At 47.3% G+C, this 140,304-nt stretch overlaps 1 protein-coding gene and 2 long non-coding RNA genes across 7 annotated transcripts; 1 reads left to right on the top strand and 2 right to left on the bottom strand.

The window, feature by feature from the left end:
- Window positions 1–54,224: 54,224 nt before the first annotated feature.
- Window positions 54,225–83,296, bottom strand: LOC141094211 (uncharacterized). 5 transcript variants are annotated; one of them, XM_073580006.1, is made up of 7 exons: window positions 83,149–83,296; window positions 67,164–67,313; window positions 66,855–67,034; window positions 66,649–66,772; window positions 66,468–66,565; window positions 66,179–66,269; window positions 54,225–56,282 (listed from the first exon to the last, which is right to left on the bottom strand). In XM_073580006.1, exons 2-7 carry the CDS (start codon window positions 67,239–67,241, stop codon window positions 54,409–54,411), a joined length of 2,445 nt encoding a protein of 814 aa, XP_073436107.1. In that variant the 5' UTR covers window positions 67,242–67,313; window positions 83,149–83,296; the 3' UTR covers window positions 54,225–54,408. The 5 variants fall into 5 exon arrangements, with proteins under 5 accessions (XP_073436107.1, XP_073436108.1, XP_073436106.1 ...); XM_073580007.1 differs by having other exon boundaries at window positions 83,167–83,267; XM_073580005.1 differs by having other exon boundaries at window positions 83,068–83,220.
- A 146-nt stretch (window positions 83,297–83,442) lies between these two features.
- Window positions 83,443–124,912, top strand: LOC141094385 (uncharacterized). The gene is made up of 3 exons (XR_012233054.1): window positions 83,443–83,488; window positions 121,534–121,859; window positions 121,950–124,912. It is a non-coding gene; the product is annotated as an uncharacterized lncRNA (long non-coding RNA).
- A 76-nt stretch (window positions 124,913–124,988) lies between these two features.
- LOC141094361 (uncharacterized) lies at window positions 124,989–127,907 on the bottom strand. The gene is made up of 6 exons (XR_012233028.1): window positions 127,377–127,907; window positions 127,200–127,295; window positions 126,853–127,111; window positions 126,593–126,770; window positions 126,348–126,499; window positions 124,989–126,223 (listed from the first exon to the last, which is right to left on the bottom strand). It is a non-coding gene; the product is annotated as an uncharacterized lncRNA (long non-coding RNA).
- Between the last annotated feature and the right edge of the window lie 12,397 nt (window positions 127,908–140,304).

The following is a 140,304-nucleotide window of genomic DNA, read 5'->3' as shown; positions in this document are numbered from 1 at the left end:
TCCTCATGCCATGATGGGTCAAGGACCTCATCGTCTACACTCTCCTCTTCAAACACCTGCTTCTCCTGGGTTGTCTCGCCAGCACCGTACGCACCAGAAACTGGCACCTGAGTCTCGTCATCATCTGATGCGTACTGAGGTGTGCTGACCATAGGCACTGGCCCACCCGCCTCTTCAGATTCAGAGGGACAAAGAAGTTGCGCATCACTGCATACTCCCTCTTCTTCACATTCTAGAATGCTGCTTGGCTGGCCCCCTCTTTCCAAGCCAACAGATTCAGAGAACAGAAGTAGAGACTGTGATGGCTCCTGTCCAGGGCTCTCTGACTGCCTGGGCACTTTGGCAGGTGGTGAAGAGACAGATGGTTGCTCTTCAGTGCTCTGGCCCTGAGAGGACGTGGAAGTCATTGAAGTCGATGCGTTAGCTGCCATCCATCCGACAACGGCTTCAATTTGTTCCTCCCGCAGCAGTGGGGTACGGCGAGGTCCTACAAAGCTGCGCATAAAGGACTGTTGCCTGGTAAAACTGGGGGATGCTGACTCACTGGTGCCAGCAGCAGGCACAGAATCCCCACGTCCTCTCCCTGCAGAATCCTCACGTCCTCTCCCTGCAGAATCCCCACGTCCTCTCCCTGCTGAAACTCCACGCCCATGCCCACGTGCCTTACTCCCTGCCTTCTTCATCTTGGTAGACTGATAAAGATAGGCAGAAAAGTACAAAGGGGGGGCTTAGTGTGCTTATTCCTGAACAACTGGTAACAGGTATAAGAAACACTAATTTTATGAAGTGTGTGTGTGGACTACACTTTAATAGGAGCTAATGTGGCCTACACAGCTGTGAAATGGAGTGTTTGGTGAACTTTATTTTGTTTTTTTGAAAAAAAACAAAGGATGTGACCAAAGATTTGAAAGCAATAGTATCACTAACTTTTTGGAGCTATTACAATGCAGGAAGGTAACCTACAATGCAAAAGATGAGGCTCCAAAAAATAGGGTAATACTAATCTGGCTCCAGATGAAGAGGGGAAAAAGCCAGAAAAAAGGCTCCTCTATCTACTCCTATATAGTGTTTGCAACCAACCAATGTAGATGGATATGGATGGATGCACACTAATAGGAGAATAAAAAATGAGCTGCAATAAAAGAAAAATATGTGTGAGGCAGTGATGCACGCTGAGCGGCTTACAACCAGACGTAGCTGAAGGACACACTACTCAGCGTGAGCTGCACTCACACACAGTCAGAGACCTCTCAGACAGCCGTGAACAGTGCAGCAAATTGGGCACTAGCACTGAAAGGCTGCAGAGAGGCTCCGCTGTCTACTCCTATAGTGTTTGCAACCACCATATATGGATACGGATGGATGCACACTAATAGGAGAATAAAAAATGAGCTGCAATAAAAGAAAAATATGTGTGAGGCAGTGACGCACGCTGAGCGGCCTACAACCAGACGTAGATGAAGGACACACTACTCAGCGTGACTGCACTCACACACAGTCAGAGATCTCTCAGACAGCCGTGAACAGTGCAGCAAACTGGGCACTAGCACTGAAAGGCTGCAGAGAGGCTCCGCTGTCTACTCCTATAGTGTTTGCAACCAACGTATATGGATACGGATGGATGCACATTGCACACTAATAGGAGAATGAAAAATGAGCAGCAAAAAATGAAAATTATGTATGAGGCAGTGACACGATGAGCGTCCTACAACCAGACGTGGCTGCAGGACACACTACTCAGTGTGAGCTGCACTCACACAGACCTTGCAGACAGCTGTGAACACTGCTGCAAGGCAAAAGAAAGCTACACTTATTGAGAATGTAGCCTGGGTAAAGCACAAAGTGATTTGTAAAATCGCTCTCTAACTGTCCCTCACAGTCTTGAAGTGCATCATAACATCATTTCAGCAGCCAATCACAGCCATGCCATTAGTTAACATGCCTAACAGGATGTGCCCACACTTCTGAGGATTGTCATTGGCTGAATCAAATCAAACTGGCTCATAGCATTATGGGAACTTCCGATTCGGTATTCGATATGATAAAAGTATCGGAGGTCAGTATCGGAATTCCGATACAGTGAATATCGGCCGATACCCGATGCTTGCGGTATCGGAATGCTCAACACTACCCATTACACATCCTCCATCCCATAGTCCCGTGCCCATATACCATCACACATATCATCCATCCCATAGTCCAGTGCCCATATACCATCATATATCATCCATCCCATAGTCCCATGCCCATATACCCATCACACATCTTCCATCCCATAGTCCCGTGCCCATATAGCCAGCAAACATCATCCATCCCATAGTCTAGTGTCCATATACCATCATACATATCCTCTACCCCATAGTCCCGTGCCCATATACTCATTATACATATCCTCCATCCCTTAGTCCTGTGCCCATATACCCATCATACACATCCTCCATCCCATAGTCCCGTACCCATATACCCATCACACATCCTCCATCCCATAATCCAGTGCCCATATACCCATCATACATATCCTCCATCCCATAGTCCCGTGCCCATATACCCATCATACATATCCACCATCCCATAGTCCCATACCCATCATACATTTCCTCCATCCCATAGTCCAGTGCCCATATACCCATCACACATCCTCCATACCATAGTCCAGTGCCAAATACCCATCAGACATATCTTCCATCCCATAGTCCAGTGTCCGTATACCATCATACATATCCTTCATCCCTTAGTCCCATGCCCATATACCCATCACACATCCTTCATCCCATAGTCCCGCCCCCATATACCATCACACATATCCTCCATCCCATAGTCCTGTGCCCATATACCCATCATCCATCCCATAGTCCTGTGCCCATATACTCATCATACATATCCTCTATCCCATAGTTCTGTGCCCATATACCCATCATACACATCCTCCATCCTATACTCCCGTGCCCATATACTCATCACATATCCTCCATCCCATAGTCCATGCCCATATACCCATCATACATCCTCCATCCCATAGTCCAGTGTCCATATTGCCATCATACACATCTTCCATCCCATAGTCCAGTACCCATATACTTATCACACATCATCCATTTCTTGGTCCAGTGCCCATATACCCATCATACATCCTCCATCCCATAGTCCCGTGCCCATATACCCATCACACATCCTCCATCCCATAGTCCAGTGCCCATATACCCATCACACATCCTCCATCCCATAGTCTAGTGTCCATATACCATCAAAGATATCCTCCATCCCATAGTCCCGTGCCCATATACCCATCATACATATGGGCACTATCCCATAGTTTCAGGTCACCCCCACTGTCCATACTTATAGAAACATACAGGCCATTAACACCCAGAAACTTATGAAGAACTTGCAGACTTCATTGGCCCCATCTCCTCCCTCTCATGTCCTGATTCTGCGCTGAAGCATTACAATGAAACCCTTCAAAGTGCCCTGGATGAATTTGCACCCCCTATAAATAGAACACCACAACACAGATGGCAACAACCCTGGCACACCCTGCTAACACGTTTCCTGCAGCCGTGCTCCAGGTGCACCGAACATCTGTGGAGAAAATCCAATCTACACGAAGATTTCATCAATTATAAGTTTATGCTTAGAACATACAACACTACCCTTCACCTCTCAAAACAAATGTATTTTAACACCCTCATCACCTCACTGTCCAATAACCTGAAACGTCTCTTTGACACTTTTCATTCTCTACTCAATCCAAGAGTACAGGCCCCAACCACGGAGCTCTGAGCTGACGATCTGGCCAATTACTTCAAAGAAAAAATTGACCAGATTCGACAGGAAATTATCTCCCAATCCCCTCATACCATGCACTGTCCTCCCTCCCCCACTGCATCTAGCTCACTCTCTGATTTTAAACCAGTCACAGAAGAAGAAGTAAACAGGCTCCTTGCATCTTCTCACCCAACCACTTGCACCAGTGACCCATTTCCGTCACATCTCCAGTCCCTTTCCCCTGCTGTCACCCCTCACCTAACTAAAATATTTAACCTCTCTCTCTTCTGGTATCTTTCCCTCCTCATTTAAGCATGCCATCATATATCCACTACTTAAAAAACCATCCCTCGACCAAAACTGTGCCGCTAACTATAGACCTGTCTCTTATCTTCCCTTCATCTCTAAACTCCAGTAACGCCTGGTCCACTCCCGTCTTATCCGCTATCTCTTTGATAACTCTCTTCTTGACCCTCTCCAATCCGGTTTCCGCTCTTTACACTCTACTGAAACTGCCCTCACTAAAGTCTCTAATGATCTACTAACAGCGAAATCAAATGGTCATTACTCCATGCTAATTCTCTTGGATCTCTCTGCAGCATTCGACACTGTGGATCATCAGCTCCTCCTCACTATGCTCCGTTCCATTGGCCTCAAGGACACCATTCTCTCCTGGTTCTCCTCCTATCTCTCTGACCACTCCTTTACTGTATCTTTTGCTGGTTCCTCCTCCTCTCACCTTCCCCTTACTGTTGGGGTTCCTCAAGGATCGGTTCTAGGTTCCCTCCTCTTCTCCTTGTACACTGCCCATATTGGTCAAACAATCAGTAGATTTGGTTTCCAGTACCATCTCTATGCTGATGACACCCAATTATATGCTTCTTCTCCTGACACCACGCCAGCCTTTCTAGAAAACACCGGCGATTGTCTAAACGCTGTGTTTAACATCATGTCCTCACTATATCTGAAACTGAACCTGTCAAAGACTCGTTGTGTTTCCTCCCTCTACTAATGTACCTATACCCGACATTGCCATTTCTGTGTGTGTGGTTCTACTATTACTCCCCAGCAACAGGCCCACTGTCTTGGGGTCATACTTGACTCCGACCTTTCCTTTGCCCCCCACATTCGATCACTGGCTCGCTCTTGTCATCTGCACCTCAAAAACATTTCTAGAATTCAACCTTTTCTTACTTTTGACTCTGCAAAAACTCTTACTGTTTCTATTATTCATTCTCGTCTCGACTATTGTCTAATCGGTCTCCCTCTTACCAAACTCTCCCCTCTCCAATCTGTCTTGAATGCTGCAGCCAGAATAATATTCCTCACCAATTGTTACACCGATGCCTCTACCTTGTGCCAGTCATTACACTGGCTACTCATCCACTCCAGAATTCAGTATAAACTTATTACCCTCACCCACAAAGCCCTCCATGGCTCATCACTACCCTACATCTTCTCCCTTGTTTCATTATACCACCCTACCCGCGCCCTCCGTTCTGCTGATGACCTGAGGTTAGCATCCTCAATAATCAGAACCTCCCACTCCCATCTCCAAGACTTTACACGTGCTGCGCCAATTCTTTGGAATGCACTTCCCAGGTCAATACGATTAGTCCCCAATCCCCACAATTTTAAGCGTGCCCTGAAAACGCATTTATTCAGACTGGCCTATCGCCTCAACACATTAACCTAATCTATCCCTGTGTGGCACAGCCAAAAGTTTTACCATAACCAGGATCCCCGCATCATGTTCCCACATGCTTTATGCATCCATTAGCCCTCTGTGTCTGTACTGTTACACACTTAACATTATGGCTGGTCCATACAATCAGGGCAATTGTTACCACCCACCTTTCGTGTCTACCTCTTTCCTCATAGACTGTAAGCTTGCAAGCAGGACCCTCATTCCTCTTGGTATCTGTTATGATCTATGTGATTATTGTTATGCTGTAATGTCTATTGTCTGTACAAGTCCCCTCTGAAATGTAAAGTGCTGCGGAATATGTCGGCGCTATAGAAAAAAAATGTATTATTATTATTATAGTCCCGTGCCCATATACCCATCACACATCCTCCATCCCATAGTCCAGTGCCCATATACCCATCATACATATCCTCCATCCCATAGTCCCGTGCCCATATACCCATCATACATATCCGCCATCCCATAGTTCCGTACCCATACACCCATCATACATTTCCTCCATCCCATACTCCAGTGCCCATATACCCATCACACATCCTCCATCCCATAGTCCAGTGCCATATACCCATCATACACATCCTCCATCCCATAGTCCCGTGTCCATATACCATCATACATATCCTTCATCCCATAGTCCCGTGCCCATATACCCATCACACATCCTCCATCACATAGTCCCGTGCCCATATAACCATCATACATATCCTCCATCCCATAGTTCTGTGCACATATAACCATCATACATATCCTCCATCCCATAGTCCCGTGCCCATATAACCATCATACATATCCTCCATCCCATAGTCCCGTGCCTATATACCCATCACAGATCTTCCATCCCATAGTCCAGTGCCCATATACCCATCACACATCCTCCATCCCATAGTCCTCAGCTAGGTGGCGCTGAGCAGGGAGTTCCTGGAGATGTGCTGTTATGTAACCTGGCAGTGCTGCTCTGTGTGCGGCCGCTGATGATGCGATTTTCTCTGCCGGTAACAGTACAGTGCGGCAATAATAGAGGAGGGGGTGATTCATTTCTGTTATGTGCGCTCTGCTCCTTTTTGGGGGGCAGACAATGGCTGGGAGTTTTTGTTCCCGGGGATGATAGATCTCTCCCACCCGGTCACTGTCTGCTGAGGTGCTGTGGAGTGGGAAAACTGTTGCTCATAGCAACCAATCGCAGCTCAGCTTCTTTTAAACAGCTCTGGTGAAATGAAAGATGCTTAGAGATTGGGTGGGTCTATGTGGAGTGGGTGTGGCTGATACACACAAGCATACACTCATTTTATATATATATATATATACAGTAGATATCGTTTTTGTTCGTTCTGTAATAGATACATACGACCCAACTATGGAAGACAGGAAGTGAGGAAACTGCTCTCATAGTAAAGGGCCCCTTTCTTGGCCCCACACAGTGTTATGCCCCCATTTTGCCCCTGTAAGCAGGGTTCTGCCCCAAAAACAGCTTCCTCGGGCACTTTTCCATGGCCCAGTACTGCAGATTTTTATCTGTCACCCCATTCCTTTGCTTGGCACCAAATCTGTTCTGCCTTTGGGGCTATAGTCTTTATAATATTAGGAAACTGCATCATCAAGGTCACCTGACCTGGTATACCATCTATACTCTTCCCATTGATTCCACAGGGTCCCGTGTGGACGGCATATGGCAGTCCTTTTGAACAAATGTAGCACAGCCCTGAGGATTCTTTTTAATGACTCACCTTTCTACACCCCTTATGCAGTATATATGAGGCCCCTCACAAAGTAAAATGTTTCCATAGTATTGGCATCTCTCATACAAAAGATATTTCCACACTACCGCCATACCCCCACACATAGAATAATCTTACCATTGTACCACCATTCCACCACCCACAGTATAATCTTCTTATAGTATTGCCAAACCCCCACACATAGTATAATTTTCCCATGGTACCACCATCCCACCACACACAGTATAATGTTCCCACCATACCACCATCCCCCACTCAGTATAATGTTCCCACCGTACCACCATCCCACCACACAGTATAATGTTCCCACAGTACCACCATCCCACCACACACAGTATAATGTTCCCACAGTACCACCATCCCACCCCACACAGTGTAATGTTCCCACAGTACCACCATCCCACCCCACACAGTGTAATGTTCCCACAGTACCACCATCCCACCACACACTGTATAATGTTCCCACAGTATCACCATCCCACCACACACAGTATAATGTTCCCACAGTACCACCATCCCACCACACACAGTATAATGTTGCCACAGTATCACCATCCCACCACACACAGTATAATGTTCCCACAGTACCACCATCCCACCACACACAGTATAATGTTCCCACAGTACCACCATCCCACCACACACAGTATAATGTTTCCACAGGACTGGCATCCCCCTCACACACAGTACCATGTTCCCACAGTGCTGCAATCCCCCACTTTCTGCTACCCACTGCTCCCTACATGCATAATATAGTACTGACCACTGACAATTAATAAATACTCACTTAGCCTCATTCTTGGTGCAAATACTAATGAACCCAGGATCTATGAGATATTTACCACACGATAGTTGGATCGGCAGGAGTGTAGTGTATCATCCAAAACGGAAGCCCACTCGGTTACTATTATGCCTGTGAAATGACAGGGCTCAGTAGGGTTTGGTATTGGTCACCCTCTCCTTCCCATCATCACAATTTCAGGGATATCCACACTCTCATGACGGTGATATCATTGAATAGAATAGTGAATCAGGGAATAGAAAGCTCCTGATCCACCAATCAGCCTTCGCCTGTGAGTCTGAGACTCCGTGCACTGCAGGCACAATGACGTTACTACATCAGACCTGTAGTATGGAGCCTCAGTACTCACAGTGCACAGACTGGAGCAGTTCACCTCGGGAACAGGGTTGGGTGAAAGGTGTTTTTTTTTTCAATTATCAGGAATTGTGGAGGCATCATATTAAGAGAAGAGCTGTTGTGAGTCTCACACTGAATGTGTGGTTAGTAGGGGTCATTATTCTGGGGCTGTGGTGGACTGTAAATGCCTCCATACTGATTTGGGGTTCTTATTTTGTGTAGCTGGTTGTGGTGGCCATAATACTGTGTGAGGTGCTGTGTGGGCAGTCACATTGTGTGAGAGACCTCATACTGAGCTACCTTGAGAACACAGTAGAAGAATTTCCTTGTGATGAGTCAAATAGACCAAAGGTCTACATTTCTTACTTTCTATCTGATTGCAGTCCTCCTGAATTGATATGGTGTTGTGTGTCAGGAGGGAGACATCAGATAGTAGGTTCTGAAGGAAAGCAAAGCTATAATGGCAGTAGAGATGAGCAACTTTGCCTTCTTTCGGGTCGAGTCGGGTTTCATGAAACCCGACTTTTGCAAAAGTCGGGTCGAACAAAATCGGCTGACTATAGGGAAAAGTCAGAGGCCGACTGAAACACGAAACCCAATGCAAGTCAATGGGGAAGCAAAGTTGGCAGGGAGTGGAAGACAGTAAACACACCTACAGTGCCCATTTCAATGCCAAAAACATCAATTCTTATAACTGAAGCTTGTCAACCTTAATTTACTTCCTAATAATAGTTACGCATTGAAAACTGGGGGTTATTTGGCTAAAGTTGTGGGGGGGTTTGGCTGGCTCCAGGTTTTCGTGTGACCTGGGCCAAAGAGTGTCAGTGTGCCCCTTTAACACATACCACTCATGATGCTCCGATACGCCACAGAAATATAGGTATAGTACAATGACACATGCTAACATGACATGACTGATCTATTTTAAATTGTACAATAGCTCAAAAACAGGACAGTATATTACTCCATACAGTGTTATGGCCACTACATTGTGTGCCCTACAGAATAATGAGCCCCATATATTTCTCCATACCAAATAATTAGTCACATAATGTTCCATACAGTATCTGATGAGCTCCACATAATGCTCCATATATAATGGGCCCCATTTGTAATGCTCCAGTGTATAATGTGCCCTTTAGATGCTGCTCCAGTGTCTGATCTGCCCCATTTACATTGCTCCAGTACATGATGGGTCTCATGGATTCATGGATGATGCTCCAGTGTATGATGGGCTCCAATAATGCTCCATATATAATGGGCCCCATTTATAATGTTCCAGTGTATAACGGGCCCCTTAGATGCTGCTCCAGTTTACAATGCTCCAGTACATGATGGGCCTCATGGATGATGCTCCAGTGTATCATGGGCCCTAATAATGCTCCATATATAATGGGCCCCATTTGTAATGCTCCAGTGTATAATGTGCCCCTTAGATGCTGCTCCAGTGTCTGATCTGCCCCATTTACATTGCTCCAGTACATGATGGGCCCTATTTTTAATTAATCCAGGCATGGTATGTGAAAAGAGCTCCATGGAGTAATCTGAGGTGTGTGCTTCCACATCCTTCACTTGGTGTGGGTGAAGGACACAAGGAAAGGGGTTGCTCCTGACCAAAAGCCTGCAGTTACGACTCAGTGCTTGCATTTTTTACAACTTCAGAAGAGGAGGCGAAAGAGCTGGAGGTTGTTTCAGCAATGTAAGCCAAAAACAGTTCCTGATACTCCAGCTTTAAAAGCAGTCTACCTACTCCCAGAAAAGGGAGCCTTACAGGCCCTCCAGAGCTACACCATGATGCTGGCTCGACACCTCCTGCCTTAGCTGCTATTCTGTTTTTGGCACTACCAGCAGATGCGCCACCACCACCATCAGTACCAGGTGGCCCTCCATGCCCACATCCGCGTCCTCTTCCACCATAGTTCCTCATGTTTTTGAAAATGGTCCCAAAATACCAGCAGATATATGGTACTGTATCAGAAGCGTACAGCTCTATACAGTCTAGGGATAACAGTAAATCTCAGTATATATTTCATGATTCATACACAGACGCTCACAGGCTCAGTATGGATTACCCAATAAAATAACAAGATGAAAAAGGGTACAGGTATATATAGTATAGTGTAAACATTCTGATTCTCCGTATACATTTTAGGAGGCAGACACAAACGCTCTCAGGCCCAGTATGGATTACACAAGAGTATGAAAAGCTGTAAATGGGTTATGTAACACAAGCGTACAGCTGTATACAGTGTTAGGGTAATCTTAAAGTTATAATAATAATAATAATTTTTTATTTATATAGCGCCAACATATTCCGCAGCACTTTACAATTAAGCAGGGACATGTACAGACAATAAATTCAATATAAGTTAAGACAATTCAAACAGTGACATTAGGAGTGAGGTCCCTGCTCGCACGCTTACAATCTACAAGGAAATGGGGGGGGACACAGTAGGTGAAAATTGCTTGTTAATTCAGGTCTGGCAGTAATAAATAGGGATTTTCATATAAAGCTGCATGATCCGGTCATCAGCCCGTGTGTTTAAGTGCAATAGTCAAGTATCAAGTGCAGTTATCGTGTGCATGAAGGGTGTGGAGACAGATGAATAGTAGGGTGCAGATTCAGAATAATATTTGGAAGGAGGGAACAGGGCAAAGTTAATTTACTGAGTAGTTGATGTGGTAGGGTTGTTTGAAGAGATGGGTTTTGAAAGCGCGCTTGAATAGGTCGGGGCTAGGTATCAGTCTGATCGTCTGGGGAAGTGCATTCCAGAGAGCTGGAGCAGCACGAGAGAAGTCCAAATATATTGCCGGAGGAACAGACAGACGTTTACAGGCTCATTATGGATTACACCATAATCTAAATAGCTAAAAAGGTTACTGTATCAGAAGTGTTATGCTGTATACAGTGTTTGCCAAATTGAAAATATCGGTTTATATTTCCGTAGTCACCCTCAGACGCTCACTCAGTTTGGTTTTGACCATAATTAAAAATGTTGTAAAAAAGGTCCTGGATACAAAGCTAGCAAGTATATATTTTTTAGGGTACAATTGAAATCTCCATATAAATAGTCCCGTAGTCACTCTCAGACGCTTACACAGTATGGATTTGACCGTAATGCTAAATGTCGAACAAAGCTACTGTATAACAAGATACAAGCTGTATCGAGTATAGTGTAAACATTTGTTTCTCCGATTCACCGTGTATATAGAAGGCGTAACCCACACATGCTCACTCACTATGGATGATGTAGGGAAGGTGGACTGACAGCCAAACCAGCCTGTAGTGAGAAGCAGAGGTGTAGCACAGTGTAGGTGTGAAACCGCTAACATAAAGAGAAAAGGTGCAGTGTTTTAGCTTGCCCATTGGAGGGCAGTGGAGAGTGTAGGAGTGGGACTGAATAACTGCCATTGGTCAGAGAAACTGTTAGGTGATGGTGGGCGGAGTTACCAGAACTGGAAGTATAAAAGGCTGAGGGAAGGTTCTGGAAGAGTCAGTCAGCGAAGGGAGCACAGTAAAGAGGAAGTTCTGCTGAGGAAATAGAGACAGTGGAAAGGCTCCAGAGAGGACTGACAGTTGAGGCGGTCACGGGGGGGTGGCCCAGAGGACGGTAGCCGCAGACAAAGACGGCCTGGGGCTATCATACGGACGGTGTGCTCAGACTGGTGCAGCGCTGTGGTGGTTGGGCCTAGGCCAGCCACAGTGGAAGAGCCACAGAGGACGCCACGATTATAGTTACAAAAGAAGTGAAGGTACCGGGGCCTGTGTACAGAGAAATGTGAAACGGCTGTAGTGAATTGCTGTTGTCGACAGAAGGATGGGCACTAAAAACGGACCTGTTCAATACAAACTCTGTCACAGCCTCGTGTTTGTCTGCGGCAAGAAGAGGGTCCCCCCCCACAGTTGGTTATCCTACAGATGATACCTTAATACACATTTTTAAAACAAGGTACTGTATCAGCACATTCCAGGTGTGTCCAGTCTAGGGTTAAATTTCCGTCTATACTTTCGGAGTCAGACACAGACACTCACAGGCTCACTATGTTTTACACCATAATTAAAAAAGTTGAAAAAGGGAAAGGTATTCATAGCGTACACCAGTATACAGTGTTGTGGTACTTTTAAATCTTCGTCTATATTTCAATCTCAGTAAGCCAGTCAAGAATCTTCACTACTGGAAACTACATGGATACAAGTATAGACGCAAAGTCGAGTGCTACCATCACAACTGTGAAAGGTGATCATAAACCACCACTGCATCCGCTTGTAAGTTGACGTCCATTTCAAATGGTAGCCATTGATCATCTGAAGGTAGAGGCCAGCAGGACAGGCCATAGCTACATCTTAACCATCATTGATCAATACACCAAATTTCTAGTGGCCGTTCCTGTGAAGGACTTAACTGCCCAGACTACACAGCGGTGGAGCAGGGAGAGGTAAGTATTGCAACTTGCAAGTGCTGTGGCTATGACCAAGCAGGGGGGCACAATCGTGGTCGACGGTACTGGCACAGGGCCCCTCCTAGTACGCTGGTGTGTCTGACGGCGAGTGGGCCCTCCCACCATCTGAGACACTGTATTGTACTATGAGGGACCCTGTGCCATTGCCGCCGGCCATCAGTGGGCCTATCCACCTGTTCAGAGCAAAGGCACTTGCCCGGGCACGCCAGGTCTTGACCCCAGCCATTGGGGGAGGGGTGGGCAGCCTAGTTAGAGAGGTTTAAAAATTGGCATATGTAGATGTGTTGGCTGGACATTCAGCTGCTGCAAAGGGCGTAATTGGGCAAGTCCGAGGAATAGGAGGAAAAAACCGAGGCACTTTTCTGGTAACCTATGTGTCATCAGGGGAAGGTGGGACAAAATCCTTTGAAACCCATGCATGCTTCATCTTAATGAAGCTTAGATCATCAACATTTTGGGTCGACAGACCGGTCCTTTTTTCTGTAAGGATTGATCCAGCAGCACTGAAGACTCTTTCAGATAACACACTAGCAGCAGGGCAAGCGAGCTCCTGTAAGGCATATTGTGCCAATTCAGGTCAGGCATCCAGTTTAGAGGCCCAATAGTCAAAGGGGAATGACCTGTGAGGAAGAACATCGATATGGGAGGAAAAGTAGTTTGTAACTATAGTTGACAACTGCTGCCTCCTGTCACTTTTAATCGATGCAGTATTAGCAGTCGTGTGAGCGGTAGTTGAGAAATCATTCCACAACATGGTCATTAAACCCCTGTCTCCAACGCCACTTCTGCTGTGTGCACCACGAACACCTCTTCCATTGTGCCCACTACAGCTCTTGGGAGAACCAGCACCGCTGCTGTGTGCTGGGAAAGCCTCAAACAAATGGTTTACCAAAGTTGCTTGTTTGTTTGCCAATATTATCTCTAGGTTCTCCTGTGGCATGATGTTGTGTAATTTCCCTTTATAGCGTGGATCCAGGATGCTAGTCAGCCAGTAGTCGTCATCCCTCATCATTTTGGCAATGCGGGGGACCCTTTTTAGGATCCGCAAGGCATAATCGCACATGTGGGCCAATGTTCCAGGTGTCAATGATGCACTGCCCGTGGTGAGTGGAGGAGCAGTTTCTGGCAAATCCACATCCCTACAGTCATGCACAAACACTGTCCCTGACATTGGAACGCCAACATTTTCTCTTGCCCCCTAAGAAACATCCTCCTGCCCAAAATAATCATCCCCCTCATCCTCCTCCTCTTCCTCTTCTTCCTCCACCTCGTCCAGGACAGTTCCCTGACCAGACAATGGCTGACTGTCATCAAGGCTTCCCTCCTCCTCCTTCTCCGCTGCAGACGCCTGATCCTTAATGTGCGTCAAACTTTGCATGAGCAGACGCATAAGTGGGATGCTCATGCTTATGATGGCGTCGTCTGCGCTTACTAGCCGTGTGCATTCCTCAAAACACTGAAGGACTTTACAGAGGTCTTTCAGCTTTGACCACTGCACACCCGACAATTCCATGTCTTCCCTCAAACTGCCTGCCCGTGTATCCTCCCACAAATGCATTACAGCCTGCCTCTGTTCGCACAGTCTCTCAACCATGTGCCAGGGGGAGTTCCACTTTTTTGCAGTGTCTATGATTAGGCGGTGCTTGGGGAGGTGGAGCAATCGCTGCAGCTTCTGCATACGACTGGAGTGTACGGCCGAGTGACGGATGTGCGAGCACAGTCTTCCCACCTTATGGAGCAGGGATGTTAACTCCAGATAATTATTAAGGAAGCACTGCACCACCAGGTTCAAAGTGTGAGCCAGGCAAGGTATGTGTGTGAGTTTTGCATGGGCTATGGCTGCCACAAAATTACGACCGTTATCACTGACTACCTTGCCTGTCTCAAGATGTAGACTGCCCAGCCATGACTCTGTTTGTCGCTGCAAGTAGTCGGCCTGTACCTCCGTGGTGTGTCTGTTGTCGCCCAAAGACATCATCTTTAACACAGCTTGCTGACGCTTACCACTAGGTAGAATCATAGAATCGTAGAGTTGGAAGGGACCTCCTGGGCCATCTGGTCCAACCCCCTGCTCAAAGCAGGATTCGCTAAATCATCCCAGACAGATATCTGTCCAGCCTCTGTTTGAAGACTTCTATTGAAGGAGAACTCACCACCTCCCATGGCAGCTTGTTCCACTCATTGATCACTAACTGTCAAAAAAAATTTCTGATATCTAATCTGTGTCTCCTCCCATTCAGTTTCATCCCATTGGTTCTAGTCTTTCCTTGTGCAAATGAGAATAAAGATGATCCTTCTGCAATGTGACAGCCCTTGAGATATTTGTAGACAGTTATTAAGTCTCCTATCAGTCTTATCTTTTGCAGGCTAAACATTCCCAAATACTGCAACCTTTCCTCATAAGACAGGGTTTGCAGACCGGTCACCATTCTGGTCGCTCTTTTCTGAACTTGCTCCAGTTTGTTGATGTCTTATTTAAAATGTGGCGCCCAAAACTGGACACAGTATTCCAGATGAGGTCTGACCAACGAGGAGTAGAGGGCAATAATGACTTCACGTGATCTAGACTGTATGCTTCTGTTAATACATCCTAGAATTGCATTTGCCTTTTTTGCTGCTGCATCACACTGTTGACTCATATTCAGTCTGTGATCTATTAGTATACCCAAGTCTTTTTCACATGTGCATTTAGTACATTTTTTCATCTAGTTTTTGGGAGATCTCTTATGTAATATTCCAGCCATGCATTGGAGTACGCCAATTACTAAACGGTTTTATGAGGGCATGCCTTTTGTTGGCATACATGTGTTCAGCCCGACGTTTTATGCACAATCGTACATCCATAGGTTTTTCATATACCTATTAGTACATTTATTCATGTAATTTCCTTTCTTGTACCAATTGATACTTTCCACGACAAATATGGAGACACTATAACTAATATTTCATCAATGTATGCCCCCCTTTTTTGGATTGTTTTCTGGAACTTTTTTTCCTTTTCCAATTTTGTCCACCAAGAGACATACATTGTGAATCTTCAGTGTTATTTGTGTGTAATCCTTCTGCCTAGTTAGGCATTTGTGCTCATAGTGCATAGTTTATGCACATTTTCTCTTCCAACTTTCTGTCAGGAACGAACGCCGCACTGCACTTGCTCACTGAGCCAGTGCGCGTGTCCCGAGTACAAAAGCAGTGCTCAAAGATACATGTGGAGCGAGGCAGCAACGGTGATGATGCGTGCTTCAGACTATCAGGACCTGAAGCATGTGACTGCTGGGGGCGTGACCTAAGCTCCACAGAGCTAGGAGCTGCAGGGAAACTCCTAGAAAGGTAACTACAGGACAAGTTACCAAGGGGCATAGACAGGGACGGAAACCAGATCAAGCAGGGTCAAAGCACGAAATAGCAGGACAGTACCAAAGGGTTAGACAGAGCGAATAGTCAGGACATAGCAATAAATCAGAAAACCAGAACGGGCAATGAACGGTACAATAGGGACAAACTGTAACTGAGTAACAATAGCCAAGCCAGGAGGTCAGAACCGGAGAAGACAATAGTACCAAAACGAGAGACGGAGTACAGAGTGAGGGGACAGACCGGGTCATACATGGGAATCAAACAAGCAATGCAGTATACACACACACCAGGGGGGGTCAGACACACAGCCAGAATAACAGTATAGCTGACAGGGAATCCTAGTCTGGAGTGAGTATAAATACCCTTCCCAGATCCAAAGAGAGGCCAGCAAAAGTTAACCCTGTGAGAACAGGACAATAACCATGTCCTAACCATGACACTTTCAAGCAAATCCTTGGTGTATTATCATTTTTCACGCCCTTATGTGAGGCTTTAATTAAAGCTATTTACATGTGTGTTCTGCTATAACATTTTTATTAAATATTTCCACTGAGTCTATAATGGGTTGTCAACCATTAGGGGTTCCATTGCCTATTTATGCATTTATTTCTCAGTTTTTGTGTAAATGCATTTCTTGCATATTACTGGCAGCTTCATCACTCCTGTGTATACTTTTACACTTTGGCCTATCTATTGACCATCATTCGGCATAATTTTTTCAATCTATCCATATTGGCTTCATATATTTTGACCTCAGTACTCATTTCCCTGCTTATATTGTCACTCTTGCAGGACCTTATCTTTTAGATGCATGTTTCCCCAATATGTATGTCAAACAATATTACTTTTCATAAATTAGCCCTTAATCACCCTTCTTTAGGTGTTCTAAATATTTTTCAAATGTTATGGTATCCTTACTATTTGTACCATGCTTAGTTTCAAAGCCTCGGTTTATCATTTGCATATACATCTAATGTTTATTTATTATTACTTCTTGTATGAATGCACTGTGATTTTGCTCAGCACAAGTGCTGCTTGATTCCCTATATAAGGCAAATTCTGCCACCGTTACAGGACTTATTGTGATGCCCGCGCTTGCGCTGTTTGATAGGCATTTTCTGTATACTATTTATGATCCTTTTGAACTGTATAAAGCGCATTATGCCCTGTTCAGCACATGCGCTACTTTGTTGGCTCATATCTCTTCCCCCTTTATAGGTTCAATGCCTCTTTTGCGATGACTTTAATGTGATAGCCGCGCATTCACTGTTTGTCCCGTGGAAAGGTGACGACTTCCATGATAAAATGTAGATGTTGCGTGTGTGCTCGCACCATGTATTGGAACCAGCACAAGCGCAGTTTGACCTATGATGAAATGTAGATGTGTTGCTTTGCGCATGCGCCTTTTATTGTCTAGCGCAGGTGCTGTTTGATCTCTTGCCCAACTTTATTGTTACATCTGGTGACGCTAACAGGATGGCCGCGGCCGCGCGATTCCTCTGATGCCTCACTGCAGCAAGATTCTCCTTTTAACCTAATTATGTTGCACACGTGTTTTTGGCATAAATACAGTGGGCACACACTGATGCTCAGTGCTTCATCCTCCCTTGAGAAAGCCATCTGGGTAGTGGTGATACGCGTGGGGCCTTGCTAACCCCACTATTCCATCCCACATTTGCACCATGCACTTTATTTTTGACGCACCTTCATGCTTTCAGGAGCGTTGATTGAACTGGTTCCCAGTCTTCTCTTTTTCTGGTAATATATGGCGACTGTTGAACTTATTTAAACTACTTCAGAGGTACATAGGTTCTTCTTATATATAGACCTAGTACTCTATATTTTTCTTGCTTGGTGCTGTGAATAGCCTTATCTATAGTGTGCATATGAAATGGCATTATAGACTACATGTGACTATTTGTATACTAAATGTGTGCGGTTTACATTGTCTAAACACATCTGTTTCTATCTGTGGGATCTTGGATGTGGGAGGGTCATTGTATCATAACCATATGACATAACCAGCTTGCATTTTTGCATGTTTTTAATTGCTTTTATGGATCCAGTGTTGTTCTATGTGTGTGCTTTTTGTGTTTAATAAAAATATTTTTTGTCTATTACCAAAATTATATTTGTGGTGTTCCCTTTTCATGGGCAAATTGCTTTTTCCTGTTTCATGTTATTACTCTCCCCTGCCTCTGGCGTACTCTACTTTTGCACACTCTGTCTGCACACCTTCTGGTCCATTGCCCCTTCCTGTTCCCCTCTGCCCTTGGCAGTCACATGGTCCAGTCCGTCCAGGGCAGAAAGTCTTCCCCCCGGTAACCCCACTGTCTAGCTAAGTGGTTCTGGGTAAGGAGCAGGGAAGGTAACCTCCTTTGGGCTCTTCTTCACCCCCTTCCTTTCCCCCTCTCTTAAAGCTTCCCATTCCACTGGTGAAGGTTTGTCGTCCTCCTCTAAGTACTCCTGTGGACCGACAGCTGCCCACATTCTTTCCAATTCCTCTCGTCTTTCTGGCTCCAAGTCCTCAAAGTAAGGCTTGTCGTAATGACTCCAGCCTTCATTCTCATCTTCAGCTATGGAAGGGAATACCTCGGATGAACTTTGCTTTGTCTTCTTCTTTATTTTTGCTCTGCCGCTAGCAGACGTTCGAGTAGTCGATTTACCCTTCTCTTCTGTCGTTATCGACAACTTCTGGGTTCCTTGCTCAGGTTTCTCAGTCTGGAAGCTTAGCACAGATGACTCTTCTCCATAGCTCCACCCCTCTTTGACAGGAGCACTCTCGTCAAAACTAGAATCAGATGGATTAAGACCATTCAAGCCGGAACCTTCATCATCTGTGCCGTGCTCTGCGGGCGTTACTTCCCAGGGCTTCTCAGCCACACTCTCTGTCTCACACAACTGTTTCATCTCTTCTGTCCAGTCAGAATCCTGTGAGCTGACAGCCAGCACACACCCCATCTCAGGGGACGACACTAACGACTCTTCCTTCTCATTGATGAAAACCGTAGGAGCGTGCGTCTCGGGAACTCTAATCACCTCTTCAGATCGAATCTCACCGTCAAGACCTCTGGACCCAAGTTGGATTCTACTAATCCCGCCTCCACGTGTCAGGACCATACAGACATTTGGCCGTGGACAGATGACATCCTGGGCGGCACGGTGGCTCAGTGGTTAGCACTGCAGCCTTGCAGCGCTGGGGTCCTGGGTTCTAATCACACCAAGGACAACATCTGCAAGGAGTTTGTATGTTCTCCCCGTGTTTGCGTGGGTTTCCTCCGGGTACTCCGGCTTCCTCCCACATTCTAAAGACATACTAATAGGGAATTTAGATTGTGAGCCCCATCGGGGACAGTGATGATGATGTGTGCAAACTGTAAAGCGCTGCGGAATATGTTAGCGCTATATAAAAATAAAGATTATTATTATCCTCTCTACCTATTCTCAGCATCCAACACCGTGACACTGTCTTGCTCTGAGTGGAGCTCTCCTTCTCCCACCATACTCCTCCAGAGGCGTCGCTCCCTCCAATTAGCAGGACCCTCAGAGGGGTGAGCGAATCTTTGCCACCACTTTTCTCGGGTAGGGCAATTTCTGGATAGGTGTCCCACTCTTCTGCACACCCAGTACTCACGTCTGCGTGTCTGGTGGGTGCTTTGGTCTGAGTCGTCGACCTCGGCGGGAAGTATCTCCCATCTGCGCTTGCTCTTCACTCCAGGATACGGGGTTACACTCTGGAGCCACCACTGAAGCCTTCTTCATGCTCCACACCTCTCCTCTATCTCCCTCCTTCTGCTTCCACATGTTACCTCGGAGTATGTCGCTAGTCCCCAAGACAGCAGTCAGGGCTTCCCCCAGACTCTCAATCTTCTCCCAGATTCTTCTTATCTTCAGCCATGAATTCTAGGTCCATGTTGTCTCTTCTTCATTCAGGCTGAGTACTCCACAGTTGTAGCATGTAGGCAGTCTTCCTCGCTGAGCGGCAGCAGTCTCACGTGGGGGGAGGTTTCTCTGCCTCGCACCAATGGGCTGGACTCTACAGCAGGGGTCCTTTTATATTCAGCCCTGGGTTCTTCTAAGCAGCTGCCTAGTGCTCTGAAAATGAAAATGTTGGAGACGCACAAAGCAGGAGGAGGCTATAAGAAGACAGCAAAACATTTTCTTTAAGTTGCCCTTTCCTCAGTTCGAAATGTAATAAAGAAATGTCAGTTAACCAGAACAGTGGAGGTCAAGATAAGGTCTGGAAGACCAAGCACCATTTTAGTCAGAGTGGCTCGTAGGATTGCTAGAGAAGCGAATCAGAACCCTCTCTGAAAAGACTTTCAGAAAGATTTAGCAGACTCTGGAGTTGTGGTACATTGTTCTACTGTTCAGAGACACCTGCACAAATATGGCCTTCATGGAAGAGTCATGAAAATAAAACCTCACCTGCATCCTCACCATAAAATTCAGCATCAGAAATATGCAAAAGAACATCTAAACAAACCCGATGCATTTTGATAACTGTGAACCGATATGGTCAAAATAGAATTCTTTGGCCACAATGATCAAAGGTATGTGTGGAGAAAAGAGGGCACAGAATTTCAGGAAAAGAACATCTCGACAACCAATAAGCATGGGGGTGGATCCTGCTTTGGGGTTGTGCTGCAGCCAATTGCACAGGGAACATTTCACTAGTAGAGGGAAGAATGGATTCAGTGAAATTTCAACAAATTCAAGATGCAAACATAATAACATCTGGAAACCTGGATTCAGGATTCTGACACTGTCTCCCCTGCTGCCATTTCCCATGGTGGCTTACAATTCTCCCATTCCCCGAGAACCACAAACAGACTTGGTGGTGGAGTTGGCATACTCCTGTCCCCACAATGCACTTTCCAGGTCATCCCCCCAGTTCCATCACTTTCATTCCCTACTTTTGAGGACCACACCATCAGGCTCTTCCATCCCATCTCCCTCAGAGCAGCAGTCATATACCGGCCCCCAGGCTCACCCACCCACTTCCTTGACCATTTCTATGTCTGGCTGCCGCACTTCTTGTCCTCAGAAATCCCAGCCCTTATCCTTGGAGACTTCAACATCCCCATTAACAGCCCCACTTCCACATCTGCATCCCAGCTTCCATCGCTAACCAATTCTCTCGGCCTCTCACAGCTCTCAACCTCTGAGGCTGTGTGCCCACATAGCATTTTTTAAGCGCTTCTGCAGCACTTTTAGACAAGCGATTCTGCTGCAGAAACGCTTAATAAAAGCATCCAATTGATTGTTAGTGAAAAACGCACATGTTGTGCCAATGGTGCGTTTTTAACTGCTGCGGAAACGCTTAACGCTTAAAAACGCAGCATGTTCATTAATTTTGCGGAATCACACGCGATTCCGCATATCATCAATTATATGGGCAAAAACGCTTAGGAAAACGCATGCAAAACGCTTGACAAACGCTTACAAAAGCACGTCAAAAACGCATGCGTTTTCCCGGGAGCAGGGTGTGCGATTCTGCTCAGGTTTATTCTGCTTCAGAATCGCTACGTGGGCACATAGCCTGAAACACACAAAGATGGTAACACCCTTGACCTGGTCTTTGTTCGGCACTGTTCAATCTCCTACCTAGAAAACTCACCGCTACCCCTCTCTGACCACAACATTCTCTCCTTCACGCTCACAAATCCACACCCACCCCAACACATTCCTACCTACCACACATTCAGAAATCTACAAGCCATTAACCCTCATACACTTGCAGACTCCCTACACTCATCATTGTTCCCAATCTCCTTTTTCCTGTCCTGATCTGACTGTACATCACTACAACAACACTCTTAGAAGCACCCTTGACCAAGTAGCTCACTGTCATGTCGGACACTGTTCACACCAGGGTGTCCGGCAGACAGCGGTAATACCCTGTTGGGTATTCTGTTCCAGTCGGGATAGGGTTAACCAGGTTGTCATGCTGGCTGAGGGCTGGGCCACGCCCTTGGTCTTTAAATAGTTCGTCCTGACTATGGGCGTCGCCGACTATAGCTTTTGCCTAGTGCTAGCAATACCGGTCAGCAGTGGTGGTGTTGGAGCGTCTGATATCTGGTGCAGTATATCTCTCAGTTGTTCTTTCTCCTTTCTGTTATATATATATTTGGTTGCCCTTGCACATTATTGTATTCCCTTGTGTATTAACGGTGTGGTGTTTCTTTTACCCCTGTCCATACGTATTTGTGGGGTCTGGTGTCTGGTCCCCTCACTGGGTGGAGGGTGGTGGGTTCAGCTTAGGGCTGGACAGGAGACAGGGACAGGGTGGAGGCTCAGGCAGGCACACCTTCAGTGTAAACCCTGGGTAGAGGGACAGACAGGGTTCCCCTAGTCTGAGGGACATCGCAGGGGTCCCGGGGTTTTTGCCTAAAGTAACCTAGGCATACCATGACATTATAGTCGGCCCAAATAATAAAGTGAGAGAAAAAAAAAAAAAAAAAAGGTATAGATAGGGAATATAGGGGTTACTTACTATGGATCCTATAGTTTCCCTAACCAAGCAGCTGGAGGCTCTATCCATACAGGTCACTGAACTTAGGGGGGCGGTCCAGCAACAAGGCCTGTCAGCTCCTGCAGTACCTGCTGAGGCTGCAGCCAGGGCAGCTGAGCCCAAGTTTCCCCTTCCTGAACGATTTGCTGGTGATCGTGGTAAGTTCACGGTGTTTCGTGAATCATGCAAATTGTATTTCCGTATGCGTCCACATTCCTCAGGTAATGAGGCTCAACGCGTGGGTTTGGTGATTTCTTTGCTGAGTGGTGACCCACAGGCTTGGGCCTTTTCACTCCCTTCAGACTCACCGGCATTTGAATCTGTAGATTTTTTTTTCTCTGCTCTGGGTTTGATCTATGACGATCCGGATAGATTAAACTTAGCAGAGTCTAAGATACGCTCACTACTACAGGGTGATCGACCAGCTGAGGATTACTGCACGGAATTCCGGCGCTGGGCGGTGGACACGCAGTGGAATGACCCTGCGCTTAGAAGTCAATTTTTGCATGGGGTTTCTGGAAGGGTTAAACAGACTCTCCTAATTTACGAGACTCCCGCCTCTCTGGAGGCTGCGATGGCACTTGTAGTACGCATAGACAGACGTCTCCGTCAGGGGGTGCTGGTTTCGTTGCCTCCGGGAGGTGGGGAAGTGGTCGGTGAGGTTGCCGCGGGTGAATCCGTGGAACCCATGCAGATCGCTGGTATAGCACAGTCACCGAGTAACAAGCCTAAACGTCCTTGGCACAAAAGGCAGGGGCTCTGTTTTTTTTGTGGCAAAGGAGGACATTTTATTAACGCTTGCCCCCTGGTACCTAAGAAGGGCGCGCCGGCGGAAAACTGATAGGCTCAGAGGGTTTGGAGGAGTCTAGTCTGAGCCTTTGTGTATCCTCCGTCATGGTTTCCCAGTGTATGCTCCCTGCTAGGGTGGTACTTGGGGGGCAAATGCTCTCTATTACAGTGTTTGTTGATAGTGGCTCAGCTGCCAATCTCATTGATGAGAGGTTCGCGCATACAGCGGGATTTCCGGTGGAGAAATTGCCGAACCCCATCCGGGTGGTTACCATCAATGCTTCCCCGTTGTCTCAAGGGGAGATCACAGAGTGTGTGTTGGATATACAACTCCACATCGGAGTATTACACTCAGAGCGGGTAACTTGTAAGGTGCTTAGTAACTTACCGGCTCAGATGGTTCTGGGCTTTCCATGGTTGTCAATGCATAATCCGGTTATTGATTGGAAGACCCAGGACTAGAGTTGAGCGATACCGTCCGATACTTCAAAGTATCGTATCGGATGGTATCGGCCGATCTTTAAAAAAAATCGGTATCGCCGATTCCGATACCGGAAGTCCCATTCAAGTCTATGGGACTTCCGGTATCGGAATAAGAAAAACCCTTTCCTGCCCTTGTACAGCCTCTCTGGGGTCTGTACGGGCCTTTCGGGGGGCTGTGCCGGCCTGCCAGGGGGTCTGTGCAGGCTCCGGTGGTCTGTGCCGGCCTGCCGGTGGTCTGTGCAGGCTCCGGTGGGCTGTGCCGGCCTGCCGGGGGGCTGTGCCGGCCTGCCGGGGGGCTGTGCAGGCCTGCCGGGGGGCTGTGCAGGCTCCAGGGGGCTGTGCCGGCCTGCCGGTGGTCTGTGCAGGCTCCGGGGGGCTGTGCCGGCCTGCCGGGGGGCTGTGCCGGCCTGCCGGTGGTCTGTGCAGGCTTCGGGGGTCTGTGCAGGCATCGTCCGATGGGACTACAAGTCCCATCGGGCGATGCCTGCTACCATGACAGTGATTGACACATTAGCCAATGATGGGACAGTAGTAGTCCCATCATCCGGCTAATGTGTTGAATGTAAAAAAAAAAAAAAAATTACATGCTACATACATACAACATGCATACTACATACATGCTACATTCATACTACATACTACATACATGCTACATTCATACTACATAAATACTACATGCAACATACATACTACATATATACTACATACATACTACATATATACTACATGCATGCTACATGCATACTACATGCTACATACTACATATATACTACATGCTACATACATACTACATATATACTACATGCATGCTACATACATACTACATGCTACATACATACTACATATATACTACATGCATGCTACATACATACTGCATGCTACATACATACTACATATATACTACATGCATGCTACATACATACTACATGCTACATACATACTACATATATACTACATGCATGCTACATACATACTACATGCTACATACATACTACATATATACTACATGCATGCTACATACATACTACATGCTACATACATACCACATACATACTACATATATACGACATGCATGCTACATACATACTACATGCTACATACATACCACATACATACTACATGCATGCTACATGCTACATACATACTACATATATACTACATGCATGCTACATACATACTACATATATACTACATGCATGCTACATACATACTGCATGCTACATGCATGCTACATACATACTACATACATACTACATGCTACATACATACCACATATATACTACATACATACAATACATTCATACAATACATACATAGACATACAGTACATATAACATAGAGTAACATACTTACCAATACTTGTCACATTGTTCCCCGAAGCCATTGTCTTTTCCGGAATAAATATTAACATAACAAACCACAAAAATACTCACCCACGATCCGAAGCAGTCCACGAGTGTGTCCCACGACGATCTTGGGTAGAGAACTGCAGCATCAGCTGATGCTGCCGTTCTCTACGGGCTGCAGGAATCCAATGACGGAAGGTAGGTATCCTTCCGCACTGTATTCCTCCGCCACTTAAAAAAAAAAAAAGTCCCTAGTCTCACTTTATGCCATTGCTGTGTGGGAAATACAGTGCGGAAGGATACCTACCTTCCGTCATTGGATTCCTGCAGCCCGTAGAGAACGGCAGCATCATCTGATGCTGCAGTTCTCTACCCAAGATCGTCGTGGGACACACTCGTGGACTGCTTCGGATCGTGGGTGAGTATTTTTGTGGTTTGTTATGTTAATATTTATTCCGGAAAAGACAATGGCTTCGGGGAACAATGTGACAAGTATTGGTAAGTATGTTACTCTATGTTATATGTACTGTATGTCTATGTATGTATTGTATGAATGTATTGTATGTAGTATATATGTGGTATGTATGTAGCATGTAGTATGTATGTAGTATGTATGTAGCATGCATGTAGTATATATGTAGTATGTATGTAGCATGCATGTAGTATGTATGTAGCATGCAGTATGTATGTAGCATGCAGTATGTATGTAGTATATATGTAGCATGCATGCAGTATGTATGTAGTATGTATGTGGTATGTATGTAGCATGTAGCATGCATGTAGTATGTATGTAGCATGTAGTATGTATGTGGTATGTAGCATGTAGCATGCATGTAGTATGTATGTAGCATGCATGTAGCATGCATGTAGTATGTATGTAGTATGTATGTAGTATGTATGTGGTATGTATGTAGCATGTAGTATATATGTAGTATGTAGTATGTATGTGGTATGTATGTAGCATGTAGTATGTATGTAGCATGTATGTAGCATGCATGTAGTATGTATGTAGTATGTAGCATGTATGTAGTATGTATGTGGTATGTATGTAGCATGTAGTATGTATGTAGCATGCATGTAGTATATATGTATGTGGTATGTATGTAGCATGCATGTAGTATGTATGTAGCATGCATGTATTATGTATGTAGCATGCATGTAGTATGTATGTAGTATGTATGTAGCATGCAGTATGTATGTAGCATGTATGTAGTATATATGTAGTATGTATGTAGCATGTAGTATGTATGTAGCATGCATGTAGTATGTATGTAGTATTTTTTTTTTTAACATTTAACACATTAGCCGGATGATGGGACTACTACTGTCCCATCATTGGCTAATGTGTCAATCACTGTCATGGTAGCAGGCATCGCCCGATGGGACTTGTAGTCCCATCGGACGATGCTTGCACAGACCCCCGGACATCAGCACAGCCCCCCGGCAGGCCGGCACAGCCCCCCGGCAGGCCGGCACAGCCCCCCGGCAGGCCGGTACAGACCCCCACAGGGTGCACAGACCACCGGCAGGCCGGCACAGCCCCCCGGCAGGCCGGTACAGACCCCGGGCAGTCCACACAGCCCCCCCCGGCAGGCCGGCACAGCCCCCCGGCAGGCCGGCAGAGACCCCCGGAAGGCCCGAAATGACGGCGCATCATGATGCGCACACACCGCGCATCATGATGACGTCAGTCTGTCAATCAACTTTGAACTTCCGATTCCGAATTCCGATATTGAAAAAATATCGGAAGTCGGTATCGGAATTCCGATACAGCAAGTATCGGCCGATACCCGATACTTGCGGTATCGGAATGCTCAACACTACCCAGGACATAATTCAGTGGAGCAGGGAGTGTCAGGAGAGGTGCCTGGCTACATGTATTTCCGCTTTGACTCCCAGTATCCCGGAGCAGTTGCTGGATTATGCGGATGTATTTTCTGAGAAGGGTTGTTCGGAACTACCACCGCATCGCCCCTATGACTGTGCTATTAGGTTGAAACCAGGGGCCAAGTTACCTAAAGCTAGAATGTTTAATATCTCAGGTCCCGAGAGGCTAGCTCTCAAGGAATACATTGCGGATAGCCTGAGCAAGGGTCATATTAGACCTTCCTCTTCTCCTCTGGCTGCTGGCTTCTTCTTTGTTAAAAAGAAGGATGGCGGTTTACGCCCGTGTCTGGATTTCAGAGAACTCAACCAGATTACGGTCCGTGATCCTTACCCTATGCCACTTATACCCGATTTATTCAACCAAGTGGTTGGTGCCAGGTGGTTCTCCAAACTGGACCTCAGGGGGGCGTACAATCTTATAAGAGTCCGTCAGGGGGATGAGTGGAAGACAGCGTTCAATACCCCTGAGGGTCACTTTGAGAGTTTGGTAATGCCGTTTGGGTTGACTATGGCACCGGCGGTCTTTCAACACTTCATTAATGATGTCTTCTCTCAGTTGTTGGGGAGATTTGTTATAATTTATCTAGACGACATCCTCATTTTCTCTCGCGACCATGATACACATATAGAGCATGTTAGACAGGTCCTGCAGTTGCTCAGAGAGAACAGGCTCTATGTCAAGCTTGAAAAATGTGTGTTTTTCGTACAGGAGCTACCGTTCTTGGGTTATATAATCTCCGCCTCAGGTTTTAAGATGGACACCGCAAAGGTGCAGGCGGTACTACATTGGGATCGGCCTGATAATCTTAAGGCGCTTCAGCGATTTCTTGGCTTCTCCAATTACTATAGGAAATTTATTAAGAACTTCTCTATGATTGCCAAACCACTGACTGACATGACTAAGAAGGGTACCGACTTTTCTGACTGGTCTGAGCCTGCGGTACAGGCGTTTGAATTCCTCAAGAATAGTTTTGCCTCAGCGCCCATTCTGGTGCAGCCCGATGTCTCCTTACCGTTTGTCGTGGAGGTGGATGCGTCGGAGGTTGGAGTGGGGGCTGTACTGTCTCAGGGCCCTTCTTGGGCCAAGTTGCATCCGTGTGCCTTCTTCTCCAAGAAGTTGTCGCCTGCGGAGCGTAATTATGATATTGGCAACAGGGAACTATTGGCCATCAAATTGGCATTTGAGGAGTGGCGACACTTCTTGGAGGGGGCTGTTCATCAGATTACTGTGATAACCGACCATAAGAATTTGCTTTATTTAGAATCTGCTAAGCGCCTGTCCTCCAGACAGGCTCGCTGGGCATTATTCTTCACCCGGTTCAACTTCATTGTTACCTATCGACCTGGGTCGAAGAATGTTAAGGCAGACGCTTTATCCAGGTGTTTTCCTGGTGGAGAGTTATGTGAAGAGCCGGTGCCTATTCTCCAAAAGGGTGTGGTGGTATCTGCCATCACGACAGAGATTGAGGCAGAGATTGCGGAGGCTCAGGAGGTGGTACCGCCGGGGTTGCCTGCTAAGAAATCTTTTGTGCCGCTACATCTACGCTCTAGAGTGTTGGGCGAACATCACGACACGGTACTGGCAGGTCATCCAGGGGTTAAGAGCACTCTGGAACTGGTATCGCGTCGTTTTTGGTGGCCTAAAATCCGGCAGGATGTGGCCTCATATGTGGCTGCCTGTACCACGTGCGCACGGGCCAAGACTCCTCGTTCCCGTCCCGCTGGTAGCTTGCAGCCTCTCGGGGTGCCCAGTAAGCCATGGACTGAGATTTCCATGGATTTTATTACTGACTTGCCCGCCTCGGCAGGGAACTCGGTCATTTTGGTAATTGTTGATAGGTTCTCCAAAATGTCACATTTCGTTGCTTTACCGTCTTTGCCCAATGCTAAGACTCTTGCTCAGATATTTATTCGCGAGGTGGTCAGACTTCATGGTGTCCTGTCTGACATTGTGTCTGATCGAGGTACGCAGTTTGTGGCAAAGTTTTGGAGAGCTTTTTGTTCTCGCCTTGGAATCAAATTATCTCATTCATCGGCTTTCCACCCTCAGTCGAATGGACAGACTGAGCGGATGAACCAAAACCTGGAGCAATACTTGCGCTGCTTTATTTCCGACAATCAGGAAGAGTGGTCAGCGTTTCTTCCTCTGGCAGAATTCGCAATAAACAACCATTGCCAGGAATCGTCTGGGGAATCTCCTTTTTTTTGTGTGTATGGTCAACATCCTCAATTTTGCACCTTGCGTCAGGGGTGCTCAGTTGGCGTCCCTGAAGAGGACCAGTTGGGAGCTCAATTGTCGTCTGTTTGGAGGAGAGTCAAGCAGCGCTTGTTGAAGGTGGGTTCCAGGTACAAACGGGTGGCTGACTGCAGACGTGTGCCAGGTCCGGACCTGTGTGTGGGTGATTGGGTGTGGTTATCTACTAGGAACATTAAGCTCAAGATACCGTCACTTAAGTTGGGTCCCAGGTTCATTGGCCCATTTAGAATCTCCGCAGTGATCAGCCCAGTGGCATTTCGTTTGGAGTTGCCGGCTGTGTATAAGATTCATAATGTATTTCACAAAGCATTGCTAAAGAAGGTCGTGGGTTTGGTGGATGGTTCCCCCGGGCCACCACCTCCCGTCTTGGTGGATGGCGCGTTGGAATTTGAGGTGTCCAAAGTGGTGGACTCTAGGGTTGTGCGTCACACTCTACAGTACCTGGTCCACTGGCGTGGCTATGGTCCTGAGGAGAGGACATGGGTGCCGGCCTCTGACATTCATGCTGATCGACTGGTTACTATGTTCCATCGTCGCCATCCGGACAAGCCAGGTCCTCGACATGGTGAGGTTCCGGAGGTCCCTCGTAGAAGGTGGGGTACTGTCATGTCGGACACTGTTCACACCAGGGTGTCCGGCAGACAGCGGTAATACCCTGTTGGGTATTCTGTTCCAGTCGGGATAGGGTTAACCAGGTTGTCATGCTGGCTGAGGGCTGGGCCACGCCCTTGGTCTTTAAATAGTTCGTCCTGACTATGGGCGTCGCCGACTATAGCTTTTACCTAGTGCTAGCAATACCGGTCAGCAGTGGTGGTGTTGGAGCGTCTGATATCTGGTGCAGTATATCTCTCAGTTGTTCTTTCTCCTTTCTGTTATATATATATATTTGGTTGCCCTTGCACATTATTGTATTCCCTTGTGTATTAACGGTGTGGTGTTTCTTTTACCCCTGTCCATACGTATTTGTGGGGTCTGGTGTCTGGTCCCCTCACTGGGTGGAGGGTGGTGGGTTCAGCTTAGGGCTGGACAGGAGACAGGGACAGGGTGGAGGCTCAGGCAGGCACACCTTCAGTGTAAACCCTGGGTAGAGGGACAGACAGGGTTCCCCTAGTCTGAGGGACATCGCAGGGGTCCCGGGGTTTTTGCCTAAAGTAACCTAGGCATACCATGACACTCCCCCCACACTCAGAACCGCCAAGCACAGAGTAAAACAGCCCTGGCTCACATCGCAAACCCGATTTCTCCAGGTATGCTGAATGCTTATGGAGGAAAACTTGCACACCAGAGGACTTTATCCATTTCAAATTTATGTTAAAAACCGTATGCAAATTGACTCTTCAGAAAGAAAGAGGACTTTTACTCTACAGCGCCACCTATTTTATCCCAAGTCATATTACAAGACTCATTAAAGGGTTGATTGTGACTTGTAGGATCGCTACTACCAATAGGTGGCGCTGTAGAGTAAAAGTCCTCTTTCTTTCTGAAGAGGCAATTTGCATATTACTTTCCCAGAGGAGCATTGCATGGCGAATAAGCCTCCTCACCTTGACAAGCCAGAGCTGGCATATCACTCTCCACAAGGAGAAACCTTACCCCTTAGACCTCTGCTAAAAACCGATAATTCTGCCCTTCACCTCGCCAAACAGAGCTACTACACCACCCTAATCTCCTAACTATCCAACAACCCCAAGAAATTTTTTGACACCTTTCACTCCCTCCTCAGGCCAAATGTACAAGCTCCTATTACAGATATTTGTGCTGGCGATCTGGCCTCCCACTTCATAGAGAAAATAGTTATCTGTCAGGAAATCCACTTCCAGCCCCCAGGGACACTGACTTTCATCCCACCCTGCATTTCCCCTGTCTCACTCTCCACATTCGATCCCATCACAGAAAAAGAAGTTTCCAGGCTCCTCTCTTCTTCTCGTCCGACTACATGCACTTCTGACCCCATTCCCTCACATTTTCTCCAGTCATCACAACTCACCGAACTACAATCTTTAATCTCTCCCTCTCCTCAGGCATTTCCCTTCAAACACCATCATTACTCCACTATTAAAGAAACCCGCTCTCGACTCATCCTGCACAAACAACTACAGACCAATCTCCCCTTCATCTCTACACTCTTGGAGCACCTAGTCTACTGCCGCCTTACCCGTTACCTCTCCACTCACTCCCTCCTAGACCCATCACAGTCCGGCTTCCGCCACATACATTTGACAGGAACTGCAATCATCAAAGTGACCAACGACCTTCTGACAGCAAAATATAACGGTTACCACTCTCTGCTCATTCTTCTTGACCTTACTGCAGGTTTCGACACTGTTGACCACATCTCCTACTCTCTAGGCTCCAGTCACTAGGCATTAAGGACACTGCTCTCTCCTGGTTCTCTTCTTATCTTTTGGACCGCTCCTTCTGTGTTCTGTTTGCTGGCTCCACTTTATCTCCTCTTCCTCTCACTGTTGAGGTACCTCGGGGCTCAGTCCTTGTCCCCCTTCTCTTATTTCTCTACACATCCCCAATTGGACCATGAGCAGATTTGGCTTTCAGTACCATCTTTATGCTGATGATACACAACTATATACGTCATCCCCTGACCTTACCCCGCTGTACTTTAGAATGCCAGTGACTGTCTGCAGTCTCCAACATCATGTCTGCTCTCTGTCTGAAACTCAACCTTTCCAAAACTGAACTTCTTTTGCTCCCGCCGTCTACTTACCTCCGTAAATCTGACATTTCCCTCTCCATGGGTGGCACCATAACACCCCGGCAGCAGGCGCGTTGTCTGGGTGTTATGTTTGACACCAATCTCTCCTTCACATCCCATATACAATCTCTTGCCCGCTCTTGCCGCTTACACCTAAAGAACATCTCTAGAATTCGCCCTTTTCTCATCATGGAAATAACAAAAACCCTCACTGTCGCCCTAATCCACTCCCGCCTGAACTACTGTAACGCTCTATTACTTGGCCTCCCCGACATTTGACTTTCCCCTCTCCAGTCTATCCTTAATGCAGCAGCCAGTGTCATCCATCTGGCTGCCCATTCACTACAGGATCCAATTCAAAGTACTTGTTCTCACCAACAAAGCTCTCCACAGTGCGGCACCCCCCTACATCTTCTCCCTCAGTTCTGTCTATTCGCCTAGCCGATCGCTGCGCTCTGCAAACGACTTTCGACTAACCCCTACACTAATCCCTACCTCCCACTCCTGTCTTCAAGACTTCTCCCGCGTTGCACCAATCCTCTGGACTGCTCTACCCCAAGAAATTAGGACCAGCCACAACTTGCACAGTTTTAGGCGCTCCCTCAAAACACATTTGTTCAGAGCAGTCTATCATGTTCCCTAATTACAGTAATTTTATGTGAAAGTGTGGGTGTGCAGGCTCGGACTGGCCCATATAGGAACAGGAGAATCCCCCGGTGGGCCCCTGTGCAGATCTGGGCACCCAACCTTACTGTATGGGAAGTACTTGTCATAATTCACTTGATTCACTATACAGAAAAAAAGCAGCATCTAATTCATTAACCAAACTACCCATCTTATTATTATATAGAGATATATGTACATTTGTGAACCAGGATCGTGTAATATTTGTATGCAGGTGAAATGTAGGCCCTCAAAGTCAATGTTACTGGTGGGCTCTCCAGTTCGACACAGTGTGTGTAGCCCCCCTCAAGATGGCTGGACCATTATTGTAAATACACCATTGTAAATACACACCTGTACTTTATATCTCCCTCACCTCATTGTAGATTGTAAGCTCTAATGAGCAGGGTCATCTTATTTTGCTTTATTTTGCTTTAATCATTATATTATTGTTAACGTTGTTACTTATGATTGTTGTGTTTGAAACTGTTTAACTGTAAAAAGCTGCGGAATATGTTGGCACTATATAAATAAAGATTATTATTATCTGTAAAAAAGTTGAAGATGAAAAAGAGGATGGCTTCTACAAATGGATAATGATTCTAAACACTCGTCAAAATCCACAATAGACAGACCTCAAAAGATGATGGAAAAGGACGGGGACCTGGACATTTTTCTGCGGGCTTTTGAGAAAGCCTGGAGATAGTACCAGCTGCCTAGAGGACAATGGGCCAGGTGCTTGACCCCAGGGCTAAAAGGAAAGCCCTGGAGGCGTTTGTTTCTCTCCGGCCAGAAGAAGATAACGACTATGATGCCATCAAGCAGGCCCTGATCGCCAAATACCAGCTGACACCTGAGGTGTACCGAACGAAGTTCCGGAACCTCCAATGTGGCCCACATGATAGTTATAGTGATGTGGTGCAAGGACTCAGGACTCACTTTGACAAGTGAATCCATGGATTGCCAGTTGATACCTTCGACCTGCTGAAGGACCTGATGACCAAAGACCAGTTTCTGTATCTTTGCCCAGCTGAGGTCCAACAGTTCATCCTAGACCGAGAACCAATGAATGCAGACAAAGCAGATCGCCGACAACTATGAGGCCAACCAGAAGCCAGAGACACGAAGGCCAGTCACCGCCAGCTGGAGAGGGGGTAAGCCTGCAACCAACCCCAGTGCCCCTGCCTGCCGTCCCTCCGGAGGCCCTGTCCCTATTGACAACACCAGGCCTACTACTGACAGTCGCAAGTGTTTCATCTGCAGTCGGACTGGTCATATCAGTGCCACCTGTCCGGAAAGGCTCAAGAACCCCCCAGCCAAGGCCTCTGGGCCCAACGCCTCTGTTCTTTTGGTGGGAGGTGTGGCTGGGAGGATTGATAACGTGCAGCACGTCCGGGTGGGGGCCCGTCTTGCTACAGACCTCAAGGACACCGGGGCTGAACGAACCCTCATCCATCCTGGGCTGGCGGCCCCTGAAGAGTTTATTGAGGGGAAAACCCTGTCACCGGGATTGAGGGCACCCGCTGTCCCTTGCCAGTGGCCCGTGTCTTTCTTGTTTGGGGTGCTGGAAGCGGGGTGAGGGAAGTGGGGGTGTCCAAAAACCTGCCCACTGATGTTTTATTGGGGACTGATTTGGGTAGGATGGTTGCCTACTACGTCCCTAACACCCCTCCCCAATCTGATAATAAGGGTAACGGTTAACCCTGATGATGATGATGATGGGAAAGTGAATGTGTTACCTGCTAATGCCTTGATGAGTAATGATGCAACTAATAACCATTCTTTTCCCAGGAATGATGCTGATGGTGGTGTAAATGTACCAAATAAATCTGATAGCCAATCTTTTCCTAGGAATGATGCTGATGATGATGATGTATCTGTGCGGACTGAACCTGTTAACCATTTCTCTGAAACGGTAGATGTGTCCACAGATACCGAAGTGCTCAGTCCCGTCGCTCTGAGGAGGGAGTGAAAAATGAGGATGAATGACCTCATGGAGGTCAACATCCAACACTGCGGAGACACCATCACATGTTTCTCAAAGCAGTGATGCTAGAGCAATGCCCCCATCCCTTATGGGAAATATGCAAAAACATGTAAAACAAAAGCCGCGGAGACACCATCACATGTTTCTCAACGCAAGCAATGAATAGCCAGGTCTTTCACCGGGAAGGAACAACCATCGGAAGGGCAGTCTCCAATGAAGGAAACCACCTATGCATAAACATGGTATCCATCCACCTGGCTAGTCATTGCTTGCGTTGAGAAACATGTGATGGTGTCTCCGTGGCTTTTGTTTTACATGTTTTTGCTCTGAGGAGGGAGACGGCTGAGGAACCCCTAACAGAAGCGTCGGTGCTCAAGGAAATGGGGAGGTGCATGGGAACCGTGACGAAGGTGATGCCATGAAACTGAACAGTGCCACCGAGGAGGGTAACTGGCCCATAAGTAGCACTGCTCCTGAAGTGTTGGGGGTGGATGGGGAGGTAGAGCCCATAGCAGCGCCGGCTGGTGGGTCTGTGAAATCCCCAGGGAGACAGCATACGTAGCCACTGTCACACGCAGTCAGAGTGCCCGGATCGCAGGTAGCGCCCTGCCTTCTGGTCCCTCTTCCGCTACAGGAGAGACTGAACCAGAAGTGAACCCAGAGCAGGTTCCAGAGGGTCCTGTTGTGAACACTCTTGACCTGGCTTCTGAGTTTGGGCTCCCTCTGGTGATTGCTGTGGGTAGTGGAGCTGGTCTGGTTGACAAAAGTCAATCACCTGAAGAGGATGATTGGAGGTCAGGTGTTACAGACTGGGAAGATTTAAGTGAGCAACCTTCCCTCAGTTGTTGCTGGTGATTTGGTTTCTTTCCGTGCATTTGGAAGTCTGCCTGCCCCCTGCTTGGTCCTGCATCGTTCAGATAAGTTATTTGTTTGCTGGAATCTTTTTGCATTTGATCCAGTTTTTGCCTTTCTCTGATTTCTGCTTTGCTGGAGTTAGTTCAGCCTTGTTCCCTGCTGGGACCTGTGCTGGACCCCGTTCCATATGCCACAGCTCATGTCAGTGTGTCCAGTATTGCTAATCCCCTGCTATATCAGTATCTTTTGTTTTGCTTCCAGTTCACACCAGAATACTGATCTAGTGGGGGAGAGGTCATGTGGCCTCAGTATTTTTGCATATCAGACGTGTTGGATTTTTCTTAGGGTTTTTTGCATGATTGCATACAGTATCTTTCCTGTCCTATCTAGACAGTTTGGGCCCCAACATTTGCTTACTCTATTTTCTACCTGTGTTTTGTGCCTCATCTTGTCTCACTGGCAATATATGGGGGCTATCTATTCCTTTGGGGTTCCACTCCGGGGCAGTTTAGCTTTCCCCTTTCGTGCTTTAGGCTTAGTTAATTCTTTGGCTGTGCTGAGACGTTTGGGCATGGTAGGTACGTCCCACGGCTAATTCTAGTTGTGTTGTCAGTTTATGGGTCTGCAATCTGCTTAGTTACCAACCTTTCTGGTTATCTGGTGTTAAAGAAATGGTTAATCTTAGTTCTCTAAAATCCAGAAAATAGCTGAAAAACAACTTATAACCCATGACACTATTTAATTGTTATCATCTGTCTACGTGGTTAGATAATTCTGCCAAGTGGTCAGTTCCAAATTCCCCTCTTATTCTCAGAATGTCAAGGCCAAATAGTTATCTGGCCAAAAAGTACTAACGGTAATAGTTCCATGAATTGTTAAACTGACATAAGGGAAATGCCATAAAACCCATGTACTCCAATTAAATATATCTTCTAACACATAATATACTTTGACATTTCTGTTATATAACTATTGTTTTTGCCAAGCTATCCACCATTTTGAATTGTTACACAACATTACGGAAGAATCCATATTTGTTCATTTTCCTCTTCTGTAATCCTATAAAAGATGCACCCATCTTAATAAAGGATGAGATTAACTTGAAAGACAAGCAACCTGTGTCTCTCTTTTTATTTCTCCACTCCTAGGATCCTAGGTAAGAGAAGCTCTAAGTGAGCTTTACCCGAGGTTGGTGACTATAAGAAAAAATCTTAGCACTGACACTGGTTGCCTAGCCTATTCCCCAGCTATCCTCCTCGGTTACCTAATCATAACAGGGTCCCAGTGAGGAAGGAACCCTGACGTCCCTTCTGGCTGCGTCCAGCCAGGAGTTCCAGGCTGCTCTGCACTCAGATGCGAGCCTGGAGAAATTGAGACACCTCGCCGAGACGCCCACCTCCGAGACTGATAAGGAGAGGGTGTTCTGGGAATGAGGAAGGTTGTACCGGGAGACAGTACCCGGAGAATCCCAAAAGGAGTGGTTGAAGGAAAGACAGCTGGTTGTCCCATATCAGTTCAGAACTGAGTCGTTGCGGATTGCCCATGAGATTCCACTTGCTGGACACTTGGGGGTCAGCAGAACTAAGGCACTGCTGTCTCAACACTTCTATTGGCCCAAGATGGGGACAGATGTAACAAACTACTGCCACTCCTGTGCCACCTGTCAAAGAGTGGGTAAGGCGAAGCCTGCTCTTAAGGCTCCCCTTATCCCTTTGCCAGTGATAGAGGAGCCTTTCCAGAGAATAGCGGTAGACATTGTGGCCCGCTGGCTGTCCCCAGCAGCTCTGGAAAGCAATACATTCTCACCTTGGCAGACTATGCTACCTGGTACCCAGAGGCATTAGCTCTGTCTTCAACCAGGGCGGATAAGGTGGCTGATGCACTGGTGACCATCTTTTCAAGGGTAGGATTTCCCAGGGAGATGCTTACCGATCAAGGGACCCAATTCATGTCTCGCCTAATGGAGGCTCTCTGTGAGAAAATGCAGGTGAAGCATATGGTATCAAGTGCATATCACCCACAGACCAATGGCTTGTGTGAATGCTTCAATGGTACCCTCAAACAGATGCTCCGCATGCTGGTTGAGACCCACGGGCGCGACTGGGAGCGGTACCTCCCACACCTGCTGTTTGCTTTCAAAGAAGTTCCACAGGCCTCAACAGTGTTCTCCCCTTCGAGCTTCTGTATGGCAGGCGAGACTGGGGACCCCTTGAGTTGTTAGAGAATCCTGGGAAGATGAGCCAAACCCGTCTGAAGTGTCCATTGTGGATTATGTCAAGCGCTTCCGTGACGAAATACAGACCTTGACGCAGTTGGTACATGACAACATGGTGCAGGCTCAGGCTGACCAGAAGCACTGGTACGACGAACGCCCGAGAGCGGACCTACCAGGGGGGTCAAAAGATGTGGGTGCTGGTCCCCGTACCAACAGATAAGCTTCAGGCAGCCTGGGAAGGCCCATACGTCGTCCACCAACAGCTCAACCCGGTCACCTACATGGTCACACTTGACCACACACAGGGTAGGCGCAAGACCTTTCACATCAACATGGTGAAGGCTCATCACGAACGTGAAGCCTGCATCCTAGCGGCCTGCAACCTGCCCGAGGATGGGGAGGAAGATCCTCTCCTGGACATGCTGGCCCAAGCCAAGGCCGGTGGGTCCATCGAGGACATGGAGATAAGAGATTTGTTAACCGTGCCCCAGCGGTCGCAGGTGTTGGACATTCTGGAACAATGCTGGGCCGTGTTCTCCAACCGACCTGGGAGGACAGAGTTAGCGGTTCATGAGGTGGACACCGGAATCACGCCCCACTATGGCGAACACCTTATTGGATCTCTGAGGAGGTGCAACAGGTCATGCGCCAAGAGATCAATGAGATGTTACAGCTGGGGGTGATTCGACAGTCCAAGAGCACGGGGGCCTCACCTGTAGTCCTCGTGCCTAAAAAGGATCAGACCACCCAGTTCTGCGTGGACTACAGGGGGCTCAACGCCATCACAACCTCTGATGCACACCCGATGCCGCGCATCGAGGATCTGCTTGAGCGGTTGACGAACGCAAAATACATATCCATCATGCATTTGAGTCGGGGATACTGGCAGATTCCCCTGAGCCCTGAGGCGCAGGAGAAATCCACCTTTATCACCCCCTTTGGACTGTACGAGTCCACGGTCATGCCCCTGCCACTTTCCAGCAGATGGTCAACCACCTGCTCCAGGGACAGGAGGAGTACGGAGTGGCGTACCTGGATGACATTGCCGTCTTCAGTTCCACCTGGGAGGAACACCTTCAGCAACTCCAAGAGGTGCTCAAGCGTCTTCACCAGGCAGGCCTGACCATCAAGCCGGGAAAGTGCCAGATGGGCATGAGCAAGGTCCACTACCTGGGGCACCAGGTAGAATGGGGCACCATGAGTCCAGAGCCAGAGAAAGTGGATGCAATTGTGTCCCGGCCCACCCCCAGGACCAAGAAACAGGTGATGTCCTTCTTGGGAACTGCAGGCTACTATAGGCGGTTTGTACAGGACTATAGTGCCCTTGCAAAACCCTTGACGGACCTCACCAAGCGGAGTCTGCACCAGTCAACTGGACAGAAGGCTGTGAGGAGGCCTTCCGAGCTTTGAAAACAACTCTGTGCAGCTCTCCAGTGCTGAAAGCAGTTGACAGCAGTCGCCGTTCCTGGTACAGACGGATGCCAGAGAGTTTGGCCTCGGTGCTGTGCTCAGCCAGGTTGACTCGGGGAACCAGGAGCACCCCTTGTTGTACCTCAGCTGGAAACTTTTGCCGAGGGAAGGAGTGCCTGGCCATCGTCTGGGCACTGCAACGTTTGCAGCCCTACCTGTACGGGCGCACCTTCACGATGGTAACCGACAACAACCCTCTGAGCTGGCTGCACACAGTGTCTAGAACCAATGGAAGGTTGCTACGCTGGAGCCTTGCCTTTCAGCAGTACGACTTTACCGTACAACACAAGAAGGATCGCAAGCATGGAAATGCCGATGGATTGCCCAGCAGGGGCGAACTCGCAGAGGTGCGTCTGGCGGCGTACCGACAGGTACTGCCTCCCTAAGCGCATTCTAAAAGGGGGAGGTGTAATGATAATGTAAGATATGACTTCTCCGAACATTCCAGAATCTTCCATTATCTACACTACAGATGAGACTTTTGCCTGTCAGCACCTGCGCCCCCCCTTCCTCACCCACAGCTCACACATACCAGTGTAACACAACTTGTAAGATGAGACAGCAGCCTCTGGCTGCTTCCTGCTAACGTCCCCACCCCCCTCACTGCAAGGAATATTAATTAGCCGGGAAAGGATTTCTTTTGTTTGAAGCAACATGTGTTGTGAACTCATTTTCTGGTCTGCCTCTGGTTTCTGGTGAGGGAGCTGGTTGTGTTGACAGAGGAGTCATGAGTTCTCTTTCCGGGCTCCCTCTGGTGGTGGCAGGAGGTAATGAAGCTGATCTAATTAACAGAGACCTGCCACCTGATAATGAGGACGAGGATTGGACATCTGGAGTCTCTGACTGGATTTAAGATAGCCGACTCCCTCTTCCCATGCTGGTGATTTTTTTTCCTGCCTCCTGAGGTTCTAGTTTCCAGTTCGGTTCCTGCCTTCTCAAGCTAAGTGTTCTCTGCTATTGTTCACATTTGATTTGGTTTGTTCTATTCAGTTTTTGTGTGGTCAGCCAGCCCCGGTTGGGGCTGTGCTGAATTTCCATTCTTATGTCACTGTATGTACCATGTTATGTATTAAATTAGAAAATGGTAGCACATCAAATATGAAATATGTGAAATACGAATAGCAAAATGGCTTTAGTAATACATTTCATAATGGCTTTTTCAAGGCATATCAAATATGAAATAAGTGAAATATGAATAGCATAATGGCTTTTGTAATCTTGAAAAACATATGAGATACTTAGCACAAAATTTGGCCAAAAGATGTGAGCCCATTCACCAACGACAAGGTAATCTCAGATTGAATGGGTCCCTATACTGACTGCCTGGTGTGAACTGACCTCTGGCTAGTAACATGATAAACTCTTTATATATAGGACGATAGGAACCAAACATGTGATTGAATGCGATTAAAATCACCATTTGATGAAGGGCAGAGTGCTCAGTCAGAAAACTAGTATACAAGTAATAGAACAAACTGACGGCACATCTAGAACTAGTCTGAATAGGTGCATACCAAAAGGCAACTTACATATTAAATTAGAAAATGGTAGCACACCAAATATGAAATATGTGAAATACGAATAGCAAAATGGCTTTAGTAATACATTTCATAATGGCTTTTTCAAGGCATATCAAATATGAAATAAGTGAAATATGAATAGCATAATGGCTTTTGTAATCTTGAAAAACATATGAGATACTTAGCACAAAATTTGGCCAAAAGATGTGAGCCCATTCACCAACGACAAGGTAATCTCAGATTGAATGGGTCATTATGAAATGTATTACTAAAGCCATTTTGCTATTCGTATTTCACATATTTCATATTTGGTGTGCTACCATTTTCTAATTTAATATGTAAGTTGCCTTTTGGTATGCACCTATTCAGACTAGTTCTAGATGTGCCGTCAGTTTGTTCTATTACTTGTATACTAGTTTTCTGACTGAGCACTCCGCCCTTCATCAAATGGTGATTTTAATCGCATTCAATCACATGTTTGGTTCCTATCGTCCTATATATAAAGGCTTTATCATGTTACTAGCCAGAGGTCAGTTCACACCAGGCAGTCAGTATAGGGACCCATTCAATCTGGGATTACCTTGTCGTTGGTGAATGGGCTCACATCTTTTGGCCAAATTTTGTGTTAAGTATCTCATATGTTTTTCAAGATTACAAAAGCCATTATGCTATTCATATTTCACTTATTTCATATTTGATATGCCTTGAAAAAGCCATTATGAAATGTATTACTAAAGCCATTTTGCTATTCGTATTTCACATAATTCATATTTGGTGTGCTACCATTTTCTAATTTAATATGTAAGTTGCCTTTTGGTATGCACCTATTCAGACTAGTTCTAGATGTTCCGTCAGTTTGTTCTATTACTTGTACCACGTTATGAACGGGTCGCTGAGGAGGAAATAAAAAACAACAAGCTAAGTCTCAGAAAACCAAAGAGGTTGGTAACTATGCAGACTGCTGACCCCTGATCCTAAGACGCACCTAGCAGCAGTCGTGGAGCGTTCCTACGGTGGTCCTAGACGCCTCGTTACAACCGGAGAGCTAAATAAGCCTAAAGTAGGAAAAGAGGAAAACTAACTGCCCCAGAGCAGACCCCAAAAGAAAGACAGCCCCCCACATGTATTGACGGTGAAACAAGATGAAGACACAAACAAAGGCAGGAAAATAGGCTGAGCAAACAATGGGGCCAAACTAACTAGAAAGGACAGGAAAGGAAAGACACTGTCTGCAATCTGCCAAAAACCCTACCAAAATGTCCAACACAACTGATAGCAAAATTAACCCTGAAGTCACTAGACTTCTCCCACTATATCAGCACTCTGAAATATTCTGAGACAAAGCAAAAAGAGGCCAATCTAATAAGGGACAAAAAAGGCAATTTGACAAATACAGATAAATAAGAGTGGAAATTCAGCAAAGCCCAGCCGGGCTGGCTGACCACACAAAAAACCGAATGGACCAACAAGAGCAAGAGTGAACATTAGCAAAAACAAACTTAACTTGAGAAGACTGGAACTGAGCCGAGTCCAAGACCTGAGAAGCAGACTGAATCACCAGCTCCAGGATAGGGCGTCGACTGTCTTATATCCAGTCTGATACTCCAGAGATCCAATCGTTATCTTCCTCACCAGGTGGCAGATCACTACCAATTAAACCAACCTCACTACCTCCTGTCACCTCTAGAGGGAGAATGGAAGAACACTCAACTGGTGGAGCAGAAAATGAGTTCATAACAGTGCCAGTTTGCTTTTTGTCCCTTATTAGATTGGCCTCTTTTTGCTCGGTTCTCAGAATATGCCAGAGTGCTGATACAGTGGGTGAAGTCTAGTGACTTCAGGGTTTTTTTTGCTATCAGAAGTGTTGGACATTTTTGCAGGGATTTTTGGCGTGATTGCAGACAGTATCTTTCCTTTCCTGTCCTTTCTAGTTAGTGTGGGCTCCATTGTTTGCTCAGCCTATTTTCCTACCTGTGTTTGTGTTTTCATCTTGACTCGCCGTCAATACATGTGTGGGGGCTGTCTATTCCTTTGGGGTCTGCTCTGGGGCAGTTTAGATTTCCCCTTTTCTTGCTTTAGGCTTATTTATGCCTCTGGCTGTGACGAGGCGTCTAGAATCATGGTAGGTACACTCCACGGCTACAGCTAGTTGTGTGGTTAGGATCAGGAGTCTGCAATCCGCTTAGTTACCAACCTCTCTGGTTTTCTGTGACTTAGCTTGGTCTTGTTTTCCTCCTCGGTGACAAAATCATAACAAACATGTGCTTGGATAAGTATGGGAAATATTAAAGAGGCCGAATCTCGGGAACAATACGCGACAGAGATGAAAATTGCATATTGGAAACATGCACCGATCGGGCTTCACTACAGTGGTTCTTGCTAAATCCTAGTATCAACAGAACCAGAGAAATGGAGTTCTTCTATACAGAGTGAAATAAACAGCTAGTGTTTGATGTCATTACAAAGCTAATTTCAATATAAGATGAATGATGTGTCTGGGGATTCCCTGCTAGGTTCTCCAACCCATTTATTTAGCCGAGAAGGTTTCAGAACCAAAAGTGTAACAGAGAAAAGGGGATGACCCCGGTAACTCGGCCCCTTTTATAATGTCATGACCCAGAAAAATAGAGTACACTCAGTTGGGAGTGATTCGAGCTGGAGATTCCATGCCAAAAGGAACTTGTCACGGTCACGCGTGGCTGGACACAGCGTCCCCAGCAGGGCGGATTTAGATGACACGCGTGACCCTGGATACGCCGCCTCCAGTGGGGCGAATTTCAGTAATAAAACGTGCAGCTGGATACGCCGCCTCCAACTGGTGAATTTAGGTAATACACGTATTTATACAATAAGGGGGAAACCTGGGTAACATTAACAATGGAGGGCCCTGCGATAGGGAACGGGGACGTGGAGACCTCCTGCACTCCCCTGAGTCAGTGTCTCTACACTCCTAACGTACCCTAGGCCGGTTCCGCACCGGGCGACGATCAGGAACCTAGAAACCCTGACTCACCCTACACCTAAACCCTTACGAGGGAATTGGTTGGTGCGGAAACTAATCCCACCACTGCACTAAACACACATAAGGAAAAATGACAATACAGGGGAAACACCACTCAGCTTTGCTCTGTTGCATATGCTCCCAGCAACAGAGCCCACCACCTGTGTGCATCTTTTCCTCCAACCGGATCCATCACCGTAACCGGATCCATCATCATAGTGCAGCCTTGGAGCAGAGTCCACCACTAGAGTGCAGCTGTCCAGAAACAAAGTCCAACGAATGAGTCCAGCTCCTGCCAAAAAGTCCAGCATGCTTGAGTCCAACTTTTCTGCCAAAAAGTTGAGCATGCTTGAGTCCAGCTCTCAGCAACCAAGTCCAGCATGCTGAGTGCAACTCTACACCATAGTCGCCACTCCACCAAGCCATGCAAGCACTTCCTGCTGACACCATAACTGCGACTCCACCACGCCATGCCAGCCCTTCTTGCAGACACTATAGTTGAACTCCACCAATCCATGCCAGCACTTCTTGCAGACACCATAGCTGCTACTCGACCCCTCTGACTGGGCTGCCCAGGACTCTCGTTCAGCTCCATCCTTCACCCAGGCTTACTTGCAAATGACTAACTATCACCAACAGTGATTAACACACCTGACACTCTTTTATAGAGCATCACACCTGAATAAACGTGCACTTTAAAGAAACTAGAGTGCCATACCGCTCACCACCACCGGGGCAAACTTAGAACAAACGACACAGTGCAATAATTCTAATGGCCACCGGGGGGCAAACACCACTTTGGCACACAGCCAAAGGAAAAAAAAAGTTCACTATGTCCATTTAACCTGTCAGATCTACCCTGGATCGTGACAGAACTCAGGTGAGTGGAGACGTTGGGCTCCATCTTCTCCCCACATGGTTAGCATAAGACCATCTAAGCCAATATAAGTGTTGATTTCTGCTTTTAAACATGTTTATTTTATATTTGCATTGTACATATCTAATGTCTCAACTTGGTAAGATCTTTTTATCTCTGTAAACACTGCCCGTCTTTTGGGAATAAATTATAACTTTATTAGTCTGTCTTGATGCTCTAAAAAGAAATTTACGTGCCTTTAAGATAATTATGCTACTGATTTGGCTTCGAACCCCTCCATTAAGTTTAAATATTAATCGGAGAAATCTGGAGCTGGTGGCAGCGAAGTGTGGTCTGGGTCCCGGGTACTGCTGTGACGGAAAGGGATTTTGTAAGCTAATTGGGTGGCTGCGGCCAGAGCATTTTATAATTCCCTCACTGCAGCGTGCCGGGTGGCCAGTCCTCATTGAAGCAGCCGGCCGGTGACCAATTATCCCAGGTGTAGTTCCCTGACTAACCTGAGGATAAGGGGGGGCGCGCCAGAGAGCTGTGAGTTCCAAAGTGGAACTGAAAAGTGGGATATACATAAATCCCTGCAGTTCTTCAAGTATTGTTAGCAGTGGTGGGACATCCAAAATAACCCCCCTGCGATAAATTGTTAGGGCAAGGCTAGCTTGTTTTTTTTATCACATTGTGGCAGCGGTGGGATAATTAAGATAAGCCCCCCCTGTGCATGTGATAGCCTTGTGTCGGCAGTGCGTCGCGTCCCTCCGTCCGTGACATACAGGTGTCAGCGGCGGGATCGTGACAGAAGTCAACAAACTGGCTCAATAACACAATGAATAATTAGCATATCAGCAAACATAACTAGTGATCAAGGATAAGTGCACAATAAAAGTCAATATTACAGCCTTACACAAACAAAAGTCTGTTGTCTTGACCAACCAGAAATCAACACTTAAATTTGAAAGCCAACATACAGATAACAGTTTATTATTCTTCATTTGCTAAAATAGTCATCGGGTTAATTAAGATACAATGCTGTATGTCACAATGCCAAAAGTAAAAAAAAAAAGATTTTAAAAATATTAAAAAAAATTAAATATAAAAGTTCACATTACTACCTTTTCGCCCCATTCAAAATAAAACAATAAAAAAAATAATATACAAATATTTGGTGTCACCACGTCCAGAATTGCCGAATCAATCAATATAAAAAGAACTAGCTGAAGAGAGCATAGTAACTGTGGTTAGCTATAACTAATTACAATGATTATCTTCCATTCCATAGTCCAGTGCCCATATACCCATCATACATATCCTCTATCCCATAGTCCCGTGCCCATATACCATGATACATATCCTCCATCCCATAGTCCAGTGTCCATATACCCATGACACATCCTCATCCCATAGTCCCATGCTCATATTCCCATCATACATATCCTCCATCCCAGTCCTGTGCCCATATACCCATCAGACAGCCTCCATCCCATAGTCCCGTGGCCATATACCCATCATACATATCCTCCATCCCATAGTCCCGTGTCCATATACCCATCATACATATCCTCCATCCCATAGTCCAGTGCCCATATACCCATCACATATCCTCCATCCCATAGTCCAGTGCCCATAAAGCCATCACGCATCCTACATCCCATAGTCCTGTGCCCATATACCCATCACACATCATCCATCCAGCTGGGTGGCACTGAGCAGGGAGTTGCTGGAGATGAACTGTTATGTAACCTGGCAGTGCTGCTCTGTGTGCAGCCGCTGATGATGCGATTTTCTGACGCCGGTAGCAATAGAGCCTGGCAGTAATTGAGGAGGGGGTGATTAATTTCATAGAATCATAGAATCGTAGATTTGGAAGGGACCTCCTGGGCCATCTATTCCAACCCCCTGCTCAAAGCAGAATTTGCTAAATCATCCCAGACAGATGTCTGTCCAGCCTGTTTGAAGACTTTTATTGAAGGAGAACTCACCACCTCTCGTGGCAGCCTGTTCCACTCATTGATCACTGTTATGATTGAATCACCGTAGGAGGCAAAAACAGAAATGCTAGCTAAGTCGAGAAAACCAGAGGTTGGCAGCTATCGGATTGCAGACCCCTGATCCTATCCACAACAACTAACAGTAGCCGTGGGGGGTTCCTACAATGCCCTAGACCCCTCGATCACAGCCGGAGAATTAAATAGGCCTAAAGAAAGAAAGGGGAAAGCTAAACTGCCCCAGAGCAGACCCCAAAGCAATAGGCAGCCCCCAACATATAATGACGGTGAAGCAAGATGAAAACACTAACACAGACAGAAAGATAGACTGAGCAAAGACGGGGCCCAAGCTAACTAGATAGGAAAGGACAGGAAGGCTGCTGTCTGCAATCCGTGAAAAACCCTATAAAAATAAGAGCCAACAGACTGACAGTGAAAAAGGCCCTGAAGACGCTAGGCTTCAAAAAAGCTATGTCAGTACTCAGGAATATTCTGAAGACAGAGCAAAAGGCAAAAGGAGATTCAGCTCACCCCAGCAGGGAATGGCAGAATCCAGAAAAGCAAAGAAAACAAAAACAAAAAACAAATGCTAACAGGCAAAGCAGAAAACTTAGCTTTAGAGGAGCAGGAATCAGACTGGTGTCCTAGAAGTCCACAGAGAAATCACCAGCAGGGCAGAAGGGCGTCGGCAGCCTTATATCCAGTCCGTGACTCCACTCAGCCAGTCATCCTCATTAGGCTCAGGTGCCTGATAATCAGGCTCATTACCTTCCTTTACCAGAATAGGGAGTTCACCAGACCTCAGTGACGAAGGGGAAAATGAACTCACAACAGATCACTCTGTCAAAAAGTTTTTTCTAATATCTAATCTGTGTCTCCTCCCATTCAGTTTCATCCCATTGCTTCTAGTCTTTCCTTGTGCAAATGAGAATAAAGATGATCCTTCTACAATGTGATAGCCCTTGAGATATTTGTAGACAGCTATTAAGTCTCCTCTCAGTCTTCTCTTTTGCAAGCTAAACATTCCCAAATCCTGCAACCTTTCCTCATAAGACAGGGTTTGCAGACTGGTCACCATTCTGATTGCTCTTTTGTGAACTTGCTCCAGTTTGTTGAGGTCTTTTTTAAAATCTGGCGCCTAAAACTGGACACAGTATACCAGATGAGGTCTGACCAAAGAGGAGTAGAGGGCAATAATGACTTCATGTGATCAAGACTGTATGCTTCTGTTAATACATCCTAGAATTGCATTTGCCTTTTTTGCTGCTGCATCACACTGTTGACTCATATTCAGTCTGTGATCTATTAGTATACCCAAGTCTTTTTCACATGAGCTGTTGCTTAGCCCTATTCCTCCCATTCTGTATATGCTTTTTTCATTTTTATTGCACAGATGTAGTACTTTGCATTTTTCCCTGTTAAAAACCATTCTGTTAGTTGCTGCCCACTTCTCCAGTTTATTTATATCTTTTTGAATCCTCTCTCTCTTCTCTATTAGCTATCCCTCCTAGCTTTGTGTCATCAACAAATTTAATCAGTTTACCCTCAATTCCTTCATCTAAATCGTTGATAAAGATGTTGAACAATACAGGGCCTAGGAAAGAGTCCTGTGGTACCCCACTTGAGACATTCTTCCAACTGGATTTGCAGCCATTTACGACCACTCTTTGGGTCCGATCACTAAGCCAGTTATGAATCCACCTAACAGTTGCCTTGTCCATTCCATACTTAGTCATTGCTGAAGTCAAGATATACTATATCTACAGCATTTCCCTGATCCACCCAATCAGTGATTCTGTCATGAAGGAAATTAAGTTAGTCTGACATGACTTACTAGTTACAAACCCATGCTGACTCTGTTTAATCACTTCATTCTTATCCAGGTACTGACATACATGTTGTTTAATAATTTGTTCAAAGATCTTTCCTGGTATAGAAGTCAGACTCACCGGCCTATAGTTGCCTGGGTCCACCTTCTTCCCCTTTTTGAAGATAGGAACAACATTTGCTCTTCTCCAGTCTTCTGGGACTTCTGTTCTCCAAGAATTTTCAAGGATTATGGAAAGGGGTTCAAAAATTTCTTCTGCTATCTCCTTCAGTACTCTGGGGTGTAATTCATATGGACCTGGAGACTTGATTTCATTTAGGTTAGCTAAGTGTTTCCTCACTATCTTTCTGTTTATAGATATCCTGGATTCTTCTATTCCCTTAATAGGACAGTGAAGAACAGTTGATGTTACATTTCTTGAGAGAAAACAGATACAAAATAGGAATTTAAAAGTTCGGCCTTCTCAACATCCTGTCTTACCAGTTCATCAATTTCATCCTGTAAGGATCCTATAGCATCTTTGACTTTTATTTTATTTTTGACATATCCCCAAAATTCTTTATTATTGTTTTTGACGTCTCTTGCAAGCCTCAATCCATTGCCAGCTTTAGTAATCTGATTTGTACCCTGCAAGTTCTGCAGACAGCATTATATTCTTCTTTAGATATGCCTCCCTCTTTCCATTTTAGTAACATTTTTCGTCCTTTTTAGCATGTGCTTAAGTTCTGTGTTCATCCATCCTGGTTTCCTTAAATGTTTCCTATTCTTCCCTCTTTTCGGAATTGTTAACAATTGTGCTTTGAGAATTTCATTTTTCAAGATTTCCCATCCTTCCTGTACATTTTTGTCTTTAAGGATATCCAGCCATTGAATCCCTTCAATTCTCTTTCTGAATCCCTTAAAATCTGCCTTTCTGAAATCTAACCTTGACGTCTGAGTCTTCATAGGTCTTTCTCCTCTAGTTATCCAAAATTCTAAAACAGCATGGTCGCTACCTCCTAGGGTCCCAGCCACTTTTACCTCCTCAACCATTTCCTCCCTGTTTATAAGGATTAGATCCAAGGTAGCAGTTCCCCTTGTTTTCTCCCCTACCTTTTGGAAGATGAAGTTGTCAGCAAGAGAGGATAAGAATTTCCTTGATCTGTTAGTTTTGCCTGAGAGAGATTCCCAAAAAATGTCTGGATAGTTGAAATCTCCCATGACAACTATGTCATTTTTTGGAGAGCTTGGCCATTTGATGCATAAAGAGTTCATCCATATATTCAGCTTGCACAGGCGGCCTGTAGTAAATGCCTACAATGGTATCCTTTCCATTGTTCTGTCCTTGTATTCTTACCCAGTTTCCACAGAACTCCCAGTCTCTGAAGCTTCAATCTCTGTGCAGATATACGCGTTTCTAACATACAATGCGACACCTCCTCCTCATTTATCAAGTCGGTTTCTTGCAAATAAGTTGTATCCTTCTAGTCTTGTATGCCAATCATGTGTATTGTCCCACCAAGTTTCAGTGATTCCAATGACATCATATTTCTTTTCCTGTGTTAGTAGTTCCAATTCTCCTTGTTTGTTTCCCATGCTTTGTGCATTAGTATAGAAACATTTTAGTTTGTGATTGGTTTCTCTTTCTCCAATATTTTTATTTAGATTCTTTTGTCTTTGTTCTTCCTTTCCACTTCTAATAGCAGAGTTCTCAATAGTATTTGTCAGGTGTATGGCTTTTTCTGTCCTTTTGCTCCCCTTCCCACATTATTCTAGTTTAAAGCTCTCCTGATGAGTGTAGCAAGGTGACTTCCAAATACGTTTTCCAGTCTTCGTAAGGTGCACCCCATCGCTAGCAAGTAGTCCATCGCATAGGTAATTCACTCCGTGATCCAGAAATCCAAATCCTTGCTGACGGCACCATCGACGTAGCCAGTTGTTCACCTGCAGAATCTTATTCCACCTCCTTGGTCCATGGCCATCCACTGGGAGGATGGAAGAGAAGACCACCTGCGCTCCCAGTTCTTTCACTTTCTTACCTAAGTCTTCAAAGTCACTGCAGATGGTTTCCAGGTCGTTTCTTGCGGTGTCATTTGTCCCCACATGTATTAGCAGGAATGGGTAGTCATCTGTAGGTCTGAAGAGTCCTGATATCCTGTCAGACACATCTTTAATTTTTGCACCTGGAAGACAGCACATTTCTCTTGTCCATATACCCATCACACATATCCTCCATCCCATAGTCCAGTGCCCATATACCCATCATACATATCTTCCATCCCATAGTCCCATGCCCATATACCCACATCCACCATCCCATAGTTTCATGCCCATATACCCATCATATATATTCTCCATCCCATAGTCCCATGTCCATATACCCATCATACATAACCTCATCCCATAGTCCCGTGCCCACACACCCATCACCATCCTCTATTCCATAGTGCAGTGCTCATATACCCATCATACATATCCTCCACCCCAAAGTCCAGTGCCCATATACCCATCACACATCCTCCATCCCATATTCCAGTGCCCATATACCCATCACACATCCTCCATCCCATAGGCCCATGTGCCCATATACCCATCATACATATCCTCCATTCCATAGTTCTGTGCCATATACCCATCATACATATCCTCCATCCCATAGTCCTGTGCCCATATACCCATCACACATCCTCCATCCCATCCCATAGTCCTGAGCTGGGTGGCGCTGAGCAGGGAGTTGCTGGAGATGTACTGTTATGTAACCTGGCAGTGCGGCTCTGTGTGCAGCCACTGATGATGCAATTTTCTATGCCGGTAGCAATAGAACCGGGCAGTAATAGAGGGGGTGATTCATTTCTGTCCATATACCCATCATACATATCCTCCATCCCATAGTCCATTGCCCGTATACCCATCATACATATCTTCTGTCCCATAGTCCCATGCCCATATACTCACATCCACCATCCCATAGTCCTGTGCCCATATACCCATCATACATATCCTTCATCCCATAGTCCCGTGTCCATATACCCATCATACATCCTCCATCCCATAGTCATGTGCCCATATACCCATTACACATCCTCCATCCCAGTCCCCAGCTAGGTGGCGCTGAGCAGGGAGGTCCTGGAGATGTGCTGTAATGTAACCTGGCAGTGTTGCTCTGTGTGCAGCCACTGTTGATGCGGTTTTCTACACCGGTAACAATAGAGCCTGGCAGTAATAGAGGAGGGGGTGATTCATTTCTGTAATGTGCGCTCTGCTCCTTTCTGGGCACAGACAATGGCTGGGAGCTTATGTTCTCAGGGATGCTAGATTTCTCCCAACCGGTCAGTGTAGGCTGAGGTGTTGTGGAGTGGGAAAACTGTTGCTCATAGCAACCAATCACAGCTCAGCTTTAATCTTTTAAACAGCTCTGGTGAAATGAAAGATACTTAGTGATTGGTTGCTATGGGCAACACAGGCAATGTAACCTCTTGTAGTCAAGATGTGCTTATGAAATAGATATATATTTTAGATATTATACGAGGCTTTGCATGTAGAGTGAGTGTGGCTATGTGGAATGGGCGTGGCTTGACACACTCATTTTTATATATATAAGATTAACCTGATCGCTTAACGGCGTAAAGAGAAAAAAAAGTCATAACGCCAGAATTACTTTTTTTGGTCACCGTAACATTGAATTAAAGTGGAACAACGGGCAATCAAAAGACTGTATCTGCACCAAAATGGTATTCAATAAAAACGTCAGCTTGGCGAGCAAAAAATAAACCCTCACCCAACCCGAGATCATGAAAAACGGAGAAGCGATGGGTATCGGAAAATGGTGCAATTCTTTTATACTTTATAAATGTTTGTTTTGGGTCGCTTATTTTCTGTTGGTATTTGGTTTATCCTATAAAATTTCCATATAATATTCTCACCTTAAATTTATTCTATAAAACTGCCATATAATATTCCATCCTTGATCGCACGCTGCGCTAATCACGTTTTTCTACAATTTGTCAATAATATATATAGGTTCTCCCCGTCTTGAGTTATTTTTGAAGGTCAACAAAATACAATTTTCCTGTAATTCATTTCTCACTCTAGGTATGATAGGGACTTTTCTCTGTGTGGGATTTTTGAAGTTTAACCCCTTGATGGCCAATACGCCTTTTAATGGCGGCAGTTAAGTGTACTTATTCCTCAGCGAAGCTTTTTAATGGCGCAGAGAAATAAGTGTATAGTACCCCCCCGCGTCGGAATTTCTCAGCGGGGTAGCTGAGACCACAGAGAACATGATTTGGGTCAGTTTTTACAGACTCCAGGGTTGCGATCGCCTTATTAACGGTATAACTAGGACCGCAAAAAATAAAAAAGTATGATTTTCCATTGAATTTCTCTATCCTCTGATGAGATTGTACATCAGAGGAGAAATTGGCTCCCCGATCCCCACCACGGTACCTCCCTATGTCCCTGGGTCCTCCTCCTTCCACCCACGGCCGCAAGCATCTTCTTCCGGTAAGAAAAGGGCGGGCACATGTGCAGTGCGCCCGCCGAGATCTGCCGGCCGGCAACAATAGGTAGATTTTTCCTATTGGTTTATTTTGGTCACTGTGATAGGGTCTATCACAGTGATCAAAATAAAAAATACTAATTATTTAGTATGAATATGGAAATTGTCTCTCGAAGCGAAGTGTTCCCTGAGTGGTATATGCTGTATTTTCACATACTATCTATTCCGGACACTGGAGTGACTTATAAACTTACGAAGTATATAGTTTGAAGTCTGGGCTCTGCCTGTATGTGACTGTTTCGGATAACATGATTTTAGTTTTTTTTGTCTAGTCTCACTTGAATATAGGTCAATATTAAAGGGGTTATCCGGGCTTTTCACATAATCTCAGTGCATATCTGGGCTGCAGAATTATGACAATAAGTAATTTACTTTATGTCACCAGTTTGCACGGTTTTCTAGATATTCTGAACAGAACGTCCAAGGGGGGGGGGGGGTGTTATGGCATTGAAATGAGAACTGGTAGTTTCCTCCTACTCTACTAAAGACATGCCCTCTACAGCAACAACCCCACTCTCCATAGCTACAGGCCCTCCCCGCCCACATGAACAAGCTCTCGTCACACAGTAACAAATCCTCCCCTTTTGTAATCATGGAGTGGCCCAGAATAAAGGACGATGTTCCCTCCTCACTAGTTTCACTTTCCATAGATCACTGTTCAGCATGTGTCTGGGGGAGGAGCAGCTGGGTGGTTTGCTCTCTGCACTGAGGCTGCTAAAGGGGGAGGATTTGTTACTGTGTGACGAGAGCTTCTTCATGTGGACGGGGAGGGCCTGTAGCTATGGAGGGTATGTTTTTAGTAGAGTAGGAGGAAACGACCAGTTCTCATTTCAATGCCATAACACCCCCCCCTTGGACGTTCTGTTCAGAATATCTAGAAAACCGTGCAAACTGGTGACAAAGTAAATTACTTATTGTCATAATTCTGCAGCCCAGATATGCACTGAGATTGTGAAAAGCCTGGACAACCCCTTTAAATAGTCTCCTGATGAGCCACTTTCGGTGAGGCCGATAAAACCTGTAGAAATGAGAGGCTTGGAGAGTGTGTATACGTCACCTCACCCTAAATAATGTAGGCTACGATTTTTTCTATTAGTCACCTTCTGACTAGCCTTCAGGGGTGAATTATGGGTATAGTTTTACATTTGGAATAAAAGTTTAAGTTTTATTCTTTTGTCAGCAAACATGAGGAATGACAAGAGACAACCCCTTTAAGACAATCCAATTTTGGTTAAAACAATTCCAACAATCTGAACAAAAAGGCTTCTCCCCATGTGACATCTCTGATGTTTATTAACAGTTGATTTCCAAGTAAAATCTTTCTCATATTAAGAAAATGAAAAAGGCTTCTCCTCTGTGTGACTGCTCTGATGTCTAACAAGAAGCGCTTTCCAGTTAAAACATTTCCCACATTCTGAACAGGAAAAAGGTTTCTCACCTGTGTGAGCTGCTCTCTGGTGGCTAACAAGAGCCGATTTCCAGTTAAAACTTTTCTCACATTCTGAACAGGAAAAAGGCTTCTCCCTTGTGTGGATTCTCTGGTGCTTAACACAATCTGATTTATTGTTAAAACATTTCCCACATTCTGAACAGGAAAAAGGCTTCTCCCTTGTGTGGATTCTCTGGTGCTTAACACAATCTGATTTATTGTTAAAACATTTCCCACATTCTGAACAGGAAAAAGGCTTCTCCCTTGTGTGGATTCTCTGGTGCTTAACACAATCTGATTTATTGTTAAAACATTTCCCACATTCTGAACATGAAAAAGGCTTCTCCCCTGTGTGGGTTCTCTGATGTCTGATAAGATGCGCATTCGAGTTAAAACATTTCCCACATTCTGAACAGGAAAAAAGTTTCTCCCCTGTGTGAGCTGCTCTCTGGTGGGTAACAAGAGCCGATTTCCAGTTAAAACTTCTCTCACATTCTGAACAGGAAAAAGGCTTCTCCCTTGTGTGGATTCTCTGGTGCTTAACACAATCTGATTTATTGTTAAAACATTTCCCACATTCTGAACAGGAAAAAGGCTTCTCCCTTGTGTGGATTCTCTGGTGCTTAACACAATCTGATTTATTGTTAAAACATTTCCCACATTCTGAACATGAAAAAGGCTTCTCCCCTGTGTGGGTTCTCTGATGTCTGATAAGATGCGCATTCGAGTTAAAACATTTCCCACATTCTGAACAGGAAAAAGGTTTCTCCCCTGTGTGAGCTGCTCTCTGGTGGGTAACAAGAGCCGATTTCCAGTTAAAACTTTTCTCACATTCTGAACAGGAAAAAGGCTTCTCCCTTGTGTGGATTCTCTGGTGCTTAACACAAGCTGATTTATTGTTAAAACATTTCCCACATTCTGAACAGGAAAAAGGCTTCTCCCCTGTGTGGGTTCTCTGGTGATTAACACAAGCTGATTTATCTATAAAATATTTCCCACATTCTGAACAGGAAAAAGGCTTATTTCCTGTGTGGATTCTCTGGTGCTTGACACAAGCTGATTTATTGTTAAAACATTTTCCACATTCTGAACATGAAAATGGCTTCTCCCCTGTGTGTGTTCTCAGATGTCTAACAAGATCTGCTTTCCGGATGAAACATTTCCCACATTCTGAACAGGAAAAAGGCTTCTCCCCTGTGTGGGTTCTCTGGTGTTTAACAAGTTGTGATTTCTCTGTAAAATATTTCCCACATTCTGAACAGGAAAAAGGCTTCTCACCTGTGTGGGTTCTCTTGTGGTTAACAAGATGGTTTTTCTCTGAAAAACATTTCCCACATTCTGAACAAGAAAAAGGTTTCTCCCCTGTGTGAGTTCTCTGGTGAGTAACAAGCTCTGATTTCTGTTTAAAACATTTCCCACATTCTGAACATAAAAAAGGCTTCTCCCCTGTGTGAATTCTCTGGTGAGTAACAAAATATGATTTCCGTGTAAAATATTTCCCACATTCTGAACATGAAAATGACTTATTTGCTTTAGGAGCAGTTTTTTTTTTAATGCCTCTTTTTTTACTTTGAATTTCCTTTGTAGTCGATAATGAATGAGAAGATGGGACCTGCTTCATAAGATCAGATAACAGATCTTTTCTGTGAATGGATGATGGTATATCTGGAGTAATAGCATTCACTTCAGTTGTATCTTGTAGGATCTCACGATCATCAGATTTAAAAAATGAAGATGTCAGGTGTCCCTCTGTTCTCCTGGTACAGTCATCCGCTAAGGTAAAAAAAACAATTATTTTTTAATAAAATATCCTTGAGTTTTAAATTTTTGAACATTTCTACTTAACAGGCCATAAAAATGGCAAGCGGTGTAAAACTAATTATTTACCAAGTCAATGACAGTTCATAGTCTAATAGAAAACCTTGTTATATGAACCAGTAGTGCGTGGTATTCAACTATTTGCTCATTCTACCTCCCAAATATCAAATAAAAAGAAACCAATCAATGTTATGTAGACGAAAATAACACCAATTCTCATCTCACAAAAAACAAGTCCCCACTCAGGTCCATCATCTGTCAATGGAAAAACAGAGCTTCCCACACTATTAGTGGCTCAAAAAGCAACAAGGTTTTCGTAAACCAATCCAGCAAAATCCACTCTCACTTCTGAGTCTTGCAGTGTGCTCAAACATTAAGGATCCCTGTATTTAGCAATACTATAATGAGAAGAACCCACTTAATTTACAGTGTGTGTCTCCTGGAGCACAATCTGGACACTATGTGTTGGGTAATAAAATGGAAAATGTGTAATTTTCACTCTCCAACATGCACTGCGTGTTAATTTCTGGAAAGTGGCTGTGGAGTCAAAATATTGCTTCCTGCTATAGATTATAAGCCTCAGTGAATTAATTTATAAAATGGAATCACTTTATGGGGGATTTTGACTGTTCTGGTTTTCTGTCATTTGGTTATATTAGGGCTCCTGCATACGGTGTGTCCAAAGTCATCTGGGATCTGTTCCTGGTGTCCAGATGGAGTAATCTGCTCCCTACTTCAGCCGATTGAAAGTACCACACCCTCCTAAAGCTCAAAGCATATGGCCGGAATCTGCCAGATACAGCGTTGTTCTCCTCTGGTTCAGTCCTCTGTGCTCAGCTCGCGGCTTGTGTATTTGTTTCCTGTTGTGAGCGTGGCCCGTTTACTGACTACTCTTGTGTCTTATGATTTTGTCCTTCTGGTTCTGACCTAGCTACCTTACTATTCTTCTTGCCATCTAACACCACAGAATAGCAGGTAACACCATGCTCCAAGCCTAGAGGTCCCTATGCAAGTCCAGATCCATGTAAGGGTGATGAGCAAGGCAATCCTTGGGATATGGAAAGCAGAGAAGATAGTACCAAGCATGTTCATGGTGGACATCTTTTGAGCTGCCAGGTGACCACGCACAGTGCTCCCAATACATTGTGTCAACAAACTATTCCAGCTAGATCTGCATTCATATAGCTAAATGGTGCTCCTTCCCTTCTGAACAATGCCATGTGCCCAGACAGTAGTGTACAATCGTATGTAGGGTATCGTGCGAAGTTGGAAAATAATTTGTAAGATCCATTTGTTTTCTATTATCCTTTGTGAATAATTTCAAAATGCGACACACGTCAGATTTTAAAAATGGGGCCCGATTAGGAACACAAAACTGGCTGCAGGAAGAGGATAAATCAGAGTATTTTGGACACTAACTACTGTAGTTGAAAACTGTGACAACAGACAATAACATCTACTGAAATGATCAAACTCAACAGTCTTCATCAGTAATAAATGAGTAACTAGTTGTCAGAAAACATGAATAAGTCCTGAAAGTCTAGGTAGACTTCCAGAGTTCGTGCTGCCCCTCTCCCATTACATTTGCGTTGTCCAGGCACATAGCTGCAGTTCTCTCTGCATGCGTCTAATTCTACCCCACTCTTTCCCTCTCCCTCGGGAATGTGGTTTGTGATCAGCTAATTCAGCCTTTGTTTAAAAGCACATGGATCTTTATCTTGTCTCTTTCGTAACATCTTTTAGATTTTAGTAAACACTGCCTATCTTTTCTGAAGTAAATGTATAAAATGTACCAGTTTTGTGTTTCCTTGCTCTATGAATGAACCGCCACGTACTCTGCACTAAAAACTACGCTACCTTGGGGGCTTGCTCCTGACCAAATATTGGTTTTAATATAGAACGAGGAGCTGGTGGCAGCAAAGTGTTCTGGGGTTTTGGGAGACCCTGGCAGTGACGGGACGCAGGTTTTTATGTGTATTTCCTGCTTGAGACAGGGGATATATATATTGTTCTCACTGCAGAGTGCCCATTAGCCAGTACACGGCATGGCAGCCGCTCTGACTACTTATCCAAGGTTTAGTTCCCTGACTGACCTGAGGGTAATGGAGGTGCCAGAGAGCTGCAAGTTCCTAATCGGAACTGGAAGGTGGGATATAATAAATCCCTGACCACTGGGGGAAATCGCACACCCCGTAATCCTGACACTAGTGGTGAAACCTCTCTGATGTAATTAGCGTATGGGTCTCGGTGACATTACCATCTATACTATCGTAAGCTCCAATATTTTCTGTCAGATGAGTTTCAAGAAGAAATATGAGACATTTAATTGAGAACTGTGTATAATAGTGAAGAGCTGAGATGTCTTAAAGTGAACCTTTCAGCAGGATTGTGCTGTCACGATACTAGTGGATACAACTGGACACCAGTGGCTAGGTCAAAGAGACTACAGACACAGTGGGTTGCGCAAGCAATATTGTATTAATGATCTGAATGCAATATAGCATATAAGTCCAGATAAATGTTCAGTCAATATGATAGCAGAGCTGATACTCTGCGACACAGCATGCAAAGTCACTGAGCAATGCGGGCACAAGACACAGACTCTTGCAGAGTGGAGGAACACACTAGCTGGCTGGAGTTCTTACTTCACCGCAGGTGTAGTCAGGCAGAGGTTCCTGAAGTCAAGTGTTCAGCAATCACTCGGTCAGCAGGCAGGGATCCAGACGTGCAGGTTGGCAGAGGACTCCGCCGTTAAGAGAGGACCAACAGGGATAGTAAGTCCAGGCTTGGGACTGCAGAGGCACAAAGTCCAATACATAATACACAAGCAATGAATCAGAGCAGGTGCTGGCTTTATATACAGCTTTGGCAGGAAGCAAGATGGCCGACGTGGAAACATCAAGATCCATGTTAACTAAGGGCAAGTCTAAGGGCAAGAGAAACAGATTCCAGGACTAGATACTGACATTACTCCCACCTCAAGAACGGCCTCCGGACGACCATAAACCAGGCTTGCCAGGGTACCTTTGATGGAACTGCTCAATCAGTCGGGAGGCGTTAATATTATCCACGGGTTCCCAGGAATTCTCCTCTGAGGAATAGCCTTGCCATTTAATCAAATACTGCAGTCGATTTCTGTAGATTCTTGAATCCAGAATCCTCTCAACGATGAACTGCTCTTGACCATCCACAAGAACGGGATCGGGAGGAGGAGATGAACGTCCTGGAAAAGGATTTGGTACTACAGTCTTTAGTAGGGAAGTATGAAAGACAGGATGTATCTTCAGTGTTCTTGGGAGTTTTAAGCGACATGCAACAGCACCTACCAGACCACTGATCCTATAAGGACCAATGTACTTCTGTCCCAACTTAGGGGAAGGGATCTTCATCTTTAAATTCTTCGTAGATAACCAGACTAAATCTCCTACCTTAAATGTTGGTGTTGGTTTGCGAAATCTGTCAGCTGCATTCTTGTACCTCTCTTGTGCGGAACCCAAAGTCTCTTTCAAAAGTTCAAGGTTCTGTTGAAGTGAAGAGATCCTGTCGGCAACTGCTGGTAAAGATGTATCTACCGGTAATCTGGGAAGAATGCTAGGGTGATATCCCAGGTTAGCGTAGAATGGAGACTGTTTGGTGGAGGCACTCTGGGAGTTGTTATAAGAGAATTCGGCCAAGGGGAGTAGCCTTACCCAATCATCTTGCAAATGGCAAACATAGCAGCGAAGGTATTGCTCTAGTGTTTGGTTGGTACGTTCTGTCTGCCCGTTGGACTGTGGGTGGAAAGCAGAAGATAAGTTAACTTCTATGCCTAATGCTGAACAAAAGCTTCGCCAAAACTTTGAAGTAAATTGAACTCCACGGTCAGAAACAACTTCATCCGGAACCCCGTGCAGGCGAAAGATGTTCTGGATAATCAGGTCAGCAGTGCCCTTCGCAGAGGGTAAACCGGAACAAGGGATGAAATGGGCCGCCTTGGTCAGGCGATCGACCACCACCAAAATCGTACTCTTTCCCTCAGAAAGAGGCAGTTCTACAATAAAGTCCATAGAAATGGATCCCCACGGGCGAGACGGCACCGGCAAAGGCTGTAACAGACCAGTAGGGGAGGCACGTGGAACCTTGAATTTGGCACATACCTCACAAGATGAAACGTACTTCTGGACATCCTTCCGAAAACCTGGCCACCAGAAGAAGCGAGATAAGAATTCTTGAGTCTTCTGAATTCCTCTGTGCCCTGCAACCTTGGAATCATGAACCAATCTCAACACTCTTAACCTCACGGCTTCAGGAATGTAGAGGCGCCGTTCCCGGGTCCAAACTCCATTCCTAAAAAGAAGGCTTACCTCATCAGATGGCTGAGACAGGAAAAGATCAGAGTTGTAAGCTTCTTTGATGACCTGCAGCAAATCTTGATTCTGAATGACTCCTACAAAATTGCAATCAGAAAGTATGGTCTTAGGTGGAGCATCTGGAACAGCGTCAGTGGAGAACATCCGGGATAGAGCATCTGCTTTTTCCATTGCGAGAACCTGGTCTATAAGAGATTGTAAAATTGAATTGATTAAGGAAAAGACTCCAGCGGGCCTGCCGTGGGGTCAGGCATCTTGCTGACCTGATGAACTCAAGGTTGCGGTGATCCGTGAGGACCACGATCGGCTGTGAGGCTCCTTGCAGAAGATGTCTCCACTCCTTGAAGGCGGCGATGATAGCCAGTAATTCTTTATTTCCTACAGCGTAGTTCTTTTCGGCAGGAGACAGTCGCTTGGAAAGAAAAGCACAAGGATGAAGTAAATTCATCTCACCTGTTCTTTGGGACAGTATAGCCCCGGTGGCACAGTTTGAGGCATCCACTTCAATAATGAAGGCGAGTTCCGGGTCAGGGTGGATCAGTACTGGTGCTGACGTGAACTTGGTCTTGAGCCGAGAGAATGCTTCTTGGGCTTGAAGGGACCAAATAAATGCTGTCTTCTTCTGTGTCAACCGGGTGATGGGCGAGACGATGTCAGAGAAGTTCTTGATGAAACGTCTGTAGAAGTTAGCAAACCCGATGAAACGTTGGACCTCCTTGACGTTCTTGGGGATTGGCCACTCCTGAATTGCCTTGATCTTGCTGTTATCCATACTCAGACCCTGTGGAGAAATTACATAACCTAAGAATTGAATCTCCGACTTGTGAAATTCGCATTTCCCCAGCTTGATGTACAGCTGGTGTTCCCTCAACCGCTGCAAGACAGTCTTGACATGTTGCTGATGTTCCTCCATGGAGCTAGCAAAAAAATCAGAATGTCATCCAAATAGATTACGACAAAAATATCAAGAATGTCTCTGAAAATATCATTTACGAGATGTTGGAACGTTGCTGGGGCATTGCAAAGTCCAAATGGCATGACCAAATACTCAAAGTGTCCATATCGAGACCTAAATGCTGTTTTCCATTCATCTCCAGGTCTTATACGGACTAGATTGTATGCCCCGCGTAGGTCCAATTTTGAAAAGACCTTGGCCTGACGAACTCTCTCGAGAAGCTCCGGAATTAATGGCAGGGGGTAGCGGTTCTTGATGGTTACCTTGTTAATTTCCTGGTAATCAACACAGGGTCTGAGGGATCCATCCTTCTTTTTAACGAAAAAGATGGGTGCACCGGCTGGAGAGGATGAGGGGCGTATAAACCCCTTAGACAGGTTCTCGTCGATATATTCTTTGAGAGTCTTGAGCTCAGGACCGGACAATGGATAAATATTACCAAAAGGAATGGTAGCAGCAGGCAGAAGCTCGATTGGGCAGTCATAAGAGCGGTGTGGTGGTAATTTATCTGCATTCTTTTTATCACACACGTCCGAAAATTCTTTATAAACTGCCGGTAACTCTAGGTCCGATGATGGGTTGGCCGGAGATGGATCAGTCGATTTCTCAGAAGTTACCTCTTTAGCTGGGAAGCGCAATCTCTTAGTCTCCCAGTCAATGATGGGATTTTCAGCCTGCAACCAGGGTAAACCCAAGATAATAGGGAAATGTGGAGAGGAAATCAGAAGGAAGGGCAATTTCTCCTGGTGATCATCTCCCATGAGGACCTTCAGTGGTTCAGTCTGCTGGTCTACGGGCCCCGAGGTCAAAGGGAACCCATCCACAGTCTCCATCAGAATTGAAGACACTCTTCTCTGTGATCGGATTCCATATTCCCTAGCAAAAGAAGTGTCCATGAAGTTACCGCTAGCCCCAGAGTCTATCATGGCGGAACTGTTCACCCAACGGGAGTCAATCCAGATCTTGATAGGAAGGTAACAATGTGAATCTTTTTTCTTATTGCAAGGGTATGAAACTGCAGAAGATAGAATAACAGCATTAATGGGTAGTATAGTTTCGGATGTAACAGAGTTCATATCTGAAAAGTCATAATCAGGAGCGGTTGCTGCAATTTCGGGTGGCCCTGATTCGGAAGTCATGGAGTATGATTCAGAGAAGTCGCGTTCTATCACGGCTGCGGTTGTTCTGCGAGAACGATTGGGTCAGTTGATAATAAAATGTCCTGACTTCCCACAGTAAAAACATAAATTCTCCTTGAAGCGAAATTCCTTCCGTTCGTCACTTACTCGACTTCGTAGGGGATTTACCTGCATCGGCTCAGGTGTGGACTCCTGAGGACTTGGGTCCGGAATCTCCTTAGGAAGGAAAGGAAGAAGCGATTTATTGCTGCGGTTCATCTCAGACCACCTTTCTAGTTTTCGTTCGGAGATGCGAGCGTCTAGGCGAATACAGTGATTGATGAAATCACCTAGAGCAGTGGGAGCCTCTGCACGTGCGAGCTCGTCCTTGATGGAACTGGACAACCCCTTCTTAAATATAGAGTACTTCGCTGCACTATTCCAGGTGGTGTCCTGAGCCCACCTTCTAAAATCCATAGCATACTCAGTCACTGGGCGTTTACCTTGACGCAAATTCAGCAGGGCCGTCTCAGCTGTAAGGCCACGGTTCGGATCGTCAAACATCTGCCCCATGGCGGCGATAAACATATTGAAGTCATTCAGACATGCATCCTGTGATTCTATCAGAGGGTTTGCCCAGGCAAGGGCCTTATTAGTCAGCAACATGATGATAGTCAATACTTTGGATCGGTCTGTAGCAAACTGTGTGACATGTGCAGCAAAGTATAAACGACACTGGTTCAGAAAACCACGGTACTTGTCTCGGTCGCCACCAAACCTAAATGGCGGTAGTTTGGGGATGGTAGGAACAGAAGCCTGAGATTGTGCCTCCAGAGCCGCAACTCGGCCACGCAATTCCTGAAGGGTCTGACTGAGTACTTGTATATCATATTTAGTCTGCCCCTCTAGGCCTTCTATTCTGCTCTTCCATGTCTGCACTTCAGCGTGTACAGTGGCAGTGATATTATTTAGCTTCTTAACACGCACTTCTAAAGTCTCTGACCCAGCGGCATCCATTTTTAAGGCTTGTGTATCCTGTCACGATACTAGTGGATACAACTGGACACCAGTGGCTAGGTCAAAGAGACTACAGACACAGTGGGTTGCGCAAGCAATATTGTATTAATGATCTGAATGCAATATAGCATATAAGTCCAGATAAATGTTCAGTCAATATGATAGCAGAGCTGATACTCTGCGACACAGCATGCAAAGTCACTGAGCAATGCGGGCACAAGACACAGACTCTTGCAGAGCGGAGGAACACACTAGCTGGCTGGAGTTCTTACTTCACCGCAGGTGTAGTCAGGCAGAGGTTCCTGAAGTCAAGTGTTCAGCAATCACTCGGTCAGCAGGCAGGGATCCAGACGTGCAGGTTGGCAGAGGACTCCGCCGTTAAGAGAGGACCAACAGGGATAGTAAGTCCAGGCTTGGGACTGCAGAGGCACAAAGTCCAATACATAATACACAAACAATGAATCAGAGCAGGTGCTGGCTTTATATACAGCTTTGGCAGGAAGCAAGATGGCCGACGTGGAAACATCAAGATCCATGTTAACTAAGGGCAAGTCTAAGGGCAAGAGAAACAGATTCCAGGACTAGATACTGACATGTGCACAGTAACCTACACACACTGTCAGGTCAGCGCCGTTATACTGATTACAATGATACCTGGTGATGAAATCTGTGTTGTGGTTGTTGTTTAATCTGTATTTGTAGTTTTCAATTAATGATATTCTCGTGCATTGGGGTGGGCCTGTGGGCGGGGCTTTATGTGGTGCTCTGATTACATATGCATCTGTATTGGCTTATGACAGGCCACTGATCCCTCACTGACCTGCCTCCCACTTTTACATATTGCATATAATAGTGTTGATATTATCGTTTAGAAAAAAAAATACATGCAGCAAAAAGTCACTGGCGGTGGCAGCGCCTGCACAGTAGCATCTATAAGAGATAGATGCTACTGGACCGACGCCGCTGGTGTCATTTTGCTGGATGTAAAAAAATGTTTTCTAAGCCTCTCAATAGCCACAATATTATAGTTATTATCAAGAACAATATCAACACTATTATATGAATGTAAAAATGGGGGGCAGGTCAGTGAGGGATCAGGGACCTGTCATAAGCCAATACAGATGCATATGTAATCAGAGCACCACATAAAGCCCCGCCCACAGGCCCGCCCCAAAGAATGAGAATCTCATTAACTGAAAACTACAAATACAGATTAAACAACCACAAGACGGATTTCATCACCAGGTATCATTGTAATCAGTATAACGGCGCCGACCTGACAGTGTCTGTAGGTTACTGTGCACAATCCTGCTGACAAGTTTATTAAAAATTTAGAACTTAGGCATTTGGAAGAGGCGATGGAGAGCTTTTTTTTTTAAGTTACAGACTCAAATAAGTGATGCAGGACAATCCCACCACAATCAAACTATCATATAGAATGAACAGGTTAAAAAAAAAAAAAAGAAGAATAAAAAAATAGGTTACGTCCCCTACAACAACGTATGTACGAGGGGAGAACTCCAACACTAAACCAGAGTTGCACTCATTTATGGTGGACCATTAGAGCTACTATGAATCCTGACCAGAAGATTAGAGAAAATAATATTGCTCCCCATTTCAGGAGATATTGTGCAGTAATCTGAATTCCTTAGAATCAAAAACATAATGCAATTTAATCCATGAAACCAGGGCTTGAGCCATGCCAACACATCTCCTACAGGCATGAATAAATGTATATTACAGCCATCATCCACGCACAGCTTAAAGATATATCATGGCACAGGGGTAATGGTTTACCTGTAGTTTATCACAATCCTCCTTGAAATTAGTTTTAATACAAATTCAAAAGTCAGGATAAAAGGAAACTCTGTTGTTATTGTACAGAAATTCATACTTTGCCCTCATTGCACATTTAATGTTGTTGATCATAAAAGCAAAGTTTGGCCAGAAAGACTGGACCTGGTCTTGTAGGGACCATATGAGCACATTCAGCAGCACAGAAGGGAGAGAAGATTTATCCAATAAGATAGCAGGGTTCTAGGAAGCCAACAGCATCATTACCCTCTGCTTTCTCTTCCAGACCCATCAGAACACTTTCTTCAAGTGATTTTGTAACTTGTCAGCACATTCTACACTGTCATTTGGGTTTGTAGTTTACAGATCTGGGCAGGTAACGGTCAGCATCTTCTATTCCCAGGGGGTAGGTGGATCTTCCACGTGGTAAGTTCTATAGAAAATGGCTTTTAATTCCCAAAGTCATTTGAACAGTTTTGGGTGGAGAATGTTGTGGTCTAGAGGCAAAATGGTGATCACACGATTGTGATATGGCCGGACTACATCACTGATAAAGCAGCTACAGCCGGTGACTGGGAAGAATCTGTGACTTCTCTGCATTTAGTGATTACTACTCACCTGGGTAGTCATATGTGGGAATCTCCTCTTTACACTGCTCATCACCCCTCACATATGTCTCTGTAGTATTAATATGGGTCAGATCTTCACCCTGAAACAAATATTGTAAAAGTCACAGACAGATTGAGAAGTCCCATCTATGATCAGCTCTAATCCTGCCATCTCCACCGCTCTCATTACACAAGTATAAAACATATAATACTGGTGGATAAAACAAGACTGAGCACAAGACCTTCACAGCCGTCTACACATCATAGGGGAGATCTCATGACACCTTCTCTCCATCTACCTGATGATCCTGAGGAACATTGGGATCTTCTTGGTTACAGTCCTGTGGAAGAAGAGGACGGGGACATCTCTCTGGTGTTGTCCTCTTACTGGATAGATCTGGAGGAAACACATACAGGGACTGAATTCATTCTCTAAATACAGATAATTATAGGCCATGTGTATTTAGTCCTGTCTATTACCTGGTGATGTGAGGGGCTGGGGAACCTCCATCATGACGTCCTTGTACATATCTTTGTGTCCTTCTAAATACTCCCACTCCTCCATGGAGAAATAGACAGTGACATCCTGACACCTTATAGGAACCTGACACATACAATGATACCGTCATCCCCTGATCCCTTCATAGTGTTACTGTATAACGTCCCTGCATTCCCAGCAGTGTCACCTCTCCAGTCAGCAGCTCAATCATCTTGTAGGTGAGTTCCAGGATCTTCTGGTCATTGATGTCCTCATGTATCAGGGGGTGAGGTGGAGGCCCCGTGACTGGGCTCAGGGGTCTTCCCCATCCCGCAGATACAGGGTCCTGACAGCGCTCACTAGAGGTCTTCTTCACTACTGTGTAATCCTGGTTATGGAGAGACACATTAATAAATCTCACTACAGACATTTCCAGAGTCCTCACCTCTCTAGTTCTGTCCATCTGTTATTCCCATAGATAAGAATGATGTAATGTGACGTCATCAGAATCTCTCACCTCTCCAGTAAGCCGGAAGAGGATCTCTAGGGTGAGGAGTAATATCCTGTCCGCCATCTTGTCTGTGTCCATATCCATCTTTGATGGGTAAATCAGGAAAATTCTCTTATGTAGAAGATCTTCACTAAGAGGACCCGATATTGTAGAGACCTGAATGAGAAGATGAGCCGATGTAACATCATAAAAATCCTGTGTAATAATACAATTACTAGAGATAGTAAGGGAAACATATGAGGAGATTTATTATTTTACAGTGTTTAGATTTCTTCTTTACATCTGCTAATAAAACCTATATTTAGGCCACAGACAACAAGCAGTTTCTTCCTCGGAGTCGGCAGCTGAATACGTTCCTCATAGACTCATCTTCCATAACGCTAATTCTCGTCTCATTTACCGACACTGGAATCGGCATTAGCAATACTGCAGGAGATATTCATTACACGTGACAGGAGAAATAACTACTTCATGATGAGGACGACATCTTCATCTTCTACTACGGCTCTAGAAACATATTTGGCCAGAGTCCGTCACTGACTCCATCCTCACCGGCCATCTATATGAAGGTTTCCCGTCTTCCCCGCACTGTAATCTTCTATCACAGACAGAAATTATTTGATCCCAAAGTCTCCATGTACAGTGATTTATGGGGTTTAAACTGTGTTCCAAATTATTATGAAATAAGAGTTTAGGAGTGATAAGGTTAGAATTTTTTTGTTTGTCATTTACACTCATTGATGGTGATGTGTGTCAGGGCTCTTTATATCACTGAAAGCAATTGCAGATACCTGTGCACATTAGTTTGGCAGGTGTGTCCAAATAAAGGCAAGACTACTTAAGAAGGCTGTTCCACATTATTAAGCAGCCTACATTTTTTGCCAAAATGGGAAAGAAAAAGGATGTGTCGGCTGCTGAGAAGCAACAAATTGTGGAGTATTTAGGTCAAGGCATGACTACAATCAACATTGCCAAGACACTTCATCGTGAGCATCGCACAATCAAGAAGTATGTAGCTGATTCCCAGCACACACGTGTGCGTGCTGATAAGGAAAAATTGAGGACTCTTTCCAACAGGCAATTGCGTCAGGTTAAAAGAGCAGCTGCAAAAATGCCTTGTCATAGCAGCAGACAAGTTTTTGAAGCTGCTGGTGCCTCCAACGTCCCCCGAACAACAAGATGCAGGGTCCTTCAGAGGTTTGCAGCTGTGCGTAAGCCATTCTGTCGACCACCTCTATCCACTGCACAAAAGCAGAAACGGCTACAGTGGGCCAAACGATACATTAAGACTGACTTCCAAACTGTTTTGCTCACCGATGAGTGGCGTGCAACGCTCGATGGTCCAGATGGATGGAGTGGAGGATGCCTGGTTGATGGACACCCCATGAAAACAAGGCTAAGGCGCCAACAAGGAGGTGGAGTAATGTTTTGGGCTGGAATCATGGGGAGAGAGATTGTCGGCCCCTTTAGGATCCCTGAAAGGTTAAAGATGAACTCCATAATCTATGTGGAGTTTCTAAAACAGCACTTCCTGCCATGGTTCAAGAGGAAGAACCGTGCTTTTCGCAGCAAGATCATTTTCATGCATGATAATGCGCCGTCTCATGCTGCAAATAACACATCTGCATCTCTGGCTGCTATGGGCATAAAAGAGGACAAACTTATGGTGTGGCCACCATCTTCCCCTGACCTCAACCCCATTGAGAACCTCTGGAGCATCATCAAAAGGAGTGTCTATGATGGCGGGAGGCAGTTCACATCTAAGCAACAGCTCTGGGAGGGTATTCTGTCCACATGCAAAACAATTGAAGCACAAACCATCCAAAAACTGACAAATTCAATGGACGAGAGAGTTCAGAAGCTTCTTTCGGGGTCCTATGTGCAAGTGTAACATCACCGAGAAGAAAGTTTTGACTTGAAAACTGTTTGATTTCATTTTGTAATAAGCAGATAATGCTTATAATTTCACAATTCACCATTATTTGTTCAAAATAAAAATAAAAAGGTTGAAAACTCTGCTGTGCATAATAATTTGGAACATGCATTTTGAGCGTTTATTATTTTTAAAAATATACTGTTTTCATAGGCAGTTTGTTCAAAAACATTGCAATTATACTAGAATAGTAGATGACTGGAAAATAACAATGACTGCAATTCATATAGGTAATTTAGAGAAAATATGAGGAAATATTTTTTGCATAAGAATTTGGAACACAGTGTATTTCTGGCCTCAGGATTTCCTACATTACAAACAAAAATCAGAAAAAAACATACTAAAATGTTTCTAAAGAAAATTTGGCCTCAACAATTCTTGTAAAAAGAAAAAAACATAAAAAAAGCAGAAGAAACATTTTATTTCTTAACACAAAAAATTGTTTCAAAAAATTAACCCTTTTGTGCACCAAAACATAGATGTACACCGCAGGGACGGCACAGGTTCAGATGCAACAAAAAACCCTGGCAGTTTAACCACTTGCTGCAGCCAAAAGCAAACATGGCATCTCAGAAGGTCTGACAGAGTCCGGCTGAATCCCCTCCGCCCCAAAGTACTCGATAGTATGGGGGCGGTCTAGTTACTACCATACTTACATGCCTAATAATGGTGTCTGGGCTGCAATGTATGAAGGTCTATTAGGCCGGGCCAGAGGCAGCGTCCAATAAGTTACCTTTCATCGCCCCCATACACATTAGACTAAAGTTACATGAAAGCACTGATTTCGGGGGGTTGGGGCGACTATATAATGTATTTGGGGGTCTCCCGACAGATGATGTCAGGGCAGAGAAGGATCTGGCATCCTGAATTTCAGAGGATAATCCGTTTGTTCTTCCTGTAGATAATCCTCTGCTAGAGGAGTCTGGAGGCGACTCTCTCATACAGACCACAGGAAAGCTGGAATATTTGTGTGTATGGGGGAGTCGGGAGAGATAGCCGTCTGCCAAATGACCGTTCAGCCTACACTTATCTCATGTGTATGGGGCCGTTACGGCACTACAGTAGTACAGTGCATCACCGGAGCCATCAGAGGCTTGTATGTTGTATGATCGCACTGATCAGAGAGGTTTAGCTCCTTTCTGACTTCTGATGTACTATTCCATCCATGTGACCTGGGCCTTATTGACCAGGTACAGAATATTACATCATCTCGATCGGCCGCGCACACAGGGGGTGAGGGGGCGATCGCCGCCTGGTGTCAGCTGATTTTCACAGCTGACACCCGGCACTAGGTGCCAGACGGCTTCCGGCACTTTAACCCCCGAAATGCTGCGATCGAACACTATTGCATCATTCCGGAAGTTGGCACAGGGCTTGACAACCCCTCTGCCTTTGGATCTGATACCTGCGGCATGACGCGGGGTCCCAATCTTTGCCATGGTGACCCAATGTCGTAATGACAACATATGGTTCAGCAGAGCGAGGAAACTTAATGATCATGCTCAATGCATAATCAGAAAGTGTCTCTGTCAGTGCAGTGCTGACAGCATCTACTATGGCATACAGATGCTGCTTCATCTGCATGCTCCAGAATTGATCAGCTTGCAAACAATGATTGTCCCATCGTGGAACAAAGTAAAAAAGTTAGAAAAAGGTGAAACTTTATTTTTAAATAATTGTAAAAATATAAAAAAAAAAAAAAAATCAAAAATATTTAAAAAAAAAATCAATATCTATCTATATCTATCTATCTATATATATATATATATATATATTTGCCTGTTCCGTGCAGATCCCAGAATTCCAAACGGCGGAAGTTCACACACCGCCACATTGGGACACCCAAGTGATGGGTGTCTCAATATGGAAACTGCTGGTGGTACCAGCTTCTTGCACAGTACCACCAGTGGAACACGGTCGCACCACACACACTGTATACGCCGTACGAACCACACACACACACACACACATACACACTGTATACGCCATATGCACAACACACATACACACTGTATACGCCACATGCACAACACACATACAGAATTCCATGCAGGTGCAGTGAATCTTTCGGCCGATTCTGGCGGTAGATGTGCGATATGTCTACAGGCAGAGGAAGCCGGTCACATTAAAGGGGTTTTCCCACGAACGAAAGTTCATTTTAAAAATTGTCTGTGTCTGACGGTGTACGGAGCATACCACAGCTCCTGGCAGGGGAGGAAGCAAAAGACAATACTGACATTACAGCAGGAGATCGCAGAGAGGATACATTTTGTAAGGTAATATATTTCACTGTTTTTAAACAATATTTTACCTCACAAAATGTGTCCTCTGCGATCTCCTGCTGCAATGTCAGGAAGAAGACAGCACAGTGGTGGAGAGACAGCAGACAAGGGGGAGAGCACATGGAGTAGAGAGGTCAAGGAAGAGAGCACAGACGGGAGAAGTCAGCACATGGGGAAAGAGTGGATAGGTGGGTGACCACATTGGGGGGGGGGGGGGGGGAGATTCTCAACACTGCAACGCCTGCCCTCATTGTGACATTACTGCCTCCCCCCTCCATCTAGTATAATAGATTATATATATATATATATATATATATAATACTGAAGGGAACTGTAGGTAACTGTATATAGTCACTGTAAACAATGTTTCTGTTTGTTTTCACTTTCACCCCAATAATCCTTCACTTTCTGCTAATTCCCCTAATCCCTACTCCTAGTAAGGAACTGTTCATCTCTTCCTCCATCCTCCCCATCCACCTCGCCTCCTCCTCAAAACTGTTCCTTACCATACAATCCTCTGTCTCCAAACACAGACAGCCCCTCATGCCCTCTCCTGCTAACACTTTCTCTGCTCCTTCTCACTGCTGGTGATATCTCTCCAAATCCTGGTCCTCCTCACCACATTCCCACAGTCATTTCTACCTCCCATCCACGCTCTATCACAACCTTCCGTAACCACTCCAACCTTATACCCATTCACCCAGCCCCCGCTTCCCCAGTCCCACTAACAGGAGCTCTGTGGAACGCTCGCTCTGTCTGCAACAAGCTTTCCTACATCCATGATCTTTTTGTTACTACCAAACTTTCCTTCCTCGCCATCACCGAAACCTGGCTCACCCCTTCTGACACAGCCTCTCCTGCTGCACTTTTATATGGTGGCTTCCACCTTTCTCACACCCCCCGCCCCACCAGCAAACATGGCGGAGGAGTTGGTTTTCTCCTGTCAGATACCTGCTCCTTCACCCCAATCCCACTGCCACCCTCTGTTACCCTCCCTTCCTTTGAGGTGCACTCTGTGCGCATCTACTCCCCCTCCAACTGGCTGTCATCTACCGGCCCCCCAGTGCCTGCCACCACCTTCTTTGACCACTTCACCACCTGGCTACTTCATTTCCTTTCCGCGGAAATCCCTACTATCATCATGGGCGACTTCAACATCCCCATTGACACTTCCCTCTCAGCTTCCACTAAACTTCTCTCACTTCCTCCTTCGGCCTCACTCAATGGTCTTCTACAGCCACCCACAAAGATGGCCACAAACTGGACCTCATCTTCACCCACCTCTGCTCCCTATCTAACCTCTCTAACTCACCTCTTCCTCTCTCTGACCACAACCTTCTCACATTCTCTGCCCTCTCCACTCCATGTCTACAATCCCCACCCCACAAACTTCCACACCCTCGCAGAAATCTTAAACACCTTGACCTACACTCATTCTCTGAATCCCTCCTCCCTCTCACAGATATAAGTTCCTTACACAATGCGGATGATGCTGCTGCTCTATATAACACCACAATAGCTGTAGCTTTGGAATCTGCTGCCCCTCTTACACATACAAAAGCTCGCAAAATCAACAGACAGCCCTGGCACACCAGCCTGACCAAAGAACTGAGGCGAGCTTCCAGGGCTGCTGAGCGCAGATGGAAAAGATCCCACTCCAACGAGCACTTCATCGCATTCAAACAGTCTCTCACTACTTTCAAGACCACACTCGCCACAGCTAAACAAACCTACTTCTCATCGCTCATATCCGCCCTGTATCACAACCCGAAACAGTTATTCAACACCTTCAATTCTCTCCTCCGTCCCCCAGCACCTCCTCCCTCCCCACTCATCTCATTTGAAGACTTCGCCTCATTTTTCAAGCAGGAGATTGATAACATCAGAGACAGTTTTGGTCAACAACCCCCAGAGCCCCTCCTCCGGACTTCCCAGCCCTCCACCTCCAAAACCAACTTCTCCACCATTATAGAAGATCGACTCTCCACTCTACTCTCAAGATCACATCTCACCACTTGTGCACTTGACCCGATCCCTTCCCACTTCATCCCAAACCTCACCACAGTCTTCATCCCAACCCTAACCCATCTCTTCAACCTATCACTAACAACTGGTGTTTTCCCCTCAAGCTTTAAACATGCCTCAATCACACCTATCCTCAAAAAGCCCTCTCTTGACCCATCCTCTGTATCTAGCTATCGCCCTATATCACTTCTCCCCTATGCCTCCAAGCTACTGGAACAACACGTTTACCTTGAACTGTCCTCCCATCTCTCTTCTTGCTCCCTCTTCGACCGCTTACAATCTGGCTTCCGGTCACACCACTCCACCGAAACTGCCCTTACTAAGGTCACCAATGACCTCTTAACCGCCAAGAGCAAGCAACACTACTCTGTCCTCCTCCTCCTGGACCTGTCGGCTGCCTTTGACACAGTGGACCATTCCCTACTAATAATAATAAATTTTATTTTTATAGCGCCGACATATTCCGCACTTTACATTTCAGAGGGGATTTGTACAGACAATAGACATTACAGCATAACAATAATCACATACAGTAGATTATAACAAATACCAAGAGGAAAGAGGGCCCTGCTCGCAAGCTTACAGTCTATGAGGAAAGAGGTAGACACGAAAGGTGGGTGGTAACAGTTGCCCTGATTGTATGGACCAGCCATAATGTTAAGTGTGTAACAGTACAGACACAGAGGGCTAATGGATGCATAAAGCATGTGGGAACATGATGCGGGAAATCTGGTTATGGTAAAACTTTTGGCTGTGCCACACAGGGATAGATTAGGTTAATGTGTTGAGGAGATAGGCCAGTCTGAATAAATGCGTTTTCAGGGCACGCTTAAAATTGTGGGGATTGGGGACTAATCGTATTGACCTGGGAAGTGCATTCCAAAGAATTGGCGCGGCACGTGTAAAGTCTTGCAGACGGGAGAGGGAGGTTCTATTGAGGATGCTAACCTCAGGTCATCAGCAGAACGGAGGGCGCGGGTAGGGTGGTATACTGAAACAAGGGAGGAGATGTAGGGTGGTGCTGAGCCATGGAGGGCTTTGTGGGTGAGGGTAATAAGTTTATACTGAATTCTGGAGTGGATGGGTAGCCAGTGTAATGACTGGCACAAGGTAGAGGCATCGGTGTAACGATTGGTGAGGAATATGATCCTTGCTGCAGCGTTCAAGACAGATTGGAGAGGGGAGAGTTTGGTAAGAGGGAGACCGATTAGAAGAGAGTTACAATAGTCGAGACGAGAATGAATAAGAGAAACAGTAAGAGTTTTTGCAGAGTCAAAAGTAAGAAAAGGTCGAATTCTAGAAATGTTTTTGAGGTGCAGATGACAAGAGCGAGCCAGTGATCGAATGTGGGGGGCAAAGGAAAGCTCGGAATCAAGTATGACCCCAAGACAGCGGGCCTGTTGCTGGGGAGTAATAGTGGAACCACACACAGAAATAGCAATGTCGGGTATAGGTACATTAGTAGAGGGAGGAAACACCAGGAGTTCAGTCTTTGACAGGTTCAGTTTCAGATATAGTGAGGACATGATATTAGACACAGCGTTTAGACAATCGCCGGTGTTTTCTAGAAAGGCTGGCGTGATGTCAGGAGAAGAAGCGTATAATTGGGTGTCATCTGCATAGAGATGGTACTGGAAACCAAATCTACTGATTGTTTGACCAATAGGGGCAGTGTACAAGGAGAAGAGGAGGGGGCCTAGAACGGATCCTTGGGGGACCCCAACAGTAAGGGGAAGGTGAGAGGAGGAGGAACCGGCAAAAGATACAGTAAAGGAGCGGTCGGAGAGATAGGAGGAGAACCAGGAGAGAACGTGTCCTTGAGGCCAATGGAACGGAGCATAGTGAGGAGGAGCTGATGATCCACAGTGTTGAATGCTGCAGAGAGATTCAAGAGAATTAGCATGGAGTAATGACCATTTGATTTAGCTGTTAGCAGATCATTAGAGACTTTAGTGAGGGCAGTTTCAGTGGAGTATAAAGAGCAGAAACCGGATTGGAGAGGTTCGAGAACAGAGTTTTCTGAGAGATAAGACGGGAGTGGACCAGGCGTTCCAGGAGTTTAGAGATGAAGGGAAGATTAGAGACAGGTCTATAGTTAGCGGCACAGTTTTGGTCGAGGGATGGTTTTTTAAGTAGTGGATGTATGATGGCATGCTTAAATGAGGGAAAAATACCAGAAGAGAGAGAGAGGTTAAATATTTTAGTTAGGTGAGGGGTGACAGCAGGGGAAAGGGACTGGAGGAGATGTGATGGAAATGGGTCACTGGTGCAAGTAGTTGGGCGAGAAGATGCAAGGAGCCTGCTTACTTCTTCTTCTGTGACTGGTTCAAAATCAGAGAGTGAGCTAGATGTAGTGGGGGAGGGAGGACAGTGCATGGTATGAGGTGATTGGGAGATAATTTCCTGTCGAATCTGGTCAATTTTTTCTTTGAAGTAATTGGCCAGATCGTCAGCTCAGAGCTCCGTGGTTGGGGCCTGTACTCTTGGATTGAGTAGAGAATGAAAAGTGTCAAAGAAATGTTTCGGGTTATTGGACAGTGAGGTGATGAGGGTGTTGAAATAGGCTTGTTTGGAGAGGTGAAGGGCAGTGTTGTATGTGCTAAGCATAAACTTAAAATGGATGAAATCTTCGTGTAGATTGGATTTTCTCCACAGACGTTCGGCGCACCTGGAGCACCACTGCAGGAAACGTGTTTGCACCGTGTACCAGGGTTGTCGCCGTCTGCGTTGTGGTGTTCTATTTATAGGGGGTGCAAATTCATCCAGGGCATTTTGAAGTGTTTCATTGTAATGCTTCAATGCAGAATCAGGACATGAGAGGGAGGAGATAGGGACCAATGAAGACTGCAAGTTCTTCATAATTTTCTGGGTGTTAATGGCCTGTATGTTTCTATAAGTCTGGACAGTGGGGGTGACCTGAGCAGCCTGACAGTTCTTGATAGAGAATGAAAGAAGATTGTGGTCAGAGAGCGGGAGAGGGGAGTTTGCAAAATCATCCACTGCACAAAGCCGAGAGAAGACCAAGTCGAGGGAGTTTCCGTCTTCATGCGTTGGAGAATTAGTAAGCTGCGAAAGGCCAAATGAGGAGGTTAGAGATAAAAGGTGAGTAGCAGATGGTGAGAGGGGAAGAGCAATGGGGATGTTGAAATCTCCCATGATGAGGGTAGGGATGTCACAGGAGTGAAAATGTGGAAGCCAAGTGGCAAAATGATCCAGGAACTGATGGGAGGGGCCTGGAGGACGATACACCACCGCCACTCGCATGGAGAAGGGGGTGTAGAGTCTGACGGCATGGACCTCAAAAGAAGGGAAGACAAGTGAGGGTACTTGAGGGATAACCTGAAAGGTACATTTTGGTGATAGGAGCAGACCAACGCCTCTCTATTGTCTGATCTTGGGATATGAGAGCAGTGTAGCTCCCTGTATGAAAGAGCAGCAGCAGCGGTAGTGTCTGACTGCTGGATCCAGGTTTCAGTAAGAGCCAGGAGGTTAAGAGAATTAGAAAGGAAGAAGTCATGGATGAAGGAGAGTTTGTTACTATTACAGACCCTCTCATCCCTTGGCATCACAAACTTGGCCTTGTCCTGGATCTCATCATACCTAACAGACCGGACATTCAGCGTCTCCCACTCACACACCACCTCCTCACCTCGCCCCCTGTCGGAGTCCCACAAGGTTCAGTCCTAGGACCCCTGCTCTTCTCCATTTACACCTTTGGCCTGGGACAGCTTATAAGATCTCATGGCTTTCAGTATCATCTCTATGCTGATGACACACAGATCTACATCTCTGGACCAGATATCACCTCCCTGCTAACCAGAATCCCTCAATGTCTGTCCACTATTTCATCCTTCTTCTCTACCAGATTTCTGAAACTTAACATGGACAAAACAGAATTCATCATCTTTCCCCCATCTCACGTGACCCCCCAACGAACCTATCCATTACAGTAAATGGCTGCCCACTCTCCCCAGTCCCACAAGCTCGCTGCCTCGGGGTAATCCTGGATGTTGATCTCTCCTTCAAACCACATATCCAAGCCCTTTCCACTTCCTGCCGACTTCAACTCAAAAATATTTCATGAATCCGTTCATTCCTCAACCAAGAATCTGCAAAAACCCTAGTCCATGCCCTCATTATCTCTCGCCTTGACTACTGCAACCTCCTGCTCAGTGGCCTCCCCTCGAACACTCTCGCACCCCTCCAATCTATTCTAAACTCTGCTGCCCGACTAATACACCTGTCACCCTGCTATTCCTCAGCTTCTCCCCTTTGTAAATCCCTTCACTGGCTCCCCATTGCCCAGAGACTCCAGTACAAAACCCTAACCATGACATACAAAGCCATGCACAACCTGTCTCCTCCATACATCTGTGACCTCGTCTCCAGGTACTTTCCTGCACGCAACCTCCGATCCTCACAAGATCTCCTTCTCTATTCCCCTCTTATCTCCTCTTCCCACAATCGCATACAAGATTTCTCTCGCGCATCACCCCTACTCTGGAACTCTCTACCACAACATATCAGACTCTCACCTACCATCGAAACCTTCAAAAAGAGCCTGAAGACCCACCTCTTCCGACAAGCCTATAACCTGCAGTAACCACCGATCGACCAAACCGCTGCATGACCAGCTCTACCCTCGCCTACTGTATTTTCACCCATCCCTTGTAGATTGTGAGCCCTCGCGGGCAGGGTCCCCTCTCCTCCTGTACCAGTTATGACTTGTATTGTTCAACATTATTGTACTTGTTTTTATGTATACCCCTCCCTACATGTAAAGCGCCATGGAATAAATGGCACTATAGCAATAAATATTACATATATATATATATATATATATATATATATACACATACACACACACATATATATATTCTATCACTAAATAAATATTGGAATGAAAAAAAAAAAATCTAAACAATAAGAGTACACATTTGTGTACGACCCGACCTATAAAACTGTCCCACTAGTTAACCCCTTTAGTGAACACCATCAAAAAATAAAACACAAGGCAACAGACAATGCTTTATCACGATACTGCTGAACAAAGTGGAATAACACGCGATCAAAAAAGACGCATAGAAATATCCATGGTACCGCTGATAACGTCATCTTGTCCCGCAAAAAACGAGCCACCATACAGTGTCAAAAGCGAAAAAATAAAAAGTTATAGCTCACAGAATAAAGCGATGCAAAAATAATTTTCCATAAAATTGTTTTTATTATACAAAAGCGCCAAAACATAAAAAAATTATATAAATGAGGTATCGCTGTAATCGTACTGACCTGAAGAATAAAACCGCTTTATCAATTTTACCGCACGCAGAACGGTGTAAACGCACCTCCCCAAAAGAAATTCATGAAACGCTGGTTTTTGTTCATTCTGCGTCCCAAAAATCGGAATAAAAAGCGATCAAAAGATGTCACGTGCCCGAAAATGATACAATAAAAGCGTCAACTCGTCCCGCAAAAAATAAGACCTCACATGACTCGGTGGGTCATGTAGAGCAGGGGTCCCCAACCGCCGGTCCGCAGCCCAGCACCGGGCCGCTGCAGTGCCCTTGCCGGTCCGCGGACACAAGGGGAGCCAGGGGCGGTCAGTGGCGTAGCGGGGGCTGGGGCGGCGCGCAGCAATTCTTAAACTGCGTGTAGCGGCGGGCAGGGAGCGATCAAGCAGCTCCGCTGCCTGCAAGAGGGAATAGCAGGAGCGGAGCTGCAAGGACCCGTCCAGCTTCCTGCCCGCCGCCCGCGCTTCCTGTCTCTGACTGACACAGAGAGGAGCGCGCCGCTGCTGTGTCAGAGCGAGGAAGCGCGGGCGATGCTGCGACAGGTGAGAGGTGGTGTGTGTATGTATGTCTGTCTGTGTACATGTATGTCTGTGTGTGTGTGTGTGTGTGTTTGTGTCGGTGGAGCCTGGCCCTGGAGGAGATGGGGACATGAGGAGAAGACCATGATGGGGAGAGAAGGCCATGATGCCTGGGGTGATGGGAGAAGGCCATGAGGGGGTAATGGGAGAAGGCCATGATGCCTGGGGTGATGGGAGAAGGCCATGATGCCTGGGGTGATGGGAGAAGGCCATGATGCCTGGGGTGATGGGAGAAGGCCATGATGCCTGGGGTGATGGGAGAAGGCCATGATGCCTGGGGTGATGGGAGAAGGCCATGATGCCTGGGGTGATGGGAGAAGGCCATGATGCCTGGGGTGATGGGAGAAGGCCATGATGCCTGGGGTGATGGGAGAAGGCCATGATGCCTGGGGTGATGGGAGAAGGCCATGATGCCTGGGGTGATGGGAGAAGGCCATGATGCCTGGGGTGATGGGAGAAGGCCATGATGCCTGGGGTGATGGGAGAAGGCCATGATGCCTGGGGTGATGGGAGAAGGCCATGATGCCTGGGGTGATGGGAGAAGGCCATGATGCCTGGGGTGATGGGAGAAGGCCATGATGCCTGGGGTGATGGGAGAAGGCCATGATGCCTGGGGTGATGGGAGAAGGCCATGATGCCTGGGGTGATGGGAGAAGGCCATGATGCCTGGGGTGATGGGAGAAGGCCATGATGCCTGGGGTGATGGGAGAAGGCCATGATGCCTGGGGTGATGGGAGAAGGCCATGAGTGGGTAATGGGAGAAGGCCATGATGCCTGGGGTGATGGGAGAAGGCCATGAGGGGGTAATGGGAGAAGGCCATGAGGGGGTAATGGGAGAAGGCCATGAGGGGGTAATGGGAGAAGGCCATGAGGGGGTAATGGGAGAAGGCCATGAGGGGGTAATGGGAGAAGGCCATGAGGGGGTAATGGGAGAAGGCCATGAGGGGGTAATGGGAGAAGGCCATGAGGGGGTAATGGGAGAAGGCCATGAGGGGGTAATGGGAGAAGGCCATGAGGGGGTAATGGGAGAAGGCCATGAGGGGGTAATGGGAGACGGCCATGAGGGGGTAATGGGAGACGGCCATGAGGGGGTAATGGGAGACGGCCATGAGGGGGTAATGGGAGAAGGCCATGAGGGGGTAATGGGAGAAGGCCATGATGGGGGTAATGGGAGAAGGCCATGATGGGGGTAATGGGAGAAGGCCATGATGGGGGTAATGGGAGAAGGCCATGATGGGGGTAATGGGAGAAGGCCATGATGGGGGTAATGGAGAGACGGCAGTGATGGGGAGAAGGGAGTGATGGGGAGAAGGGAGTGATGGGGAGAAGGGAGTGATGGGGAGAAGGGAGTGATGGGGAGAAGGGAGTGATGGGGAGAAGGCAATGATGGAGAGAAGGCAATGATGGGGAGAAGGCAATGATGGAGAGATGGCAGTGATGGAGAGATGGCAGTGATGGGGAGAAGGCAATGATGGAGAGATGGCAGTGATGGGGAGAAGGCAATGATGGAGAGATGGCAGTGATGGGGAGAAGGCAATGATGGAGAGATGGCAGTGATGCGGAGAAGGCAATGATGGAGAGATGGCAGTGATGCGGAGAAGGGAGTGATGGAGCAGGCAAGAATGGGGTGATGGAGCACTCATTCAAAACCTATGGTGAGTTGAGTCACATTATAAATGTTATTTAATTATAAGTATGCACTGCTACACTACAACCGTGTCCATAGCCCCGCCCCCTTATGACCAAAGCCCCGCCCCTGTCACACCTCCATCCCCGCCCTGCCGGGCCATGGAAGAATGGTCTTGCTTGAAACCGGTCCCTGGTGCAAAAAAGGTTGGGGACCACTGATGTAGAGGATTGTACTCATGTACGGCAGGAGGTGTGAGCCTTTAAAAAGTCTGTGCGGTTTTATTTGCTTCATAAACCCATGGAGGCTATTGAAGCATGCCAAACGGAAAAAAGAGTTTATAAAAATATATATATACACTCACTGGCCCCTTTATTAGGTACACCATGCTAGTAAGGGGTTGGACCCCCTTTTGCCTTCAGAACTGCCTCAATTCTTCGTGGCAGAGATTCAACAAGGTGCTGGAAGCATTCCTCAGAGATTTTGGACCATATTGACATGATGGCATCACACAGTTGGCGCAGATTTGTCGGCTGCACATCCCTGATGCGAATCTCCCGTTCCACCACATCCCAAAGATGCTCTATTGGATTGAGATCTGGTGACTGAGGAGGCCATTTGAGTACAGTGAACTCATTGTCATGTTCAAGAAACCAATCTGAGATGATTCGAGCTTTATGACATGGCGCATTATCCTGCTGAAAGTAGCCATCAGATGTTGGGTACATTGTGGTCATAAAGGGATGGACATGGTCAGCAACAATACTCAGGTAGGCTGTGGCGTTGCAACGATGCTCAATTGGTACCAAGGGGCCCAAAGAGTGCCCAGAAAAAATTCCCCACACCATGACACCACCACCACCAGCCTGAACCGTTGATACAAGGCAGGATGGATCCATGCTTTCATGTTGTTTACGCCAAATTCTGACCCTACCATCCGAATGTCGCAGCAGAAATCGAGACTCATCAGACCAGGCAACGTTTTTCCAATCTTCTACTGTCCAATTTCGATGAGCTTGTGCAAATTGTAGCCTCAGTTTCCTGTTCTTAGCTGAGAGGAGTGGTACCCAGTGTGGTCTTCTGCTGCTGTAGCCCATCTGCCTCAAAGTTCGACGCACTGTGCGTTCAGAGATGCTCTTCTGCCTACCTTGGTTGTAACGGGTGGCAATTTGAGTCACTGTTGCCTTTCTATCAGCTCGAACCAGTCTGCCCATTCTCCTCTGACCTCTGGCATCAACATGGCATTTCCAGCCACAGAACTGCCGCTCACTGGATTTTTTTTCTTTTTCGGACCATTCTCTGTAAACCCTAGAGATGGTTGTGCGTGAAAATCCCAGTAGATCAGCAGTTTCTGAAATTCTCAGACCAGCCCTTCTGGCACCAACAATCATGCCACGTTCAAAGGCACTCAAATCACCTTTCTTCCCCATACTGATGCTCGGTTTGAACTGCAGGAGATTGTCTTGACCATGTCTACATGCCTAAATGCACTGAGTTGCCGCCATGTGATTGGCTGATTAGAAATTAAGTCATAACACACAGTTGGACAGGTGTACCTAATAAAGTGGCCAGTGAGTGTATATATATATATAAAAAAAAAATAAAAGTACAAATCACCTGCCTTTCGCCACATTCAAAATAAATCAATAAAAATAAAATCCCACATACACATATTAGGTGTCGCCGCGTTCACAATCGCCTGATCCATCAATAGAAAAAAGCATTAACCCGATCGCTAAACGGCGTAATGAGAAAAAAAGGCAAGACGCCAGAATTACGGTTTTTTTTGTTGCGGTGACATTGCATTAAAACGCAATAGCGGGCGATCGAAAGAACGTATCAGCACCAAAGAGGTAACATTAAAAACGTCAGCCTGGCGAGGAAAAAATAAGCCCTCACCCGACCATATTGGCGGAAAAATAAAAACGTTATGGCTCTGGGAAGAAGGAGAGGGGAAAATGAAAATCCCTCCGGGGGTTAATCGTCTTTGGGGCCACAGAGAAGGAATGATGGCCGCCTGCAGGGGACAGGTGAGGGGAGAATTATTACAGCGGGCGGGACACAGGGGAGAGAGGAACCGCGACCACAGCACGGACCGCAGTCACAGGGGTGAGGAGACTGTGTACAGCGCGGCGGAGCATGGAGGCGACATAGGAGGAGGACAATGTACAGACCTCCACCCGCAGAGCCGCGCACCGGGACAACACGACGAGGAGTTATCCACCGGGGAGACACGAGCACAAAAATTGAGGAACCTGAGGACATGACGGCACCGGAAGAGGCGGGGCCCAGCGGAGTCCTTTCTGTAGTGGGAGGGTCAGTCTCTGGGAGCTGCAGCCGCTCACTGGTTGTGCAGCTCGGAGCTTTGATTGGCTGCCACCTGCCGGGCTGCAACTGGCCTGACGCTGATTGGTGCAGCATCTTCAATGCTGAGCCGGCTACACTGTACGGGCTGCAGTCAGGACCTGGCAGGAGGCGGAGCCCATACACTCTAGGCTCCACTCTGCCTCCCCGTCTGACACGCCCCCGGAAATGACGTCACACTTGGACGGAGCCCATACAATATAGGCTAACCGCGCGTCTCTGCGGGTGCAGGTAGGTGTAAGGTTCCGTTATCCGCACTCAGGATTCACCGCTGTTCACACTCGTCCGTTCTCAACACACAAACACTCGGTTTTCCTCTGTGTGATGTTCCGCTTTCTATCTGTATCCGGGAAGCTGTCACATGGGAGAGCGCTGTTCTCCGGCTGATACGGGGTTAATCCTCCCGGGAACTGCAGCCTCAGTCACACTGGCGGCCCTACACCGCGGACAGCGCCCCCAATAGGACACACGCCGCTCCGCTCCGTACATGAATCGCCCCCAATAGGACACACGCCGCTCCGTACATGAATCACCCCCAATAGGACACACGCGGCTCCGCTCCGTACATGGATCACCCCAATAGGACACACGCGGCTCCGCTCCGTACATGAATCTCCCCCAATAGGACACACGCGGCTCCGCTCCGTACATGAATCACCCCAATAGGACACACTCGGCTCCGCTCCGTACATGAATCACCCCAATAGGACACACGCGGCTCCGCTCCGTACATGAATCACCCCAATAGGACACACGCGGCTCCGTACATGTATCTCCCCCCAATAGGACACACGCGGCTCCATACATGAATCTCCCCCAATAGGACACACGCGGCTCCGTACATGAATCTCCCCCAATAGGACACACGCGGCTCCGCTCCGTACATGAATCTCCCCCAATAGGACACACGCGGCTCCGCTCCGTACATGAATCGCCCCCAATAGGACACACGCGGCTCCGCTCCGTACATGAATCACCCCAATATGACACACACGGCTCTGTACATGGATCACCCCCAATAGGACACACGCGGCTCCGCTCCGTACATGAATCACCCCCAATAGGACACACGCGGCTCCGCTCCGTACATGAATCACCCCCAGTAGGACACACGCGGCTCCGTACATGAATCTCCCCCAATAGGACACACGCGGCTCTGCTCCGTACATGAATCTCCCCCAATAGGACACACGCGGCTCCGTACATGAATCTCCCCCAATAGGACACACGCGGCTCCATACATGAATCTCCCCCAATAGGACACACGCGGCTCCGCTCCGTACATGAATCTCCCCCAATAGGACACACGGAGCTCCGTACATGAATCACCCCAATAGGACACACGCAGCTCCGCTCCGTACATGAATCGCCCCCAATAGGACACACGCGGCTCCGCTCCGTACATGAATCACCCCAATATGACACACACGGCTCTGTACATGGATCACCCCCAATAGGACACACGCGGCTCCGCTCCGTACATGGATCACCCCCAATAGGACACACGCGGCTCCGCTCCGTACATGGATCACCCCCAATAGGACACACGCGGCTCTGTACATGAATCGCCCCCAATAGGACACACGCGGCTCCGCTCCGTACATGAATCACCCCAATATGACACACACGGCTCTGTACATGGATCACCCCCAATAGGACACACGCGGCTCCGCTCCGTACATGAATCACCCCCAATAGGACACACGCGGCTCCGCTCCGTACATGAATCACCCCCAGTAGGACACACGCGGCTCCGTACATGAATCACCCCCAATAGGACACACGCGGCTCCGCTCCGTACATGAATCTCCCCCAATAGGACACACGCGGCTCCGTACATGAATCTCCCCCAATAGGACACACGGAGCTCCGTACGTGAATCACCCCAATAGGACACACGCGGCTCCGCTCCGTACATGAATCACCCCCAATAGGACACACGCGGCTCCGCTCTGTACATGAATCACCCCCAGTAGGACACACGCGGCTCCGCTCCGTACATGAATCGCCCCCAATAGGACACACGCGGCTCCGCTCCGTACATGAATCGCCCCCAATAGGACACACGCGGCTCCGCTCCGTACATGAATCACCCCAATATGACACACACGGCTCTGTACATGGATCACCCCCAATAGGACACACGCGGCTCCGCTCCGTACATGAATCACCCCAATAGGACACACGCGGCTCCGCTCCGTACATGGATCACCCCCAATAGGACACACGCGGCTCTGTACATGAATCGCCCCCAATAGGACACACGCGGCTCCGCTCCGTACATGAATCACCCCAATATGACACACACGGCTCTGTACATGGATCACCCCCAATAGGACACACGCGGCTCCGCTCCGTACATGAATCACCCCCAATAGGACACACGCGGCTCCGCTCCGTACATGAATCACCCCCAGTAGGACACACGCGGCTCCGTACATGAATCTCCCCCAATAGGACACACGCGGCTCTGCTCCGTACATGAATCTCCCCCAATAGGACACACGCGGCTCCGTACATGAATCTCCCCCAATAGGACACACGCGGCTCCGCTCCGTACATGAATCTCCCCCAATAGGACACACGGAGCTCCGTACATGAATCACCCCAATAGGACACACGCGGCTCCGCTCCGTACATGAATCGCCCCCAATAGGACACACGCGGCTCCGCTCCGTACATGAATCACCCCAATATGACACACACGGCTCTGTACATGGATCACCCCCAATAGGACACACGCGGCTCCGCTCCGTACATGAATCACCCCAATAGGACACACGCGGCTCCGCTCCGTACATGGATCACCCCCAATAGGACACACGCGGCTCTGTACATGAATCGCCCCCAATAGGACACACGCGGCTCCGCTCCGTACATGAATCACCCCAATATGACACACACGGCTCTGTACATGGATCACCCCCAATAGGACACACGCGGCTCCGCTCCGTACATGAATCACCCCCAATAGGACACACGCGGCTCCGCTCCGTACATGAATCACCCCCAGTAGGACACACGCGGCTCCGTACATGAATCACCCCCAATAGGACACACGCGGCTCCGCTCCGTACATGAATCTCCCCCAATAGGACACACGCGGCTCCGTACATGAATCACCCCCAATAGGACACACACGGCTCCGCTCCGTACATGAATCTCCCCAATATGACACACACGGCTCTGTACATGGATCACCCCCAATAGGACACACGCGGCTCTGCTCCATACATGAATCTCCCCCAATAGGACACACACGGCTCTGTACATGGATCACCCCCAATAGGACACACGCGGCTCCGCTCCGTACATGAATCTCCCCCAATAGGACACACACGGCTCCGCTCCGTACATGAATCTCCCCAATATGACACACACGGCTCTGTACATGGATCACCCCCAATAGGACACACGCGGCTCCGTACATGAATCACCCCCAATAGGACACACACGGCTCCGCTCCGTACATGAATCTCCCCAATAGGACACACGCGGCTCCGCTCCGTACATGAATCTCCCCAATATGACACACACGGCTCTGTACATGAATCACCCCAATAGGACACACGCGGCTCCGTACATGAATCACCCCCAATAGGACACACGCGGCTCCGCTCCGTACATGAATCTCCCCAATATGACACACACGGCTCTGTACATGAATCACCCCAATAGGACACACGCGGCTCCGCTCCATACATGAATCTCCCCCAATAGGACACACACGGCTCCGCTCCGTACATGAATCTCCCCAATATGACACACACGGCTCTGTACATGGATCACCCCCAATAGGACACACGCGGCTCCGCTCCGTACATGAATCGTCCCCAATAGGACACAAGCGGCTCCGCTCCGTACATGAATCGCCCCCAATAGGACACACGCGGCTCCGCTCCGTACATGAATCTCCCCCAATAGGACACACGCGGCTCCGTACATGAATCTCCCCCAATAGGACACACGCCGCTCCGCTCCGTACATGAATCACCCCCAATAAGACACACGCCGCTCCGCACATGGATCGCCCCCAATAGGACACGCGGCTCCGCTCCGTACATGAATCTCCCCCAATAGGACACGCGGTCAGTGGCGGATTAAGTGGACTATGGGCCCGGGGCTGTTCATAAAACCTGGGCCCCTGTACCTCCCTTCCCACCTGAGCGCTGCGGTCCCCGTGCGGGAATTGACAGCGCGTACGGACCGCAGCACTTGGTTTGCTGCGGGTCCATACGGAAAACCCGCCACCATTCCACCACGTGTGGACATGGCCTAAAAAGACGTTGCACATAAGCTGTAGGCCTACGGCCAATACGCACAAAATCGCCCAACATGATCCTGGCCATAGGGGATCCACTTTAATGTCCCCACTTTAATTTGAAGTCCCCTTACTTCATCCATTGCAGTCCCCTATCACCCACTCACTTCATCTGCAGTGCCGCTTCATCATTTGCAGCCCCTTATCCCCCCAACTTCATGTGCAGCCCCACTCCCCCATCATCATGTGCAGTTAATTTTACCCCCACATCATGTGCAGTGCCCCTTACCCCCACTTCATGTGCAGTGCCCCTTACCCCCACTTCATCATGTGCAGTCCCCCTTACCCCCAATTCATCATGTGCAGTCCCCCTTACCCCCAATTCATCATGTGCAGTCCCACTTACCCCTTAATTCATCATGTGCAGTCCCACTTACCCCTTAATTCATCATGTGCAGTCCCACTTACCCCTTAATTCATCATGTGCAGTCCCACTTACCCCTTAATTCATCATGTGCAGTCTCCCTTATCCCCCACTTCATCATGTGCAGCCCCACTTATCCCCCCCTTCATCATGTGCAGCCCCACTCACCCCCCCTTCATCACGTGCAGCCCCACTCACCCCCCCTTCATCATGTGCAGCCCCACTCACCCCCCCTTCATCATGTGCAGCCCCACTCACCCCCCCTTCATCATATGCAACCCCACTCACCCCCCCTTCATCATGTGCAGCCCCACTCACCCCCCCTTCATCATATGCAACCCCACTCACCCCCCCTTCATCATGTGCAGCTCCACTCATCCCCCCTTCATCATGTGAAGCCCCCACTCATCCCCCCTTCATCCTGTGAAGCCCCCACTCACCCCCTTCATCCTGTACAACCCCAGTCACCCCCCCGTCATCATATACAGCCCCCAGTCATCCCCCCGTCATCATATACAGCCCCCAGTCACCCCCCGTCATCATATACAGCCCCCAGTCACCCCCCCGTCATCATATACAGCCCCCAGTCACCCCACGTCATCATATACAGCCCCCAGTCACCCCCCCATCATCATATACAGCCCCCAGTCACCCCCCGTCATCATATACAGCCCCCAGTCACCCCCCCGTCATCATATACAGCCCCCAGTCACCCCCCGTCATCATAGACAGCCCCCAGTCACCCCCCCTTCATCATATACAGGCCCCAGTCACCCCCTTCATCATATACAGCCCCCAGTCACCCCCCCTTCATCATATACAGCCCCCAGTCACCCCCCTTCATCATATACAGGCCCCAGTCACCCCCCCTTCATCATATACAGCCCCCAGTCACCCCCCCGTCATCATAGACAGCCCCCAGTCACCCCCCCTTCATCATAACAAACCTACTTCTCATCTCTCATATCCTCCCTGTCTCACAACCCTAAACAGTTATTCAACACCTTCAACTCTCTCCTCCGCCCCCCAGCACCTCCTCCCTCCCCACTCATCTCAGCTGAAGACTTTGCCTCATTTTTCAAGCAGAAAATTGATAACATCAGGGACAGTTTTGGTCAACAACCCCCAGAGCCCTTCCTCCCGACTTCCCAGCCCTCCACCTTCAAAACCAACTTCTCCACCATTACAGAAGATCGACTCTCCACTCTACTCTCAAGATCACATCTCACCACCTGTGCACTCGACCCGATCCCATCCCACTTCATCCCAAACCTCACCACAGTCTTCATCCCAACCCTAACCCATCTCTTCAACCTGTCACTAACAACTGGTGTTTTCCCCTCAAGCTTTAAACATGCCTCCATCACACCTATCCTCAAAAAGCCCTCTCTTGACCCATCCTCTGTATCTAGCTATCGCCCTATATCACTTCTCCCATACGCCTCCAAGCTACTGGAACAACACGTCTACCTTGAACTGTCCTCCCATCTCTCTTCTTGCTCCCTCTTCGACCGCTTACAATCTGGCTTCCGGTCACACCACTCCACTGAAACTGCCCTTACTAAGGTCACCAATGACCTCTTAACTGCCAAGAGCAAGCGACACTACTCTGTCCTCCTCCTCCTGGACCTGTCGGCTGCCTTTGACACAGTGGACCATTCCCTATTATTACAGACCCTCTCATCCCTCGGCATCACAGACTTGGCCCTCTCCTGGATCTCATCATACCTAACAGACCGGACATTCAGCGTCTCCCACTCACACACCACCTCCTCACCTCGCCCCCTATCTGTCGGAGTCCCACAAGGTTCAGTCCTTGGGCCCCTGCTGTTCTCTATTTACACCTTTGGCCTGGGACAGCTCATAGAATCTCATGGCTTTCAGTATCATCTTTATGCTGATGACACACAGATCTACATCTCTGGACCAGATATCACCTCCCTACTAACCAGAATCCCTCAATGTCTGTCCACTATTTCATCCTTCTTCTCCACTAGATATCTGAAACTCAACATGGACAAAACAGAATTCATCATCTTTCCCCCATCTCACGTGACCCCCCCTACGAACCTATCAATTACAGTAAATGACTGCCCACTCTCCCCAGTCCCACAAGCTCGCTGCCTCGGAGTAATCCTTGACGCTGATCTCTCCTTCAAACCACATATCCAAACCCTTTCCACTTCCTGCCGACTTCAACTCAAAAATATTTCACGCATCCGTTCATTCCTCACCCAAGAATCTGCAAAAACCCTAGTCCATGCCCTCATCATCTCTCGCCTTGACTACTGCAACCTCATGCTCTGTGGCCTCCCCTCAAACACTCTCGCACCCCTCCAATCTATTCTAAACTCTGCTGCCCGACTAATACACCTGTCCCCCCGCTATTCCCCAGCTTCTCCCCTCTGTCAATCCCTTCACTGGCTCCCAATTGCCCAGAGACTCCATTACAAAACCCTAACCATGACATACAAAGCAATCCACAACCTGTCTCCTCCATACATCTGTGACCTCGTCTCCCGGTACTTTCCTGCACGCAACCTCCGATCCTCACAAGATCTCCTTCTTTACTCCCCTCTTATCTCCTCTTCCCACAATCGCATACAAGATTTCTCTCGCGCATCACCCCTACTCTGGAACTCTCTACCACAACATATCAGACTCTCACCTACCATCGAAACCTTCAAAAAGAGCCTGAAGACCCACCTCTTCCGACAAGCCTATAACCTGCAGTAACCACCGATCGACCAAACCGCTGCACGACCAGCTCTACCCTCGCCTACTGTATTATCACCCATCCCTTGAAGATTGTGAGCCCTCGCGGGCAGGGTCCTCTCTCCTCCTGTACCAGTTATGACTTGTATTGTTTAAGATTATTGTACTTGTTTTTATGTATACCCCTCCTCACATGTAAAGCGCCATGGAATAAATGGCGCTATAACAATAAATAATAATAATAATAATATACAGGCCCCAGTCACCCCCCTTCATCATATACAGCCCCCAGTCACCCCCCCTTCATCATATACAGCCCCCAGTCACCCCCCTTCATCATATACAGGCCCCAGTCACCCCCCCTTCATCATATACATGCCCCAGTCACCCCCCCTTCATCATATACATGCCCCAGTCACCCCCCTTCATCATATACAGGCCCCAGTCACCCCCCCCTTCATCATATACAGGCCCCAGTCACCCCCCCTTCATTGTGTACAGCCCCCACTCACCCCCTCCCCCATTTAATTCATTTTATAAATAAAAAAAAAATAAAAAAGTTCCCCATACTTACCTCACAGCCGGCTCGCTCCCCAGCAGCGCCTCTGCTTTCAGCATCCTCCGGGACATGTCGGCGCGTGCACGATGACGTCATCGCGCACGCCCGACATCTGACCCGGAAGTACAGCCGGAGGGAGCCGGAGCTGAGCAGCCGTCAAGGCCGGCCCTGTACAGGTGCTGGGGGAGCGGTCCGGGGGGCATTTACCTCTCTGCCACCCGGCCCAGCCCGCCCCTGCCCCTAGGCCCCCAAAAAACCTTGGGCCCGGGGCGATCGCCCCTTCCGCCCCTATTAAGATGCGCCATTGCAAGTGGCTCCGCTCCGTATATGAATCTCCCCCAATAAGACACGCGGCCCCGTACATGAATCGCCCCCACTAGGACACACGCGGCTCCGCTCCGTACATGAATCACCCCCAATAGGACACACGTGGCTCCGCTCCGTACATGAATCTCCCCCCAATAGGACAAACGCGGCTCCGCTCCGTACATGAATCACCCCCAATAGGACACACGCGGCTCCGCTCCGTACATGAATCTCCCCCCAATAGGACACACGCGGCTCCGCTCCGTACATGAATCTCCCCCCAATAGGACACACGCGGCTCCGCTCCGTACATGAATCTCCCCCCAATAGGACACACGCGGCTCCGCTCCGTACATGAATCTCCCCCCAATAGGACACACGCGGCTCCGCTCCGTACATGAATCTCCCCCCAATAGGACACACGCGGCTCCGCTCCGTACATGAATCTCCCCCCAATAGGACACACGCGGCTCCGCTCCGTACATGAATCACCCCAATAGGACACACGCGGCTCCGCTCCGTACATGAATCTCCCCCAATAGGACACACGCGGCTCCGCTCCGTACATGAATCTCCCCAATAGGACACGCGGCTCCGCTCCGTACATGAATCGCCCTCAAAAGGACACACGCGGCTCCGCTCCGTACATGAATCTCCCCCCAATAGGACACACGCGACTCCGCTCCGTACATGAATCACCCCAATAGAACACACGCGGCTCCGCTCCGTACATGAATCTCCCCCAATAGGACACACGCGGCTCCGCTCCGTACATGAATCTCCCCCCAATAGGACACACGCGGCTCCGCTCCGTACATGAATCTCCCCCCAATAGGAAACACGCGGCTCCACTCCGTACATGAATCTACCCCAATAGGACACACGCGGCTCCGCTCCGTACATGAATCTCCCCAATAGGACACGCGGCTCCGCTCCGTACATGAATCTCCCCAATATGACACGCGGCTCCGCTCCGTACATGAATCGCCCCCAATAGGACACACGCAGCTCCGCTCCGTACATGAATCGCCCCCAATAGGACACACGCGCCTCCGCTCCGTACATGAATCTCCCCCACTAGGACACACGCGGCTCCGCTCCGTACATGAATCACCCCCAATAGGACACACGCGGCTCCGCTCCGTACATGAATCTCCCCCCAATAGGACACACGCGGCTCCGCTCCGTACATAAATCTCCCCCCAATAGGACACACGCGGCTCCGCTCCGTACATGAATCTCCCCCCAATAGGACACACGCGGCTCCGCTCCGTACATGAATCTCCCCCCAAAAGGACACACGCGGCTCCGCTCCGTACATGAATCTCCCCCCAATAGGACACACGCGGCTCCGCTCCGTACATGAATCTCCCCCCAATAGGACACACGCGGCTCCGCTCCGTACATGAATCACCCCAATAGGACACACGCGGCTCCGCTCCGTACATGAATCACCCCAATAGGACACACGCGGCTATGCTCCGTACATGAATCTCCCCCAATAGGACACACGCGGCTCCGCTCCGTACATGAATCACCCCAATAGGACACACGCGGCTCCACTCCGTACATGAATCTTCCCCAATAGGACACACGCGGCTCCGCTCCGTACATGAATCTCCCCAATAGGACACGCGGCTCCGCTCCGTACATGAATCTCCCCAATAGGACACGCGGCTCCGCTCCGTACATGAATCGCCCTCCAAAGGACACATGCGGCTCCGTACATGAATCACCCCCAATAGGACAAGCGGCTGCGCTCCGTACATGAATCCTCCAATAGGACACGCGGCTCCGCTCCGTACATGAATCCCCCCAATAGGACACACGCGGCTCCGTACAAGAATCCCCCAATAGGACACGCGGCTCCGCACATGAATCACCCCCAATAGGACACACGCGGCTCCGTACATGAATCACCCCCAATAGGACACAAGCGGCTCCGTACATGAATCACCCCCAATAGGACACGCGGCTCCGCTCCGTACATGAGTCGCCCCGATAAGACACGCCGCTCCGCTCCGTACATGAATCGCCCCCAATAGGACACACGCGGCTCTGCTCCGTACATGAATCACCCCCCAATAGGACACGCGGCTCCGTACATGAATCGTCCCCAATAGGACAAACGCGACTCCGTACATGAATCACCCCCAATAGGACACACGCGGCTCCGCTCCGTACATGAATCGCCCCCAATAGGACACACGCGGCTCCGCTCCGTACATGAATCGTCCCCAACAGGACACACGCGGCTCCGCTCCGTACATGAATCGTCCCCAATAGGACACACGCGGCTCCGCTCCATACATGAGTCGCCCCCGATAGGACACGCGGCTCCGCTCCGTACATGAATCGCCCCTAACAGGTCACGCGGCTCCGCTCCATACATGAATCGCCCCTAACAGTTCACATGCGGCTCCGCTCTGTACATGAATCGCCCCCAATAGGACACGTGGCTCCGCTCCGTACATGAATCTCCCCCAATAGGACACACGCAGCTCCGCTCCGTACATGAATTGTCCCCAATAGGACACACGCGGCTCCGCTCCATACATGAGTCGCCCCCGACAGGACACGTGGCTCCGCTCCGTACATGAATCGCCCCCAACAGGGGACACGCGGCTCCGCTCCGTACATGAATCGCCCCCAACAGGTCACACGCGGCTCCGCTCCGTACATGAATCGCCCCCAATAGGACACGTGGCTCCACTCCGTACATGAATCGCCCCCCAATAGGACACACGCGGCTCCGCTCCATACATGAATCGTCCCCAATAGGACACACGCGGCTCCGCTCCATACATGAATCACCCCCCAACAGGACACGCGGCTACGCTCTCGTACATGAATCTCCTCCAATAGGACACACGCGACTCCGTACATGAATCGTCCCCAATAGGACACACGCGGCTCCGCTCCGCACATGAATCACCCCCCAATAGGACAGACGCGGCTCCGCTCCGTACATGAGTTGCCCCAATAGGACACACGCGGCTCCGAACATCAATCGTCCCCAATAGGACACACGCGGCTCCGCTCCGCACATGAATCACCCCCCCAATAGGACACACACAGCTCCGCTCCGTACATGAATCACCTCCCAATAGGACACACGCGGCTCCGCTCCGTACATGAGTTGGCCCAACAGGACACACGCTGCTCCGCTCCGTACATGAATCATCCCCAATAGGACACGCGGCTCTGCTCCGTACATGAATCGTCCCCAATAGGACACACGCGGCTCCGCTCCGTACATGAGTGCCCCCGATAGGACAGGCGGCTCCGCTCCGTACATGGATCACCCCCAATAGGACACACGCAGCTCCGCTCCGTACATGAATTGTCCCCAATAGGACACGCGGCTCCGCTCCGTACATGAGTTGCCCCTGACAGGACACGTGGCTCCGCTCCGTACATGAATCGCCCCCAACAGGGGACACGCGGCTCCGCTCCGTACATGAATCGCCCCCAACAGGTCACACGCGGCTCCGCTCTGTACATGAATCGCCCCCAATAGGACACGTGGCTCCACTCCGTACATGAATCGCCCCCAATAGGACACACGCGGCTCCGCTCCATACATGAATCGTCCGCAATAGGACACACGCGGCTCCGCTCCATACATGAATCACCCCCCAACAGGACACGCGGCTCCGCTCTCGTACATGAATCTCCTCCAATAGGACACACGCGACTCCGTACATGAATCGTCCCCGATAGGACACACGCGGCTCCGCTCCGCACATGAATCACCCCCCAATAGGACAGACGCGGCTCCGCTCCGTACATGAGTTGCCCCAATAGGACACACGCGGCTCCGAACATCAATCGTCCCCAATAGGACACACGCGGCTCCGCTCCGCACATGAATCACCCCCCCAATAGGACACACGCAGCTCCGCTCCGTACATGAATCACCTCCCAATAGGACACACGCGGCTCCGCTCCGTACATGAGTCGGCCCAACAGGACACACGCGGCTCCGCTCCGTACATGAATCGTCCCCAATAGGACACGCGGCTCCGCTCCGTACATGAATCGTCCCCAATAGGACACACGCGGCTCCGCTCCGTACATGAGTGCCCCCGATAGGACACACGCGGCTCCGCTCCGTACATGAATCGTCCCCAATAGGACACACGCGACTCCGCTCCGTACATGAATCGTCCCCAATAGGACACACGCGGCTCCGCTCCGTACATGAATCGCCCCCAATAGGACACACGCGGCTCCGCTCCGTACATGAATCGCCCCCAATAGGACACGCGCGGCTCTGCTCCGTACATGAATCATCCCCAATAGGACAAACGCGGCTCCGCTCCATACATGAGTCGCCCCCGATAGGACACGTTGCTCCGCTCCATATATGAATCGCCCGCAATAGGACACACGCGGCTCCGCTCCGTACATGAATCGTCCCCAATAGGACAAACGCGGCTCCGTACATGAATCGTCCCCAATAGGACACACGCGGCTCCACTCCGTACATGAATCACCCCCAGTAGGACACATGGGGCTCTGTACATGAATCTCCCGCAATAGGACACACGCGGCTCCACTCCGTACATGAATCACCCCCAGTAGGACACACGCGGCTCCGCTCCGTACATGAATCGCCCCCAATAGGACACACGCAGCTCCGCTCCGTACATGAATCGTCCCCAATAGGACACGCGGCTCCGCTCCGTACATGAGTTGCCCCCAACAGGACACACGCGGCTCCGCTCCGTACATGAATCGTCCCCAATAGGACACACGCGGCTCCGCTCCGTACATGAATCGCCCCTAACAGGTCACATGCGGCTCCGCTCTGTACATGAATCGCCCCCAATAGGACACGTGGCTCCGCTCCGTACATGAATTGCCCCCAATAGGGGACACGCGGCTCCGCTCCGTACATGAATCGTCCCCAATAGGACACACGCGGCTCCGCTCTGTACATGAGTCGCCCCCGATAGGACAGGCGGCTCCGCTCTGTACATGGATCACCCCCAATAGGACACACGCAGCTCCGCTCCGTACATGAATTGTCCCCAATAGGACACGCGGCTCCGCTCCGTACATGAGTTGCCCCCGACAGGACACGTGGCTCCGCTCCGTACATGAATCGTCCCAAATAGGACACATGCGGCTCCGCTCCGTACATGAATCGTCCCCAATAGGACACACGCGGCTCCGCTCCATACTTGAATCACCCCCCAACAGGACACGCGGCTCCGCTCTCGTACATGAATCTCCTCCAATAGGACACACGCGACTACGTACATGAATCATCCCCAATAGGACACACGCGGCTCCGCACATGAATCACCTCCCAATAGGACAGACGCGGCTCCGCTCCGTACATGAGTTTCCCCAATAGGACACACGCGGCTCCGTACATGAATCACTCCCCAATAAGACACACGCAGCTCCGCTCCGCACATGAATCACCCCCCAATAAGACACACGCAGCTCCGCTCCGTACATGAATCACCTCCCAATAGGACACACGCGGCTCCGCTCTGTACATGAGTCGCCCCAACAGGACACACGCGGCTCCGCTCCGTACATGAATCGTCCCCAATAGGACACGCGGCTCCGCTCCGTACATGAATCGCCCCCAATAGGACACATGCGGCTCCGCTCCGTACATGAGTCGCCCCCGATAGGACACATGCGGCTCCGCTCCGTACATGAATCTCCTCCAATAGGACACATGCGGCTCCGTACATGAATCGTCCCCAATAGGACACACGCGGCTCCGCTACGCACATGAATCGCCCCAATAGGACACACGCGGCTCCATACATGAATTGTCCCCAATAGGACACGCGGCTCCGCTCCGCACATGAATCACCCCCAATAGGACACACGCGGCTTCGCTCCGTACATGAATCGTCCCCAATAGGACACACGCGGCTCCGCTCCGTACATGAGTCGCCCCAATAGGACACACGCGGCTCCATACATGAATCGTCCCCAATAGGACACGCGGCTCCGCTCCGCACATGAATCACCCCCAATAGGACACACGCAGCTCCGCTCCGTACATGAATCGTCCCCAATAGGACACACGCGGCTCCGCTCCGTACATGAGTCGCCTCCGATAGGACACGCGGCTCCGCTCCGTACATGAATCGCCCCCAATAGGACACGCGACTCCGCTCCGTACATGAATCACCTCCCAACAGGACACACGCGGCTAAGCTACGTACATGAGTCGCCCCAACAGGACACACGGCTCCACTCCGTACATGAATCGCCCCCAATAGGACATACGCGGCTCCGCTCCGTACATGAGTCGCCCCCGATAGGACACGCGGCTCCGCTCCGTACATGAATCGTCCCCAATAGGACACGCGGCTCCTCCTAAGTTGGCAGCCTGTACACCTTGTTGTGATGCCCAATATGTGCATGTAGGTCCCCTGAAGAGTCAGCAAGTGACGAAACGCGTCGGGATGCACAGGGATTTTGTAGGGCAATTTTTGTGAAGGGTTAGATGTGGACTGCCCTTGTTAGGGCGGGAGTCATGGGTGTTAGGAACGTTTAGCTATTTTAGGGCTTGAATAGGGCTAGAGCCTTCTTCTCCTGACCTGACATGACTCAGATGGGACATCTGACCTTGGACATCCTCCATCTACATGTGGTGAGATCTATCCTTTTCACATAATGTTTATGGATTTATATTTTGGTGTCTTCTCTAGATGCATGAATAGGCATATTCCTTGATAACCTGAACAGGGTAGAGGTTTTTTCTTAGATATTCTTCTGATAAGGTACCTGTTCATTGCTTATACTTTGGCTTTATTTGTATAGACCAATTTTTTAGTCCAATCCTTTCAAATTTTTGGACTTGGAATAGCCACATGTATATACTTAGGGTGATCTGTTGTTGAGATGTATACAGACACTCTCAGTTATAGTCTGTGGTACTGGATTTAGTGTTTTTATCTGCACTTTGTTCCTTAGTAGCTTTTATTTTAATCATTAAAGGTTATGTTTTATGATTTTTCTCTATTGCTGATTTGCTTACGATAGTCTACACAAAACCGTGTAGTCCCATCCTTCTTGGGCACTAACACTACGGTGGATGCCCAGGAACTGACTCTTCAATGACCCCTAAACGCAACATCTCTTGTATCTCTTGTCGCATCCCCTCTCGTACAGACTTAGGGACGCGGAAGGGGTTTTGTCGCAGGGGATTCTGATCCTGGGTCTCAACCTTGTGTTGTGCCATGCGAGTGTACCCTGGTCTCCCCGAAAACATCCTCTGTCGCTGCCTCACCAACTCCTCCGCCTGCTGTCTCTCCCGGGGGCCTAGGTCTTTACCCAAGTGTACCTGGTCCCATGTTTTAGACTGAGTCCTTTCCCCTAAGAAATCTGGCAAGAGAAGTCTGGCTAAATCCTCTGCTTCAGGTGCACAGATGGCCACTACCTCTTCAGGGCGCTCCCGGTAGGGCTTCAGCATATTCACGTGGAACATGCGGATAACACTGGGGTAGTCACAATCGGCGACATTATAGGTTGTGTTGGCTATTTTCCCCACTACCTGGTAGGGCCCCTGCCATGCAGCTTGGAACTTGTTCTGCTTAGTGGGCTCTAACACCAGGACCTTCTGTCCTATTTCCAAGATGCGCTCTCTGGCCCTCCGATCGTACCATACGCGCTGGCACTGCTGGGTCACCTGCATGTTCTCACGTACAGCCTGGGTCAGCTCCTGTAGGTGGTCCCGGAATTCCAGCACATAGGGTACAATAGGTACCCCTTCTATGAGGCCCTCCCCTTCCCAGTGTTCTAGCACTAAGTCTAGGGGTCCCCTTACCCGTCTCCCGTATACCAGCTCGAACGGGGAGAACCCCATGGATTCTTGGGGCACCTCCTGATAGGCAAACAGGAGGTGTGGCAAGAATTTCTCCCAGTCCCTGTAGGTCCTGGTAAAAGTCCCAATCAGCTGTTTTAATGTCCCGTTAAAGCGTTCACACAACCCATTGGTTTGCGGGTGGTACGGGGCGCTTCTAATAGACTTTACGCCGCACAGCTTCCACAGTTGGTTGGTCACCTCTGCTGTAAACTGGGTACCCTGGTCCGAGATAATCTCCCGGGGAAATCCAACCCGTGAGAAAACCTGGAGCAGGGCGGCCGCCACCATCTCTGCCAGTATGTTAGGTAACGCAACCGCCTCTGGATACCGTGTGGCATAATCTACCACTGTCAATATATACCTTTTCCCTGACGGACTGGGTTTGGCTAACGGCCCTATCAGATTGTCTGCTACTCGGCTAAATGGTTCCTCCACAATGGGGAGGGGGCGTAATTTGGCCTTGCATCGATCCCCAGTATGCCAATGCGCTGGCAACTGTCACAGGTCTGGCAGTACTGACGAACATCGTAAGTTACCCCTGGCCAAAAGAAGTTTTGTGTCAGACGATGCCTGAGGCGACTGATGCCGAAGTGCCCGGCCAAGGGTATGTCATGAGAGATTCGCAGTATCTCCTGCCTATACTTCTTGGGAACTACCAGCTGTCGTTTTATAGTGGAGCTCATCTCTGTGTGGTGCTGCTCTGTGATCCGGTAGAGGAGTCCCTGCTTCCATACAAACTGTTCCCCTTCCAGTACCCCTCTCCCCTCCTGTGCCTTCCCACGATATCCCTGTAATGAAGGATCCTCAAGTAACTCCCTCTTAAATTCATCTGGGGTGGCCCAAGAAATGTGTCTTGCTATGGGAATTCGGGTAGGGCTGGAATGTCTTACCTGGGCCTCCTCTGAGTGTGATACCGCCTCCGCAGCTCGAGCTTGTCTCCGGGTGGTCACAGGATATGTCTCAGCCAGAGGGGCAACCGAGAATGCAGACATGGGCCCCAAGTCATTTCCCAGCAAGACGTCTGCAGGCAAATCCTCCATCAAGCCGACCTCAACAAGGCCATCCCCGACTCCCCAGTTCACGTGAATCCTAGCAGTGGGCAGTCGATGTATAGCTCCCCCTGCTACACGGACTGCCACTGTCCGGTCCGTCTTCTCTTGGTCCCGGACGAGATGAGGCTTCACAAGGGTCAAAGTTGCCCGGAATCTCTTAGTCCCTGCATACTTTTCCCATTAACCCACACGACCTGTCGATGCTGTTGTCGATTATCTGCCCGGGCTGCCTGCACGGGGTCTACTTCATGCAGCACTTCCTCCATCTCTTCCACCCCTTGGTTAGTCGTAGCCCCCAATGCCGGGTCAGCTTCGCCTTGGTAGCAGTGTACAGCAGCGCGGCTGAAGGTAGCTGTTCCTGCCTTTGGCCACTGGGTATGCTGAGTCCGGTTGGGACATTGTCTTTGCAGGTGGCCCAGCTGACGGCAGGTGTGCCATCGCGCCCCAGGGGGACTGTGGTAGGCCGGGTTTTTAGCTGGTCTCCCTACAATCTTCGGTGGTTTGGGGCCCTCCAGGTCCATGGGCGGGCCCCTAGTAACCATCTTTGATCCAGACAACTGAGACCTCCTGGCATCATGATGTTCATCGGCCAGACGAGCGGCTTCCTCAAGAGTCGTTGGCCGCCTGTCCCGAAGCCATTCCTGTGTCTCAGGGGTTAGTCCATTAAAGAATCGTTCTAACAAGAAGAGCTCGAGGACGTCCTCCTTAGTGGTTGCTTGGCTCCCTTGTACCCACTGTAGCAGTGACCGCCGTAATTTACAGGCCCATTCAGCGTGGGTATCGGTTACGCGTTTTATAAGTCCGCGGAACTTTTGGCGGTATGCTTCTGGTGTCAGCGCATACTGGGCCAAGATTACTTCTTTGATCCGCTCATAGTCCATACAGTCCTCATCAGATACTGTGCGATAGGCGTCCGTTGCCCGGCCTGTCAGCTTGCTGGCCAGCATCTGAACCCGTTCCTCCGGCTTTACTTGATGAAGGGCACACTGCCGCTCAAAGTCCTGCAGAAAGCCATCAGTGTCTTCCTCTGCCTCCCCCAACTGTCAGAAGGCATTATACTGGATCTTTTTGTGGCTTACTGTTGAAGGTACCTGGTCGAAGGCCAGAGCTTCCCCTGCTCGCTGACTCTCCTCTTTCCGCTCTGCCATCTCCATCTTGGCCAGCTCCACTTTGGTCCGCTCTGCCATCTCCATCTTGGCTAGCTCTATCCTTGTCCGCTCGGCCATCTTTTCCTTCAGATCAGTACGCACATCAGCCATCACCTCTCGTATGATCTCTACTGCAGGGTTTGGGCCATAGAACGCCAGTCTGTTCTGTTCTTTACATCCCTCTGGAATTCAGTCTCCACATTCACATTGGGGGGCGCTGCACTGTCGTGTTCCATGATGGCTGCTATCAAATCCGCTTTTGTTTTGTTGCTGGCGATCAACCCTCGGGCTTCCACCAGATCTTTTAATCAGGGCTGTGGAGTCGGTAAGCCACAGTTGCGACTCCGACTCCTGGATTTTATCAGGCTCCGACTCCAACTCCTTCATAAATGGCCAATTCATAACAACAAATTTACTGTTGTAAAATATTAAACATTGTGCTTATTCAGTTTCTCACCATCATATAAGTAATCAGAACACTTAGAGCAAAAACTACATTTATTAGAATACAATTAGAATATAGCAAATAACTTTTATAAACTTTTATTCGGTCGTCCATGACAGCACCACCTGAGAGAGGGGATCCGCCCTCCTTAGGAACAGGAAAACCTACAGATACAAAAGGGCGGCACCTCTCCCACGCATCAGTTGGTTTCCTGTTCCTAACAAGGACAGAACTCCCTACAGATCGTCCGTCATGGATAACCGAATCCCAGGCCAGCGGACCGACTCAGGTAGCAGGGGGTTCTCCTACCTCGGTCTCGCTGGGGGCCCTGGATGCGCCACGGTGGGTCCGGGTAGGATTTCCACGGCAGTGGTAAGAGCAGGCGGAGACAGGGTCCGGCGGTCGCCTTCTCCACGGGACCGGTGAGGTAAGCGGGTCCCCCTGTGTCTCCTTCCCCCGGGGGTGCGGTCCGTTTGGGCGGGCGCCGCCGGTGGTGTCCCACAAAGGGAGCGGCGGTTCCGAGCCGGCGGCGCAGTGCTAGCCCCTTGCCGCGCGTCCCTGCGGCCTCTATCGCGCGGGGAAGTGACGCGGCGAAGGGGACCGGGCCTAGCGCCGAAACCGGAAGTCGGATGCCGGCGGCTTCCGGTTGTGGTGAACGCACGCCGATGCGCGCCCGCCGCCTGAGGGGGCCGGGCACCTGAAGGGGAGGGGGAGGATCGCGGGGAGCGGTCCAATGGGGGGCCCGAACACCGGTCAGAGTTCCTGCTAATCCGGAGGGGGAGCCTTCTTAAGACAGAAGGCATCGCTGCTGAGGTGCTTCTGGAGGCCCAGCGATGGACACAACAGAAGCCCCCATGGACCCACAAGAGGTGCAGCCCGTGGCAAAGCGCCCCAGTGACCAACCTAAGAGGAAGGAGGGACGTTCAAGTGGACGGAGCCACAGCAGTTCCTCTAGGTCAAAGGATCCTCCCGCAGCCCCCCATGATCCGGTACCTGTCCTCATCTGCAAGGGTAAGAGATCTGCGAGAATGTACCCTGATGCAGTGTCCCCTTATGTGTTTGATTCTCAGGGGAAGAAGGCCACAGGGAAGCAGAAGCACAAGGAATGTGCCCTCTGTAGTTGCCCCTTACCAGATGGCCACCCCAAGAGATTGTGTCAGTCTTGCGTGAGACAGACGGTAGGGACGGAGATGAGGGGTAGAACGTGAGTGGAGTATCAGACTCTTACACTCTTTCCTATTTATACAGGTAGCGGAAGAAGCTCCAAGCTTCGCTACAGACCTGAGGCAATTAATCAGGACTGAAATAAAAGCCCTATCAAAAGAAGGTTCTTCTAAAAGAAGACGAGCTAGTGTTTCAGGCTCAGAGTCTTCAGTCGGCCCTAGGAAGGAAGATATCTCCTCAGAGTCCTCGGCCTCCTCTTCTTCTTCCGAAGAGGATTCCAGCCGGTTCTGCTTTCCCTTGGACCAAATGGATAAATTAATTAAAACCATAAGGTCAACCATGGGGGTAGAAGAAAAAAAGACAGAACTGTCTGCTCAGGACATTATGTTCGGGGGTCTAGACCCCAGAAAACAAAAGACTTTTCCACTAAACGAAAATGTCCAGAGCCTGATAGACAGGGAGTGGAAAAAAACGGAAAAAAGGGGTTCTATGCCGCCCGCTTTCAAGCGTAGATACCCCTTTGAGGACCCAATAGTAAGTCGATGGGATAAGGCCCCCAAGCTGGATGCAGCGGTAGCTAAGGCCTCAAAAAAGTCATCTATACCCTTCGACGATATGGCCTCCCTTAAAGACCCCCTAGATAAAAAGGCAGATTCCTTTTTAAAGGGCACATGGGAGATGTCAGCAGGCGCCCTAAGGCCAGCAATAGCAGCCACGTGCGCAGCCAGATCCATGATGGTCTGGCTGGATCAATTGGACTCTCAGCTAAAGGATGGAACCTCGCGAGCCTCCATCCGTAAGTCTCTTCCAATTATCCAGAATGCTGCTGCCTTTCTGGCAGATGCCTCGGCGGACTCAGTAAGAATGGCGGCTAGGTCTGCAAGTTTGTCTAATTCGGCCCGAAGAGCCCTCTGGTTAAAATGCTGGCCGGGAGATATCCAAGCCAGGTCCCGTCTCTGTTCTATCCCCTGTGAGGGTGAATACTTGTTCGGCCCCGTCCTAGACGAACTGTTAGAGAAGGCCGGGGATGAGAAAAAGAAATTTCCGAGTCTGCCGAATACATCCTGGAGACGTCCCTTTTCTTGGAAAGGGTATTCCCGCAGGAGACAGGCCAGAGATCAGAACAGATGGGACAACAAAAAAACCAGAGGTACGGGCTTCATGTATGGAGGAGGGGGGCGCCAAGAAGGTCCATCACGGGATAATAAGAAGCCGCCCCAATGACTAGTGGCTCCGGTAGGAGGAAGATTATCTGCCTTCTACCCGGCCTGGGCCAGAATCTCGAATAGCAGCTGGATACTGGGGGTGATAGCTACAGGACTGCACCTAGAGTTCTCCTGCGTCCCCCAAGATCGGTTCAAGGTAACTCCACTCAAATCTTCCCCGCTAGAACAAGCTGCCCTGGAGACCGAGGTCCTCGAGCTACTGGACAAAAAAGTCCTGACGAGAGTTCCAGAGGAAGAGAGGGGGAAAGGCTTCTATTCCCCCCTGTTCTTGGTCCGAAAACCAGACGACTCATTTAGGGCTATATTTAACCTCAAAGCCCTCAATAAATTCCTGGTTGTACGTCCATTTAAAATGGAAACAATCAACACCGCAATAAAAATGCTGTTTCAAAACTGCTTCATGGTGGTCCTAGATCTGAAAGACGCTTACTATCATATACCCATAGGTCTAGCACACCAATCTTTCCTTAGACTGGCGGTTCAGTTGGATGGGTCAATCCAGCACTTCCAGTACGCGGCCCTACCCTTCGGGGTGGCGGTTGCGCCTCGAGTATTCACCAAAGTGATGGCAGAAGTGATGGCCCATCTACGCGAGCTAAACATTCTAGTCGTCCCCTATTTAGATGACCTCCTTATAATAGGCAGTTCAGCCGAGCAGTGTTTAGAACAATTACAGAAAACAACGGCGGCTCTAGAGCGGTTGGGATGGATACTTAATATCAAAAAATCCCGTTTGCAGCCATTAAAAATTCAACAATTTCTAGGCCTAACCCTAGATTCAAAAAAGCAGGAATGCCGTCTGCCCCCAGAGAAGCTGCTGCACCTGCATGGCCGGGTCCTGAACGCCTCCAACAACCCCTCCATGTCCCTCAGGAAAGCCATGTCCCTGTTGGGTTCCCTCTCATCCTGCATTCCCGCAGTCCAGTGGGCCCAAGTTCATACGAGAACTCTACAGGGCGAAGTTTTATGGTATCAGAGAATCCTGGGGGGTAACTTAGAAGGTCGACTGACCTTATCTAGAAACACTATAAAGTCCCTGGAATGGTGGCTAGAAAGAAATAACTTGTCTAGAGGGGTCCCTTGGGAGTATAACATTACCCGCGTGGTCACCACGGATGCAAGTCCTTCCGGTTGGGGGGCACATATGGAAGAAATTCTGGTCCAGGGCCTATGGGAACGAGATCAGATACAAATGTCTTCTAATTTGAAAGAATTAACAGCGGTAGTACTCGCAGCTAAAGAGCTCCTTATGTATCTACAGGGCCATCACGTACGAGTTCTATCGGACAATCGAGTGGCCGTGGCCTATATCAACCACCAAGGCGGAACTCGATCCAGAACTCTGATGAATGTGGCAGGACAATTGTTCCAGCTAGCAGAGCGTCATTTTTTATCTCTCACGGCTCTTCACATAAGAGGGAAAGAGAACATCGCGGCAGATTTCCTAAGCCGCAATCTGTTAAAACAAGGAGAGTGGGCCTTAAACACCTCCATTTTCGTTCAGATTGTGCAGAGATGGGGTCAGCCAGAGGTGGATCTATTCGCCACCAAGGAGAACTCGAAAACGACACAGTTTTGCTCCCTAAATCCCAGGGAGACTCCTCTGGCAGTAGATGCGCTTCTGATAAAATGGGACTTCAGGCTAGCCTACGCCTTTCCTCCCCTATCTCTACTTCCTCTAGTGTTGAGGAAGATCAGGAAAGACAGGGCAAGGGTCATAGTCATCGCCCCGTTCTGGCCCAGAAGAGCATGGTTTTCGAACCTCAGGATCATGTCGGTAGACGATCCTTGGGTTCTCCCGGACATCCCGGACCTTCTGTCCCAGGGCCCGGTCTTCCACCCTCAGGTGGCTGGCCTACATCTCACGGCGTGGAATTTGAGCGGTCACTGCTAGAAAGTAAAGGCTTCTCTCCAGACCTAATTGACACTCTACTAAAAAGTAGGAAAGTAGTGACAACTAAGATTTACGTCAGAATTTGGAAAAGGTTCCTCGAAAGCTCAAATGTAAATACTGGTGATTCCGTCCCCATAGGCCAGATCTTGGAATTTTTACAAAAAGGGCTGGACTTGGGTCTCTCCACCAGTACCCTTAAAGTACAGGTATCCGCCTTAGGGGCCCTCTTTAGCTGCAACATCGAGGCTAATTATTGGGTCAAAAGATTTATCAAAGCAACGAGTAGATCCAGACCAATAGTAAAGAATAGACTCACGCCATGGGATTTGAACCTAGTCCTCACAGCTATGACAGAAGCGCCATTTGAACCCATCTCGTTGGCCTCTATTAGGAGCCTGTCCCTCAAAATAGCTTTCCTAATAGCCATAACGTCAGCCCGTAGGGTAAGCGACATTCAGGCATTGTCTAGGCGCCCACCTTTTCTTCAGGTAAAGGAGGATAGGGTAATACTTAGACCCGACCCAGCATATTTACCAAAAGTAGCCTCCAGCTTTCATAGGTCGCAGGAAATAGTCCTTCCATCCTTCCTCCCTAAACCAACTAATGAGAAAGAGGAGAAGCTACACACTTTAGATGTTAGGAGATGCCTCTTGGAGTATCTAGCAGCTACCGATCCCTGGAAGAAAGACAATGCTCTCTTTGTCTCCTACCAAGGCCCTAGGAAAGGTCTTAGGGTGTCCAAAAGTACACTAGCCAGGTGGATTAGAGAAGCAATCTCGTTAGCTTATGCCTCAAAAGGTAGAGTAGCTCCGGAGAAATTGAAGGCGCATTCCACCAGAGCCGTGGCAACCTCGTGGGCCGAGAGGTCGGAAGTCTCCATCGACCAGATTTGTAAGGCGGCCACTTGGTCCTCTCCGAGCACTTTTTATAGTCCTTATAGACTAGACTTGGGTGTCTCTGCAGACCTCTCCTTCGGTATCAGGGTTCTGCAGGCTGTAGTCCCCCCCTAAAGTAGTGATTACTCTCTGTAATTCTCTCAGGTGGTGCTGTCATGGACGACCGAATAAAGTCTTAGTTACTCACCGGTTAACGGTATTTTTCGGAGTCCATGACAGCACCCATAGATTCCCTTCCCTTAATTATTTTGGGTGTGCACGTCTTCCCTTTGTACATATCCACGGGTGATAAAGATTTAAGTATTGATATTGTTGTACATATAATTATGCATTAACCTTGGAGGTCCTCTTTTTATACTCTGTAATCCAACTGATGCGTGGGAGAGGTGCCGCCCTTTTGTATCTGTAGGTTTTCCTGTTCCTAAGAAGGGCGGATCCCCTCTCTCAGGTGGTGCTGTCATGGACTCCGAAAAATACCGTTAACCGGTGAGTAACTAAGACTTTCTAAACTGTAAGTAAATATGCAATAAACACTTTTATGCAGTTAATAAGAAGAAATCTATAAATTTGTCCTCAGAAAAAGTATTGCCTCTGTCAGATCCTCCTTCATGGATGCCCTCAAATCTGATCTAATTATTTTGAGAGCAGAGAACAACCTCTCTACACTAACTTGTGTTGGTGGCAAAGCAGTAACCACTCGGGCAACATCTCTGACAATGTCAGGATACAGAGGAATCGCTTGTTGCACTGTTATTTTTGATGAACGGTCAAATTTCTCAATTTCTTTTAGTGCACATGAAAAATTCTGCTGAAATGTACTGGCTGTGTTCCTTGATGGGGATGACTCTTCTTCTATGCGGGAACGCTTTGCACAGTCCTTGTGATCCAAATATTTTTCGAAATTAAATTCTTCATCAGTTGATGATGAGGGTGAAGATGTGGCAGGACGACCAAATTCTTCTTGTTCCTCCTGACTGTTCTGCAACCCTTTCATCCTTACTGCTATTTCAAACAGAGCTTCTTTTCCTTTACTTAGCTGTTGATCATCTAGAAGAATCCGATGCATTGCGTCTACATAAACAGCTGCCAAAAGAATGTTATTTTGTAATAGTAGCTCCTCTCTCCGTTTCATTGATGTAGCAATGCCACTTGCAATTAACCCTCCTCTTTGGGACAGGCGAAACATCAGGTTCTTCCACTCCTTTAAGAAAATACCTGTAGTTAAGTCCTCTGCTTGTAATTTTTTAGTCACTGTAAATGGGTGCTCTAGCAATTTTTCCAGCTCAGTCACCTGATTCCACTGACTTTCATTTAGCGTCAGTTGAGGGTTAGCCATGTCTACAAGAAAGGTTTTCAGTTCAACCAAGCCCTGAATCATTAAGTTAGTACTGCCCCATCGTGTGACTTGATCAATAATTGCCCCTTTTCCAGCACGTCTCTTCAAAATTGAGTCAACTTTAGGGGTTCTGGCAACAGTAGCCAACTTTATCACCTTGCCAATCAGTGCAGCAGCATGTCCTTCTTGCAGACTGTCTCTTATAGCCAGCTGTAGCGTATGCACAACACAGCGCATGTGATGAATGAAAGAACATATTGACACAGTTTCAACAAGATCATCTAAACTATCATGTTGCTGTTCATCTGAAGCAACTTCAGTTTGCTCCTCAGTTACAATACTGTGTTCCTCTATTTCAAACATTTCTGTGTCTGTGGACCCAGAATGTTCTTCTAGCTGCTGGTCACCATCATTACTCTCATTCATTAGCTTAATAGTACTTATCATATTTGAAGCATTGTCAGTTACGACAGAACTTGCTCTTTTTTAAGTTCATAGTCTTGCAGAACCTTTTCCACCAAGACCTGGAGAAACTCACTGGTGTGATGAGCTTTGGTGTCTTTTACTGCCAATGTCTTGGTAACTATTTCATTTTTGTTACAAACAAATCGGACATTGATGGCAAAATAGTTCACTCTGTGACGTGTGCAGGCATCCATTTTAAGAAACAGAAAGCGTCCCTTGAGAGTTTTTTAAGTTCTTCCTTTTGTTTAAAAGCTTCTTCGATTACTAATTTTCTAATACTCTCTCTCTCCAGAGAAACACCAAGCTTGCGGGCCATTTCCCCATTCAGACACATAAAAGCTGGTCGTGAAAATAATGAAATAGGCACACTATCCTTTACAACAAGCTCTATGATCTGTTTTTTAAATGTATCTACTGTCATTGTCACAGTAACTTTGTCACTGACAAAATATCTTGCAACTGATGGCTGCAAAGTTCTCTGCTCCTTTGTTTGGCTGGAAGAGCTGGGCACTGGTTCATTGGTTTGGATGCAGTCTTTCTCATCCACTGCTTTCAGTTCCTCTGGATGAAAGCGCTGTAAATGTCTCTTTAGATTAGAAGCTCTGGTAGGAGCATTTTTATCTTTGCCTGAATATGCACTCATCTTGGCTTCACAGCATTTGTTTTCGTCTGGATCATTTGTCATACACTGACATAATGTTTTCTATCTTGAGTGATGGTGAAATGTTCAAATACAGCTGATTTAATGTGATGCTTCTTTGACATTCTCAGGTTTTTAATTCTGCATTCACAATCCAAATGACAATTGTTTTTCCTAAAAACAATTGTACAAAATTATTGCCAGGTCGTACAACTGATATAGTGGTCAGTAATACTGTTATTATTCCTCATGTACTCACAGTTAACTGATGCAAAGTTTGTTGAAAGGATAATACTTCTTACAGTCTTCCTCTTCTGAGTAGCAGGCAGCTGTGAGATGCTTGGAAGACGCACACCTAGTATGATCTAGTCTAGAGGAGGAGCTTTACTACTAAGAATTTGCAACACATTTTCACTTTCAGTTTCATACATTGTAAGTAGGGGGGTTGGGGCAGCATGAGGTTAACCAAGTATAAGATTAGATAAGGGCAGTGGAGAACAGTGACACACAAGAAGTAAGAAATGTCTCTATCTCCAGCAGAACTGCTTATCACTGTTGTTCATAGTTTGATAGAACATATATATTTGAGTAACATTTATAAAATTCATATGAAAGTTCAATTATGAAATATTAATACATTTTTTTTTAAAAGCTGGAGTCGGAGTCGGTACATTTCTACCGACTCCGACTCCAACCAAAACTAACTCCGACTCCGACTCCACAGCCCTGCTTTTAATGTAGTCCTCTTTAACTTCTGGTAGTTGTTTTCCATTCATTCCTTTCCTCCTGTAGAAGGGGTATCATATCCCGCTGGCTGCCACCAGTGTAACGGGGTCTTCGAATCTCGGGTACCTCTTTCAGTACCACCCCGTGTTTCCTGAGGTCCACTCTGCTTTGGCTGGAGTCTGAATGAAGGACGCTGGCTGGAATTCCTTGGTTACATGGGCGCATATAAAAGATCACTGCTTCTCCACGTATTTCCAGTCTGACAACACTTTACTCACAGGACACAGAATATATCACACAGATACAGAGGGCAGGCCAATAGAAAAGTGGCAGGCCAGACATACATTACAATAGCCGCAAGTGGCCGGAGCCTGCCGATATTTACTGTGGGAATTACAAAGGTGGGGGGGCAGACAAAAGGGGAATATCGTGTCCCCTCTGCCCAGGGCGCAGCCTGAGGGCTGATGCATTAGGGACATGCATCTCCCATGGAACCTATTATACATACATATAACTGCACAACATATTCTGGGTGCTGAGTGGTTCCGTAACACGTAACACCACCAAAAAGGATCATTGCAGCAAAACATAAAATAGGTGAAATAGTTACAAAAAGTGTCCATTTATCCTTATCAAAAATTGTTCCCCATCTTGCCTGAGATCCTGAATGGTAAATGGCATCTGCCTCTGTCAAAAGTATCTCTGGAGGTCCAACACGAAGCACATGGCTAATTCACACACCATCTGTCCATTCAATCTACTGTCAGAGTAACGTGTCCCGGAGTGTGTCCGAAGAAAGTAAAGAACCCCCCTTCTTCCTGTGGGTCATGTTATATACATCCCACAGAGCATGTGCTTTCTTTATATGGTATTAACTATCCTGAGCTAAATATATACATGTAATATCAGCGAAAGGCAATGTGCTTGGTACAGAATTGAGTATAAATCAATAACCAATAATTAATATTTAACACCGTTGCAGTCCCCCAGTACCAATTACCCAGTTGTCATCGGTGACTCTGGCGGCTGTGGGGACAGTCGCTGCTCCACAAGTCTTGGAATCCCCAAGGCTTGCAGGCTAAACCTCTACAGTTCCTACACTGATTCTGCCTCCTCTCTCTCCTCTAGGGCCTCCACCTGCACCCTCAACCTCTGCCTTCATGTGACTCGAGTTCCAACAGTGCACAGCGAACCTCCACCTCCATACTGCACAGCCAGGGCGCCCCGCAATCAGGCAGTCTTAAAATTGATATGCCTTGGAGATCACAGTCATACAGCTGAAGAGTTGTAGACAGCTCCCCAGGCTGAATTTGATCAATGTCTCCAAATAACCTGCATCCAGGGAAGGCCATGTCTGATAATGGTGCGAATCTGGTGGTGGCCCTACGGCAAGGCAAGCTCACACACGTGCCTTGCATGGCTCACATACTCAACCTGGTGGTGAAGCATTTTCTTAGCCACTATCCTGGCCAGGGTGACCTGCTCCAGAAAGCATGTAAGCTGTGTGCTCATCTCCGCCATTCACACCTCTCTGCTCATCGACTTGCATCAATACAGAGGTCTTTGTCCATGCCAGTTACCAGGTTGACATGCGATGTTAAGTAAAGTAAATAATGGATCACCGCGCAAATGCTGAGATAGATTGAATACTGTATACTCACACAATGAACGAGTTGGTATGGAGCGTACTCAGAGATAAATGCAAATTTTCATCCGTTTGGAGAGCAAAGCTGATGAAATGGTGATGAAAAAATTATTAAATATATTATTAAATAGAGAAAATATCTGAAAAATAGCGATGCACTGATGAGGGAATCTGAGTACTCACTGATTCATGCAGAGGTCCATGAAAAAGGAGAGGTCTCCCTGAATAAAGTGCTGATTGTAACAGGGCGATAGCTGGTAATGCACTTTTGCAATCAAAAGCTGTGTGATTCTGGGGAAAAAAAAAACTTCATCCCTGATGAAGAGGGGCGACACCCCTTGAAATGCATAGGAATTGTGCACTTCACGCAACCGTCCCTGCTTCCCTGTGACGTCATTGAAGCTTCTCCCCACACCGCAACCCTCAGCACCGCTTCCGGACGGAGCGTGCAAGGAGTCGGCGTTCCCCTCCAGCTCACTGCCTGCCAGCACTTTCCGCCAGGGCTGCCACTAGGAATTTCGGGGCCCCATACTGGCAAAATTTTCAGGGCCCCCTTTAGACTTCGCCCAGGCTCCACCCCTTGATCTGTCCACAGTCCCACCACTCTCTTGGAAAAAATCCACTTCTCACCAATCACACATTAACAGTTCCCATCTCCAGATCACACACATAGCCAGCAGCTCTTGTTTTGGCCAAAAGATTTTTTAAATCTGCCACCACGACAAGGTCGACTTTTGGCCGGGCCCTACTCTACTCTAACCTATTAAACATTTGTTAAAATATCCAATACAATTTAGGTATATTTTTTTATTTTTCAATTTTTAAAATGACCAATAATATCACATCCAAAGTGACAAATACCACTGCACCATGTCCAGACCACATACTACCACCACATAGTGACCTATAATGCCACATACAAGGAACAAATACCACCGCACGATGACCAGACCACATATTACCACCACAGTGACAGAATACTACAATACTGATCATTAATAAAAAAACATAATATTATCACCATAAGTGCCATTATACACAGGAGATCTGTACTTAGTATGCAGTGTCTGTGTACAGGTAATACAGTGATCACCGATGACATTGTACACAGGATCTCTGTACACAGTGTACAGTGTCAGTGCACAGGTAATACAGTGATCACTGGTGACATTGTACAAAGGCACTCTGTATATAGCGTATAGTGTCAGTGTACAGGTAACACACTGACTCACCAGTGATGTGTCTAGGTGAAGTCCTTTACCTTTGCTTTTCATCTTTCATCCAGCACAGAATGCCATCACGTCTTCCAGCCAGGGCTCATCTCTGCAGGAAATAACAGTTATGTTGAGCTCCACTTGCAGAACACATTACTTATTTTCCTCTTCGCCACGACAGCACCCACTGAGAGGGGATCCGCCCCCGGAACAGGAAACCTACAGAGAGATAAATGGGGCGGTCCCCCTCGCTCCCTCAGTTTGGTTTCCTGTTCCTGGAAAGGAACCCGCAGAAGAGGATGCCTGGTCTGGTAGCCGCCTGCGTGCAGAATATGAGCAGCAGGGGCCCCAGGACCGGAGGCAGCGTCGGGCGGAGAGGTGTATTTCCCCCCCCCAGAGCTGGTGTAATGCAGGTGAGGCTGGAGGCGAAAGTGGTGCCAAAGCTCACTGGGGTTATGGCTATACCCCCCCCCCCCCGAGGGGGTGGACGCATTACGAACGCCATCGGGCGTACTGAGGCCGGCGCCCCCCCCCAGAGTGGCAGAAGGGCTTGTGCGGTGTGTGCTGAGCGGCGCTGCTGGGAGTCATACCTGGGCAGGAGAAGGACCCCGTGCGTGGAGAGGGGGCGCAGACGCGCGATGTCGCCGGCCGCATCACTATTTGCGGTGACCCAGCGCTCCAGGAGAGGCAACCCGGAAGTGGAGGAGGACTTCCGGGATCAGGCTGAAGGCAGAGACCGCGGGACAACGCCCGCGCATGCGCAGTAGCGGGAGAAAAAGAAAAAAAAAAAAAAAAGGAGGAGCAGCTATAGCAAAGGCTTTAAAAGGAAGCCACAGACACAGCGCTAGTGCGCAGTCATGTCGTCCTTAGATGACTCAGCTTCGCTCCCATTAGGTCAGCTAGTGGTATCCCCACTTGGCAGTAGACAGAGCAGTGCTACGAGGAGAACCAATAGCACCAGAAGAAGTGGCAGCTCTAGGAAGGAATCCATTGGGCCTTCCAAGCAAGATGAGCCGTTAGAGAAGAAACGTAAGGAAAAGAAGTCGTCCCATGCCTTGCCTCAGCCTGGGTCCCGGACACCGCAGCCGGTAGTTGCTGACGAAATTCACGGGTGAGTGTTTTTTGGTCAGGTTAGATAATTGATAGCCTTCTCTTTCTGGTTCATACCCCCTTTAGGATAAAAGAACAGAGAAGGCGAAACATAGAGAGTGTGCCTTATGTTCGCAGCCCCTCCCGGATGGCCACCCAAAGAGATTATGCCAATCATGTGTTGAGGAGGCCTTGCAGGAGGAATCCTCACGAAAGAAGGAGGATATCCGGGCAATGATAAGAGAGGAACTACGGGCCTTAGGCGGTTCCAGTAGTCTAGGGGGTCACTCCTCCGTGAGAGAAATACGTTCATCTAAAGGAGGAGTCTCGCTGGCGTCAAGGTCGCCGTCAGATACCGGAGAACTAGATTCCGATAAGTCCCAGGAATACCTTTCCTCAGAGGACGAGGATCAGACGTGTTTCCCCACGGACAGTGTCAGTAATCTTGTGAAGTCTGTCCGAAATACCATGGGGTTGCCGGAGAGTAAGGACCCCAAGACCCCTCAGGACATTATGTTTGCGGGTATTTCTCGTAAAAAGGTCCGAGCATTCCCAGTGGTCCCAGCTATAAAAGACCTAGTTAAGAGAGGACCCCAAGCAAAGAGGCAACCTATTCGGGAAACGTCCCTTCAGAGGAGACAGATCCCGATAAAACCGTTATACCGGTAGGTGGCAGGCTATTAAGATTCAGCCGCCAATGGATGAAGGTGACATCAAACCCGTGGGCCCTAAGTATTGTATCATCAGGCCTAAAATTAGAATTCGTTCGGTATCCACCGAACTCCTTCTTATTGACTTCTATGAAGTCCCGATCTCAGCAGGAAGCACTGGAGATGGAGATTGTGGTACTGCTAACTAAACAGGTTCTAGTGGAGGTCCCAGACGACGAAACAGGGATGGGCTTTTATTCTCTATTCTTAGTCCCAAAACCAGATGGCTCTTACAGGACTATAATAAATTTAAAGAAACTTAATACCTTCCTAAGACTGAGGTCGTTTAAAATGGAGTCGATTAAGTCTGCAATAAAGCTTTTGTTTCCCAGGTGTTATATGTCTTGGACCTAAAGGACGCCTACTACCATCTCCCCATATATCGAGGGCATCAAAGGTTCCTGCGGGTAGCAGTCTGGTTCAGAGGTCGGATTCAGCATTTCCAGTTTGCGGCAATGCCATTCAGGCTATCCATGGCTCCTCGGGTATTTACCAAATTAATGCTGGAAGTAATGTCATATGTAAGGCTGAATGACACCCTAGTTGTCCCTTACTTAGACGACCTACTCATAGTGGGGAATTCTGTTTCACAGTGTGAAGCAAGAATAGCTAGGATTATCTCATCCCTACAAACACTGGGTTGGCTAATTAACTGGGAGAAATCCAGACTAGAGCCAGTGACCTGTCAGGTTTTTGGGCCTGCAAGTAGACTCCGTAACTGAGGAGTGCTTTCTGCCAAATGCCAAAGTAATGGCCATAATCGACAAGGTACAGAATGCTACAGGAAGACCCGTAATATCATTGAGACAGGGCATGTCCTTGCTGGGGTCACTGATATCATGCATTCCAGCGGTGCAATGGGCTCAGTTCCACTCTAGAGAACTACAGTGGGCTATTCTGCAGGAGATAGATAGACTGCAGGGGCGGCTGGAAGGGAAGATGTCCCTATCGCCCGAGGTGGTTGAATCCCTAAAATGGTGGTTAATTCCTTCCAATCTATCGAAGGGAGTACAGTGGTGGGTGACTCCCTCCAAGATACTCACCACGGATGCCAGCCCCTTAGGTTGGGGAGCCCACCTAGAGGAGCACATGGTACAAGGCTGGTGGCGGGAGAATGAAATAGAGGCCTCCTCTAATGTAAAGGAGCTAACAGCGATTTTTTATGCGATATCTCACTTCCTCCCGCAGTTAAGAGGCGCCCACGTAAAGATCCAGACAGACAATACCACCGCAGTGGCCTATATAAACCGGCAAGGAGGCACGCGGTCAATGCCACTGATGTCTATCGCGGGAAAGATTCTGGAGATGGCCGAGGTCCATCTTCTCTCCTTGTCAGCGCTCCATATAAGAGGAGTGGACAACTCCCGAGCAGACTATCTCAGTCGCCAGGCCCTATACCAGGGAGAGTGGGTCCTCAGCAGAGACGTCTTCGAAATGATAGCGTCAGAATGGGGCAGACCGGAGATAGACCTATTCGCAACCAGAGCCAACAGGCGCGTAAAAAGGTTTGCTTCTCTCTACAGGTCGGACAACCCAGACATTCTAGATGCCCTCCAAGCACCCTGGGCATTCCAACTAGCCTATGCCTTTCCTCCAATGGTGCTACTACCAACAGTAGTCAGGAAAATAAAACAGGAGAGGGCGAGGGTCATCTTGATAGCCCCGTTTTGGCCAAAAAGACCGTGGTTTTCATGGCTGAGAGCCATGTCGGTAACCGACCCGTGGATCCTGCCGCTGCACCAGAATCTTCTCTCGCAGGGACCCTGCTACCATCCACAGGCCAAAGCCCTGCACCTAGCGGCCTGGAATTTGAAAGGGAGCTACTGAGGCAGAGGGGTTTCTCAAGGAACCTAATCAATACCCTGCTACAAAGCAGGAAGGAGTCCACGACAAAAATATATGCTAAGGTGTGGAGGAAGTTCCTGGCCTTTCACCCAACAAAACTAGCTGGTGAAGTACCCATTACGGCCATTCTAGAGTTTCTACAAAGAGGCCGAGAACTTAGACTCTCAGTAAGCACTCTTAAGGTCCACGTGTCAGCCCTAGGAGCCCTGTTTAACTATAACGTGGCAGCAAATAGATGGGTGACTCGGTTTATCTCGGCCTGTCAACGAGCAGAACCGGTGCATGTGCCTCGACTTCCAACGTGGAACCTTACTCTGGTTTTGGATGCCTTCACTCAGGCACCATTTGAGCCCATAAGCTCAGCATCAGTAAAGTGCCTCTCATTGAAAACGGCTATGCTGGTGGCCTTAGTATCGGCCAGGAGAGTGAGTGATCTTCATGCTCTGTCAGTAGACCCACCGTTCCTGTTAACAACACGAGACAGTCTCATTTTAAAGACGGACCCGTCCTACCTGCCCAAACGGGCAACTAAATTTCATAGGTCTCAAGAGATATGCCTACCTTCATTCTATGAGAACCCGTCAACACAGGACGAGGAGAAATATCACACCTTAGATGTGAAAAGAGCTGTGCTAGCCTACCTTGATAGGACCAGTCCCTGGAGGCAGAGTAGGTCTCTTTTTGTCTCATTCCAGGGCAGCAGGAAGGGGTCTGCAGTTACATCAGGCACGATATCCAGATGGATTAGAGATGCGATCACAATGGCGTATCTGACAAAAGGAGAAGACCCTCCACTGGGGATTAAGGCGCACTCTACTAGAGCCATATCATCCTCCTGGGCCGAGAGGGCGAACGTCCCAATTGAACAAATATGTAAGGCTGCAACCTGGTCTTCTCCATCTACCTTTTATAGTCACTATAGACTAGATTTGTCCTCTACCGAGGATCTAACTTTTGGTAGATCAGTCCTTAACACGGTGTGCCCGCCCAAGTGATTATCTCTGAAAATCTCTCAGTGGGTGCTGTCGTGGCGAAGAGGAAAAACCGGATTACTTACCGGTAATACTCTTTTGTAGAGTCCACGACAGCACCCGCTCACTTCCCTCCCGTAAGAATTTTTTCACACATGGGTCTCCTTGGTGGTGGAGATTATGATTTAAGTTAGATATGTGATTAAACTTAGTAAGCTTAAAACTGCATAGGGGTAAGATAGATGAATCGCCCAAACAGTTTGACTAAAACATGTATGGCGGTTCCTCCGTTGTTCTCGGTAACACAAACTGAGGGAGCGAGGGGGACCGCCCCATTTATCTCTCTGTAGGTTTCCTGTTCCGGGGGCGGATCCCCTCTCAGTGGGTGCTGTCGTGGACTCTACAAAAGAGTATTACCGGTAAGTAATCCGGTTTTTTTTCCCAACTTCTGCACTACACCAGATGAGGAAAACAAGGCGATATAGTGTCGCTCTGCACAGTAACAGGACCGCCCCCTCATTTAAAACCATATCCTCAAAAAATAAAATAAATACATCACTGAAGTTATAATATCCCTTAATTAGCCCCTATGATATCCCCCATCCTAGCCCCGTGTGTCTCATTCCTGACTCCAGCCATATTTTCTCTCATCCTGCCCTCATGAGTATCCATTCTGCCCCCACATGATCTCCCGATCCTGCCCCATCTGTCTACATCGTATCCATTCTGCCCCATGTGTCTCCCATCCTGCCCCCTGTGTCTCACATCCTGCCCTTTCCTGTCTCACATTCTGCCCCGTATACATTCTGCCCCTCCTGTGTCTCACTGTCACATTCTGCCCCCGTGTCTCATATTCTGCCCCTATATCCATTCTGGCCCCTCCTGTATCTCACTATCACATTCTGCCCCCGTGTCTTACATTCTGCCCCTCCTGTGTCTCATTGTCACATTCAGACCCCCGTGTCTCACATTCAGCCCCCTCCGTGTCTCACATTCAGCCCCCCATGTCTCACAATCTGCCCCGGCCCCCCGTGTCTCACATTCTGCCCCCACTGTGGGAATGCTGCAGTGCAGCTGGCTCTGCGCTGGGCCCCTGCCTGCCCTGGGGCTGTGGTGGGTGCAGCCCTGTCCTGGGCCCCCCTGGCTCCTGCCTGCCCTGGGGCTGTGGTGGGTGCGGCTGGCTCTGCCCTGGGTCCCCCTGGCCCCTGCCTGCCCTGGGGCTGTGGTGGGTGCAGCTGGCTCTGCCCTGGGCCCCCCCTGGCTCCTGCCTGCCCTGAGGCTGTGGTGGATGCAGCTGGCTCTGCCCTGGGGCTGTGGTGGGTGCAGCTGGCTCTGCCCTGGGCCCCCCTGGCTCCTGCCTGCCCTGGGTCTGTGGTGGGTGCAGCTGGCTCTGCGCAGGGCCCCCCTGGCCCCTGCCTGCCCTGGGGCTGTGGTGGGTGCAGCTGGCTCGGCCCTGGGTCCCCCCTGGCCCCTGGGGCTGTGGTGGGTGCAGCTGTCTCTGCCCTGGGCCCCCCCTGGCTCCTGCCTGCCCTGGGTCTGTGGTGGGTGCAGCTGACTGCCCTGGGCCCCCCCTGACCCCTGCCTGCCCTGGGGCTGTGGTGGGTGCAGTTGGCTCTGTGCTTGGCCCCCCTGGCCCCTGCCTGCCCTGGGGCTGTGGTGGGTGCAGCTGGCTCTGCCCTGGATCCCCCCTGGCTCCTGCCTGCTCTGGGACTGTGGTGGTTGCGGCTGGCTCTGCGCTGAGCCCCCCGGCCCCTGCCTGCCCTGGGGCTGTGGTGGGAATACTGCTGCAGTGCGGCTGGCTCTGCGCTGGGCCCCCCTGGCCCCTGCCTGCCCTGGGGCTATAGTGGGAATGCTGCTGCAGTGTGTCTGGCTCTGCACTGGCCCCCCCTGCCCTGAGACTACTCACCTGCTCGCTCGCCTGCCGCCTCCACGTTTCGTCCGCTTCCTGCGCATGCCGCCTCTCCTGGTGTCCGGTGTCTGCCGCCCGTCCACCGCTCCCAGCCATGGCCCACGTGGCACGCACACCGCACACATGCTGCTCCCTCTGCTCTGGTCCGGATTGAGGAAGAGCAGCGTGTGACGTCACATGAGGGCAGCGCTGGCTTGGCTGGACCATGATACAGCGGGGCCCGGGGGAAGGGGGAGGGCCCGGCAGGCAGGAGCTGGTACAGCTTACAAAGTGCAGGGAAGCCTGAACAAAATGTCGTGCCTCGGGGGGCCCGCGGGCCCCCCTAATTGTCCTCACCCCATACACTTGTAAGCGCTGTCATGCCCTGATGGCGGCCCTGCTTTCAGTGCTCAGCACCTCCATGTTGCCCACTCATCTGAACATCGTGCCTCACAAGTAAGAGCACCATATTTAGCATTTAGCCGCAGTTGAGATCACTTATAACTGTCTATCTAGCGCACACCACCAGTGTCTCCATTTATTGGTTCTAGCCGCTCTGTTACAATCAGCACTTTATTCAAGGAGACCTCTCCTTTTTCATGGACCTCTGCATGAATCAGTGAGTACTTGGATTCCCTCATGAGTGCATGGCTATTTTCAGATATTTTCTCTATTTAATAATCTATTTAATAATTTTTTCATCACTATTTCATCAACTTTGCTTTCCAAACGGATGAAAATTTGCATTTATCTCTGAGTACGCTCCACACCAACTCGTTCATAGTGTGAGTATACAGTATTCAATCTATCTCAGCATTTGCACGGTGATCCATTATTTACTTTGCTTAGCATTTTTACAGGAGCTGGCACAGAGCCTGTTGTTTTCACCAGCTGCAGCTGAGATTCATTTTATTTCCTTTCTCAAGTAGGTAAGCTCCAGTGTGTATACGCATTTATCATTTGATATGCGATGTGTTGACACGGTGAAATTCCACTCTGCACATGTTGCAGCAACTGTGGCAGCAGCGAGCCCTGACGCAGTATGTCATGTCGCATAGCCTGGGCCAACGCAGTACGGAGGTGGCGCATATCACGATTGCAGAGTGGGCACAGATTAAGTTTTGAAGTGGCTGCTTAGATGGTTAGTGCTGACGATGCCATCATCAGAATCACTATTCTTGTCATTTATATGCTGGAGCAGACTTTGACCAGCCTGCGGGAGGAGATGGTGGTCACAGAAGAAGAAGAAGCAGAGAAGGTTGTGGAAGGGATAACATTGTCTTGAAGTTCAAGACTGTTGTCACAGAGGCGGTTGCCAAGGGATGGTGGAGTACTGCGATCGAGGGGGGCTGGTGATGATAACAGACAAACTGTTATCAAAGGTGCAAGATCCAAGGAACAAATGGAGGAGGAAGAGGTGACGGGCGAGCAACTGTCAGATGAAGAAGATAATCCTCCCTTCTCTGTTGTTCGGGGTAGGCGGGAGGGGACCAAGGAAATGAGCCTCATTGTTAGGCTAGGTTCACATTAGCTTATCTGTGTGCAGCGTATCATCTGCATGCGCAAATGCATGCAAAAACGCATGTTTACGCTGCGTTTTTATCCGCATCATCGTACGCATGACGCCAAAAAACAATGCATTTGCATGCGCTTTTGCATGCATTTGCATTGTTTATGCGCATGCATTAGAAATTTCCAATGTTATGCAGTAGCTTTTCCTTGACATCAGTCAGTAGGCGTGTCTCATGGGATTTCTATATATATAGACACACTGCACTGATGAAATTCTCCTCTTTGGCTGCTATATCTAGCTGCAAGATGGATCTTGACCTGGACAGCTTCCAAGAAGATTTGGATTTACAGCTGAAATTGACCGCTGCCTTTGCTTTTGCTTGTCAAGAACAAAGAAGGACGGAGAAGACGTCATCATCGCTATTGGCAACACCCTATCCTTGAACTCCGAGAGAGCCGTGGAGAGTACTACTGTTTGTACACACTAGATTGTTTGTACACACTACATGAGGATGTCAGAACAGAGCTTCCATGACTTGCTACGCATCCAAGGATCCATCGCCAGGCAGGACACACAGCTCCGTCGAGCAATTCCTGCTGAGGAACATCTTTTGGTCACCCTGAGGTACGTAATTTGGAAAAAGAAACACCAGGCATTAATATGATTGCTATAAAAGCCATGTACTGATTATTTTTCTCATTTTCTGTTCTGCAGATTCCTGGCTACCGGAGAGACGTTATCATCACTCCATTTTCAATTCAGGATTGGGGTGTCCACACTTTCTGGGATTATTGGAGACACCTGTCGTGCTTTAGTTGACATTCTGGGGCAAGAATTCCTCCCCCAACCCACAACTGAACTCTGGCTTAAAAATGCTTCCAAATTCCAGAAAATTTGTAATTTTCCTAACTATGTGGGGGCTGTGGATGGCAAACACATTAGGATTATGAAACCTGCTGGAAGTGGAACAGACTACTTCAGTTATAAAAAAAATACTTTGTTCTAATGGCTATTGCGGATGCTGAGTGTAGATTTGTTGCCGTGGACATTGGATCATTTGGATGAGGAAATGACTCGCAGATTTTCAAAAACTCTGCCATGGGCCAACGTCTGTATGGGAATGAATTTAATTTTCTGCAGTCATGATCTCTTCCCAACAGTGACATACCGCCAATGCCTTTTGTTGTTGGGGATGAGGTGTTCCAAATGTCTGCCAACCTCATTAAATCATACTCAAGTCGGAACTTAAATCACACAAAAATTTTTTACAACTACTGACTGACAAGGGCACGAAGAACTGTGGACTGTGCATTTGGATTGCTGATATCTAAATGGTGCATTTTGTGCACATCCAGTAATCTAAAAATTGACACTATTGATGAGGTTGTGAAAGGTGTGTTGTTCTGCACAACTACATCCTGGTAAAAGAGCGACCAAACTTACAACCTGAGGAACCTGTTACATTGCATGATTACCAATTTCACCCTCTGAAAACCACAGTGGAAGTTGCACAGATGAGGGATAAGTTTGCCGCTTACATTGTTTCAGATAATGGATGCGTGGCATGGCAAGACAAAATGATTTAAGCCGCTAAGTAAAATGTACCTGTTTTGTTTAAATTTATCTGTAATGTCAAAATTACATACCATAGTATCATAGTTAGTAATGCCGAAAAAAGACATTAGTCCATCCAGTTCAGCCTATAAAATTCTGTCAGAATAAATCCCCAGATCTACATCCTTCTAAAGAACCTAACAATAACTGTAAGATACAATATCGTTACGCTCCAGGAAGACATCCAGGCCTCTCTTGAACCCTTCGACTGAGTTCGCCATCACCACCTCAGGCAGGGAATTCCAGATTCTCACTGCCCTAACAGTAAAGAATCCTCTTCTATGTTGGTGGAAAACCTTTTCTCCTCCAGACGCAGAGAATGCCCCCTTGTGACCGTCACCTTCCTTGGTATAAACAGATCCTCGGAGAGATATTTGTATTGTCCCCTTATATACTTATACATGGTTATTAGATCGCCCCTCAGTCGTCTTTTTTCTAGACTAAATAATCCTAATTTTGCTAATCTCTCTGGGTATTGTAGTTCCCCCATTTTAATTTTGTTGCCCTCCTTTGTACCCGCTCTAGTTCCATTATATACTTCCTGAGCACCGGTGCCCAAAACTGTACACAGTACTCCATGTGCGGTCTAACCAGAGATTTGTACAGAGGCAGTATAATGCTCTCATCATGTGTATCCAGACCTCTTTTAATGCACCCCATGATCCTGTTTGCCTTGGCAGCCGCTGCCTGTCACTGGCTGCTCCAGGTAAGTTTCTCATTAACTAGGATCCCCAAGTCCTTCTCCATGTCAGATTTACCCAGTGGTTTACCGTTCAGTGTGTAATGGTGATATTGATTCCTTCTTCCCATGTGTATAACCTTACATTTATCATTGTTAAACTGCATCTGCCACCTTTCGGCCCAAGTTCACAACTTATCCAGATCCATCTGTAGCAGAATACTATCTTGTCTTGTATTGACTACTTTACATAGTTTTGTATCATCTGCAAATATCGATATTATACTGTGCAAACCTTCTACCAGATCGTCCGACCCCTGCGGTACCCCACTGGTCCCAGCGACCCAGTTAGAGAATATACCATTTATAACCACCCTCTTGCTTTCTATCATTAAGCCAGTTACTTACCCATTTACACACATTTTCCCCCAGACCCAGCATTCTCATTTTGTGTACCAACCTCTTGTGTGGTACGGTATCAAACGCTTTGGAACAATCAAGATATGCCACATCTAATGACTCACCTTGGTCCAGTCTATAGCTTACCTTTTCATAAAAACTGATTAGATTGGTTTGACAGGAGCGATTCCTCATAAACCCATGCTGATATGGCGTTAAACAGTTATTCTCATTGAGATAATTCAGAATAACGTCCCTCAGAAACCCTTCAAATATTTTACCAACAATAGAGGTCAGACTTACTGGCCTATAATTTCCAGGTTCACTTTTAGAGCCCTTTTTGAATATTGGTACCACATTGGCTATGCGCCAGTCCTGTGGAACAGACCCCGTCGCTAGAGAGTCAAATATACGAAATAATGGTTTGTCTATTACATTACTTAGTTCTCTTAGTACTCGTGGGTGTATGCCATCCGGACCCGGAGATTTATCTATTTTAATATTATTTAGCCGGTTTTGCACCTCTTCTTGGGTTAGATTGGTGACCCTTAATATAGGGTTTTGTTTGTCTCTCTGCATTTCATCTAGCATTTCATTTTCCACCGTGAATACCGTGGAGAAGAAGGTGTTTAATATATTCGCTTTTACCTCATCATCTACTACCATACTTTCCTCACAATTTTTTAATGGGCCTACACTTTCACTTTTGATTCTTTTACTATTTATATAGTTGAAGAACAGCTTGGGATTAGTTTTACTCTCCTTAGCAATGTGCTTCTCTGTTTCCTTTTTGGCAGCTTTAATTATTTTTTTAGATAAAGAATTTTTCTCCTTTATAGTTTTTTAGAGCTTCAACAGTGCCATCCTGCTTTAGTAGTTTAAATGCTTTCGTTTTACCAGTTATGTTTAAATGTACCTGTGATATAAAAATGTACAAGTAATGTTAAAATTTATCCCTAATGGTTGCTGAGATAAATAATAAAATACCTTCCCTCAAAAATACAATACACGTGTGTGTTTGTGGAGGCGGTGGCACATAAAGATTCAAATAAAACAAGATATAGTGCAAACAAAATACAATTTTTATTTTACAAAATGTAACAAAAAAGAAGAGGTAAGGTCGGGGTGATTGATTTTTGCACTGGGGGTTTACGTGAGGGTGAGATGGGGTGGACCTTGGGGGTGTGGAGCTGTGAGGATTGTGTGGTAGTTGATGAGGAAGGGGTTACAGGGGAAGGGGCAGCAAATTGAAGGATTTGATCAGGGATGGCAGTGAAGACATTGGGGATAGATGACAAAGTGGAATCATGGGAATCAATAGGCAAACTGGAAGGAACAGACAAAGAAATAAGGGAAGGTAGTGACAAATTGGTAGGTGAGGGTGGAGGTGGTGGGTTCAATGTGGGAATGGTTTTTAGCTCCTGGTTTTCGTTCTGGTGGAAATATTTTTTTTACCTCTGTTTTCTTGGCCGAGTGGGAGTGGTGGCCTCTGCAGCAGTCATCTGGCATTGTGCAGGACTGGGCCACATTGTGGATACTGCTGGCTGTAGGGGTGCTGGACTGGGCTGGGTTGCTGGACTGGGCAGGGGTGCTGGAGTGGACAGCATTGTTGATACTGCTGCCTGCATGGGTGCTGGACTCTGGAGCATGGTGGATGCTGCCGGCTGCAGGGTTGATGAACTCGGCAGAATGGTCACTCTGTGAACTGTAGGCGGTTGTGGTGGACAATAGTTCGGTGCTGTGGAAGTTGGAAAATAGATTGGCTGCTGGTAAAATCCTCCAGGCCTATTGATTGTAGCTTTGTGACTGCTGCTGGGACTGTTGCTGCAATGCGTGGCTGTAAGCAGCCTGGCAGGCCTGCATGATGCTCAGCTGGAGTTGAGGTGTAAGGTTTTCCAACACGCTCCGCTCTATTGCAGAAAAAAAATTTCACGCCGGTCTCTCATGGTCGGCTTCCAGACGGTCAAGGCGTTTGTTGACTTCCTTGAACCCACTCTTCACTCTGTGAGCAATCAACCTAACACCATCCTGGAAGACGGAGCTTAAGTCCATAAACTCGGGCATGCCTGACCTCTCCCAGGCCCTCTGCCGCTGACAAGAAGACCCAACAAAAGCAGGGCCAGGAGGCTGGGAGAGGGGAAAACCTGATGGACTGGCTGCCTGTTCCCCAGCCTGTGAAACCTGCAATGTTGCTCCATCGCTGGTGGATGACTGGGACTGCGTCTCTTCAGTGGCTGGTAGATGAGGGGCTGCTTCGACAGAGGATGATCCGGGTTGTGTTGTGCTGCACCAGATTCTGTGTGGAAAAGAGAAAAACATTAGTGAAAAAATCCAGGTTGTGTTGTGCTGCTCCAGGTTCTGTGTGGGAAAAATTTGAAAACATTAAAAAGAAAATAGTAATAAAAGATATATATATTTACGTTCGCTGAGCAAGCCTCAGAAATGCAAGATTCCGGTGGTATTTGTATTTCTAGAACCTTTGAGCAGCACCACTTCGAACACGAATCTCCTCTCTCATGTCCTTTGTTGAAGCGGTCCTTCATCGAGCGCCAACGGATTTTGATTCTCTTCACTGTGAAGGGGGAAAAAAAAAAAAAATAATTGGAAAACAATGCACATACATTAACAGGCTCACTGCCACCTCAGACCACATTGCAATACTTACCAAAATCATTTCTTGCACGGTCCCAATCATCCAGCAGCGATGGTGCCACTTCTTCCCAGAGACGTCAAATCACCACATTGTCAGAGTGCTGATGGTCACGGGTGTCCCATAACGGTACTCACTCCTGGATTAGTTGCTCGCTGTCTATATCTAGTGTGGCTTCTTCCCATTGTGAAACCTATAGATAAAATAGAAAAAAATAATTTTAAGTAAAACTGAAAAAAAAATTCTATTACATCTCTGATGAACAGACTACTTACACCCCGTCTTTCCTCCTGAGACACATGACCCCGACGACCCTGGTTAGAATCATCTCCACTTGACTGCTCCTGCTCTTCATCAGTGGAAGGTACCTGTAAAGAAATTACATGATTTAACACATGTGGAGTATTACCAGTCAATACATAACAATCAGTAGAGCAAATGTGATTTCATAATCTTTGTCAGGTCCACCCTGGGAAGAAGTCAGTTCTTTGCTTGAGGACATGTTTGAAGAGCAGGCAGCAGTCAAGTGAAACACTAGAGAAAAGAACAGAGAAGAAAAATTAAACTTATTAAGATCCAAAAACAATGTAGACAAGAAAAAACCATGGACACCAATACTTACATTACAGGCAGTAGTTCAACAGCACAGCAGTCAGCACAGGCCAGGGACAGATGGCAGAACCAGGAGACAACGACTGCACCAGGCGAGTCAACCAGTCTACAGGGAACAGAAAAAGTATTGAGAGAGAAACAGACATTTTCAAATCTTCTATACTTACATAGACAGTGTTGTCCTCACCAGGACAGAAAGCAGCACCAGGAGACAACCAGGAGAAAACCGCTGCACCAGGAGACAACCAGAAGTCAACCACTGCACCAGGAAAGTCGACTATAAAGTAACAGAAAAAAAAGTACAAACAGCAGTGAGAGAGACAGACATTTTCAAAGGTTCTAGACTTACATAGCCAGTCTTGTGGTATCATCCAGAGAGTTATGGTCTTGCAGTGTCCACACTTCCTTTTATAGAGTTATCAATTAGCAGGTGGTTGAATCACTTCCTGGACCAACTCATTAAAATTATGCATGCGTATTGAACACATATGCGTACGCATGCGTTCCCATAGACAGTAATGAGTTTTTTTGATGCACTCATCCGCATGCGCATGACTGTAGGAAAAAACACTAACACCAGATATATAGTATTATATATAGTATATATATATGTATAATTAAATAATTTATGTAAACTACCACCAGTGTTCAGTGAAAGTAGTGATTTAACCACTGATTTGAAAAATCAAAACCAACCAACCATAGGACCTATCAACCAGAAACGACCAGACAGGGTGTAATTAATAAATAATCTTCATTATATTGGTGGCTTCATATAAAAACCAATTAAAAACAATGTGCACGTTTGGGGACAGCTTTACAAGAATTTGTAAGATAATAAAAATTGGACCCAATTATATATACCATATTCTGATATGCATTCCTCACATATTAAAAAGTGGAAAAAACTTTGCATAAAACCATAATATATTGTGAACACAAAAAGTGCATGTGCATAGACAAATACATTTCTCAAATAAAACAATAGTAAGTTAATAAATCACTGCCATGTAAAGTGTAGTGTGCATGTGCAGAGAAACAACCATGAGCAATTATATAAAAATAAAGCCACAGTGACTTTTATATAAGGTGCAACACAATAGTGGAGGAATACATAAAATAGATCCTGTAACTTTAAGGGTCACCATGTCCCTTCAAGGCGCACCCCGACGCGCGTTTCGGAACACTTCCTTCATCAGGGGGTGGCTACATAATAAATCCGGGTTTTGTTTTTTTTATAATGGGCACAATAATGGCGCTGATAACGGTGCTCCGGGTGAAAAAGCGGCGCACTGCGCAGGAGGACCCAGAAATCCAAGTGCCGGACTACGTGACCGGAACGTACAGGAACTAAGCCCGGCGTTGCCAAGGCCACGAGGACGCAGCAAGCCAGGACGTCGGGACACAGAGCGCGCATGCACACCACCAGGAGCACAGTATCCAGGGGAGCAGAGCGGCAATAAGCAGATCGTCATTATAAATCCATTGTACATGGGCTGATATTTAATGTATAGGGGCACTGAAGGAGTTTATGAATATTTACATATTGATTGTGGACAATATTTAACAATAATAATAATAAATAAACAATAATAAAAAATATATAAATATATATATTAAAAAATAATTAAATACATAAATAGTAAATAATAACTATAGTATAATACATTAATAAATAATGATAAATAATTAAATAAAAATAATCTATAATTATATACAATTATTAATAATAATAATAAAGATAAGTGTAATATATATCCACTAATTAATATATAAAAATTTTTTATTTATATAAAATTATATACTAGATGTGAAAAATTAAAAAATAATATGAAAAATTATTATATTAGTAATAATCGTGCCGTACAATTGAAAAGGCCATAATAGTGAGAAAAATTATATATATATGAAAACGGTGAAAAAATAATAAATAATAATGATATATATATAAATAATAAAAATAAAATAAAAAATATAAATGGACAAAAAATAAGTTAAAATTATTTAAAAAAGAGATATAGTCCAATAAATCTTCATAGATAATAGATCCAACTATCAAATAAGGATACTCTTGACAGCTTCCATTTTCACAAAACTCCCAAGAACCCAGGAGTATTAAAACCAGGAAATACAACCTAAAGGTTATATGGCCGCATACAGGATAGTCTAAAAAATAATAAATAAGACAATAAAATACTAGTAGCACAACGAAACGACTAGCACCGTTATCAGCGCCATTATTGTGCCCATTATAAACAACCCCCGGATTCATTATGTAGCCACCCCCTGATGAAGGAAGTGTTCCGAAATGCGCGTCGGGGTGCGCGTTGAAGGGACGTGGTGACCCTTAAAGGTACAGGATCTATTTTATGTATTCCTCTATTGTGTTGCACCTTATATAAAAGTCACTGTGGCTTTATCTTTATATGATAAAATTGCACTTGGTTGTTTCTCTGCACATGCACACTACACTTTACATAGCAGTGATTTATTAACTTACTATTGTTTTATTTGAGAGATTTATTTGTCTATGCACATGCACTTTTGTGTTCACAATATATTATGGTTTTATGCAAAGTTTTTGTCACTTTTTAGTATGTGAGGAATGCATATCAGAATATGGTACCGTGTTTCCCCGAAAGTAAGACCCTGTCTTACATTAATTTTACCCCAAAAAGTCCCACCCTGTCTTACTTTCGGGGGAGGTCTTACATTAGCCGAAAAAAAATGACAATTTCTTTTTAACCAATAAATTAACATTTATTAACATGCTGTTATACCCCATAACAGTGCCGTATCCCACTGCACACAGCCCCACACCCCATAACAGTGCCGTATCCCACTGCACACAGCCCCATACCCTATACAGTACATGTTTCCCTACTTGTTTTTTAAATGCTGGACGTTTTCCTCTGCGGTGCGGCTGTGGGTGCGGAAGGCCTGTGCTGCAGGGAACGCTGTGCCAATCAGCAGGGAAACAGCGGTGACGTGGGGCTGGGGCGGCCAATTACAGCCCGAGCTGCTGGACCAATCAGTGCTCGAGCCGGGGGCCGGCGGTGACGTGGGGAACAGGGGCGGCCAATGAGCTGTTGAGCTGGGCAGATTGCGGGGTTAACACGGCGAGTTAACCCCATGAGCGCTGGACCCGCCCAGCTGCACCTGAGGACACCTCTGGAGCCTGGGGACCCAATGGGGGACAGCGGCAGCCCAAAGGTAAGGGCCTTACATTTCACAGCGGCCCCCAACCCTGCCTTACATTCGGGGGAGGCCTTACATTGAAGGACCCCCCCGTAACCCCCACCCTGTCTTACTTTCGGGGGGGTCCTACTTTCGGGGAAACACGGTATATATAATTGGGTCCAATTTTTATTATCTTACAAATCCTTGTAAAGCTGTCCCCAAACGTGCACATTGTTTTTAATTGATTTTTATATGAAGCCACCAATATAATAAAGATTATTAATTACACCCTGTCTGGTCGTTTCTGGTTGATAGGTCCTATGGTTGGTTGGTTTTGATGCGCATGACTGTGCATATTTGACGGATTTTTGCAGCTTAAAAAAAATGCAACATGCTACGTTCGCTGGACCTCGCCGCACACCGAGAAATGATGCAAACGCATGCCCCTGCGTACACCATGTTAAAGATAGGTACACTTGACACATTTGGATTGCTGCGGATAAAACGCTGCACACACAGAGACACAAATGTGAAACCAGCCTTACCCAGCCACGAACACAGAATGGGCTCGGACCTCATGGTAGAGCCCGACATATGAGAGACTTCTTGCTGCACTATCTGCAACACGATGCTGGTATAGTAATGATTAGGAATAATGCTGACTACTGGGTTGTCACTTTATTAGATCCACATTATAAAACCAAATTTTGCCAGATGATTCCCGCCCTAGAAAGGAACCTGTGAATGCTGTAGTATCAAAACACGCTTTTAAACAACCTTAAGACAGCTTTTCCCCAAGACAGCAGTGATGCACATAGTTCACATCGCAGCTGTAGACTTCCATCCTCCGGCACGTCAATTCGTCAATGCCAAAAACATTAGCAGAAGTGGAAGAAGCAATTTCTGTGAGTCCTTTGACACTTTCTTTAGACCAACTCGTGCACCATCACAACAGAGTCCAAGTCTTACACGTGGTGAATGAATAGAGAGGATGGTGCAGGAGTATCTAGAACTATAAGGGAGGGTTTGGACCCTTTCACATTTTGGTCCTCCAAAATGGAGGAGTGGCCTTAGCTCTCCTCACATGCCTTGGAGGTTTTATTGTGCCCGGCAGCCAACATTCTCTCAGAACGTGTCTTTAGCGCTGCTGGTGGCGTCCTGACGGATAAGCGCACTGTCCCCTGAAAGTGTTAACCGCCTAAATTTCATTAAGATGAACAAGTCATGGATCTCCAAGGACATTTGCACCCCAATCACAGACTAGGTGAAAATGCATTTTTTAGTGTGATGCATTAACGTCACGAAACTGCACTCTGTGATATCTTAAAGGGGTTGTCCGGGCTTTTCACATCATCTCTGTACATATCTGGGCTGCAGAATTATGACAGTAAGTAATTTACTTTCTGTCACTAGTTTGCACGGTTTTCTAGATATTCTGAACAGAACGTCCAAGGGGGGGTGTTATTCTATTGAAATGAGAACTAGTCGTAACCTCCTACTCTACTCCAAACATGCCCTCTAAAGCAACAACCCCACCCTCCATAGCTACAGGCCCTCCCCGTCCACATGAAGAAGCCCTCATCACACAGTAACAAATCCTCAAGTGTCGCTTCTGTGGCTGCTGTTAACACAAATTTGAGGAAATGTGAACAGTCATGGTTGGTCTACATCTACTGACTTAGATGTAGTGAAAGAAGTGTCGATCCCAATTATACTATTTCTATTCTCGTGAAACACTCCAAGTTGGGTGTCCATCTGCTGGACTGAGTGTGGTGAAAGACCTGTCGAACCCTATTCTACTATTTCTACTGTGGTGAAATTGATGCCACTTTTGCAGTGTCTGCCAATAATTTTTGGAAATGTGAACACTCCTTGTTGAGTGTCCATCGGCAGGACTGGGTGTAGTGAAAGACCTGTCGGTCCCTATTCTACTATTTCCACTGTGGTGAAATTGATGCCACTTTTGCAGTGTCTGCCAATAATTTTTGGAAATGTGAACAGTCCTGGTTAGGTCTCCTTCACGGGTGTTGCCTATAGCAGTAGGCCTCCGAGACCGTCAGGCCTCTACTTCCTTGCAGTCATCTACCCGTCTTACTATCCTTAAATTTTTCTGACAATGGTAGTCTAGAAAACTGACATTTGTGCCACCTGAGTGTTGCTCAGCATGAAAGCAGGTAGAGATGTTGCATGTGTTAGTAAAGGGGCACTATATCGATCCCTCACACACCTCGTCTTACTGTGACGTTCTTTGGAAAACTGTAAATGCTGTCTAAGACCCCGATACCTCATTCCATGGCTGATTTCTGCAGTTCCATACTGCAATTTGAACTGTGGTTGAATTGAGGCCACTTTCCTGTGTCTGTCTCTCATTTGATGTGTTTTGGCAGCATTTGGAGTCGTTCTAAGGTGCTGTGCATGCATTTGTTTTTGCTTCCCATTGACTATAATGGTGTTCAGTAATGATTGGCGAATATGTGCACATTCGGCAAACATAACCCGAACCGAATATTGAAATATTCACTCATCTCTAATCTACACATGGTTTAAACAGATTTTATTTTTTTGTCTTATCTATATAATATTTAACATTACAAGCTGTGTATTTTTGTAATTATTTGTATGTATACAATCCCCTTTTAACCCCTTTCCGACATCATGCGTAAATGTATGCCGATGTTGGACTCCCTCCCTTTGATGTGGGCTCCAGTGATGAGTTCACATCTTTTACGGGACATGTCAGCTGTTTTGAACAGCTCACATGGGCCCCTAACAGCGGCATTTAACGCACACTTCCGGCAAGCACGCCGGAAATCCCGCCCTTCAGTGACCCCGTCACATGATCACATGTCACAGATGGGTTGGCATGACAACCAGAGGTTCTTCAGCAGACCTCTATGGTTGTCACTGCCAATTTGCTGAGTTCCACCTGCTAGTTGAAACCACATGGACCAGGGATTGTCCCGCCGAACGCCAGCTCTTCTTTTAAAATGGTCAAAACTCTACTCAGACAACACAGGGTGAGGGTAAAACAGTGTGGCAGTGCTTTATTGAACCGCAAAACAGGCAGATAGCACATAGAACAGTCCCAGCAAAATACCCAAGATGGTGCACATTACAGAGTCTCACTCTTCTCCTCTGACTTGCCGAAATAATGGCAGCTGTGACTTCAGAGAGGAGGTAACACACAGAGAGGAGGTAATGACAAGCACAGGAAGAGGACAATCCATTCAGTCCTTACAGGGCCAGCTGATCCGAGGATCACAACCTGGCTTCTTATTCCAGGGTCGGTGACTCCACCTGTGGCACGCACACAGAGAGGAGGTAATAAGTGTAGGAAGATGACAGTCCATTGAGTCCACACAAGTCAGAAGGCCAGTTGATTGGAGGATCACAATCTGGCTTCTCCAAACGTATCTATGGTTCAGCGAAGGTCAATGGAGCAGATCTGTATTCTTCCAACTGAGGCTGAAAACCCCTAGGTTGTTTCCTATAGAATGATAGATCCGTATCCCTCGTGATGGAGCCATGATGCTGTGGCTGCTGTCCTGTCTCTGGTCCTTTTGGGATGTATGGATGTCTTGGCAGAATCTCTTTGGCTGTTTCTCTCTCTCAGTCTTGTTATACAGAAGCATGTAACCTATTTTTAGACTTAACAAGTGTCCCTCATTCAGTATTTACATAAAGTGTAAGATTGGAGATGAGATCAAGCAGCATTACTTGACTATTTAAACTATTTGCATAGTTTTTCCTTCTCTGGTTTAGAAGTTGTAATGATAAGATATGACTTCTCCGGAACATTCCAGAATCTTCTATTCTCTACACTACAGATGAGATCTTTGCCTGTCAGCACCTGCGACCCCTCTTCCTCACCCACAGCTCACACACACCAGTGTTAAGTGTAACACAACTTATAAGATGAGACAGCAGCCTCTGGCTGCTTCCTGCTAACTTCCCCTCCCCCCCTCACTGCAAGGAATGTTAATTAGCCAGGAAAGGATTTCTTTTGTTTGAAGCAACATGTGCTTGGATAAGAATGGGAAATATTAAAGAGGCCGGATCTCGGAAACCATACGCGACAAAGAGATGAAAATTACATATTGGTAACTTGCACCGATCGGGCTTCACTACAGTGGTTCTTGCTAAATCCTAGTATCGACAGAACCAGAGAAACGGAGTTCTCCTATACAGAGTGGAATAAACAGCTAGTGTTTTATGTCATTACAAAGCTAATTTCAATATAAGATGAATGATGTGTCTGGGGATACCCTGCTAGGTTCTCAAGCCCAGTTATATAGCCGAGAAGGTTTCAGAACCAAAAGTGTAACTTAGAGAAAAGGGGACGACCCCGGTAACTCGGCCCCTTTTATGATGTCATGACCCAGAACTATAGAGTACACTCACTCAGTTGGGAGGTGATTCAAGCTGGAGATTCCATGCCAAAAGGAACTCAGATGAGTGGAGACGTTTGGCTCTGCCTTCTTCCCACATGGTTAGCCTAAGACCATCTAAGCAAATGGAAGTGTTGATTTCTGCTTTTAAACCTGTTTATTTTATATTTGCATTGTACATATCTAATGTCTCAACTTTGTAAGATCTTTTCATCTCTTTAACCCCTTCCTGACATCCGACGTACTATCCCGTCCATGGGACCCAGGCCCCTATGCCCATGGATGGGATAGTACGTCTACCGCGATCAGCGGCGCCCACATGGTGAGCGCCGCTGATCGCGGCCAGGTGTCAGCTGATTATCACAGCTGACACCCGGCACAATGTGTCAGGGGCGGTCACGGACTGCCCCCGACACGTTAACCCCTTGCACACCACGATCAAACATGATCGCGGTGTACAGGGGGTTAAAGGGAAGCATCGGCAGTTAGGGGGCTCCCTCCGTGCTTCCCTGAGCCCTCCCACGGCAGCGCAATGTGCAGCGCTGCTGCGGGGGGCTCCTTTCCTGCAGGCCCCCGAATCCAAGATGGCGACGGGGGCCTGCAGGAAGCTGTGATCTGTGATCAGAGATCTGTGATGTGACAGATCAGCGATCTGTCACAAGACAGTGATGTCCCACCTGGGACTATTTAATAATGTTAGAAATAAAATAAAAAAAAGTGTTAAAATAAATTTAAAAAAAATCGCCAAATTAGAAAAAAAAAAAAAAAAAAATATTCCCCCAAATAAATCCATTTTTTGGAAATAAAAAAAAACCCAATAAAAGTACACATATTAGGTATCGCCGCGTCCGTAACGACCCACCCTATAAAACTGTCCCATTAGTTAACCCCTTTAGCGAACCCCTTAAAAAATAAAAAACAAAGCAAAAAATAATGATTTATTATCATACCGCCAAACAAAAAGTGTAATAACGCGCGACCAAAAAGACGCATATAAATATCCATGGTACCGCTGAAAACGTCATCTTGTCCCGCAAAAAACGAGCCACCACACAGCATCATCAACGAAAAAATAAAAAAGTTATAGCTCGCAGAATAAACGATGCAAAAATAATTATTTTTTATATAAAAGTTTTCATTGCATAAAACCGACAAAACATAAAAAAAGACCTAAATGAGGTATCGCCGTAACCGTACTTACCCGAAGAATAAAACCGCTTTATCAATTTTATCGCACGCAGAACGGTGTAAACGCACCCCCCCCAAAAGAAATTCATGAAACGCTGGTTTTTGTTCATTCTGCGTCCCAAAAATTAGAATAAAAAGCGATCAAAAAATGTCACGTGCCCGAAAATGGTACCAATAAAAACGTCAACTCGTCCCGCAAAAATTAAGACCTCACAAGACTCGGTGGGTCAAAATACAGAAAAATTATAGCTCTCAATATGTGGTGATGCAAAAACTATTTTTACAATAAAGTGCGCCTTTTAGCGTGCGACAGCTGCCAAATATAAAAACCGCCATAAATAGTAAATCAAACCCCCCGTTATCACCCCCTTAGTTAGGGAAAAATAATAAAATAAAAAAAATGTATTTATTTCCATTAGGGTTAGGGCTAGGGTTAGGGGTGTGTTGGGGTTCGGGTTCGAGTTAGAATTAGGGGTTTCCACTGTTTGGGCACATCAGGGGCTCTCCAAATGCAACATGGCGTCTGATCTCAATTCCAGCCAATTCTGAGTTGAAAAAGTCAAATGGTGCTCCTTCCCTTCCAAGCTCTGCCATGCGCCCAAACAGTGTTTTACCCCCACATGTAGGGTATCAGCCTACTCAGGTCAAATTGCAAAACAATTTTTGGGGTCCAATTTCTCCTGTTACCCTTAGGAAAATAAAAAATTGGGGGCAAAAATATCATTTTTGTGGAAAAAAATGATTTTTTTATTTTCATGTCAGAGCGTTATAAACTTCTGTGAAGCACTTGGGGGTTCAAAGTGCTCACCACACATCTAGATAAGTTCCTTAGGGGGTCTCGTTTCCAAAATGGGGTCATTTGTGAGGGTTTCCACTGTTTAGGTACATTAGGGGCTCTACAAAGGCAACATGACACCCGCAGACCATTCCATCAAAGTCTGCATTCCAAAACGTCACTACTTGCCTTCCGAGCCCCGACGTGTGCCCATACAGTAGTTTTCTCCCACATATGGGGTATCAGCATACTCAGGACAAATTGGACAACAACTTTTGGGGTCCAATTTCTCCTGGTACCCTTGGGAAAATAAAAAAATGGTGACTAAAAGATCATGTTTGTGGAAAAAATAAGAATTTTTTATTTTCACGCCCGGGCGTTATAAACTTCTGTGAAGCACTGGGGGGTTCAAAGTGCTCACCACACATCTAGATAAGTTCCTTGGGGGGTCTAGTTTACAAAATGGTGTCATTTGTGGGGGGTTTCCACTGTTTAGGTACATCAGGGGTTTTCCAATCGCGACATGGTGTCCGATCTCAATTCCAGCCAAAAACGTCAAATGGCGCTGCTTCCCTTCCGAGCTCTGCCATGCGCACAAATAGTGGTTTACCCCCACATGTGGGGTATCAGCGTACTCAGGACAAATTGCACAATAACTTTTAGGGTCCTGTTACCCTTGGAGAAATAAGAATTGAGGGTGAAAAGATCATTTTTGTGGAAAAAATATGATTTTTTAATTGTACGGCTTTATGTTATAAACTTCTGTGAAGCCCTTGGGGGTTCAAAGTTCTCACCACACATCTAGATAAGTTCCTTAGGGGGTCTAGTTTCCAAAATAGTGTCATTTGTGGGGGGTTTCCACTGTTTTGGTACATCAGGGGTTTTCCAATCGCGACATGGTGTCCGATCTCAATTCCAGCCAAAAACGTCAAATGGTGCTGCTTCCCTTCCGAGCTCTGCTATGTGCCCAAATAGTGGTTTACCCCCACATGTGGGGTATCAGCGTACTCAGGACAAATTGCACAATAACTTTTAGGGTCCTGTTACCCTTGGAGAAATAAGAATTGAGGGTGAAAAGATGATTTTTGTGGAAAAAATATGATTTTTTAATTGTACCGCTGTACATTATAAACTTCTGTGAAGCCCTTGTGGGTTCAAAGTTCTCACCACATATCTAGATAAGTTCCTTGGGGGGGGGTCTAGTTTCCAAAATGGGGTCACTTGTGGGGGGTTTCCACTGTTTAGGTACATCAGGGGCTCTCCAAACGTGACATGGCGTCCGATCTGAATTCCAGACAATTTTGCATTGAAAAAGTCAAACGGCGCTCCTTCCCTTCTGAGCTCTGCCATGTGCCGAAACAGTGGTTCCCCCCCCACATATCAGGTATCAGCGTACTCAGAACAAATTGCACAATAATTTTTGCAGTCCAATTTCTCCTGTTACCCTTGGTAAAATAAAAAAAATTGAACCTGAAGTATTTTTTTTGTGAAAAAAGTTAAATGTTCATTTTTTTTTAAATATTCAAAAAATTCCTGTGAAGCACCTGAAGGGTTAATAAACTCCTTGAATGTGGTTTTGAGCACCTTAAGGGGTGCAGTTTTTAGAATGGTGTCACTTTTGGGTATTTTCTATCAGATAGACCCTTCCAAGTGACTTCAAATGTGATGTGGTCCGTAAAAATAAAATGGTGTTGCAAAAATCGCTGGTCAACCTTTAACCCTTATAACTTCCTAACAAAAAAAATTTTGGTTCCAAAATTGTGCTGATGTAAAGTAAATATGTGGGCAATGTTACTTATTAAGTTGTTTGTGTGCCATATCTCTGTGATTTAAGGGCATAAAAATTCAAAGTTGGAAAATTGCGAAATTTTCGCCAAATTTCCGTTTTTTTCACAAATAAACGCAAGTTACATGAATGAAATTTTACCACTAACATGAAGTACAATATGTCACGAGAAAACAATTTCAGAATCACTAGGATCCATGGAAGCATTCCAGAGTTATGGCCTCATAAAAGGACAGTGGTCAGAATTGTAAAAATTGGCCCGAGAGTTAACGTGCAAACCACCCTTGGTAGTGAAGGGGTTAAAGCTCTCCTGATGAGTGTAGCAAGGCGACTTCCAAATACTTGTTTTCCAGTCTTCGTAAGGTGCACCCCATCTCTAGCAAGTAGTCCATCGTATAGGTAATTCACTCCGTTATCCAGAAATCCAAAACCATCGACGTAGCCAGTAGTTCACCTGCAGAATCTTATTCCACCTTGTTCCATGGCCATCCACTGGGAGGATGGAAGAGAAGACCACCTGCGCTCCCAGTTCTTTCACTTTCTTACCTAAGTTTTCAAAGTCTCTGCAGATGGTTTCCAGGTCGTTTCTTGCGGTGTCATTTGTCCCCACATGTATTAGCAGGAATGGGTAGTCATCTGTAGGTCTGAAGAGTCCTGATATCCTGTCAGACACATCTTTAATTTTTGCAAAGACAGCACATTTCTCTTGTCTATATACCCATCATACATATCCTCCATCCCATAGTCCAGTGCCCATATACCCATCATACATATCCACCATCCCATAGTTTCGTGTCCATATACCCATCATACATATTGTCCATCCCATAGTCCCGTGCCCATATACCCATCATACATATCCTCCATCCCATAGTGCAGTGCCCATACACCCATCACACATCCTCTATTCCATAGTGCAGTGCCCATATACCATCATACATATCCTCCATCCCATAGTCCCGTGTCCATATACCCATCACACATCCTCCATCCCATAGTCCTGTGCCCATATACCCATCACACATCCTCCATCCCATAGTCCCCATCTGGGTGGCGCTGAGCAGGGAGTTCCTGGAGATGTGCTGTAATGTAACCTGGCAGTGCTGCTCTGTGTGCGACCGCTGATGATGCGGTTTTCTACACCGGTAACAATAGAGCGTGGCAGTAATAGAGGAGGGGGGATTCATTTCTGTAATGTGCGCTCTGCTCCTTTCTGGGCACAGACAATGGCTGGGGACTTATGTTCTCAGGATGCTAGATTTCTCCCACTCAGTCAGTGTCTGCTGAGGTGTTGTGGAGTGGGAAAACTGTTGCTCATAGCAACCAATCACAGATCAGCTTTAATCTTTTAAACAGCTCTGGTGAAATGAAAGATGCTTAGTGATTGGTTGCTATGGGCAACACAGGCAGTGTAACCTCTTGTAGTCAAGAAGATGTGCCTATGAAATAGATATATTAGATATATATATATATATTTTAGATATTTATTATACGAGGCTTTGCGTGTAGAGTGAGTGTGGCTATGTGGAATGGGCGTGGCTTGACACACACACACACACTCAAATTTTATATATATATACACTCACTGGCCACTTTATTAGGTACACCTGTCCAACTGTGTGTTAAGACTTAATTTCTAATCAGCCAATCACATGGCGGCAACTCAGTGCATTTAGGCATGTAGACATGGTCAAGACAATCTCCTGCAGTTCAAACCGAGCATCAGTATGGGGAAGAAAGGTGATTTGAGTGCCTTTGAACGTGGCATGATTGTTGGTGCCAGAAGGGCTGGTCTGAG

The sequence above is a fragment of the Dendrobates tinctorius genome, unplaced genomic scaffold (genome assembly GCF_039654945.1).
Source record: "Dendrobates tinctorius isolate UK_male_01 unplaced genomic scaffold, ASM3965494v1 ptg000063l, whole genome shotgun sequence".
NCBI lineage: Eukaryota > Metazoa > Chordata > Amphibia > Anura > Dendrobatidae > Dendrobates > Dendrobates tinctorius.
The sequence above is the reverse complement of the archived record's forward strand: the minus strand, read 5'-3'. Positions and strand labels throughout refer to the sequence as shown.

What these genes read in the sequence shown, in the direction of transcription:
- LOC141094211 (XM_073580004.1), bottom strand. Translation starts at nt 83,034, where the DNA reads ATGCTCCGCCGCGCTGTACACAGTCTCCTCACCCCTGTGACTGCG. An exon ending in TCCTCACCCCTGTGACTGCG is followed by an intron (nt 67,314 to 82,989) that starts GTCCGTGCTGTG and finishes CTTCTCATTCAG; the next exon opens with GTCTCTACAATATCGGGTCC. An exon ending in CCAGCCCCTCACATCACCAG is followed by an intron (nt 66,566 to 66,648) that starts GTAATAGACAGG and finishes TGTTTCCTCCAG; the next exon opens with ATCTATCCAGTAAGAGGACA.